This window comes from Leptodactylus fuscus, chromosome 2, assembly GCF_031893055.1.
Source record: "Leptodactylus fuscus isolate aLepFus1 chromosome 2, aLepFus1.hap2, whole genome shotgun sequence".
In the NCBI taxonomy this organism is placed as follows: Eukaryota; Metazoa; Chordata; class Amphibia; order Anura; family Leptodactylidae; genus Leptodactylus; species Leptodactylus fuscus.
Genome location: NC_134266.1, coordinates 114,086,355 through 114,230,533, shown reverse-complemented (window position 1 = coordinate 114,230,533; position 144,179 = coordinate 114,086,355). Strand labels below are relative to the sequence as shown.

The following is a 144,179-nucleotide window of genomic DNA, read 5'->3' as shown; positions in this document are numbered from 1 at the left end:
TTACAACAGGTCTGCCCGGGTGAGGACCTTTAATCCAGGGGACCGGGTCCTAGTTCTAGTTCCCACTGTTGAGAGTAAGTTTCTGGCAAGGTGGCAGGGTCCCTATGAGATTGTAGAAAAAGTGGGTGAGGTGAATTATAAGGTGCATCAGCCAGGCAGGAGAAAACCCTTCCAGATTTACCACATAAACCTCATCAAGCCGTGGAAGGATAGAGAGGCTTTGGTAGCCGCCCCGACTGTGGTTAAAGAAGGGTTACAGCCAATTCCCCCAGTAAGAATAGGAGAGGCCCTGTCAGGACACCAGAAACAGGAGGTAAAGGAGTTCCTGCAGCGTAACAGAGGCAAGTTTTCTGACCTACCCGGCCGAACGCACCTGATAAAACATCATATTAAAACTGAGCCCAACACTAAAGTGAGCCTGAAGCCGTACAGGATGCCAGAAGCCCGCAGAGTGGCCGTATCCTCTGAGGTCAAGCGCATGCTTGAACTGGGAGTCATTGAGGAGTCAAGCAGTGAATGGTCAAGCCCCATTGTACTAATCCCAAAGCCCAATGGGACATGGAGGTTCTGTAATGACTTCAGGAAATTAAATGAGGTTTCAAAATTTGATGCGTACCCCATGCCCCGAGTGGATGAACTAATTGAGAGGCTGGGGAGTGCCTGGTACATCACAACACTTGACCTTACAAAGGGTTATTGGCAGATACCATTATCTGATGCGGCAAAAGAAAAGACTGCATTCTCCACTCCTGAAGGCCTGTTCCAATATGTAGTGATGCCATTTGGGTTACATGGGGCCCCTGCGACATTTCAGAGGCTGATGGATCTGATCTTGAGACCACATCGTGATTATGCTGCTGCTTACCTGGACGATGTGGTCATTTTTTCGCCTGATTGGAAAAGTCACCTCTGTAAAGTACAGGCCGTCCTAGACTCCATCAGTGATGCAGGCCTGACCATAAACCCTGAGAAGTGTGCAGTGGGTCTGGAGGAAGCAAAATACCTGGGCTACATTATTGGTAAGGGATTGGTTAAGCCCCAGATAAATAAAATTGAGGCGATACAGAATTGGCCTAGACCGCTAACGAAAAAACAGGTCAAGGCCTTCCTGGGCATTACCGGATACTACCGCCGGTTTGTGCCTAATTTTGCCTCCATTGCATCACCATTGACGGACTTAACAAAGGGCAGTAAGTCAGTCATGGTAAAATGGACCCCAGAGGCTGAGAAGGCTTTCCAGAGTCTAAAGTCCGCTCTGTGTGAACAGCCAGTGCTAATCTCCCCAGATTTCAGAAAACAGTTTCTGGTTCAGACTGATGCATCGGATACAGGGTTGGGAGCCGTCCTGTCACAGGTGGTAAATGGGGAAGAACACCCAGTGATGTACCTGAGTAGGAAACTGACCCCAGCGGAGAAAAATTATGCCATAGTGGAGAGAGAGTGTCTGGCCATCAAGTGGGCCCTAGAGTCCCTGAAATATTATCTGCTGGGTAGAAAGTTTGTGTTGGTGACAGATCACGCTCCACTGGCCTGGATGAAGCAAAATAAGGAGAGAAATGCCAGGGTGACCAGATGGTTTCTCTCCTTACAAAACTTCTGTTTCAAACTGGAACATAGACCAGGGAAATTGCAAGGAAATGCGGATGCATTGTCCAGGGTCTGCTGTCTGTTCAGCAGAAATGCCCAGACCTCTGGTCTGGAGAAGAGGGGGGGGGGGGGGGGGATATGTGGTAAAGTGTACGGTAAGGTGGTGGATGGAGTGTATATCTCTCCTGGTTTCCTCAGCCAGGCGAGATAAAGGAAAGCCAGGGTAAGCATGTTCTAGCAGAGCATAGTCTGCTGGAACTCTTGTTCCACATTATGGGCTGGCTTTTCTGGACTGGAGGGCAGGTTGGTAGTGGGAGCCTTCCAATCCACACTTACTCCACCACGGGTTTTGCCCTGAGTCCGGGGCAGTCACAGGTGAGGCTTCCTTAGGGCTATTTTACTGGGGAAGGAAGCTCAGTTAGGAGCCCTGGTACACACAAGGAGTGTGTGAGGAAAACAGGTACCTTGTGGACTTTGACTGGCTCATATGGTGACTCAACCTGCTGTAGGTCAGAGAGGTAACCTGCTGTATAGGTAGAGCCGGACAAGGCTTAGGTTTTTGTTTGTTGTTTTGGTTTCTTTGCTGGCACAGTGTTTTATGCCGAATGCTCAAATAAAACACTGGACTTATTTATTCTACTACCTGTCTGCATGGTGTCATTGCCGTTCCAACCGTGTGAGCTGACCCCCTTACAACATTATATATATATATATATATATATATATATATATATATATATATATATATATATATGTGGCGGTTATATTCAAAAGGCAATGGTTATGTAGAAAAGTTGTCCCGTATTGATGGCTTGTAAGGCTTATTGGTATTAGGCTCTTAGCCACCTTGAAAAGTGAAGATTTTTATTTTTTTTCCAAAAAGCCACCAAAAATAAACTCTTGGTAGAAGCGGATGTGAAAGCAAAATAGTTTTGTTTTTTATACCAACACTATGATACCAAAAGTGCGTTATACTTGAATGTGATGATGGATTATGCCGCAAGACATGTCTGCTTGAGTGGTGGTAGCTGTGGCAAAATGTGTGGCAGGGTTTAATATGGACCAGGTCACAGTACATGTCTGGCTGAGAGGTGGCAGCTATTTCGGAGTAGCAGCCAGCATCAGTAAATGGAAGATGATGATAAAGGGAGACAGTGACACCACTATTTGGAGGCATCAGCCTGAGGTGTTTGAAAATACGCACAGATGCAGAAGGAGAAGAACAAGCTTTTTGCTGTATAAGTAGTGTATACAGCCTGCCATGCTTACCAGTGTTTGTGTGGACCCTGGGGCCTACCATGGTTGGTGTTCTTGACAAGCATGGTCATTGTCATCATCATCTTGAAATAAATAAGGGTCAGCCTCCTCCCCTGGCTGTGCCTCTGACAAGGGCCCCTTCTGCATCCAAGGGAGCATGGGAGAGTATTCCTCCTCCTCTAAGTATAGGAGCCTCCAATGACGTATCTCAAAGTAACACATTGTCTCTGTGGTCTGCTTTGTGCAATAATCATTCCCTGCCTTCTGCTGCTCATACAGACACTCCAGCATGTTTAAAGTGGAATTCTACCAAATTGTAATGTTGCATATAATGTTGTGCAAAGGCCGGCCATTTTGTTACCACAAATTGAGCACTGTGTTTTTTGCAATTTAAAAATAGCTGAAGTGCACAGAGATTTTTCTGGCAATAAGGAGCACCTCTTTTAAGCCACTATACAAATTAATAAAACAATGCAAAGCAGGGACTGCATTCCTAGAGAAATAAAGACAACTAGGCATCCATCATTGAGGTTGAGCAGATGCCATCAGCCATGCACCACCACCAGCTATGCCAGGTTCGAGTTAATTTGCACAACTGCTGGATGACTAGGTGCATACTGCTTCCTGGCCACACATATGGATGACTGATGGTGGTGTGGGAGAGGAGGGGGAGTAGGAAAAACAGTTTCTGATGATGATAACAGTGACCTTGTGCTAGGTGTAAATGTGGCCTGCCTGCAAGAAAGATCAAGAGAGGAGTTGAAGAACAGCCTTGCTCACTTTCCACTGCCAATGTCAAGTCTATTTCTCCAAATAAGAGAGTGATGCCTTTATATGTGAGTATGTAGAGATGTCATTCCCACATTTGTTCCTGCATGGGCATCCTTGTTCCATCTGTCGCTCCAGCTTCAGCATCCACTTCAGTCTTCGTCTGTCTGAGACTGAGGTCAAGCCACCCAGATGTCACTGCTGGGGCCTGTGATTGGGCCTCAGCGGTCATGTGGGGCACGCTGGTACCATGATGCCATGACCATTACGACCTCAGGCACAGGCTGAAAGAGCCCCGAAGAAGATGCTGGGAGCCGTCAGAGTCCCAGGAGAAGTGAGTATAAGAATTTGTCACTTTTAATTATCTCGTGACCGTAATCATTACGCTCAAACAGGAATGGTGAGAGAAGGGGAATCTGTTTATTATGCTGGTACCTTTTCTTATACTTCTAGCTCATGGATGATGATCCCTCAACGTTTCAGGTTTGTGTTGAACCCGAAACTTTTAGAAAATTTGAATAAAACTACCGTAGTTTGTTTATCTCTAAGCATGAGCATAGTGCCTGATTCAGCAGCAAAATCTGAATAAAAATCTGAAGACAAATTTGGCCAGAAAATTTGAGTACTAGTTTTGAGTCACCTCATCCACCTTATTATCAGCTCCCACTTCCTTCATGTGAACGACCCCTAAATGGGGGGTCTTTAAAATGTTTGCTTCATTAAAAAAATAGCGTTTTATTAATAAAGTGCAAAATTATGTTTTTTCTTGTTTTTTTGTGTCATCAAACATTAAACAATTACTTTACATATTATTTGAAGCAAGTAGCCTAGCCAAAACCTATATATAAAAATATACAAAAATATACCTTTAGATGTCTTCTCCGGTCTACCGTTCCGTAGAAATACCGGTTTTCGCTGGTATGCAAATGAGTTCTCTCACAGAACTGGGGGTGGGCCCCAGCGCTCAAACAGCACTGGGAGCGTCCCCAATGCTGCCAAATGACATCTGATGACACAAGCCAGCGTTCTCTGGACTCCCCCAATACAGGGAAGCTGGAGAGGAGAAGCAGGAAATGCCATGCATCCCAAAAAACAAGCAATGCAAGGCTACCAGAGCTACAAGGGCTCAGTGTCCAAAGGTAGGAGAAGAATAGCCTTTCTTAAGACTATTCCTACATGTTAGGGAGAAAAAATGGGATTCCAATGATTGGATCCCTCTAAAAACATGGGGGAGATATAGCGAGATTCCAGCACCCTGCCTGTCACCTTCTCACACAACATATAAACTACAATTACTGTACATAATATTTAACATTTACATACCTTCCATCAGGACAGTCTGGCATTGTTGGTATTATCCCCATCTACCTCAGAAGGGAATAGGTCCCAACGTCAACTGCGAACTGCAGCTTGTCAGGAATCTTAGTTTTGCCACTGTTGCTTTAAGGTTATTGTTCCAACCTGAGAAGGTTCTGTAATGTCAGAGTTCTCTGGGACAATCCAATTAGCAGTTGAGGAGACATATTTTTATTCTCTTCCTCCACAGTCAGGTGCCTGCAATTATTTTACCTTGTTTGGCTTTCATACCTTACTATTTGTATTTATACAGCTTTATACTGATCTCTAGGAATCAACTCTTGGTTTGAAACCAGAAAACAACTTGTCTCCTCATTCTGACGTGAGAATCAGGAGACTTAAGAAGCTGATTCTTGGCTTGAAACCGGAGAACCGTTTGTCTCCTGATGTGATCTCTAGGAAACTGACCTTTGTGTTGTTACTAGAAAATCACTAGTTTTACACGTTTCCTCTAGAACTGACTACTGGTATCCTAATTTGTCCTCCAGATCCTGATCGGCCTTGTTAGTCAATTGTGGCTTCTGGTGTCAGGAGCTGGGCCAAAACCTCAGTGGCAATGCATGGAGGTTGCTGGCTCTCTCCTCTCGTGATGCCCGGCCTGCTACTTTTGGGTTCGTTGGGTGGAGGACCACAAGGTCCACAGTATTCTGCTGAGTTTGCTAGACTCCTCCACTCCACTGGACTGCATACTTCGGTGTCAGGGGGTCATGAGGCGGACCGGAGTCTATTTAAATTAGGCTCGCCGCTGGCTATTCAGTTAATTCTGTCTGTCAGCTGCTCCCTGCATTCTTCTGGTGTCCTGCTGTCTGAACTGCCGTTTAACTCTCCTGACTATGATTCCTGCATCCTGTTTTTGTACCTCCGTATTTGCCTCCTGTTGTGGCCCTGCTTGCTTTCTAGACAACCTCTCCTTGACCTGCATTTCTGCACTGTGTGACCTCCAGTGTTTGACCGAACTTGCCTGACTACTCTTACGTCTCATCCTTCTGTAATACATGACCTCCAGTGTATGACGCGGCTTATCTGACTATGCTTCACCTCATCCTTTGGTACTGCGTGACCTCCTGGTGCCGACCCGGATAGTACGATACTTCTAAAGTGCTTCTGCCATCTTTTGGAGTACTCCTGCAACTGCATTCATCTCTGCTGCCAATTCCATCTGCTTCCACATCTGTTGAGATGAGTGGTTTTTCGGGTTTCTGGGTCCTGTTGTTACTTGTGGTGTGCTGTGAGTTTGGCCCTCTTTGGGTGGTTGTAGTTCTGGGCCTAAAAGTCATCCAAATCCATATCCACCATCAGGAGCTCTGGTGAAGACCTCTAGGGCCTAGTTCCGCTTCGGTTCGGAGGGCATTGGGTGTTCATAGCTGCTTTACCTCAGTATGCAGGGGAGTCCAGGTTCCCGGGACTAACTATCATAAATATCTATCTGTACTGCATTTGGTTCATTACAACTGGTTTTGATTTCTGATGGTGGAACATTTATTTCTCATATGGTTTCTGTGGTGATAACTTTGTCCTCAAGTCAGCAAAGTCCATCTGGTCTTTTAGCTGGAACTGGTGAAGATGTTTGGGTGTCTAGGACCTACCTCTCAATTCCACTTATTGGATTTAAAAAGCTAGTTCGGGTGTTCTTGACTATCACCCAGATCCTGCTATTTTCTGATATTTGCTCAAGTGACCATAACACAGATGAGTTGAATACAATGGCGAAGGAGGGAGCCATCCACCCCGTTTTACCATTAAGCCCCTGTCTTTTCCCATGGTGTATTGAGAGCAGTAGTCATGATGTAGGGACATAACTTACATTCTGTCTGCTGCTTCCTGAAGCTTCTGGGAACAGAGACAGGAGAAAAACAGCAGGGGAAGGTGATGAGGTTAGTATTAATTTCTGTTTGATCCATTATACTGTGGAGACACCAGGAATGGGACTCTATATTGTGGGAGCATCTGGAGAGGAATTATGAACTGTGGGGTCAAGTGGAGGGAGACATTATAATGTGGGGGTATACTGTGTCACAGCCTATAGGGGTATAATACTGCATGGGGGCACAAAAAGATATGAATGGGAATGGGCAGAGTCAAAATGGAAATGGGAGGGGCTGGAGGCAGCCACACTTTCTGTCCTCTCAAAGTTGGGATGTATGCATTTGCTGTCAATTTTCTATACAGTTTCCAAACAGACATCAGAAAAAAGCTATAAATATTCAACATAAATGTCTGCTAAAATTGTGACTTCTATCCAGCAGATGTCAGTACATTGCCTTCTACTCAAACCACTCTTTACAATGAAGAGAATTGGCTTGAGAGGAGGTGGGATTAAAAGAGCCAACAAAGGGTCTTCTCATTGCTGTATAAAGACAATTTCATAGACAATTGCATAGTCATTATACATATGTTTTTCCACTGGAAGAAACCAAGACAAAAACAAGTGCATATTAATGTTTCCTTTTTATAGAACACAATTTAAAATAGAGCAAATAAGAATTAGTGTCCCTTTAAATTGGTAAAGCCTCATTTACACAATGCCAAAACACCAAATAATCAGCCCATGCTGGAGAATGAACCTCATTTATAACAAGAGGCATTCACATTCATATGAACATCAATCTTGATACCTGTGGTGCCAGAGGACAATGCACCTTGTTCAGAGGCGTAGCTAGGGGTTCAGCACAAGAGGGGCAAACATGTCTAAGTAGGCCCCCAACTTATGTATGTTATCACTATACGATGACTATATAGTGGTAGATAGTGGCTCTACATAGGGCATGCAGACAATTTAGGTGAATACAGTGCAGGAATATTTAGTGACTTACAATTGACGTCTCTGACTAATCATTCACATTCCCTGTCTTTCATCTGGACCGCCATGACCAGTTCTTTGAATCTATGTAAAGTTTGCAGTAAAGACATCATTGTCCTTACCTGCATACCCATCCTGCTGATACCCCCAATTATAGAATATATAATATAACCCCCATAATGCCCTTAATGAGTAAAACCCTCAAGTGCGTCTTTAAATTAATAACTTCTCTGTGTACCCCCTTTAAATAGTGCCCCTTATTAATAATGCCCCAGGTGTTTCCTAATTAAAAAAACGAATGGGGTTCCAATACCTGGAAAACCCCAGGATCAGCTGTTTGAACGAACCATGGTACCTGTGTAAGCACTGTGACCCCTTCTCTGTTTACATAGTGTCATTCATTTCATAGCGGTTATGTAATCTAAGGATTAATTTAAAGGGATTGTATCACTAAAACACATTTTTTTCTAGTTAACACGTCGGAATAGCCTTTAGAAAGGCTATTCGTCTCCTACCTTTGGATGGGCTCTCCGCCGCGCCGTTCGTTCAAAATACCGGATTGTACCGGAATGCTAATGAGTTCTCTCGTAGCGATGGGGGCGTCCCCATTGCAGCTCGAAAACCGACCGCAGCGCCGCCTCTATGGTCTTCTGTATCCTCCCCTTGCTTCTTCAGCGTCCTGTCGGAGGCCTGCGCAGTACGCTCTGTTCGGCGAAGATTGCCGAACGTACTGCGCATGCGCGAAATTGCAGTGCCCGCACTATGGATTTCGCGCATGCGTGTTAACTAGAAAAAAATGTGTTTTAGTGGTAGAATCCCTTTAAGGATTATTTTGAAAAATGTGAAAAATAAATAAACCTTCATTTCAGTTACAGAATAAGCAAAATAAAATATAGCTTTAACTTCAGACACAATCATAAAACAAAACCTTCCTTATCTGAGCACTAACTGAACATATGAAGTTAACTATATGTGTGGCTTACTACCAACTACACGAACAAACAAAATAGCACAGTATGGTCTCACCAGACTCTCAGTATTTCAGGACAGACCCAGGTGCCTCCTCTCACTCCCAGGATCTGCCTGAAGTGCAGGCTCTGCAGCCTTTTATGGCTCAGTATTGAGCCGAGGACGAGGACCCACACATGGGCTGAGGCCTACACGAGACCCACACTGGACCACACATAGGTGAGAAACCTGGTGGAGATATACCGTGACTCCAGCACTCTGCCTGTTACCTTCTCACAAAGTCTATGTAACAAGGCTGCAATTTCAACACATGGTCACTATAAACAGACAGCGTGTGATATAAACAAGCACCATGACCCCTTCATATTGCTGATCAGTGGGATTTTACTTATCTGTTATTAATGATCTATTCTGAAGATAGATCATCAAAAAAATGAGCCAGGCCACGGTTTGTCCGCAGTGGAACGCTGTGGAAATAAATGCGACGTTCAGAATTCCTAGCGAATCCCATCCACACATTGCAGAAAAATCCGCGCAGTGGAAACACTACAATTTCCAAAACTGTCGCAGTTTTGAAAATTGCAGCATGTCAATTATACCTACGGAAACACTGGCGTTTCCCCTATATATATTGTACAATGGAAGCAGAAAGTCTGCAGAATAAACATTGCAAACTTTCTGTTAAAAGCAATGTAGGAAAAAGCACATTGTAATGCCACCACAGGTTTTCCTGTAGCACTGTTTTACTGCAGCCTGGTTACGTGGGGCCTTAGCCTTAATAAAGCCCAAATGCCATCTTAATTAACCTACTTGCTCCCTTAGATTATGCCCCCATTTCCCCCTGACATAAATACTATGCTTCTAATGACCTTTTATATAAATGACCACCCCCTTATGTTCATAATACATCCAAATGGCCCTTTATGTAAAAGATGCCCCTAATGACCCTTTATATAAATGATGCCCCCTAATGGCCCCTTATATAAATAACCTCTCCTTCCTTGCATTCATAATGCCCCCTAATAGCCCTTATATGAAAGACTTATATAATGCCCCCTTATAATAATAATAATTATAAAAAAATTTTATTTAAATAGCGCCAACATATTCCACAGCACTATACAATTTGTAAGTTTCAAATAAAGACAAAAAGATACCTTACAAAGAAATAGTCATTTCACACAATGGGACTGAGGGCCCTGCTTGCAAAAGCTTACAATCTATGAGGTAGAGGGGGTGACACAAGAGGTGGCAGGGGCTGCATTGGAATTGTGATAGGCCTGTCTGAAAAGATGTGTCTTTAGTTTGCGCTTAAAGCTGTAGAAATTGGGAGTTAATCTGATTGTCTGGGGTAGAGCATTCCAGAGAAGTGGTGCAACTCGAGAAAAAGTCTTGAATACGAGCGTGGGAGGTTATGATAATAGAGGATGTAAGTTTTAGGTCATTGAGTGAATGGAGAGCACAAGGGCATATTCTGGAGATGTTTTTGAGGTGGAGATGACATGAGTGTGCGAGTGATTGAATATGAAGGGGGGGGGGGTGAAGGAAAGGTCTGAGTCAAACACAACCCCGAGGCAATGGGCTTGCTGCTTAGGAGTTATAGTAAGGCCGGAGACTGCAATGGATATATCAGGGACAGATCTATTAGATGGTGGAAACAGTAGTAGTTCAGTCTTAGAGAGATTTAGTTGTCATAATGCCCCCTAATGAATCCTCCCTTATAGTTATAATCCCCCCTCCTAACAACCCCCTTATACTATTAAAATACCCACAACTTTACTTACCTGGCAGGGGAGATACCATGATCACTAAGGTGGTTCTCCCAGGGTGAGGCTCATCCATTGCACTCCAGGTGTGCTGACCCCTGCGATTTCCCCAAATGCGGGAAACTCTACTGCATAATTTGTGGTAGTGGGGGACTGCGTTCGCGCTTTCCCCTGATATAAAATAAAATAAAATACCCACAACTGCCCTAAAAAAAAAAAAAGTTCTATTCACCTACCTGCGATCATTTTATGAATGAAGTCGCCGCCTCATCCCGGGCCACGCACAGGACGTTTGTGACTTAGCGCAAGAGGGGCGAAGCTATGACGACATTGTGCCCACCTGTGCTGAGGAGAAAGGCCGGCACAGCAACTTTTGGAGCCATGCACAACATATTGCGAACTGAAATTACGTATTCCTGGAAAAATTCCCATTTTCTCCTTTCACCATCAGTTGCACATTCTTGTCTGTAAAATAAATTAATGCAACACTTGGGGATTAAAAATGCTCAATGTACTCCTGGATAAATTTGTTCAGGGGTGTAGTTTTCAAAATCGGGTCACGTGTTAGGGGATTCTACTTTACTAACATTTCAGAAGCTCTGCAAAATTGGCATGGCATCCTGAAACCAAACTTCCTTAACATATGCTCCAAGAAACAAATAGCGCTCTTTGCTTTCTGTGTAGTTTGGGCACACAGTAGGGTACAGAAGTGAGCGAAATGTGGCTTTTGGAGCGCAGTTATAGATGTTTGGTATCTGGACACAATGCCATGTTTGCAGAGCCTCTAAGGTACCAGTAAAGTTGAATGCCTTAGAGGGTGACCCCATTTTGAAAACTGCACCCCTTAAAGACTTTATGAAGTGGTGTAGTGAGTGAATAAGTGAGCTGTGTGGCGTACATTTTGAGATTTTGTTTTTACATTGTTCTTGCTATATTTTTTTTATTTTTTTGGTGATGTATCCATATAAGGGCTTATTTTTTGAAGGTTGAGATGCATTTTGTAATCACTCCACTTTGGGGTGCCTAAAATTTTTGGACTAAATTTTATTAATTCTTTTTTGGTAGATTAAAAAAAGAAACAAAAAAAACTGGCAAAATGCTAGTATTGCTTTTTACCTTTTAAAAAATGTTTCTGTGTGGGTACAGCAAAAGTAACATGTTACCTTTAACCCCTTCCTGCTGATGGCACTTTTTCACTTCCTGACCAAGCTCGATTTTTGAAAACTGACATGTGTCACTTTATGTGGCAATAACTTTGGAATGCTTTAACTTACCAAAGTGATTTTGAGATTGTTTTTTCGTAAAACATTGTACTTCATGTTAGTGGTAAATTTTGGTTGATATGTTTTGTGTTTAATTATGAAAAAATAGGAAATTTGGTGGAAATTTTGAAAAATATGCATTTTATAAAGTTTCAAATGATGTGCATTGCATACAGATAGTCAGACCGCCAAAATGATATCATAAATCTCATGTCCCAGATCTCTGCTTTATGTCGGCATCAAACTTTAGTCACCCTTTTATTTTTTACGGACATTATAAGGTTTACAAGTGAAACAAAAATATTCAAAATTTTCAAGAAATTTCCAAAACCCATTTTTTAAGGGACTAATCCAGTTATGAAGGGGTTTTGAAAGACCCTTGTATTAAATCCCCCCATAAATCACCCCATTTTCAAAACTGCACCCCTTAAATAAGCCAAAACAACATATACCTAGTATTTCAACCCTATAAGTGCTTAGCAGGAATTAAGACAAAATGGAGGTGAAATTTACACATTTGATTTTATTTTACTAATATTTTCGTTTAGCCTTAGAATTTGCACATTCACAAGGGGTTAAAGGAGAAAACGCATCCCACAATTTGTTATGCAAGTTCTCGGGACTACCATAGTATCTCACTTGTGGGTGTAAACTAATATATGGACGCACAGCAAGACGCAGAAGGGAAGGCGCGCCAAGGAGCTTTTAGAGAGCAGATCTGGCTGTGATCAGTTTCAGGAACCATGTCGCATTTACAAAGCCCTTTAAGTGTCAAAACAGTGGAAACCTCTAGAAATTGACTCCGTTTTGAAAACCGTACCCCTCAAAGAATTTATCAAGTGGTCATGTTTGACCGCTGGCATCTCAGGGGTTAACACCTGCGATCGGACCCGGTTCCATGTCCATGCTGTGTAGAGAGAAAAGAGCAGGGTGCCTAGGACTGAGCCCTGAGGAACCCCAACAGCAAGGGAAAGAGGGGAAGAAACAGAACCCACAAATGATACACTGAAAGTGTGGTCTGAGAGATAAGAAGAGAACCAGGAGAGCGCAGTGTCGTTGAGGCCGACTGAGCAGAGCATAGTGAGGAGGAGTTGATGGTCAACAGTGTCAAAAGCTGCAGAGAGGTCCAGAAGAATAAGAAGAGAGAAGTCACCATTGGATTTAGCCATTAGGAGATCATTGGAGACTTTTGTAAGAGCCGTTTCAGTAGAGTGCAGAGCGCGAAAACCAGATTGTAAGGGGTCAAGCAGAGAGTTAGCAGAGAGATAGCGGATTAAACGAGAAGAGACCAGGCGTTCCAAGAGTTTAGAGATAAAGGGGAGGTTAGAGAAGGGTCGATAGTTAGCAGCACAGGATGGGTCCAGGGAGCGTTTTTTCAATAGCGAGGTTATAACAGCATGCTTGAAGGAGGATGGGAACATTCCAGAAGAGAGAGAGAGGTTAAATATTTTAGTAAGGTAAGTCGTGACAGCAGGCGACAAAGATTGGAGAAGGTGTGAGGGGAAGGGGTCACTACTGCAGGTTGTAGGGCGAGATGAAGAAAGTAGCTGGGAGACTTCCTCTTCTGTAACAGGTTCAAAAGATGAGAATGGACAGTCTGAAATGCGGTTGGTGAGGGGATCAGTACTATGGTAGGTGATGGGATCAATGCCACCTGGGGCTTGGGCAGTAATTTCCTGACGGATCTTATCAATTTTATCATGGAAATAAGTGGCAAGGTCATCGGCACTAAGGTCTGTGAATGGTGTCTGCACCTTGGGTGTGAGTAAGGAGTGAAAAGTTTCAAAAAGTCTTTTAGGGTTGCTGGAGAGAGAAGAGATGAGGGCGGTGAAATAGTCTTGTTTGGCGTGGTAAAGGGCAGAACTATATATACATATATTGCAGTGTATAGAGGAAGTCAGTCTATGCAAATGCATAGTCTGACTTCCATTGAACTCGGCAGGATCAATCATGCATGTGGGTTCCTGACAATTCAGGGTCAATGGCCAAATCCCGGGTTTCCAAAATTGGGTATGGGCACCCCCGATCTTGCCGCAGTTTGTGCATATTAGTTTATCAGTAACCCCTTAGTTAAAACCCCTGATTGGAGGTCAGTTCCAACACAGGGGTAATGGAGTGGATGCACAAGAAAAAATACAGTCCACAGCTCACCATTAATCATAGAGAGAATCAGCTAGACCAAGAGTGCACGAAAAAATACACCCCCAGCTGGGGTGGAACAATGCAAGAACCCAGTAGAAAAATATTTCTTCAGCATAGGAAGTCTATAATAAAACTTGACTTTTATTGAAAAGATATAAAAAATAGGTACCAGACATAGGAAAAAAAAGATGTAGAAAAACTTACATGGTCAATTCCAAGTATGCATGTATGGTTGAGGACAGACTTGTCTGTCCTCAACCATACATGCATACTTGGAATTGACCATGTAAGTTTTTCTACATCTTTTTTTTCCTATGTCTGGTACCTATTTTTTATATCTTTTCAATAAAAGTCAAGTTTTATTATAGACCTCCTGTGCTGAAGAAATATTTTTCTAATGGAGTGGATGGTTAGCTGTCAGTTATAGCTAACTCCGACTTCAGAAGGCAACTGCTTTCACAGTGAGTTTGTAGCCTGCATAGGACATAATAGTTTATCCATATTTGGTATCCCCATGTACATAGAAGTCCACACTATCCAAAAATAGCATTATTTGTCCCGTATGGTGAACACCGTAAAAAAATCAGCAAATTTATGTATTTTGATTACTTCAAAAAAATAACAACAAAATGTGATAAAAAAAACCTCATGCATACCAAAAAATTGGTATCAATAAAAATTACAATTTGGCCCTCAAATAAAGAGCTCATACATATCTATGTTAACAAAAAAGTTATAGGCGCCAGAATACAGTAACCCCAGGAAAATAATTTATTTTCGAAAAAATTATGTTTTATGAGCAAACGCAATAAAACATAATAAAACCAATATAAATATGGTATTGCCGGACAAAGTAGACATGTCATTTTTAATGGAAAGTGAACACCTTAAGAACAAAATAATTTTTTTTTTTCAGAAGTGTGGGTTTTTTCACATGGAGCACACTCATACATTAATAAAAACTAAATATATCATTACATGTACCCCAAAATGGTGCCAAGTAAAAGTACTACTTGTCACACAAGGAATAAGCCCTCACATAGCAATGTGGACAAAAAAAAAAAAAAAAAGTTATGAATTTTGAAAGATGGGGAAAGAAAATATAAGTCTCTGCTGGCATAAGGTGCAAGTCAACACACAGAGCAAGTTTCATGGCTGAAACTGTGAATATGCCCTTATTAACACATCTACATTTGTGGGCGTACGATCTCTGTGATAATAATAAACAGAACTAATTTTGAGTTGTGTGCTATCCATGTTTTATTTTTTATTTTGTATGTCTGTGGGCCCATGAATAACTGTGCACAGATGGCATCCATGTGCTCTCCATGATGTTTACTGACCCATAAACTTAGAGCTCCATGATCCTCAAAATGAACCAAATTATAGCATTTCTCTGCTCAAACCAAGTGGAGACCTGAATGTATCCATTAAAAGAAACAGTCCGTATGCAGCCTGTGTCACAGAAAACACACGTCCACAAAATGTGACCTTCTTCATACCTCTGTTTTTTATTGCATGTCTGTATGCTGGCCTCATTTATAATGGATGGCATAGAGGCCATTCATTTTCAATGTATTCATTTTTTTTTTTTTTAATAGACCATGGTTTTGGGAAAAAAAGAAAATGCCAACATCTACATTTTTTGACCCTGAGGTGGATGTATCACACCAATACAGATCTGTGATAAAAAACAAATGGATGGCAATATTTCTTTTTCATGGATCTAGAGACAATGAGAAACTTGAAAAAATGAAATGATCCATTGGGGTAAATTTGTTAAAATTGGCATACAAGGCATAAAAAGTAAAAAAAAAAAAAATTGCATTAATTGTTTTTTTTTTTTTTGTACAAACTTTTTTAATTTCTGTGTTGTCCTTCTCACTTTCCTGAAAAGAGGCCATGGCCATCATCCTCACCAATGACTTATTATTATTTACACCAGAAATCTGCCATACATTTCCCCCCGATGTACCCACCGCCAACTCCATCCCGGGTTGTGAAGACTGACCATAATGTTTGGAACAGGAGTGCTCACACTTTTTCAGCATGTGAGCTACATTATAAACTTACCAAGGGATAAGATCTACTACCCACTTCTTGTGGGCGGGGCCGGGTCAGGGCAAGGGGCGGGGTCTGTGGGAGGGGCGGAGTGTGAGAGCAGGAGACAGCTCTCCGGTGTCTGCTTGTTCACAGCGCAGGCTGAGAATCATCTCTGGACACTGGCAGGCCGGGGCTTTGCACTCGTTCGCAGTCAGGGTTGCGGCGGCCCTGCCTGCAAGTGTCTGGAGATGACTCTCAGCCTGCGCTGTGAACAAGCAGCACCCCGGCTCCCTTCATCCCTAAGAGCAGGGAGCGCGTCATCCCCCGGAGCTGCTGCTGCCCGGCCTGCAAGTGTCCGGAGTGCTTGTTCACAGCGCAGGCTGTCATCTCCGGACACTGGCCTGCCAGTGTCCAGAGATGATTCTCAGCCTGCGCTGTGAACAAGCAGACACTGGGGATCCCTGGCTGCATCCTGCGATCGACCCATACGTCCTTCGCGATCGACCGGTCCGGTAGATCGCGATCGACGTATTGGGCACCCCTGGTTTAGAAGATCCCTGATGTCAAAAAGTATTGTGAACAAAAGCATTATTGTCATGAGATGATCAATTTTATTTATTTCGCTTTTACTGTTATGCCTTGCTACTATTTCAACCATACGGCGGATTCATAATGATGTATAGGAGATTCAATCATCAATACCAAATCATTCACCTATTAGCTACTTATTTTTTTCTATATTTTTGTGTAAAGGGAGTCTACAACCTTCTTAAGTATATTCCTCTGCCACCAGTGTACATTACAGTCATAAACAGCACACTACTTTTGTAGATTTGTACATTTGTAGAAAAACAAGTTTGAAGTCAAATTAGGCAGTAGAGCTGGGCGAACCTCTCAAGATTAGGCAGCTGTAGAAACATGTTTGGCAGTATAGCAGGGTATAATATAAAAGACCTGGCCGCAGGACATGTCTGACTTAGTGGTGGTAGGCACAAGTGTGGCAGTCCGGCAGGGCATAATATGATGGATCAGGCCGAAGAACATTTAAATAGATGACAGGTGTCACGGACACAGCTAGTGTCCGCTCCTAATGTCCGTGCCAGATTTTGAGCGGACACTAGGAGCGGACACTACCTGTTGGACACCGATGGTAGTGTGAACGCCCCCTATGCAATGTAAATAGTGAAGGGATGAGTGCACTTGCAAAAGCACCATGGTTCCTTCAAGCAGATGATCAGCAGGGGCCCTGGATGTTAGATCCCACTGACCTCTTAGATCTCATAGACGGTTGGGACCCTAAGGATCAGATGTTTACTAGAACACGCAGTGCCCAGTTTAGTTTCCATGCTGAGTGCTGCGCTGCTCACTCACCATATTCTTGATAACCACAGTTGTGGGTACTACAGTTGTATGGGACATGTTAAAGGGATTTTCCAGGTAGAATTTTTTTTTTTTATAAAGGTCTGAGTGCTAATAATGGGTTAAGAGGTACACCCATATACCTCTATCAGAGTTTGGAGTGATTTCTGGGTGTCTCTGGTTGCTGCTCATCCTCCGTGTTTGTTTACATGCTATACCTTTGTGCTGTGCAGACTTCCTGTGTAGCTGCTGCACTAACTCCCTCTCACTCAGCCCCCCTCCTCTCTCACCCCTACACTCCGTCTCTCATTAGAATAGTGATCCCACCCACTACTAGCCCCTCCCACCCTCCCTCCTGGGCTAAGCTATTCTGCCACTGAAGAAGACAGGAAGAGGGGAAGGACCCGTTCCCTGGACACAGGAAGGCTTTGTAAGTATTGCAGGGGATAAGGAAGGGTGAAGAGTAATGGTGACGTTCAGTTTTGGAAGAGGTGAAATGGATCGTCACCAGATTATCAGAAAGTGTCCCTGGAGCAGTCACATGACCGCTCCAGGGATTTGGGTAATTATAGATTTTTTTAAATTGAAGTAAATTAGAAGTTAGGTGGGGGGAGGGAGTTTAGTTTAAGCGTTAATTTTTAGTTTATCCCGGACAACCACTTTAATGTTAACAATTCCAGGAGCCATGCTGCTTGCTTGCCATACATAATATAGAGGTGGATTTAGGTAGGGATGCACATTGTATGGCGGGTGAGCAGCATGGCATTGTTGTTACCTGTAGCTGTGAGGTAACCAGGGGTAACACCGTTTAGGCTGGCTGGGTATGTAGGGGATACAACCTCTTTCTAAAACACCTCAGCTGGGGCTACTGGAGAAGACTTCAGCTGAGCAATGCAGTAGAAGTCTGGGGGCCTCATCCACTGAGGGGAGAGATGATGAGGCGATGTTGTCCCATACTAGGACAGGCCCCAACTCACTACTTAAGGGACCACACACTCTCCCTAGGAGGGAGGAATGCAAATCTAGCAGATTCTAGAACCTTCAGAGGCATCAGCAGATGCCATTGGCTGACAGGATCATGTGACAGACTTATGGCATGCACCATTACAAGCAAGGAATAGACATATATTTATGCAGACAGATCAATAAGTCATTTTGGTCATTAGGTGGCAGCAACACAATAAACCTAATGTGAGCTAATGTAATGCCAATAGGAAGCCATTGCACATTATTATTTCAGATGGCAGGTCTAATTAATATCCCTATGCAGAGCATTGGCAAGTGCCACACGAAGGCCCAATGTATACAGAAATAATGGCCATTCTGGGACATTACAGCTGCGCTGTATTGGTACAACTGATCTGCAGGGGACGTGCCAGTGGGCCCGTAGAAACAATTCCACTGGTGGGCCTTAGACATCCCAGTCCGACACCGATTGAAAGAGAACACAGATGTTTGTGCATTTCCACCATTACAGCAAATAAAGGCTGGGAGAGGAGTGCACAATCTTATATATTCTATATGATATCAGCACTTTAAGGTCCACCTACCACTGTCTATTGGCTGAGACTTTCAGAAGTTGCTATCATGTGATGTGTGAGCCACTGCGCACATAAAATTGTCTGTGTTGTATTTCCTGGCCTAACACATTGGTGGCCATTTATTTGTAGCATTAAAAACCGGACAATTTGTAATATTTTAGACGAACCTGGCTTGTTACAAATCAATTTGCCCCTCTCTATAAGGCAGTTGGTTGGGGTGTGACTTCAGACTTTTTTTTATGTTGTGTATGACTGTAATGTTCTCTGTAATGTGGTGATAGCAGTTAGGTAAGCTAAGTGAAGGTAGTAGATTACCTGTAATAAATATTGGAGGCAACAATATTGTAAAATTCTGTTATCACATGTAAAGCCGACTGCGCATGCCCGTTGCCACAAGAAAAATGGCCACTTACACAGTATTGTAAGTGGCCATTTTCTCATGGCCAGCGGGTATGCGTAATCGGCTTGCTCTAGGCCCGATGCTGGAAGTTACAAGCCACCGCCGGAAGAAGACGCGGTGAAGACCTTGTTCCAGAAGAAGATGGAGGCGGCACTGGAGAGTTCTCTGGCAGCATTGGGGATGCCCCCAGTGCTGTTTAAATGCTGGGTCCCACCCCCAGTGCTACGAGAGAACTCATTTACATACTGACAAAAAAAACGGTTTTTCAAGCGAACGGCGACGCGGAGAAGACAACGAAAGGTAGGAGAAGAATAGCCTTTCTTAAGGCTATTCTGACGTGTTAATGAGAAAAAATTGTGATTGAATGATAGGATCCCTTTAAAAGGAGCCTCTCTGAGGTGTCTGAGGTCTTCATTCATCTGGATCGCCATGGAGCAGCACCTGCCCTCCCTCCTTATTTTAAATACTATTTTATTTTGTCACGATGCTTTGTTAGTGGGGATTTTAGTCCCTCAGCTAATGCTGGGGGGACTTGTTCTAACAATTATATAATTTACTTTGCTGGTTATTAATTAGTTATTTCATTTTAATGATATTTCATGATTATTAATTTAATTTATTTCATTTATTAATATTTATCAATTTAACTATTTATAGTAACCCCTTAATAAAGGCATCGCGGACAATTTATTCCAAAGAAACTGGTGTTTATGTTGATTTCAGGATTCTACCTTTAATTGTGCACATGGGGCTTGTAACACCATGTCAAACACACACAGCCAAGCTCCATGCAGTCAGCACTAAGAGAAAGCTGTTGATTGCATAGATGGTTGGAAGGGTGACCTGGTTACCAGGGCCAATTTTTTTGGTCACCATAATAACCTGTCTACCAGCTTTGCCCGGGCCCTCAGAATAAGGACTGATGTGTATAAAATATTATAACATTATGGAATAAATGCAAGCTAATAACAGACAATAAAAAGTTATTACATGGGTATCTACTCTTGGGTAGCAACGCCATCAGAAACCTTGGGCAACAAGATCACAATCACTTGATGTTCTACTTGTCTACGTTGTCTAATGCTTTTCATCAGTATAACGGCAAGTTCACAGAGTTTTTTTGGTCAGGATTATGAGGCCGTATCCACCTCAAAATCATGAACAAAACGACAGCTCCCATTGAAATCAATGGGAGCTGGTCAGTTCTTTTTTCCGGGAGCTGTTTCTTCCGGCTCCCGGAAAAAAGAAGCAGCATGCTCATTCTTCAGGCTGATTCACCTAGCGATTTGGCCTGAAGATACTCCCGACTAGGCCCATGCATTGGGCCTAATCCGGAGCAGAGTGTGCGGCTGAATGATGGTGCATTCAGTCGCAGCTACCCGTATTTTCGTCTGGAACCTGAAGCGGAAGTCGCCTCAGGTTTCGGACCCCAGCCTTATAGTGCACATGTACTACTATGCTTTTGCAATATGTATTGGGGGAATTTACCAAAATTGACATGAGGCAAGCTTGAATAACTAAAGCTAGGTTCACATCTGTGTTCAGGTTTCTGTTCGAGGGATTGAATTGGGGTGACATTTTCCCAGATATACCAATTTAGTCCCCGTTAGGTCATTGCTCATATCACAATGCAGAGGATCTGAGGAAAAATAAAAAGTGGACTTGCTATTATTAGAAACTGCTCCCCTCAAGGATTGTATCAAGGGGCATAGTGAGCATTTTTAACACTTGAGTATTGCATTATTTTAATTTCCAGAAATTAATGTGCAGTAAAAAGTTAAAATTGCAATTTTTCCAGAAAGATACCATTTCAGGGCTCAATATGTTGTGTATAGCTTTTGACAGCAGAGACACACACTCCTAAAACTGTTAGGTTAAGGCCCCACATGGCATCCTGCAGTAAAAATAAGTGAATGAAAGAGACATATATGGCAGTTACAAAATTTGAAGCAAAATTTGTGGAACACAATCAGTGGCCCTGTCAGTTGAAAAGTAATAAAGAATTGAGTCTAGGAAAAAGCCCCCCCAAATTACCCCTCTAGTAGTGACAATTTACAGAATTTCAAGAAAAATTTGTGACCAACCATCAGGATGCGTTGCCTGCCAGCTGAAAAAGTTGGTCTACTGTATCTTCCAAAGTGATTAGGAGGTAGGTTGTTCTTCCTCTCACAGTTATCTACTCCATTGTTTCAGTTTCTGGGTTGCTGTATGTAGTAATCATTCATCATATACTGCTGCTCAAAACTGCTGTTCCAGCATGTGGAAAAGTGACACTCAATATGTGCTTTGCCTTACATACATGAAATGATGGTGGGGGATTGTAAGCAATGACTTCCGTGGTGAAGTTGGGGTGGGAAAAGTCCACTGTAGAGGAATTGAAGGAGTTGGACTAGAAAGCAAATGGTCTTGGTGCATTTCTAGATTGTGGCCACTGATATTCAAAACATAACCCCAGTGGGCAATGAAAACTATGTATTGTTACAGCCCATAATCACTTCTCCACCTGTTGACAATGGCGTACATTTTTCCCCACATTGACATTTACAGGAGGACCACTTGGCGATATCAAGCAAGGATAGCTTTCCTTTAATAATAGCAGCTTGGTAATCTTCATTGAGACTGTGCGCTACCATCATTTGGCAAAAAACCCAGTGGATTCTACTATATGACACGTCAGCAACTGAACTGCCAGTAACGTGGCCAAGTGTGAGTTAAAGTTGCAGACCAGCCAGATGACTGGGCGCAGATTGCTGTTTATTGGACACACATTCCTTTATGGATGATGACTGATGTTGGTGTGGAGGAGAATGAGAAGCAGATGGAGATGATACTGATAATGACGATGACTATGTGCTAGGTGTGGATGTGGCCTGCCTACAAAGAAGATCATGGAGAGAAGGAATAGAATGGTCTTTCTCACTTGGTGCCACTGCCAATTCTATTTTGCCAAATGAGCCGGTGACATCATTTCGTATGACTACAGAGAGACCTGCTTGCAGATCTTGCACCTTGCCATGGATTTGTCATTTGCTAATGTACAAAAATATTCCCATATAGGAGATGACTGCAAAATTTCTGCCAGTGACACCACCCAAGCTTGTCTTAGACCTACCCCAGGCAGTTTTTTGTATGTTGGGGCTGCAGAACGAATTCTTACTAATTGAGCTGCCTCCACCCTTTTCTTTGATATCATGCTTATCCAGCTGCTAAATTTTATCTGCAATAAAATCATCATCAGATTCAGTAATTTAATCATCTTCCCCATTTTTTGTGACTCATCATAGCAATAGGATTCCTCTATGCCCTCACAATTCCTAACATATTTTACCCAAGTGCCTCTACCAGCACTATTATCAGTAGCACATCCAATGCCTCTACCAAAACTCATGTCTTCCTCCTCTACGCCCCAAAAATACTAATACTAATAATTGTTCTCATCCAACTTTTGAAGAAGAGGAAGTCTTGGACTATGACAAATATATCTTTCAGCAGATGCCACATGACTACTAGAGAATAGGATCTATGTCAGTGAAGATAAATAAGAATACCTGGTTGATAGCAAAAAAGAGGAGGAGGAACACACAGAACCCCAACTCAAGATTTGTATTTCATCACTGTGTTAAAAAAACATCTTTTTTCTCAGGAAGTGTAACAACACTGCGGCTACTAGCGGGACTGTCAAGACCAGAAGTAGTGTTGCTGTTTCCACCCACATTGTTATTGTTAGTACTTACACAAGTGTTTGTCTATCCCATCCTGCTTCTTTTCAGTTATTATACAGCACACTGCATAATTATAATAGTCCTTATCTATGTTTTTTTTTGTTTTTTTAAACAACTATTTCAAGAAAAATAGCAAAAATTAGCATGATTGGAATGTGTTTTGCCATTAGAACAGCAGTTTGTATGTATTTAACAAAAAAAATTAACTCTAAGCCAAAAAAAACACAAAAGTTATCTTTCACTAAGAGCTCTGACTTTGTCAATAAAAACAATGTGGGCACTCTCTGGAAAGTCACAAATCAATCTGCTCTATTGTAAAACAGAGATAAAATTAAATTATTGGCAATGAAAGGGTTAACCAGTCACCAGTGTCAGTAGTGCCGTTATTCTCCTCCACTATCTATGATTTTTATCACTATCTGGCTGTAATTGATTAAAATTGAATACACATCATTCCACTTCTCCTATTCCCTATTTTTATTTGCAGGTTTGGTGGCTGTATAAGGCAGGAGAAAATGGAGTAATTCCTTTGGATCATGCAGCAATGAATACCACATCCATCCTAGTTACACTGTCATTAACATGCCTCATGTTTCTGGCCACAGCGTCTTTTATACTATATGTGACACCAGTACTGAAAGGTGTCCACAGGGGTGAACCTGTCTGAGGCACACTTTAGAAATGTGCCCCCCCCCCCCAAAAAAAAAAAAAAAGTATTGAGTTTACATGCTACTAGCTTAACACGCTGCTATCAACACACAATAAACATATACACAAAGTTATAAAACAGTTTTTAAAAATTCTTCTAACTGTATTAATTCAATATCAGAGATCAATAACACAGTATTAACAATGAAAATAACTTAACACATCTTTTGCTTGGTGGATGGACGAGCCCACGTAGCCCCCATTCTCTTTCATAGGAGAGCTGCAGATAGCGGAGTACTGTACTTTGGCTATCTTTGGCACTCCTAAGTGAATGGGTGTGTGGGTTTGTCCATCCACCAAGCGACACACCTATATTGAGCCTGGCTGTGGTCAGGCTGAATTCTTGGTGGGAAAAATAAACAGTTTTCAGGCCAAGTGGAGGTCAACAGACATAATAATAATAATAATAATAATAATAATAATAATAATAATAATACATTTTATTTATATAGCGCCAACATATTCCGCAGCGCTGTACAATTTATAGGGTTCAGATACAGACATACATAACAAAGAACGTCATTTCACACAATGGGACTGAAGGCCCTGCTCAAAAGAGCTTACAATCTATGAGGTAGAGGGGGTGACACAAGAGGTAGCAGGGGCGGCATTGCTTATACAGTGTTCAGACAATTTTGTGCATTAGGAATTGTGATAGGCTTGTCTGAAAAGATGCGTCTTTAGTTTGCGTTTGAAACTGTAGAAGTTGGGAGTTAATCTTATTGTCCGGGGTAGAGCATTCCAGAGAAGTGGTGCAGCTCGGGAGAAGTCTTGTATACGAGCATGGGAGGTTCTGATAATAGAGGATGTAAGTGTTAGGTCATTGTGTGAGCGGAGAGCACGGGTTGGGCGGTAGACAGAGATGAGGGAAGAAATGTAGGGAGGTGCGGCATTATGGAGAGCCTTGTGGATGAGAGTAATAACTTTATATTTTATTCTATAATGAATAGGCAGCCAATGTAGTGACTGGCACAGACCGGAGGCATCGCTGTAGCGTCTAGCCTGATAGATAAGCCTGGCTGCTGCATTCAGAATAAATTGTAGAGGAGAGAGTTTAGTGAGGGGAAGACCGATTAGTAAGAAATTACAGTAGTCAAGGCGAGAATGAATCAGAGAGACAATAAGTGTCTTTAGTGTATCTCTGGTAAGGAAAGGGCGTATTCTGGAGATGTTTTTGAGGTGGAGGTGACATGAACGTGCGAGTGATTCAATATGAGGGGTGAAGGAAAGGTCTGCGTCAAATATGACCCCAAGGCAGCGGGCATGCTGCCTAGGAGTTATAGTAAGGCCTGAGACTGCAATGGATATATCAGGGACAGATCTGTTAGATGGTGGAAACAGTAGTAGTTCAGTCTTAGAGAGATTTAGTTTCAGATAGAGCAAGGACATGATATTAGAGACAGCAGAGAGACAATCACTGGTGTTCTGTATGAGTGCAGGGGTGATGTCACGGGAAGATGTGTATAATTGGGTGTCATCAGCATAAAGATGGTACCTGAAGCCAAATCTGGCGATGGTTTGTCCAATGGGGGCTGTGTAGAGAGAAAAGAGCAGGGGGCCGAGGACCGAACCCTGAGGAACCCCAACAGCAAGGGAAAGAGGGGAGGAAACAGAGCCCGCAAATGATACACTGAAAGTGCGGTCTGAGAGATAAGAGGAGAACCAGGAGAGCGCAGTGTCATTGAGGCCGACTGAGCGGAGCATAGTGAGGAGAAGTTGATGGTCAACAGTGTCAAAAGCTGCAGAGAGGTCCAGAAGAATAAGAAGAGAGAAGTCGCCATTGGATTTAGCCTTTAGTAGATCATTAGAGACTTTTGTGAGAGCTGTTTCAGTAGAGTGCAGAGCGCGGAAACCAGATTGTAAGGGGTCAAGCAGAGAGTTAGCAGAGAGATAACGGATTAACCGAGAATAAACCAGGCGTTCCAAAAGTTTAGAGATGAAGGGGAGGTTAGAGACGGGTTGATAGTTAGCAGCACAGGATGGGTCCAGGGAGGGTTTTTTCAGTAGCGGGATTATAACAGCATGCTTGAAGGAGGATGGGAAGATTCCAGAAGAGAGAGAGAGGTTAAATATTTTAGTAAGGTAAGTAGTGACAGCAGGGGACAGAGATTGGAGAAGGTGTGAGGGGAAGGGGTCACTACTGCAGGTTGTGGGGCGAGATGAAGAAAGTAGCTGGGAAACTTCCTCTTCTGTGACAGGTTCAAAAGATGAGAATGGACAGTCTAAAGTGCGGCTGGTGAGGGGATCAGTACTATCGTAGGTGTGGGAGTCAATGCCACCTGGGGCTTGGGCAGTAATTTCCTGACGGATCTTATCAATTTTATCATGGAAATACATGGCCAGGTCATCAGCACTAAGGTCTGTGAATGGCGTCTGCACCTTGGATAAGGGATAAATAGGGATAAATAGTTTTCAGAGCATTATCTCTTTATTACGTTAATATGAAATGCTTACTTCAGCTAATGATGAGTGATATATTCTATGCGTCACAGTAGTCCCTACAAAGTATTATATCCTCCACAGTGGCCCCCACACAGAATTATATAAACCGAAGGACCCCACACAGTATTATATGCTCTTCAGTGGCAATCACACAATATTATATGCTTCACAGAGTCCCCCATATAGTATTTTATGCTCCACAGTGGTTCCACACAGTATCATATGCTTCACAGAGGCCCCCACACAGTATTATATGCTCCATAGTTGTCCCCACACAGTATTATATGCTCCACAGTGACCCCCACAGTTTTAAATGCTCCACAGTAGTCCCCACACAGTATTGTATGCTCCATAGTTGTCCCCACAGAGTATTATATGCTCCATAGTGGTCCCCGCACAGTATTATATCCTCCACAATGGCCCTCACAGTACTATATGCTCCACAGTGGCCCCCACACAGTATTATAGGCTCGCAATACCCCCTCCTAGAGCCGTTGTCCAGGGGAAGTGATTAAAAATACATATTCCAACATCTTTCATGGCGCAATAACGTCATCATGCCCCATGTGGCTGCTGGGGCCCAATCACAGGCTCCAGCAGTGACATCGGGGACGAGTGACCTCATTCACCAGCAGGAAGAGCCCTGGAAAGGATGCTAAGACCAAGAGAGGTTGGTATAAGTATTTTTTTTATTTTTAGTCACTTCCCCTGCCTATACTTCTAAGCCAGCCCTGGACAGGTCCTGATCAGCTTTGTTTTTGTAAAGAGGTCCGTCTTGGGCTGCTTTAGTCATAATGCTGCCCCTCCTAGCTGTCATGATTAGTCTCATCTGAGGAGGCCACCTCACTTCACTTCATTAGAGGTGCGCCCCTTGGTGTTCACCTATCACTGTTTTTTGGCTGATAGGGTATCAGGTGATGCCAGGATGTCAGACACGTGTGGCTCTTATGTATTTTCACTGTGCAACGCATGTTGTGGTGACCATTTTATTTTGTTCAAGATGGATCATAATTTATTCAGTTTAATTAAAAACTAAATTTGAAATATTTGGGTCGGACCTGGCTCGGAATGAATCAGTTTGCCCGCTCTAGTGTAGAGAAGTTATTAAATTCCCACCAATGAGTTTTAAAAAGCTATACTTGAGAGTGGAGACAATGGGGTACATTTATGTGCATGTGGCCAGCACAGAATAGAAATAAGACGCAATTTATGAAACTGTTGTACAAAGTATAATAAATCTTTCCCATTCTGTTTGTATTGTGGTACATAACTAAGTACACTTTCATTTCTGTGTTGTGTTATTGGTTTTTCTGTTCCACCAAAAGAGAAAAATTGATAAAAACTGATCCATTTAAACATTCATTGTTTAAACTGGTTGGTTGCCATCTGTTTGGTTCGTTTTATCATGGTCCTATTTTTTTTTTAATAAAAAAAAAACAAAAAAAAACACATGCCTGCAAAATTTTTCTCCTCGTTTCAAAAAAGATGTAACCATGATGGAAAGCGCCAGTTCTCTTATTTTATTTTTAACATAGATTGTGAGCCCCATATAGGGATCACAATGTACATTTTTTTTATCTCTCTCCTATCAGTATGTCTTTGTAGAATGGGAGGAAATCCACGCAAACACAGGGAGAACATACAAACTCCTTGCAGATGTTGTTCCTGGTGGGATTTGAACCCAGGACTCCATTGCTGCAAAACTGAAGAGCTAACCACTGAACCACCGGTTTCCCCCTTCCGGTTCTTTTATTTTCAAAGTCAACAGGAAATGAATTAAATGTAAGGTAATCCGGTTGTATCTTTCTGTCCATCCTGTTTCCGTAGTATTTGTTTTTGCCAAAAACAGATACTCAACGCAGATGTGAAGGTAACCTTACTCACCTATACTCCCCCCACCCCACACACTTTACTAGCTTTGGCAATGTCAAATATCCATTCGGACGTGCCAATAAAGCCGATTTGATTTGATTTAAACACCCCACAAGTACAAATCTCCGAGATTGGTTCTACATAACCAATTTTTACACCAGTCCTGTTGGCATGGAAGCAGTTTTTATTTACTCTCTTAGAGCCCCTTCACACGGAGTTTACGCTCCGCTCATTCAGACAGGTATACACAAGCGCTTCAAAACACATCCCATTCACTTCAATGGGAGCACGCGTAAAGCCGGCTTTACGCGCACTCCCATTGAAGTGAATGGGATGTGTTTTGAGGTGCTCGTGTATACGTGTCTGAATGAGCGGAGCGTAAACTCCGTGTGAAGGGGCCCTTAGGCACAAGAAATGTAGGCTGATATCACTGGCCCACCAGAGAAGGCAATACATTTACTGTGATTGCCATAATGTACTTTAAACCACAGTGTTCAAGCATCCAAACCAGACAGTCAGTGAACACAATGTAATACGCAGCCTAAATTATATGTCACAAATAGTCCCTTCTAGGTTAAAGGCTGAAGATAATGTCCAATGTAGGCAGCACTATGCAGAGTTTTCTGGGACAGCCCTTTTTAAATTTGGGCAATGAGCCAATGTACCATAGTTCCCTGAAACCTTCTGTTCTGAGAGTAGCACCAGATGGGGAAGGTCATTGCTCACATACTTCAAATCCATATTAATAATGCACAATCTGTAGAATTAGGAGTCGTACATTGCAGTATTACATTGATCCATTAACCCATAAATATCTTGGGTCTCCTGATAAAGATGGAGACCATTTCTACTCTTGGTAGTGTAGGCAGTTGTCTGTTTGGCTACAGTTACAACCAAACTGAATACTTTTTTTCGCTTATACTGCAGTCAGGATTTCCTTTTCAGCACCATGAACTCATGCCTCAGTGGTACGCAACTCTGAATGTACAGTTGTACCTGCTGTTGAATCTCTTCAGACATATTCAGTGAATATATACAGAGACTCACATGCATATTCTTATATACTGTATATACACATACAGTAGTTTTGCATATATATATATATATATATGTAAATATACAAGTGTGTATATATATATATATATATATATATATATAAAAATCACCGTACATATCTGTGTCATATATAGTGTGAGGAGAAGACAGGCAATGTGCTGGAGTCCCGCCATATCAGCCCCAGGTTCCTGACCTATGTGTGGTCCAGGAAGGGTCTGGAGAGGGCTTCAGCCCAGGTGTGGGTCATAGGCTCATTACTGGCCCTTTAAAGGCTGAAGAGTCTGCACTTCATGTCAGATTCAGGGAGTAAGAGGAGGCATCTGGGTCTGTCCTGTTAATCTGAGTCCGGTGAGACTAAGTTGGGCTTGTTGGTTTATTTGTGTGGCTGTTAGTAAGCTAAACATATACCGTATAAACTCGAGTATAAGCCGACCTGAATATAAGCCGGGACCCCTAATTTTACCACATAAAACTGGGAAAACTTATTGATTCGAGTATAAGCCGAGGAGGGGGGGAAGGGGGGGGGGATGCAACAGCTACTGGCAAATTTCAAAAATTAAAATGGTTGGAGTTTTTGGGTGCAGTAGTTTCTGGGAAAGGGGAAGGGGAGGGGATGTTTTAGTTGTCTGTCTGCCCCTTCCCTGAGCTTGAGGACTGCTTTTTTTTTTTTTACCCCATTTGGAATTCAGCCCGGCTGAATATAGGGTATCTGCTGTGCTCCTATTAACCCCTTCCCGATGAAACAGCAGCACTGCAGATCCCCTATATTCAGTAGACTGGGCACTTTCAGACACAGGGACACCTAATGTGTATGTGTTTCACAGTCATTTTCTACTTTTATATGTATTCTAGGGAAAGGAGTGATTTACAACTTTTTTTTTTTTTTTAAAGCTTTTTTTTTTTCACTATCTTATGGGAGATTCTATATATTACTATTGCGGCTGGTCGTAGACCCCCCAACCCCCCAAAGAAAAAATTCGGCTTATACTCGAGTATATATAGTAGTTAGTTTATTATTACTGTATAGTGTATTAATACTGTAGATTTTGTTTCTTATTGTTTTGCCTGAAATTAAGGCTGTATTTTTTTTTTTTTTTTTGCTCATTTTGTGCCTAAAGTTAAGGTTTATTTATGTTCCTGTTTCTTTCTAAATAAACCCTTTTCCTGCATATTTTGTGTTGCTGTCTTTGACTGGTTGTGTCCGCACCATTGCTGCTACCAAGCTACCTTCCCCACAATAGTTATATGCATACATTCATGGCCGTAAGTGTTGGCACCCCTGAAATTTTTCCAGAAAATTAAGTATTTCTCCCAGAAAATTATTACATTCACACACTTTGTTATACACATTTATTTGCTTTGTGTGTTTTGGAACAACACAAAAAAACCTGAGAAAAAAAGTGAAAAATGGTGTGGACAAAATTACTGATGTCTCAGGTGTTCAATGGGATTTTCAGTAAATAATAGAATGATGTGCTTTACCAAACAGCTATACCTTAGTCTTATCTGTCCACAAGACTTTTGCCAAAAAGATTTTGGCTTACTCAAATACATTTTGGCAAACTGCAGTTTAGCTTTTCTATGACTGTGTCAGCAGTGGGGTCCACCTGGGTCTCCTGCCATAGCATTTTATTTTATTTAAATGTCAACGGATAGTTCATACTGACACTGATGCACTCTGAGCCTGCAGGACAGCTTGAATTTCTTTGGAACTTGACTGGTGCTGCTTATCCATGTTAGGAGACTCCCCGGCCTGCTCTGTGTCTGGCGCCGAAATGGCGTGGCTGGTCCCGCCGGGGGGTAGGCCAGGACCTCCGCTTGAGTCTATGGAGGTTCTGGTTTCCCTCTAGTGCTGGGACCAGCCGCTGGTGATTCGTTTTTCTCTGCGGTATCAGCTCCCCTAGCGACGAGCCTCTTCTGTTCTCTGTCTCCTATTCTTCTACCTCCTGCCTCTTTTCCTGCACCTGGATTTCCTTGGCTGTGTATGACCCGGCTTGCTCTACAGACCTCTCCTCTGTGATCCTGATTTTGACACCTTCCTGACCTCCTGTGTATGACCTTTGGCTTCCACCTGACCTCCCTTTTGGATCCTGATTTGGCTACTCCACTGACCTACTATGTATGACCCGCCTTCCCTGGCAATGCTTCTGCCTTCTGCTACCACGTGACCTCCAGTTATCGACTTGGCTTATTTGACCACGTATTTGCTCCTTGGGTACTTGCGTGACTCCCCTGGTTTACCCTTCTGCTCATCTGCACTCCAGTCCATCCTGCTCTCTTCTACTTCACTCTCAGGTTAGTGTCTGGGTCCTCCTACTTGGGGTTCGCTGGGCAGTTGCGGATCTGGGCCTCGGACTTTTACCAAGTCCAACTCCACCACCAGGAGCTCTGGTGAAGAACTCCGGGGCCTGGTTCCGCTCCAGTTGGGAGAGCGCAGCACACCCAGAACTGAGTTTGCCTCAGCACTTGGAGATTCTATTTGCCCAGGACTTAGAGTTATTTGTTGCATCAGGTCCCTAACAATCCACCATCCAGACTATCCTGCGTTGCAACCTTTCATCAATTTTTCTCCTCTGTCTACGTCCATGGAGATTAGCTACAGTTCCATGGGTTGTAAACTTCTTGATTATGTTGTGCACTATGGACAAAGGAATATAAAGATGTCTGGAGATGGATTTGTAACCTTGAGATCATTCATATGTTTCCACATTTTTGCTTCTGAGTTCTCTCCCCTTTTTGTTCTTCATGCTTAGTGTGGGACACTAACTGACTTTATATTACCCACACCTGTTACTTGCCACAGGTGAGATTGAACATTGTTTCACATGCTTGAAACAACTTTATTTGCCAACAATTTTGTGTGAAATTATGTCCAATTTGCCTTTTTTTTCCTCTATTTTTTTGTGTTGTTCAATTCTACACAAAGGAAATAAAAATGTGTATAACAAAACATTTGTAAGTTGCAATAATTTTCTGGGAGAAATACTTAATTTTCTGAAAAAAATTCAAAGGTGCCAACACTTACTGCTATGACTGTATGTAAGCGTACATGTAACTATATAATGTGTGTGTGCATATATATATATATATATATATATATATATATATGTATATGCTGTAAGCTGATGGCTGGTGAGATAATGGAGGGGGTATACATCTCACCCAGACTACTCAGGTGGGTGAGATGAAAAACTCCAGAAAGACTGGTTCTCAGCAGATAACTTTTGTCTGCTGGGCGTTATTTTAAGTTCCCTCCATTGGGCTAGATTTTTAGGAATGGCAGGTAGGTTGGTAGTGGGACCTGTCATTCCAACCCCCTCCAGTCCACACATTGTGGATGTTTCTCCAGCGACTCAGCTGCTGTGAATTGTCCTCATCAGTGAGGTTTAAAAAGTCAGCTCCGGCAGCAAGACTTTGGGCAGAGCTTGGCTGGAGAGCCAACAGAGAGGTCATATTTTTGGAACTGGACTTGTGTGTCTATGCCACCCCACCTAGCAACCACAGACCCTGACAATGTATACTGGACATGAATGAAAAACTGCTAGGAGGTACAGTGGGCGGTTGCTGGAAGGGGTTGCCTAGAAAATCACTTCCAATCCCACTACCAGGAAGTATTGTATTATTCTGAAAAAATTTATTTATTTATTCATATTATAAGCACTTCTTGCCTTTAGTCTCATTTTCATAGTCCCAGAAAACTCATTTAATGAAACTATCTAATAGGTTATGTTCCTAACAACTGTCTTAATAAGCTGTTACCAGGGAAATCTGTATACAATTGTGGTATGTAGAGCTGAAGCATTTGTCTAACAGTGGGATGATCATTTCAAATGGCTGTATCTCTGGTTTTATAGTACATGAAAGCTGAGGTTGAGCTTTATATGCAGCAGTTTATCCTGCCTAGAAAAAAAAAATCACATTAGCAACTATGTTTTCAACCAGTGATATCTCCAGTTATTTTAGACCTAGTACTAAAGTCTTGGCAGCATATGAAAACTGAGATTACATAGGTTAATTAAGTATATTACAAAAATGTTCAATAAATATGATACCATAACTATTTCTCTAGGTACAAAACCAGAGATAAAGCCATTTGTAGTAGCATTCCCACATTTGGTTAATGCTACAGTTGTAAGCCCTTGCAGACAGGGCCCTCCATACCACTGTACCAGTTAGTATTATATTTGTTTGTATATTTTGTGTACCGTATGTAAACCGTCAAATGTACAGCACCATGGAATTAATGGTGCTATATAAATAATAATATACTGCATTGAGTATAGGTGTACAGAGCAGACTCTTTCTGGAAATGCTTGGTTAGAACATTGCTGGTGGAAAGCCTTTACAACTTGTTTTCTATTAAAATTAAGTTGCATAGGTTAATTAAGTATATTACAAAAATGTTCAATAAAAACACTGACACAATCGCAAAAAAACTCAAACAAAACAAAACTGGAATTACACTTGAAGTATTGTATAATGGTCAAAAAGTATGCCATTTGTTGGTACAGTCACAAATTTTTGGATGCAGCATGAAAAGGGTGTATGGCTTAGGGAGCCTTCACACGGAGTAAACGCGCATGTATTTTTGCAAAATACACGTGTAAAAATAAGACTCCTATTGACTTCAATGACATTTTACAGGCTTATTTTTACAGGTGTATTTTTACAGGCGTATTTTTACACGTGTAAAAAATATCATTGAAGTCACCCCCCATCCCGGAGCGATGAGTGAGTCCGGGGGTGGGTTTGGGTGCTGACAGCAGCCAGGCATCAGCATACCTCCCAACTTTTGAAGAACCGAAAGAGGGACAAAGTGTGCTCCACCCGCTTTTATGTTGACTCCGCCCATTCTCATTCATTTTTCATGTGCCCCCACATAGTATAATCCTCCTACAGTCACCCGTAAATTATATGTCCCCCTCCATCTCTCCCCCAGTTTCATGTCCCCCCCCATCTATGTCCCCAGAATCATGTCCCCCCCATCTATGCCCCCAGAATCATGTCCCCCCCATCTCTGCCCCAGAATCATGTCCCCCTCATCTCTGCCCCCAGAATCTTGTCCCCCCATTTCTGCCCCAAGAATCATGTCCCCCCATCTCTGCCCCCCAGTTTCATGTCCCCCCATCTTTACCCCCAGTTTCATGGCCCCAATCTCTGCCCCCAGATTTGTCCCCCCATCTCATCCCCCAGAATCATGTCCCCATCTCTGCCCCCAGAATCATGTGTCCCCATCTCTGCCCCCAGAATCATGTCCCCCATCTCTTCCCCCAGAATAATGTCCCCCATTTCTGCCCCCAGAATCATGTCCCCCCATCTCTGCCCCCAGAATCATGTCCCCCCCATCTCTGCCCCCAGATTTGTCCCCCCATCTCTTCCCCCAGAATCATGTCCCCCATCTCTTCCCCCAGAATCATGTCCCCCCCTCTCTGCCCCCAAAATCATGTCTCCCATCTCTTCCGCCAGTTTCATACCGTTCCCCCCCCCCTTCATCTGCCCCCAGTTTCATGGGCCCCCTTCATTATGTTCCCCTCAATGTTTAACACAAAAAAAACATGTATACTCACCTTCCAATGCTCCCCAGCTGCTCTCTCCGCAGTGTTACTAAAAGAGTTGTAGGCGCGATATGATGTCATCACATCGCGCTTACACAGCCACCAGTCGGAGTGCCGCGGCAAAGCAAGGAGCTGAGCTGTGACAGCTTCATGCTTTAGTCGCGTATGTATTCAATACAGATCTGCGTCCGGAGGAAGCAGATCCGAGTTGAAATCGGGACATACCTCCCACCGACCGGGACTGCGGGACAGGACATCAAAATCCTGCGTCCCGCGGAAATCGGCACGGTTGGGAGGTATGCATCAGCACAGAACACTGCACCTGCGTTCTGTGCTGGGGCAGGCAAATGCCGGGGGTCACCCAGAGGCCCTGTGGGCCCTGGCACTTGCCCGACTATGTCGTGCGCTGACGCCGGCCCTGTAGCAACCCCTGCTGGAAACATTATAGGTCTTCTGCAGCTTTCAGCCTTTGCATTGCATAGGTTGAAATCCATGGGGTGAAACCTGCAGCTATAATTGTCATGTTGTGGGTTCAAAGCTGGTGCAGTTTCAGCGGCAGCATGTATATGTGATTTATAGAAATCTTATCCACAGTGCTGTTTTTGTAGATGACAGCAGGTTAGTTGATGATAGGTCTGCATTACTCTATAATGTCCCTCTTAATACAAAGCACAGAGAATAATGGTCCCTTATGCTTCCAAACACTATAATGGTCCTCTCTGTCCCCATACATAGTAAAATGGCCCTTTTTTTTACCCCCATATACAGAAAAATGACCCTCTTTTGCCATCTGATAGAATAACATGCCTTTTTCATTTCACAAACCGTTTAACAACCCTCCTTTGGCACACCATACAGGTTATAGGCCACCCTCTACCTCTACACAGTATATGGCTGCTGACCCAACATTGGCCCCATATGCTGGACATCTCCATTGGCTGATCCCAGGGGAGCGAGACCTACTACAGATGTACTCATTACTTCCTGCAGTCAGCACCCTGGACTTCCTGCATCGTCTATGAGTTCCAGCACAAATCACTGGGGCAAAGACTGAAGGAAGTCTGGGGGATTGTGAACAGTAAGTAATGAAAATATCTGTGGCAGTGCTCACTCCCCAAGACTGTTATCAGGCAATGACTGCTTCCATCAGTTCTGATGGAAACGCTCATTGCCGACATGCAGTGAGCATTCCTACCCAGGTTGGCTGGATGCTGTTGCTGGCCGTGATTGGTCCCACGGTGTACCTGTGAGACAGTTCAAGGGCCGGTTTGAGAACAGAACCTAAATGTCTCTGTATTCGCATTACCGATTCAACCCTAATTTTAATGCGATGCAATCCTTCTGATTTCCCTACACACTTGAGAAGATTAGATTGTAGCCAGATCGCAATCAACATTAGGCTAAGCAGAGATCATTCTGCACAGAGAACTAAATGATCCTGAAGCTTTTCTTTTTCTTTCTTCTGCTTCGTTCACATTTGTGCCCCGTGTCCAGTGTTTGCGATTCCGCCAGATTTCTGTCCTCAGCCCCGGCAAAACTGGACAGGGGATGGAAACCCGGCAGTGAGCTTTAAAACCCATTCACTTGAATGTGTTTGTAAAGGTGACTGCCGGTGTCTGTCTGCGGCCTGTCCGTGGGGAAACAGTTTTTTTTTAGCTGGACAAAAAGTCGGACATACAGGACTTTGCGTCCGGCTAAAAAAAAATCGGTTTCCCTGTGGACAGGCCACAGGCGGACACCGGCGGTCACCTTTAAGAAACTCATTCAAGTGAATGGGTTTTAAAGCTCACTGCCGGGTTTCCATCCCCTGTCCAGTTTTGCCGGGGCTGAGGACGGAAACCCAGCGGAATGCACATACTAGACACCGAGCGCAAGTGTGAACACCCCCATATTTGTAATGACTCTTAGTATCTTTTTTATTTTCTATTCTTAGCTTTGTATGTGTTTTTTTTCCTTGTACTATTACTGTGTTATCTATGCTGCTGTAACACACTGAATTTCCCCATGATGGAACTATTAAAGGATTATCTTATCTTATCTTATTAGTACAACTTACTTTCCCAGCCTTTTGTTAACACTATCTTAACTTTTTGAGATGTGATGCTGTCATCAATTTCTAAATCAGTTAGTTTTTAAAATGAAAGGATAAAGGTCTAACTTTCAACTTCTGATATTGGTTTTAGGTTTCACTGCAAATAAATTATGACTAAGATTTTGAAATCATTGCATTCTTATATCTTTACATCTTAAATGATGTCCCACCTATTTGGGCTGTATGATTTTTTTTTAGTACTAGACAGCTTCAGCAGTAGCAGGTTTTAAATCTATTTGAAGGACTACCTTGCCTTGGTTGAAAAAAAACAAAAAAACAACAACACTGGAATATCATTTTAGCACCAGGAAGACACAAAAACCTCACACATTGAAAGGGTTGTCTGGGATAGAATGATACTTTAACACTAAACTAAACACCGTTCCCTCACCTAACTTCTACCTTACATTATTAAAAATGTATATTTACCCATATCGCTTAGGTGGTCATGTAACTGACCCAGGTACAATTTCTAATGACGTTCTGTTTCCTCGTTTCCGGAAACAGAACATCACCAATATTAACCTCCCCCCCCAACATACTTACTTGTCTTCATATCTGGAACTTCTGAGCACAAAACGACACTTCCTTCAGGAGGGCTGGCTCCTCTTTTTCTTGACATCTGCGGGCCTTCCACGCCTGTGCAATAGAGCCGGAGAGCAAGCATGCCAGCACTCCGGCTCTATTGCGCAGGCACTGGCAGGTGTGAAGAAGACATGGACAGCAGGAAGTGATCTCACGGGCACAGAAGATCCGTACAGGAAGACAGGTAAGTATGATAGGGTGGGGAGGTGGGCTGAGTTAGTTAGGTAGGACTGATAGTCTGCGGGCTAGCTAAGGAAACAGATAGGGGGTGTGAGAGGAAGGGGTAGGGAGTGAGAGGCAGGTCTGAGTGAAGAGCAATGCATCATGGTAGTTGTAGGATAAAAGAACAGAACAGCTACCCATGTAAACAAATGCAGAGGATTCCAGGAGCTCCCAGAGAAACAAAGACATTACTTAAAACACTGCTAAAGGTATTTGGGTGCACCTATTAACCCATTAATAGCACTAAAGTACCTTTTTTGAAAAAAAAAAAAGCAAAAAGTTTATGAATAACATTCACAGGCAATATTATTTCTTATGTAAATGTATACAAATGAAGCCGATGAAATGTATTAGCAACCAATGAGACTATTTCATGCTTCACACTGGAAAATGAAAGATTGTTACGGACAGAAAAGACAGCTTTTGTTGTTCTTTTTTATCATTTTCACTCCTATAACATATTTCCATGCATTTAACATCCTCAAGACAACCAGGTGCCAAATACAGCTCCAATTGCTTCACTAAATGATGGAAACATGTAGTACAAGCCACAAACTAGACAGAATTGTCGGTGGGAGCCTCTATTGGGAGAGTACTACAACTTCCAATATGCATTGCTGGTCAAGCTCCTAGACTACATCTACCATCAGCCATTACAAATCTAAAGGACTACAAATCCCATGATGCACAGGTAAAATTAAAAGAATAATAGAGGATTACGCCATGGGGATTTTACCTTGGCTCCTCATGCATTATTTTACTAGTTAATGAAAATATATCGTGTTTCAACAATTAGAATTTGGTAGCCGACATGGAGATACAAACTACATTTCCCGGCATCCTTTGCTGTTTCCAAGGCGATCGCATTCTACTTCCCGACAAACGAAGCTAGCGCATGCGCGCATGGATCGGTCGACACGCTTGGACTACAGTTCCCGGCATAGCTTACTTCTCCTGTGAGAGGCCCAGCAGGGAGGACTCAATGTCCCAACATGCTCCGCGGCACTAAGGGAGAGGGGGCGGTGCCAGTGGCGGGCGGAGGCGGCTCAGAGGCACTCAGCGCAGAGACACGGAGGAGGAGAGGGGAGAGCGGCGCTGAGACCGGGGATATACCGGGAGAGAGCTACAGCGCCAGAAAGATATACGCGAGGGATAGACGGTGCATTCGCGACCGGAGCGGCGCGCCAGAATACTGCGGGGCTGGCTGAGTTCACCAGGGGAATACCTGGAGACGGAAGCGAAGACGCAGCCAGAGAGAACCGGCGCACACCGGGGCACGCAGGGGCTTCCGCGCTGAGCCAGCGGCCAGTGGAGAGTTCAGAGAGCGCCAGCAGCTGAGGCCGTCACTCACTTCACCCCCCGGGGAATATTCGCTTACTGAGGCCCCGGGGACTGCACGGCCCCGTGATGATGTGACCATGCTGAGCGTGCCCGGACCTGGATCAGCCATGAGCGGCCGAGAACAGCCGGAGCCGGCAGGGAGCGGTCAGTGTGGGCACCGGGCACAGGGACACGTCCAGAGGGAGGGGGAGCGGCTGGTGCCAGGGGGTTATTCCGGGGCATGTCTATAGTGAGGGGCTCCTGGGGATGGTGCTCGGGTGTGTGTGCCCGGCAGCGGAGGGTGAATTCTCAGGGGGTCCTGCTGGAGACAGTCTCTGCACTATATATATGTGTGTGTATATACCCCGGGGGCTGTCTAATCCAGCACACACCACAGCCGTCTCTTATTTCCTCCCCATTCCCCTTTCTGTGCCCGTCTTAGGCGTTTCATGTGGATTGTTCTGCCTGTGTCCTCCTGCCTGTTTCATGTCTCCCCGCTAATAGCCAGTGACTGTGCCAGGCTGTGGTCTCTGCAGGGTGGGCATCCATGTATGTGTGTAGGCCTCTGCATGGCTGGCATCCTATACATAGCCACTATACACCTGCATTCCTAGGTCAGTAAACTTACTGTCATCACCTCCGCTATATTGCAGCTCTGGGAAATCTGCCTACATTGCTGTCACTTGTCATGCTCCCACTTGAAGCTTTCCCTCAGTTAACCATTATCACCTTTACACTTGCTTCTCACCTTCACATCACTGTTTATTACTATAGTTTTAATTTACTCAGTACCTAAAATAAGGGATGACACCATATCCAGCCTGTTATCTCCCCTCCCTTCCCCCTCTTCTAATTAAAAGGTGCCATTATACCCTCGGAGAGTTGGAGGAGGGGCGGAGGGTCAGGGGACATATGTCCCAGCTCAGGTGACAGTCATTGTCTGAGTGCCTCTCTTCTCCCTTAACCCTTTGCCTTCTTAAGTCGTGGTCAGAACAATGGTCAGTCTGTGTTTCGCCGCCGCCGTCCAGTAGCTTAGCACTTAGTCTGAATATTGTGTGCATCCTTTATTGTTTGTCCTCTATGTATAATGTGCATGCTAGGGGCCAGGGCATTACTCCTGTAGTGAGGAGAGGGCTTTCCAGGTGACATCACAGGACCACTACCTCTCCTGTGAGATTTACTGTTTATTATTTTTGGTGTGTATTATATAAAATGTGTGTGTCCTAGGCAAAAACAATGACACTGGGAGTGCAGCAGCCAATCAGGGTGAAGGGGCGGTGCCTGGGAAAATATCACACTCATATATACATATTTACATTTACACAGTAGTCTGGAGGAGCTTGAGGTGGCAGAGAGAAGGGAGCAGGGCAAGTTAGACGTAAGTGCATGCTCACTGTCCGTCTTCATTGTGTACCCCCCCATTGCCACTCTTGGCTTTAGCAGTCCTGTTTCTGTACATTGGGCTATAGAGGAGATGACTGCCTTCTGGCTCTATATGTTGCTATACCAATAAGGATGCTGCACATTGATCTCATTGATTTCCTGGCACCATTTCTCCACTGGCCCCACTGTTGAGACATTTTGGCTGTCTAGTTCATCCTTTTTGTGTACATAGTCCCCTGCCTTGATCATGTATTATATTCTTTTTCTTAACTATGTGTCTTGTATATAGTTGTGTACGGTATTATGAGATTAGAAACTGGTGATGTTTTACGGTTTACTCTTATTTTACTAAACCCCCTCTAAAGATAGAGCTCATTGTTTCTTGGTGGGGGCTGTGTGACTACCTGCTCTTTATATCTCGGAGGGAATTTTTAGCTCTTGCAGTTGGAGATTCAGTGTTTTATTTAAAGGCATACTAGGTCTTTCAATGGTTCTTTGTTCTGTGTATGCATCTATCTTTCTCTCTCCTTAGTGTATGGCTTATAGTTACACTATTGGATCGTGGCGTCTTTTGTGTGTGTTATATTGTACAGGGATTGTTGTATTCCAGTGTCCATACCAATAACTAGTACAGCTGGCACTCTTTGCCAGTGGTGATGATGGTTGATCGGTCCTCTTTTCAGCTAGGCCATTTTTGGTCGGCTGAAGACACGTATTTCAGACATGCTAGGATATAGATTTTGATATTTTTCTAGTGATTCCTGCTCTGGTGGTTGAGGAATTCAGTCGTGTGTTCTGCTTCATGGTAGTGTAAGGGCAATATATGAGATTGTATTGATATTAGGCCATCACCAATCAATGTCAAATGATAGTTTCAGAAGTCATGCCAAGATCTGTTGCTGGATATTGGTGACATTGGCTGCTGGTGCTGTATGTGTTCACGTAATATGTTAATTTCTTGGTGCAACAGGTGGAACTGGTTTGGTATTTAAATATAGCACAACTGCTACAATTACTGTACGTTCCGACTCCTTTGTGTTTGACTGGCGATGGCACCTACCACCCTGTGTAAGCATACCTACCTATACCATCCTCCACTGTTCATCTCCAGTTAGCCTGCTCTATGGATCTGGTTCAGTCTCTTAGACCTGGTTAGTTTTCACTTCAGATAATTTGACACTTTAGCAAGATGGAAGTGGGAGCATCTTTATATATTCCAGTCATCTGTCTGTACGGGACTTTCCAGCATGTAGGTTTTCTTCTCAGTTACTTTCTGGCATATGTGTGAGGGATGGTGTCATATTTAAAGGCTCCATTCCAGTCTGGAACAAAGTGCTGTGCTAGCAGAGACACTACCAACTCCTGTAAGGTCTTGTTTGGTATATGTTGGAAGTAGAATGATAGATATATCTCACAACTATCTTTTCAGATCCATAGCTGTAAATTCATTGTTTTCTGTGCCCTCCAGCTCTATATATTACTTCTTTTTTTTTACGCTTAGAAGTTTTAAGCAGTTTGTCTCTAAGCTCAGATCTTCACCATGAGAACGATGTACCATGTGATGTGGTAGTCATTCCCATATAATGTGTTCATCTGGGTCCTCTGAAGATGCTGACCAGGATACTTGGGAAATGTAGAATCCATGTTGGTACTCTAAAAGTCTTGTATTAATTTTTGAATTAAAAAAAAAAAAAAAAAAAAAAAAAAGTCTTGTATTAATGGCATTTTTTTTTTTTCGCCATCAACATTTGCGGGTCTGACAACTGGGTTGCAACAGCCTTAAAGGATCACTGTTTTTACTGGTCCTTCTTCTTTTTCAAAGCATACCCATTATTCAGCCTATTCATTGCCTGTGACTTTATCTATCTATGCCAAGGAATCATTGACTATACATGCAGTAATGTAATGAGTAAATATTTTCAGTTTTGTTTTTTTTTATACTTTTGTTTGCCCTATCTTTATATATCGCCACACTGGCTTCAGTCACTGTCACTCTCCCTGATGAAGTAGTTGGGGTGTGTGCATCCTATCTCTATCTATCTATCTATCTATCTATCTATCTATCTATCTATCTATCTATCTATCTATCTATCTATCATACAGCTAATACTCCCTTGATCACAGGTCCATTATAGAGGACAGTGGTTGCAGATTAATTTAGAGATGTAAAAGAATAACCCAGTGACTGCCAGACCTTTATATAGTTATATTTTTTGTTTCTTAACTGTAGGGATACTCATTCCAATATTTTCAAAAATTAAAAAAAATCTTAGTTTAAATGCTAGTTTGTTCTTGAAACGCTCAACGCAGTCTTATGCACCATTATAGACAGTTAATAAGAGACCGCATGTACCGTTATAGATGTTTATAGTCCATTGTTTGATGTCTTAGGTGAGAGTTCACAGCCAGATTGACAAGTTATATCACCCCCCCCCCTTTCCAAATAACCTTGTGAGCAGTTACACTGCAGCCTTTAGCTGCTTATTCTGCATGTGTCTGTACCACCCTGTAGATCTTGATAATGTCATTATGAGGTTCACTTGAGGCCATACAGAACTCTCAGGTGCTGTGTGTTCTCACAATGTATTGTCCCATGTGTCTACCTTCCACTTTTATTCAGTATGTCTCGCAGCTCACTTATGTGTGGGGTTACAATATGGGACAAACAGAATGTAAAATCAAAGTCTTTGTGTTACGCAAGTAAGAAAAACCAAAACCAAATTTTGCTTCCAAAGTTCCACTGGATCCCGCAAGTTCTTTTTAAAAGATCCCGGGCATCTCTTGTTGTTCCTCCTCCTCTTGGAAACAACAGGTTGTTAATAAGAGTCACATGTAGTCATCTCCAACCATCACAGGACACAGCCATAATGTCTTCCACATTACTCACTATTATCTTTTGTGGCATTTTTTTTTTGTTGTTTTTGGATTTTGACTTTTTCCTTCAACATTAAAGAATTTGATCCCTGTAGTGGATTTTTTTTTTTTTTTTTTTTTTTTTACCGCTACAAAATTGTCATCCAAGTGGAATGGTTAAATTTCTTTGTAAGAGACAATAGTGAAGTTAGGTGTTTCATTGGGTATTTACAGAAGGATTGTGCATTGTGTTTCTGCAGCGTTTAAGGGCTGTGTGGTAGACATGGAGGAATGATGTAAGCTGTGCCTTTCTATCTATGATGTTCAGCAGCATCCATATATGTAGTAGTCGCCAAGTAGAAATGTATTCTTAATTATGAAGTCCACATCCCAGTCATGCAGAATCTCCTCCTATGGATACTTATTACCACTTTTTGTGTGTTATCAGCACAGGAAGGGAGAGGTGCCAGCTTAAGCTCAGTTATCAGATCGATGGTAGAGCCCTGTCGGATTTCTCCCCCCACTCCTCCCCCCCTTGTGCCCTGGAGCCTGTGCTGGCGCTCTCTCTCCCCCCTCCCTCCCAAACTGCTGCAGCAAGGAGCGGTTGGGGGTCAGCGGAAAATATGTGGCAAGGACCTGACAGACAGCAGGCATCAGAGAGTAGGCCGCATCCCAAAGGAGAGGGGGAGGAGAGAGACAGGGCTGATATTCCTGAATAAGGCAGAAGGCTTGGAAAGGGAGGAGGTATGGGGGATGAATTGGAACATGGAAGATAGCAGAAAGACATGAGGAAAGGGGGAGTTGACAGGTAGATTAAAAGTGGTTATATAGCAAGGGGTGGAGGGGGTTTTGCCTAATGGAACGAGGAAGTAATTGAAAGCAAATAATTTTCGGGGTGGCTGGAATGGGAAGCTGGAATCCAATTAACAACTATAAATGTCTAAGGTGTAGGATTTTAAGATTTGCTTTCATTGCATCTGCACTGAATGTCACCAGTGCCTGTTTGTAGTGTATAACCTGTTGCATGAATTTATAGAGCACAATAAAACTGGACCTAATTGTTTTGTTGCCTCTCAGCTTTCCATATACATTGTCAGTATATTCCTATAAAATGATTTTATTCTAATCAGACATTACACATGGCCATGTATGTAAATAATACAGGGGGCATGCTTTTTACAGCTTGGTTCTCATTCATATAGATGGAGAAGCCCTTTTCTTCAGAGGTATTGCACAGATAAAAGATTCCCATAGTTTGTTAGCACCATTATGTGCTATGACGTGGGTAAACATCTTTGCTACTTTTTGATTAAGTCTCACCTTATTTTCGTGATGTCAGTACTGAATCCATCCCATTAGTTGTTAATCTGAAAAAGCCTTTCACAGCAGTTGCCTTGCAATACACACTACTGCATACCTGTTTTGTGGGGTACAAATGGGATACAGACATCTAGTGTCGTCATTGTCCTAGATTTGAATGGGTAGCTTTGTGTTTAACCCATATTCATGTGTACATTTGAACATGTGTGTAGAGTGATACACTATTTACACTGTTTAGAAATAAGATTCTAGATGCTCCTGTGGTGAGAGAGTCTGATAAGTTAGAGGACCTTTCACCTCCCTGGGCACATGCGTTTTAATACACCGCTAGAAAGCAGACAGTGCACTAAATTCATTGCACTAACGGCTTTCCCGTTCTGTGCCCCCGGTGAAGAGCTATCGGTGCTAGGACTGTAGCTCTTCACTGTCAGAAGGCATTACTGTCAGTCAGGAACGCCCTTCCTCACAGCAGTGTCTATTGTGCTGTACTGTGAGAGTGGTGAGGAACGCCTCCCCTCCTGATTCTTGTCCATAGACCAGTACTGGAGAGGCGTTCTTCACTGCTCAGCGTCATCGCTGCCCGGTAAGGAACGACCCCTCTCACAGTAGAGCGCAATAGATGCTACTGTGAGGATGGGCGTTCCTGACTGACTGTCAGAAACGCCCTTCTTGACTGTGCAGAGCTACGGTACCGGCACCGATTGCTCTTCATCAGGGGCACAGAATGTGAAAGCTTTCTAGCGGTATATTACACCACATGTGCGCCAGGAGGTGAAAAGGTCCTCTTTAACACTCGGTTCACTCTAGAGTTCGGGTATCCATACTTTGGGTCCATATGGAGACCTGAAAGATGAAAAACCCTGTCCGCATAAAAAGTGGTTGCACGTGGAAACCCATTGACTCCAAAGACTATAATGGGGTCCGCTAGGTTATTGCTGATTTTATGCTCAAATCATCAGACAGAAAAGTCTTAATTGCAGGACTTTTCTCTCTGATTTTAGGCGGTATCTGGAATAGAGTGATTCGAATGTTAGTGTTCGCCATTGTTATTTGCAGGTGACTGGAAGCTCTCTTCAGTTTTAACTGTGAAGAGTTTTTAGTATAGCAATATCATGATGCTGTCCCATTACTCATCTTTTCCCTTAGTCTTAGTGCTTATTCACACGTCCGCTTTTACTGGACATGTGATGTCTATTCTTCACGGACTGCATGCAAACACATTGATCTTAGTGGGCGCATTCAGACATCCATAGTTTTTCCATGGAAAATGAAGATGTGCTTTATTTTGGTTTGTTTTGCAAACCACGAGTGCCAATTACAGTCTGGGTCTGTGAAATTCACGAATAGCACACAGATGCCATCCATGTGCTGTCTGTTTTTCACTGACTGAGAGATGTTTAAAGTATAGGAAATGTCAGGGAAAAAAAGGTTGTGAAAACAGAACTGTGGACCGCATGATTGTGTTAATGTATATGTGTCAATAAGCCCTTGGCTACTTTTTGATGAAGGTGCAACATGCTTTTTAAGAACTGGATAAACTTAATGTACATTGCTTTGCAATACATCTTTGCTGAATTTATTTGAACAATCCTACATTTTTCTATTCATGTATGTGGAGGATAAAATAGAATAAAGAAGAGTAAAAGTTTTCCTTTCTGACATACAAAGTTTAAAAGAAATATAGGATCACAGCTTCTCGGCAACAGCAAGCGGCAGGGGTTAGCATTGTTGCCTTGCAGCGCTGGAGTCCTGGCTTCGAATCCAACCAAAAGACAACATCTTCAAGGAGTTTGTATGTTCTCTCTGCGTTTGTGTGGGTTTCCTCCAGGTACTCTGGCTTCCTCCCACACTTTAAAGACCATACTGATAGGGCTCACAATTTACATTGCCTATATGGGACAGTAATTGACGGACTGTTAAAGCCTTGCGGAATATGATGATGCTAAATAAAAATCAGCACCAGTTAGCTGGTTCACCATACATGATGAATAGATATGATTAAACATGTATCTGCCCACTAGTCATGTGTAGTAGATATCAAAACAGATTGTAATACTTACCACAAGTTCAGAACAACCACAAAGTTCCTTTGCCCAACGTCACGTGTCTACTTGGTCTAATGGCTTCTTACCTGTGTGACTTGGTATTGATATGTATTGAGTCACATCATGGGGGGCTTTGATGCTTGGGAAGGCTGCAGCAGAGTTATAAAGTAAAAATGTTTGCAATAGTTGTTCATTTCTTTGGACACAATTTCTAGTGATCCATAAGTTATTTCTAGCTCTGGTCAGTGTTTCTGCACCAAACCAGATATGCATTTTATATTCAGAGTAGCAAGAACTATATAGTGAATACCAAAAACCAAGTGGGTACTCATGAAGCACATTGCAAGCTAGTAACAAATAATTTCCCTAACTTTTTTGTTCTAAAAGCATACATAAAAAAAAAAAAAAAAAAAATCTTTTAAAAGAGAATGATCATGAACATCTCTTTTAAGCTAACGGAAAAACTGTGGCAGAAATGTTTCGTAGTTTTTCCCGCAGCGCTTTTCACAGAAAGTCTGTAGAGTTTTCCTCTGTGGACTTTCTGCTTCAATTAGATCTATAGGGACACCGCCAGCAGAATCCGCAACAAAAAACGTTGCATTTCTGCAAGGTGTGGCCTCTATTTTTCTGCGTTCCATCTATCCTTTATATTTCACTTAAAGGAAGTTGTTACTATTTCTTAGTATATTGCAGATTCAGTGGCAATGCATCCCCTTCAGTGGTCACCATTTTTACTAATTTTACGCTAAGTTCTTCCACTTTTCTGTCTGTCCTCTTTTCTCTCTCTTTCCAGACATTGGCAGGGTGAAAGTAAAGGGCTGCAAAACCTCTTCATACTCTATATCAGATTGAAGTATAAAGGAATAAAACTAGCAAACTGCATAGAGCAGAAACCTAGTTACTCACCGTGGTGAATATTCTTTTGAATGAATTACTGATGGTTGCTTTTGCTACTTTTGGAAGTATTTCTGTAGTTCCTCAACTGGCAATATAGCTGCATGAAAATTGAAATTCTGGACCCATATCCTTATATTGAATTATGTGTCAGTGGCTGATGTTGCCAGTGCATTATTCTTCAGTGCCAATTAACCATGCCATTAGAATCCTAACTTCACTGAAACCTACTGTATATTTCTAGGTTTAGTATGATAAACCTTCATTACCAATTTGGCAAATTAGGTAAGCAGGTATTCTGAAATGATAATGTAGGGAAGTTGCTACATGTTTTAAGAAGGTTAAAAGTCTCAAGCTGCTTTATGACTACCTATACTTGCTAATTTATAAGCTGAATATAGGCTTCCAAGAACAATAGTTTTGGGGAAAAGACATAGCAACTGTAGGAAATATTATTTGGGGCATCAAAATCTTTGAGGCTGAGTATACGACTGTGTTGGTGTCTGTCCAGTTCAGAAATCCTTAACGAAAAAGTCCTTCATATCTGACTTTTTTGGTGTGGCAATTTCAGGCAGAAAAGACACTCAATAGTCCCCCATTATAACCAATGGGCTCACTTTGAGATCTGTTCCAGTCCGTCATTAAACCATTTTTCAGTTCTTCTGGTCCTATGACAGACTGGAAGAATGGATTATCCCAATGCAGATGTGCAAGCAGTGTAACTGTTATTGTTAAAGAAACACTAAACCTAGAAATAAATTATAGAGGTAAAATGGAGATGATCCTCCCTAAGTGTTGTCAGTCTGCAGGATTTTCTCAGTCACCCAGAAGCAAACAGTCTTATATGCTTCAGAGAACATGGGGGCTAAAGGGGCTTCAAGGCTTTCATTTAATGACTTGTCCTTGTCTTTGTCCTATTGCTGACAAGACAGGTGTAGGGGCTTAACAATATATTTGTCGTATTGTAGACAAGTTAGTGGGAGGGGGAGGCTCCTGCTGCAGTGAGTTGTCTTGCAGCCTGTTACTGGGCAATGGCGAGGAGGAGTGAAGACTTAAATAAGCTCTTGAGAGACTTAGAGAAGACTTCTTTATGTTCTCAAATTTAATTGTAATGTCAGATAAAAATAGATTGAAGCAAAGAGGGGGAGTTTAAAGGAACAAATGCTGTGATTTTTATTTTTTTTTTTAAATGTAGATTGTGAGCCCCACATAGAGCTCACAATGTACATTTTTCCCTATCAGTATGTCTTTTTTTGGAATATGGGATGGAAATCCATGCAAACACGGGGAGAACATACAAACTCCTTTCAGATGGTTTTTTGCCCTTGGCGGGATTTGAACACCAGGACTCCAGTGCTGCAAGGCTGCAGTGCTAACCACTGAGCCACCGTGTGGCCCCTTTTTTATTTTTATTTTTTGTGAGGTAAATATAACTTCTGTCCTAAGTCACAACTTTTCCAAATTGTGTATGTTTGAATTTTTTTTTCAATATATAGAATAGGAATAATGCACCCCCTACTGTAGATATGAGGAAAATCACCAAGGTACTTGCTTTTCTATTCAATGCTGCACATAGTTTTAGTCCAGTAGATGAACAGTATAGTCATTGCGTTTGTCACTAAAGAAAAATGTCAAGCGGTCCGATAATTGTTGTAACTATTCTGAAAAAAACGCCTTAGTTAGAATCGGTTGTATTGGCATCCTAGATATAGCATTTATAGTTTTTAATGCTCATCATTAGGTTTATGGACAGCTGTCAGATTTCTGGGTGCATAGTAAAAGTGGAAAAGGTTTTAAAGCAAAGACATCATGTCCCTTTATATATTGCAGATACCATTCACGTCTAAGTTATAATGACTAGTTTATTAAGATTTGTTTCCTAGAAAAAAAGACTGATAGGATTTGTGCTTTGTATGCTTTGCTTCGCTTCATTGGGGGGTTTCGGTATTTTTCATACACAGTGAATCTTCTTTAACCCATCATATGTTAGTCCGCAATTTTATTTGCAATTGAGAGTCCGCAATTGCAGATAAAAGTATGGGCCCATACATTTCAAGGGGCCCATACATACATCCATAGTTTTTGCATCTCTCGCTGCATTTAAGAGCCGCATATGCTGGTGCTGCTTCTATATCTGTCTGGATTTGCAACTCGGCCCTTTCAATAGAATGGATTGGTCAATGAGGACCCTTGATGCCAATCTGGGTGTCATCCGTGCTGTTTCACTGATCCGCAGATTGAGTGATCGTGTGCATGAAGCCTTAAACTAGCACGGCAATCTTCAAGATCTCACCACAATGGAGGCAGAGGATTTGTGATGTTGATGGGCTGATAAGTTGCTGCTGCTCCTTCCTTCTTCAAGAAGTCCAAGCAGTAACTAAATGTTGGACTAGGTTCACATCTGCACTAGAGTTTCCATTGACTCCATTGCAGAAACCATCAATGATCAGTAGAGGACTTTTTTCTCTCCGGTTTCAGCATAAAAACAGCGGACACCCAGCAGACCCCATTATAGTCTAGGGGTCTGCTGGTAACCACTGTTTTAGCGGTCCATCCTAGATGTGAACTTAGCTTTTCTTTTCATCGTCTCACTTTCAGGATCATGTGACTTCACTCCAATCAGCTTCATACACACGGAGCTTAATCATTTAATGGGGTATATGGACATTGTGGTATTAGAGTCCCCCTTTTTAGCACTCCCTTTTATGGGCTGTAACCAGCATCTGCAAAGAATAAGGGATTTTCCCTAGAGACCATGAGATGTTTGTGGCTTCATATTTGGCTATTGTCAGATGTATTGTCGCCTTGTTTGGCTGACAGCACCCTTCAAAATTAGTAATTTAATGAATGTGTAAGAAATCAGACACTAATAAATTCTTCCAGGGTATTTCCCCTATTGTATATACTAGGTCTACCGTTACTCTTTTGTGTGTGTGCAGATAGGATGAGGTAGGTGCCTGCTTTACTCTATGCTTGAGCACTGCCAAATGAGATGTTGGACTAAATGCTTAAAGGGATTCTACCACTAAAGCAACATTTTTTCTAATTACCACGTCGGAATAGCCTTTAGACGTCTTACCTTTAGACGTGGTCTCCACGGCGCCGTTCCTTAGAAATACCGGTTTTAACCGGTATGCAAATGAGTTCTCCGCAGAAATGAGGGCAGGCCCCAGCACTCAAACTGAGATGGGGGCGTCCCCACTGCTGCCCGAGAGCTCTTTCCAGCGCCGCCTCCATCTTCAGCTGCAACCCCTCCTCTTCTGTCTCGGTCCAACTTCCGACACCTGCGCAGTACTTTCTGTATTGAACTGCAAGAACAAGAGCGGCCTCCCAAAAATGGCTGGTGTCGGAATTTGGACCAAGACGGTTGCATACCGGTTTAAACCAGTATTTCTAAGGAATGGCGCTGCGGAGACCACGTCTAAAGGTAAGAGACGAATAGCCTTTCTTAAAGGGGTATTCCCACCTCACATACTCAGCAGTCTTCACTCTTGTAAAATCTTCTTTCTTCCTGGTTGCTTGCATCATTTGGTGGGCGGGGTTTCACAGGCAACCTGCCGTTTAGCTCTGCCCCCAAATTCACGTGTAGCTCCGCCCACCCACATTGGACTATGAAGTACAGGCAGCAGCAACTCCATTCTGTGTTACATACAGACACTGCCTGTCTCTGCCATAATGAACACAATTGAATTAGCCTGATAACTGGGAGAACAGTAGAAATGAAAGCAGCTCCTCTCCCCTATCTGAGTGCAGGACCTAGGTCACATGGTGTAGACACAGGAATAGCTAGATACACAGGCTCGCTCCCTGCACTTAGCCCCTCCTCCCTCCCCCCTGAGAGCAGGCAGATACATCATTTGACTCAGGAGCAGCTAGGTCAGGGCTGTGGCCACAAAGAATTGAATAAAGTAAGATAGTGGACAAACAAAGCAGTTTTGCTGAAGCAGTGTATTTAGGAAAAGTCTTACATCCACATTAACAAGCAGTATAGATAGGATCCTTGTGATGGGACAACCCCTTTAAGGCTATTCCGACGCGGTAATTAGAAAAAATGTTGCTTTAGTGGTAGAATTCCTTTAATGGTTCTGTGTTGGGTCCAGGTGAATGTGGCATGTATATGGAGGACACATACACACTAAGTACTTTTATAATGTATTTTATAGATTATTCTGTATTATTGTATGGACACCTGCTGAGGCACAACACATGTGCGGCCTTACAGGTCTAAGGTTTGAGGCTGCTTTTATTGAATACATTTGCTTTGTCCTAGGAGTAAATATTGTCACAAGAATGTGTTATATTACGGAAGGCAATACAAGGGACTGTGAAGTCTTACAAACACATTTTTCTACTTAGACATTAGGAAGGGCTGTATAGGGCTTCTGTACAGCATTATGTTACTATGGAAACAGCAGAACTTACAGAAATCCTGCAAATCAAACAGAATTTAAATACTTTTTGAAGGCGCCAGTCACTGAACCTTTTTTGTACATAAAGAATTAGGTGCACTTGATATTTTTTTCTTCGCTTTGTGTTGTACAAGGTTGCATGTTCATGACACTTGTGTTCTAGCACAACATACTTTATAGTCTGTGTAAATAAAGTTGTAATAGCAGTTTCTCATATTCAGACCTTTATTTGATGAGGATTGCTTACCCTAAAGGGGTTACCCAGGGTGCAAAATGTATTTTCATATACCCTATTAAGGTGTTATGAAGTCAGCATGTTTCTCTTGAGGGTCTCACCTGCTGTGCATTACATATAGCCCACTGCTTGCAATGACAACTGTAATGCTTTGTTTCACCTGTGATGGTACTGCAGGGGAAATGAACACTTACTGGCAGAGATACACTCACCGGCCACTTTATTAGGTACACCATGCTAGTAACGGGTTGGACCCCCTTTTGCCTTCAGAACTGCCTCAATTCTTCGTGGCATAGATTCAACAAGGTGCTGGAAGCATTCCTCAGAGATTTTGGTCCATATTGACATGATGGCATCACACAGTTGCCGCAGATTTGTCGGCTGCACATCCATGATGCGAATCTCCCGTTCCACCACATCCCAAAGATGCTCTATTGGATTGAGATCTGGTGACTGTGGAGGCCATTGGAGTACAGTGAACTCATTGTCATGTTCAAGAAACCAGTCTGAGATGATTCCAGCTTTATGACATGGCATTGCATTATCCTGCTGAAAGTAGCCATCAGATGTTGGGTACATTGTGGTCATAAAGGGATGGACATGGTCAGCAACAATACTCAGGTAGGCTTTGGCGTTGCAACGATGCTCAATTGGTACCAAGGGGCCCAAAGAGTGCCAAGAAAATATTCCCCACACCATGACACCACCACCACCAGCCTGAACCGTTGATACAAGGCAGGATGGATCCATGCTTTCATGTTGTTGACACCAAATTCTGACCCTACCATCCGAATGTCGCAGCAGAAATTGAGACTCATCAGACCAGGCAACGTTTTTCCAATCTTCAATTGTCCAATTTCGATGAGCTTGTGCAAATTGTAGCCTCCGTTTCCTGTTCTTAGCTGAAAGGAGTGGCACCCGGTGTGGTCTTCTGCTGCTGTAGCCCATCTGCCTCAAAGTTCGACGTACTGTGCGTTCAGAGATGCTCTTCTGGCTACCTTGGTTGTAACGGGTGGCTATTTGAGTCACTGTTGCCTTTCTATCAGCTCGAACCAGTCTGGCCATTCTCCTCTGACCTCTGGCATCAACAACACATTTCCGCCCACAGAACTGCCGCTCACTGGATATTTTTTCTTTTTCGGACCATTCTCTGTAAACCCTAGAGCTGGTTGTGCGTGAAAATCCCAGTAGATCAGCAGTTTCTGAAATACTCAGACCAGCCCTTCTGGCACCAACAACCATGCCACGTTCAAAGGCACTCAAATCGCCTTTCTTCCCCATACTGATGCTCGGTTTGAACTGCAGGAGATTGTCTTGACCATGTCTACATGCCTAAATGCACTGAGTTGCCGCCATGTGATTGGCTGATTAGAAATTAAGTGTTAACCAGCAGTTGGACAGGTGTACCTAATAAAGTGGCCGGTGAGTGTAGATAGAAATGATCAGTTTACCTCCATGGGACCCTGCTAACATGGTTTGTATTCCTCTAATACTGACCAGGTCAGAGTGGCCTTAGGCTCATTCCCTTCAGTATTTTGATGGCAATTATCTGATATTAATATTTTTCAGACTGGTGGTTTAGTAGCCTTGTCCTGTATAATAATTGTGTGCTTGCTATAAAGGGAAGCTCTCTCCATGCACAGACTTTGCTGAGTCCATGATAGATATGTTTATGCACAGCAGCTAATCTGAGTGGGCATAGCTGTAGTAGGAGGGAGAGATTAGCAGGCTGAACCAATGGTGAAGCAGCATGTATATCTTAGACTATACTATATATGTATTTATACTATAGGGTACATTCACGTGATGGTTTATACCCATCCCATTGATGGATCTGCTAAAGGTAGGGCAAAAGTTAGCATAAAATTAATGTGAAAAATGAACCTGTTGCTACCCCTTTTGTAATGGACACCAATGCAGGCTTGACTACAATTTAGTGTTGATTTAACAAATAAAATAGCTCAGAAGCAAGCACGGAGATAACTTATAGCAGGTAATAATCCCCTCTAGGTGCTTTCATATACCAGGTATTGTCTCTAATAAACTAAAGCCACCCATTGGACCACTCAATTGTTTACCAACATGCATCTAACCTGCTTATATATACTTTTCTATTATCTTTAGTTGGTGGTGTTACCATACACAGTAAATTCTTGTTGTTGAATCCACTAGTTAGCAGTTAAATAAATAGTTGGAAAAAAAAGTTAAATAAACGGGTATAAAAAGGTCAAGTCTTTACATCTTTTTTTTTTTCCTGGTTGAGGACACTTTCACATAGTGAAATCTTCCTCTGCAGTGCTACTATACAAGTAGTAAGATGAATGTATCTGCTCCTTCCACTGCATAGTGGTGCTTCAAGGGAATAGGGAATGTGGATAGGACGTCAGTATGAAAAAATGATTTGGGGTTGGAAAAACCCTTTAGGATGTGGGGTAAGGTGGGAAATTGTAATTCATTTGATGCCAATAGTCTTTTTCATTAGAAATATTCCACTGGTTAAGGCCAGCTTACATGGATCAGTTTGTTGAGTCATAAACAATCAGTTTTGATAAACTGAAATAAAATAGCTTTAAAGAGGTTCTGGTGAAAAAATATAAATCTGCATCTGCCCGTGACTTTGCAGGTCGGTGTTGGCGCTGAGCCGCTTATATTTAGCCAACTGCTGTTGTGGATAATCCACCTGCTCCCGCATGTCGGCTCTGCTACATTGCTGCATATGCGCAGCATACTCAGTTGTATGTACATCTCTGCATATGGAGAGCGTACTCAGCTGTGCTACAGCGCTGCCTAAGCTCTGCTACATCTGGCCATTTGGATTAGAGGGGTGTTCTTATGTCAGTGTCTGAGCAGCTTCTGTGTTGGAAACGGCTGAACGGATGTTGCAGAAACTTGCCACAGTTTGATCAGCCTGCTCCCGCGTCTCGGTTCTGCTACATCGTTGCATATGCATAGGTTACCCAGCTGTTAGTACATGTTTGCATATGGAGAGCCTATAGAGGTGTGCTACAGCACTGCCTAAACTCTGCTACATCGGGTAATTGTGATTACAGGGGTTTTGTTATGTGACTGTCTGAGAAGCTTCTGTGTTACAAAGGGCTGAACGGATGTTGCTGAAATGTGTTCTCCCCCATCAGAGGCAGAACAACACATTCCCTGTAGTACTCACTGAAACTCTACACCCGATATAGTCCTCTTGCCCACACACAGCCTGATCTTCTATGAGACTCCATTTTCTTCAGCTTTCACACTGTCCAGGTTCATCCTATATAGCTCCACCCATAAAATAGCGTGTAGCTCTGCCCACTGCCTAGCATGATCCGATCTGAGAATGGCTCAAGGACCTGTGATGACATCATCACAGGTCCTTTAGTGTTGTGTGAACCTAAATTCCTTCACTGCGGTCGTGTAGTGACGTCATTTACTGGGATAAAAAGTAGCCTATGTTTTAATCGGGGTTCCTATCTATGTATGTGGCAAATTTCATGCAAATCTGTTCAGCTGGTTTTGCGTGACCGAGGAACAAACATCCAAACTCACAAACATCCAAACTCACAAACTTTCACATTTATAATATTTAGTAGGATTTATTACTCACTTGACTGATCTAGTCTCACTCAAAACACAGGAGATAGGGGTCACCATTATGACCAGCAGTTGGCTGAACGGTTGCTCCCTTGTCGAGGGTAACCAGGAAGTAGAAGCCATTTGGCTTTCAGTTTTAAATCCATTGTCAGTTAAAAAAAAAAAAAATAATCAGTCCGCCTAACATTCTCTATAATGTAAGAAATATAATTTTTGTGCACCAATCCTTACAATAAATTGTAAATGGGTGACCCTATTAGTGAAAATAGGGCGCATTTGTGCTACCGTCTGCATTTAGTTTCATTAATTGTTGTTTTTTTTGTTTTGTTTTTTTGTTGTTTTTTTTTTAAGCTTTACCATATAGAAGAGTTTAGTGTCATGACTTGCTGATCAGCACTAGTTAAACCAGAAAATAACTGTATCCTCCCATAGAAATGAAGATGAGGAGATATAGATGTAGTAGGTCATCCGCTGTGGTTGGGAAGTTCGATTGCATACTCCACCCGGCTGAGAGCAGATGTGTGTAAGTAAACATGCTATGTTCTGAACTGAACAATTTGGTGCTAGATAAACAGAGGTTAACCCACTATTAGTAACACATTAACGTTTTCCTTTGCATTCATACACCTGCCTATTGTTCCATCTTACACCTGAAAATTATAGAGCACTAGCACACATTTCTGACCTGCTGCAATTCACAGCCATCTTATAAGTAAAGGTCCCAGCTGTTGAACCCCTGTTGATCAGCCAGTGACTGCTTGTCCTTTGCATCAGAGATTGTTTTGTTACTGGAATACCCCTTTCATAGAAAATGACAGCAAATTAGCTGTCTGACCAGTATGCTTGGTAAAATCGTCCAAACATTAGGATACTGCAAATTTATTGTTCACATGTAATAGATTAGATATAAAAAGTGTACGCCAATTAAAAATTCAGTTTATACATAATAGGTTTATTTCTACACCATTTGTAGTAATTTCAGCAAGTCTCATTCAGATTAATTGGATAAGCTCAGAAATTCCTGCACCAAATCTGCTGCATGTGAATAATTCCCAAACTCGACAATGCTTTGTCTGTGCCTGAATTATAGATACAACATACACAAGCTTATGTTAGGTTCAAACCTGAGCTGGGGTTTCCGCTCATCGGGTCTGCTTAACCTGTGAAACCACTCTGACACCATTGACTGTAATAGGGTCTGCTCTGATTTCCTCCCCAAAAATGCATCTACAAAAGTCCTGCCTGCAGGACTTTTCTCTCCACATTTTTCAAGCGGAATTGGGGACAGAATCCCTGAACGGTCACACAGTGCAAGTGTGAACACAGCCTAGAAAACATGTTGAGCGTGCACTATAATATTAAGAATCCAGTGTAAGGTATTGTGGAAGCAATGGAAAACAAATGCGCTATTATTATTTTCCTCCTGCATGGATACATTTTCTGTAAATTTTAGAGCAATGGGCCTCCTTTTAAGTGTTGTCTTTAGGAACCGATTGGATCACTTCTATAATCTTTAGCACTGCTGTGGTTGAAAAGACGCTACACTCTGGTTAGCTGCAATGAACAAAACCAATACTTTTTCTTGTAATGGATGCCGTATACATGTTAACCATTCAACTCTATGTAATGCATCCAGATATCTGTATATACCTTAGCAGCCTGTAGTAGGGCTTATCCACATGGCTATTTTTTTGGCTCTGTTTTGTCCAGTGCCGAAATAGGGCGTCCACTAGGTTAAATGGGGTGTTAGGGTGAGGTTCTGGACTTCCATATACATTCAGTTTCAGGCTAAGGCTCCACGTTGCAGAGAATCTTTTTTTTTTTTTTTTTTTGTCAAAGCCGGGGTGGATTAAGCAGAAGAGAGAAGTATAAGAGCATACTTTTATATTTCCCATTCCTTTTGTAGCCACCCCTTGATTTTGGCTCAAATAATCACCGCAAAAAAAAAATAAAAAAATCTGCAACCCAATAAGCAGTTTTTCTGATTTACAATTAGAAAGAGGGCCGTATGTGTAGAGATGCTGCACGGAGCGTGTGCAGACAGTAAGCCTTATCTTGTGACACTTGTTGCAGCGTCTCTCTCTTTTTACACATAATTTTGTGCTTTTATTTTGTGTAATCGCCAGAGATTGCTCCTTGTGCATACAAAGAATGTAACCACAGGTACCCATTAACCTCTGTGTCTTGAGAATGTCCTTTTCATGTCTAATTGGGGAAAAGCAAAGGAGGAGGAGTGATAGAGGAATAGTATGACGTAATATTCCATAGAAAGGTGCCCCGGAATCATTACATGAACAATACAGAGATTTACTGATATAGCTGTCAGGAGAGCTGCAGGTTCTGTTTAAGTTCACTGACTTTGCAGATACTTTGCTATACAGTTTCATTTCATGTATTCTCCATTTGCATCCATACTTCCTTTAAAATTCTGTTTGTCGCCTTTGGAAACTGACACTTTGTCTTTCCTCTGCTGTCAAACATGTGACCCAACAGCTTAGTGCTGTGGTACTTATATAGAAGTTCTCACAGTGCACCATCTTATAGTAGTAGGAACACAGAATTCTCATAAGTAAAGCGAGGTAGATTGAAGTAGGTTTCACCAGTGTGTGTGTGTCTGTACCCAACCTGCGCAATGTGTGAACAATATATGCACACAAGTAGAGGGGCATCCTTGTGACATAGTCCATGGGATCTTGTTAAAACTTCAAATTATAAAAGTTACATAAATTAATATAGTCAAATTTGAGAAACTTTGCAATATTTCAGTAATAAATCAACTGCTTTCTCCCCCCTCCTCCCTCCATAGATCTCCTTGTGTGTGAGTGTACGCGGACTGGATACAGCTTTGTTTTTACGTAAACGGGCTGAAAAACAGGCTAATAAGTAAAAAAGGAAGCAGATTTCCCTAAGATATATTGTAAAGTTTCTTCTATTCACATGCATTTATGACAAGTTGCTTAATAAATGGAGGTGCACTTTAAGTGCGTACATTTGGTCCTACTGATGGCAAATGGAATGTTCGCTTAGGTATGATGTCATCAGGGTGACCTAAACCATGTGGATGCATATATGGTTATTTGGCCCAGTGCCACCTAGATGTATATTTGGTGCCCATGGTGAGTTTATTCTGTTAAGGGGTGTTTACAATGGCGCCCGTGTCTGCCCACCGAGTCTCCGTCCTGTTCCCTAGAGAAACTGCATAGGGGGCGGCTTCCCGGCGGTCAGTTTTAAAACCCAATCATCGTTTTTAAAAGCAAACCGCTGGTGTCCATATGCAGCCTCTCCGCGGGGAATCCATTTCTTTTTTTGAGCAGGACACAGTTGGATATGCAGGACTATGTGTCCATGCAAAAAAAAAAAAATTCTCTGCGGAGAGGCTGCATATGGACAGTGGCGGTTTGCTTTTAAAAACCATTTAAATGAATGGGTTTTAAAACTGACTGCCGGGAAGCCGTCCCCTATACATTATCTCTGGGGAATAGGATGGAGACCCAGCAGGCAGACATGGGCGCAAGTGTGAATGCCCCCTTATTCAGATAAGTTTATCGTTATATACATAATACTGTGGTCTATTTCTGATGTTTATTATGCTTACTTGTATAGCACCATCATATTCCACAGCACTTTACAGAGAGATTGTCTGCACTGTCCCATATAAAGCTCATAATCTAAATACCCTACCAGTATGTCTTTGGCGTGTGGGAGGAAACCGGAGTACCCGGAGGGAACCCATGCAAAAACACCGGGAGAACATAGAAAATCCTTGCTTGTGCTGCCCATGTATGTATGTCAGTATACACATGATGTGAGTCCAGCATTTCTATACTATCAATAGGGCCCAATTCGGCGATTTCTGTTATTGTAACGCGCTCTGTATAATATTGTAAAATGTCATTGCTGTGTAAGTTAACTATGTTGCTCAGGTCCCAAGCCATTTGTGCCTGCATGCGATGAGGCTATTTCTGGGGGGTTGGTTGAGGAGAGCACATGTGTTGCACAGTCAGAGCCTCCCTTCTAGGGGGCTGGCCAGCTGTGTCCTACCACCTCCTCTCCTCCACCCCCCTACAGCCGCTGGTGTCCTGGCCTCCTCTCCCCTGGTTGTGCATGGAGGGAGAAGTAGCCAGCCGCATTCCTGGAGGCTGAGGGATGTGCAAAAAACCAGTGGAAAATTCCAGCCCTGCAGCCGGGGAGAGAGGGAGCGAGAGAGTGAGGAGAGGAGGAGGAGGGGGGGAGTAGGATTTGGACGCTGAAAGGAGATTGAACAACATGCTATTCCTCTCTCCTCTCCTCTCTCTCTCCCCCCATCTGTGCTCTGTGTTACATGCTGAGGGCTGGCACTGCCAGGTCCCCTGCCTGCTGCTAACTGCTGCCTCTCTAACTCCTCTTTCTGTGTCTCCCTCCCTCCCTTGCTTCTGCCTTTTTAATGCATCCCTTACAGCTTGATTCTTTTTTCCTATATCTCTGCCTCTTACTAATCGGTACCCCACCAGTATGCAGTCTGGCTCCCACTTTCCTGACTTGTGTGCTTCCTGATCTCCCCTACTTTTCCACCCCCTCCTCCTCCTCTTCTCTCTTTCTGGCCATGTCTCCCACACCTTTGCTGAGCTATTTTTTTCTTGCATCCTTTTCACGCTCATTCTCTCTGCTTGCATCGCCAGCTCTCTCCCCTCTGTCTCATTTCTGCTGTTCACACTCCTTGGCTTCTTTCTCTGAAGCTTTTTTCCTTCCTCCCTTTCCTTTCGTTTCCACTCTGTGGCGTCTGCACTTTTTCCCCTCACTCCCACCCCTTTCCTTCATTTTGCTCTGTCCTCTCCCCTCTGCTGTCTCCCTCGCTTCATTTTGCTTTTCTTGCTCTTTTCCTTTTTGTGCTCTCTCTGCACTTTTCTCATTTTGATTTCATTGCACTCAGCTTTTCTCTCCAGTGCCTGCTCTGATACATTTTTTTTCTTCCAGTCTCTAGCTCTCTTGTCTTGTGTGTGTTTTTGATTATATATTTAATGTTTTGTTTTTTCTAATATACATTTCCTGGTCGTTGACTCCTTTTGCTTGCGCCAAATCATATGGACATTATTGCTTTCTAAACCACCTCCGACCATCCTGGTTGTGCGTACTCTGCCACCCCTTTCCTTTTTCAGCTGTCTTCCTCCTCCTCTGCATCCTCCCCTTTTTCCTTTTAAACTTCATTGCCTGTGTTGTGCCTTGAACCACCTTATCCGGCACTGTCACCTCTGTGTCATGTCTACTCCTCAAGTTCCTTGAATTAATTTTTACTTATATTGCTCTATGTAAATGCATAAAAAGTATAGCAGTGTCAGTATGAGATGCTAAATCGCGTCCCTGGCTTGTGAGTATAGTTGCTGAGTACAAGTAAGTATGCAGTTAAGCAGATGGTTACCATGTGGCTTTTTGTCCCCCCTTGGGGCAGAGTCTACAGGGAGGAAGTGTTTATTTGGAATTCCCACCCTGTAAATAGTGCCAGGAAGGGAAGGAATAAGAAAGCTTTGTAAGTGCACTCTCTGTGCTGCAGTCATTTCTGGAAGAATACCTTGTCCTTATACAGAGACCTCCTCGCCACTTCCTGAGCGCTGCTCACTTGGTCAACATGAGATGTATATATGTAGATATGTGTTTTTTTCATATAATGTATAGTTGATCTAAGGGCGAATGTCTGTTCTGGGTTTTTCCAAGTATGTTTCCTGTGAGCTTGGACAGATATTTTCCACCAAACTATACATACAGGTGAGCAGTGGCAGCGCTGTCTAGAGGAGCTAACAAATCTGATGTTTCTTCACACAGGCAGATCCTCTATTTCTCTTTGTAGGCTGTATTGGTTGTCAGTGGATCTGACACAGGTCCCTCTGTGTCTTCTTTCTCCCCCTCCTCCTTCCCATGTCAGGTCCCACACAATGCTGCTCCTGTGAGCTGAGAGCTGCATTGTGAAGCCTAGCTGTGTCCTGCCAGGTGTGTGCTGATAGGAGGGGGAGGCTCAGGCAGGCCTGCAGCTGGGAAGGAATTCAGAGTAACCCCCCACCACCAACTTAACCCCTAGCTGCATAATGATCAGCGGACTGGCCAATAAGACATATAGAAATGTATATGTAATATATTCATATTGTCAGCACTGACCACTGCTCTAGATGTGATCTGGTCTGCCAATCTACCGTACTTTTGTTTATTATATTTCATTTTGTTTACCAGGAATATACATTTATTACAGAACCTAACTGTAAAGTCATGAGTAAAACTCCATTCTAAACATTTTCTATAGTGGTGTCGTTTAGTACTTTATAATGTGTTTCTAGGATATTTTGTATGTATACTACTGATTATATTACAGGAATTGGGTGGGACTTTAAAGCATACATTTCATGTCATTTGCCTTATCACTTAACATGTACTGATATTTGTCCTTGGAAAACTATTAACTGTTATTACTTACCGGAGAGGAAAAAAATCAATACTTCAGTCTACACTTTGTAGCTATTTGACCTGTGATGGACAAAAAGTTGGTAAGCTAGCCATCAAATTCATTAGTGTTGTTTTTAGTGGGATATTTTGCATTGTTTTACTACCTGTAGCACCTGGCGGCGTCCACAGCAAACTTGTTATTTTTGTAGATTGCTAGTCTTCAGTGTATTCTTTATATGAACATGTCAACTTTGAAGTTATCATGGGGGACTGATAGAGAAATTAATTGAAAACGTGAAAATGTATATTTTTTCTGGACTTAATTGACTTTTCCCTATCAATATTAGATCAACCCTATTATGGAGCTGCCGCTGCAGGAGAAGTTGAGTATAAGGGTAGGTTCACGCCACCGTTAAGTATGAGAACAGTGGACATTAACTGTAGCAGAATAACATAGAGCTCCCTTTGTCTGTTCCCATTGACTCTACATGAATTCTGTTTTCTGCTATGTTTGTTTATTTTTGTAATGGTAGCAAAAGTCTTCAATGATCCGCTGCTGCTTCTGTCAGAAAAGTAAAAGTGATGGAAGAACTGTCCTGTATTTTTACATTGGGGTGAATACCGATGGACACCCAATGGAGGAGGCTCCATCTGCATCTGTCAGTCGGTCAGTTGCTCCCATCCTGTAAGGGATGAAAGCAACGGACATTAAATAACAGGATGGGAGCAACTGACATTGATTGACAGATGCAGATGGAGCCTCCTCCATTGGGTGTCCATCGGCATTCACCCCAATGTAAAAAAAACAACAAAAACATGACACCGCTTTCTTCCATCGATTTTATTTTTCTGACATAAGCAGCGGGTTCATACAGGACTTTTGGTACCATTACAAAAGAAAACAAACTTTACGGAATGGGAACAGACAAAGGGAGCTCCATGTTACTCAGCTACAGTGAATGTTCATTGCCTTCATGCATAACGGTAGTGAGACTGCAACAAGACAATAAAAATGGTAGTGTGAACATATCTTTAATAAAAATAGTTGTAATGCCCTTTTAATGCATGTGAAACAGAAGCTCCCATCTCAGCCTCACCTAAGGATAGTCTTAAGTGGTGGTAGCAATTCACATGTTCATTTTGTTTTCTTTTATAAAGGATGAAGCTTCTGAGATCTTCTTATGTAAACTAGTTCATAGAAGTGAGAATGGAGTTGTAGCTAGATTAGAAGGAAAATAAGGAATGGAGAAGGGTATTCTTGTTTGGTGAGAAGCTACCTTAGTAATGGGTGCTGTAGAGTAGATAGGGAACACCACCAACTCCATCTGCTTCAGCGCCTTCATAAATGGCCAGACAGAAGCAGTAAAGCTTCTTGAATTCACTAAAAATATGTAATTGAATTGCTGTAAGTGTGCATGTGATCTGCATTGATTCAGTATGCATACATTTGCGTCTGGCCCGATGGTATTTGTTAAAGGGCTTTGTTGGAGCCCGAAACGGGTCGTGCCATTCCGCTTTGTTGTTCTCTCAATAAAGAGTCTTTTTAGTTAGAAACTCTCTGGACAATGTTGTACTTCCATCACCAGAGAGCGTGGATTCCCTGTTTGTGGACCCTTGGTCCCTGTATTGTCCACTATAGTCTTATGTGAGGGCAGGTACTGTAATACTTTACAGTTCTTTAGGAAATGTTATGGCGTGATATGCAATGTGTGACATGACATCTCGGAGCGCAAGGTGACTCTTCCACAACTATGGATGTATGGATAGTTACTTCTAAGCCAATGTATGTCCAGAATGCATTAGTGACTATCGTATGTTAACATGCCAAGCATGCTTGGTTGTTTCCATAACTGGCATAGCATTAAACAAAGGGAGCACAAGAGCATGGCTACTGTTATTTTCTGACTGGATGTGGATGCTTTAATAAGGGTATGGTAATAGTCCTCATGGTGGGCACCTCAGTTGTTATTTATGGCATACTTAGGAATACTTTACTGCCGTATCCAAGTATACTGTCCTGCCATAGTGACAACTATTGGGTTGCTGGGGCTGTATTTATTTATTTTTCTGTCAACATGGTTTGCCACCCTGGGCTTTGTAATGTGGTGTACAATTTCAGTTGTACATGTCATTCTTCCTGTCACATGACCCATTCATACACAGGTTTGCCTCTTGCCCGGACTCCTAACATTAAACAGTGTGGACATCTCTGCCTGAGCACATAGTAATCTGCTGGAGTGATAAAACAAGGTCTCCAGGTTCAAGGATGCTGTCCCAACTGGCACTTTGATAAACAGGAGGGCATTGCACAGTCATCCCGCCATAGGTGGCTAAAAACCTTTCAGTCTGGCTGTTATGCCCCTCCCACATGCCACAGATTGGAGTTAGGTGATCTTGGTGATACCTGCTGTTTCCTTGATTTGCCTAATCTTATGGTTTACCCTTGGTGTTGCAGTATTCAGTGTTAGTGTAGAAAATGAAACTAAAATTTGGTTGCAAATAGAGACAAGGCCTCTGCTCTCACCAGACAGGTTTAATGCTTGAAGCCTGCTGCGTCCATTAGTATTTAATACATATTACTCTTTATAACACAACTCTGTCCACGGATTTGGCTTCATATGTGTTTGTATACTGTGACTGAGTCGAGTTTACCTGATCACAATACCAGACCAGCTATGTCAAGAGATTATCCTCACCAGGCATAAAGCAGTGTACTTGATACCCAGTGGGGTGGTGTCATGACATTACATACATTTTACTAGGGCTGGGTGACATACTGACTTTTTGATATTTTTCGTTTAATGGCCCAACCTTACTTTTTACATTGAAGCATCTCTAGCAGCGCGGAAATAGTTGCAAATGTGTGTTATCATTCCAAGAGCCAGTTTTACTTTGTGTTTGGGTGGAGGTTCTTGTGACATGACCGTGCCATGACATGTGCCACATCTGTTTGAAAATAACCTTGGACTGGGCAATATGATTTATATCAAAATAGCAATTACTCGGAACACATTTCCTTGATTTACAATTAATGGCCATTTATTTTAGGATACTCTCCTTCCTCCATGCCTCACCCATTTTTTGCATGGCATATCATGTTATCCCATTGAATTTGATCTTTAGTTGTCCATTTGTTGCCTCCATGCAGATTTGTAGACAGTACTTATTGCCAAGGAATGGATTGAGATTGTTACTCTTTCCCAAAACTAACTTCCCTATTCTCATGGGTGAATATGTTGATGACTGGAATATTACTTTTTTCCTGGTGAGATTTGCACCCGTTTTTAGAGAGATACAAATTTGAAAATGTTAGGATAGATCACGTGATCTGTGATTTCTGGCTTGTTGTGATATCAAATCTGACACTACAGATTAAAACCCTGCATTTGGACTCCTAGTTTACTCCTTGTGAGATTCTGCTTCTGAAAATGAACCTTTTATTTTTCAGGGTTTATGGCAATGCTCATTACAAGAGGTTAGGATTAGAGATGAGCGAACACTAAAATGTTCGAGGTTCGAAATTCGATTCGAACAGCCGCTCACTGTTCGAGTGTTCGAATGGGTTTCGAACCCCATTATAGTCTATGGGGAACATAAACTCGTTAAGGGGGAAACCCAAATTCGTGTCTGGAGGGTCACCAAGTCCACTATGACACCCCAGGAAATGATACCAACACCCTGGAATGACACTGGGACAGCAGGGGAAGCATGTCTGGGGGCATAAAAGTCACTTTATTTCATGGAAATCCCTGTCAGTTTGCGATTTTCGCAAGCTAACTTTTCCCCATAGAAATGCATTGGCCAGTGCTGATTGGCCAGAGTACGGAACTCGACCAATCAGCGCTGGCTCTGCTGGAGGAGGCGGAGTCTAAGATAGCTCCACACCAGTCTCCATTCAGGTCCGACCTTAGACTCCGCCTCCTCCGGCAGAGCCAGCGCTGATTGGCCGAAGGCTGGCCAATGCATTCCTATGCGAATGCAGACTTAGCAGTGCTGAGTCAGTTTTGCTCAACTACACATCTGATGCACACTCGGCACTGCTACATCAGATGTAGCAATCTGATGTAGCAGAGCCGAGGGTGCACTAGAACCCCTGTGCAAACTCAGTTCACGCTAATAGAATGCATTGGCCAGCGCTGATTGGCCAATGCATTCTATTAGCCCGATGAAGTAGAGCTGAATGTGTGTGCTAAGCACACACATTCAGCACTGCTTCATCAAGCCAATACAATGCATTAGCCAGTGCTGATTGGCCAGAGTACGGAATTCGGCCAATCAGCGCTGGCCAATGCATTCTATTAGCCCGATGAAGTAGAGCTGAATGTGTGTGCTAAGCACACACATTCAGCACTGCTTCATCAAGCCAATACAATGCATTAGCCAGTGCTGATTGGCCAGAGTACGGAATTCGGCCAATCAGCGCTGGCTCTGCTGGAGGAGGCGGAGTCTAAGATCGCTCCACACCAGTCTCCATTCAGGTCCGACCTTAGACTCCGCCTCCTCCGGCAGAGCCAGCGCTGATTGGCCGAAGGCTGGCCAATGCATTCCTATGCGAATGCAGACTTAGCAGTGCTGAGTCAGTTTTGCTCAACTACACATCTGATGCACACTCGGCACTGCTACATCAGATGTAGCAATCTGATGTAGCAGAGCCGAGGGTGCACTAGAACCCCTGTGCAAACTCAGTTCACGCTAATAGAATGCATTGGCCAGCGCTGATTGGCCAATGCATTCTATTAGCCCGATGAAGTAGAGCTGAATGTGTGTGCTAAGTACACACATTCAGCACTGCTTCATCAAGCCAATACAATGCATTAGCCAGTGCTGATTGGCCAGAGTACGGAATTCGGCCAATCAGCGCTGGCCAATGCATTCTATTAGCCCGATGAAGTAGAGCTGAATGTGTGTGCTAAGCACACACATTCAACACTGCTTCATCAAGCCAATACAATGCATTAGCCAGTGCTGATTGGCCAGAGTACGGAATTCGGCCAATCAGCGCTGGCTCTGCTGGAGGAGGCGGAGTCTAAGATCGCTCCACACCAGTCTCCATTCAGGTCCGACCTTAGACTCCGCCTCCTCCGGCAGAGCCAGCGCTGATTGGCCGAAGGCTGGCCAATGCATTCCTATGCGAATGCAGACTTAGCAGTGCTGAGTCAGTTTTGCTCAACTACACATCTGATGCACACTCGGCACTGCTACATCAGATGTAGCAATCTGATGTAGCAGAGCCGAGGGTGCACTAGAACCCCTGTGCAAACTCAGTTCACGCTAATAGAATGCATTGGCCAGCGCTGATTGGCCAATGCATTCTATTAGCCCGATGAAGTAGAGCTGAATGTGTGTGCTAAGCACACACATTCAGCACTGCTTCATCAAGCCAATACAATGCATTAGCCAGTGCTGATTGGCCAGAGTACGGAATTCGGCCAATCAGCGCTGGCCAATGCATTCTATTAGCCCGATGAAGTAGAGCTGAATGTGTGTGCTAAGCACACACATTCAACACTGCTTCATCAAGCCAATACAATGCATTAGCCAGTGCTGATTGGCCAGAGTACGGAATTCGGCCAATCAGCGCTGGCTCTGCTGGAGGAGGCGGAGTCTAAGATCGCTCCACACCAGTCTCCATTCAGGTCCGACCTTAGACTCCGCCTCCTCCGGCAGAGCCAGCGCTGATTGGCTGAAGGCTGGCCAATGCATTCCTATGCGAATGCAGACTTAGCAGTGCTGAGTCAGTTTTGCTCAACTACACATCTGATGCACACTCGGCACTGCTACATCAGATGTAGCAATCTGATGTAGCAGAGCCGAGGGTGCACTAGAACCCCTGTGCAAACTCAGTTCACGCTAATAGAATGCATTGGCCAGCGCTGATTGGCCAATGCATTCTATTAGCCCGATGAAGTAGAGCTGAATGTGTGTGCTAAGCACACACATTCAGCACTGCTTCATCAAGCCAATACAATGCATTAGCCAGTGCTGATTGGCCAGAGTACGGAATTCGGCCAATCAGCGCTGGCCAATGCATTCTATTAGCCCGATGAAGTAGAGCTGAATGTGTGTGCTAAGCACACACATTCAGCACTGCTTCATCAAGCCAATACAATGCATTAGCCAGTGCTGATTGGCCAGAGTACGGAATTCGGCCAATCAGCGCTGGCTCTGCTGGAGGAGGCGGAGTCTAAGGTCGGACCTGAATGGAGACTGGTGTGGAGCGATCTTAGACTCCGCCTCCTCCAGCAGAGCCAGCGCTGATTGGCCGAATTCCGTACTCTGGCCAATCAGCACTGGCTAATGCATTGTATTGGCGTGATGAAGCAGTGCTGAATGTGTGTGCTTAGCACACACATTCAGCTCTACTTCATCGGGCTAATAGAATGCATTGGCCAATCAGCGCTGGCCAATGCATTCTATTAGCGTGAACTGAGTTTGCACAGGGGTTCTAGTGCACCCTCGGCTCTGCTACATCAGATTGCTACATCTGATGTAGCAGTGCCGAGTGTGCATCAGATGTGTAGTTGAGCAAAACTGACTCAGCACTGCTAAGTCTCTGCATTCGCATAGGAATGCATTGGCCAGCCTTCGGCCAATCAGCGCTGGCTCTGCCGGAGGAGGCGGAGTCTAAGGTCGGACCTGAATGGAGACTGGTGTGGAGCGATCTTAGACTCCGCCTCCTCCAGCAGAGCCAGCGCTGATTGGTCGAGTTCCGTACTCTGGCCAATCAGCGCTGGCCAATGCATTCTATTAGCCCGATGAAGTAGAGCTGAATGTGTGTGCTTAGCACACACATTCAGCTCTACTTCATCAGGCTAATAGAATACATTGGCCAATCAGCGCTGGCCAATGCATTCTATTAGCTTGATGAAGCAGAGTGTGCACAAGGGTTCAAGCGCACCCTCGGCTCTGATGTAGCAGAGCTGAGGGTGCACAAGGGTTCAAGTGCACCCTCGGCTCTCCTACATCAGAGCCGAGGGTGCGCTTGAACCCTTGTGCACACTCTGCTTCATCAAGCTAATAGAATGCATTGGCCAGCACTGATTGGCCAGAGTACGGAATTCGGCCAATCAGCGCTGGCCAATGCATCCCTATGGGAAAAAGTTTATCTCACAAAAATCACAATTACACACCCGATAGAGCCCCAAAAAGTTATTTTTAATAACATTCCCCCCTAAATAAAGGTTATCCCTAGCTATCCCTGCCTGTACAGCTATCCCTGTCTCATAGTCACAAAGTTCACATTCTCATATGACCCGGATTTGAAATCCACTATTCGTCTAAAATGGAGGTCACCTGATTTCGGCAGCCAATGACTTTTTCCAATTTTTTTCAATGCCCCCAGTGTCGTAGTTCCTGTCCCACCTCCCCTGCGCTGTTATTGGTGCAAAAAAGGCGCCAGGGAAGGTGGGAGGGGAATCGAATTTTGGCGCACTTTACCACGCGGTGTTCGATTCGATTCGAACATGGCGAACACCCTGATATCCGATCGAACATGTGTTCGATAGAACACTGTTCGCTCATCTCTAGTTAGGATAACATTTTGGGGTACATTTACCGTAGAAAATGCACCAGAGGTCTGGCACATTTATTAACTGTTTAAGGACACACTTTGACACTATCTGTAACTTGCTTGACAATGGTATGGAGCTCTATTAGAAAATGGCCGGGGAGTTTGGCAGGTTTAAGATGTGGCATTGTGGGTTAGATAACCGAATACTGTCTAAGGTTTCAACAGTGCAAACCTAGCCAAGACCATCTACAACCACATTTTCCAAAGTGGCTAATGCTGTCTGAAAATCTGAGGACTTTAAGACTGTCTAGACTAATTTTCTACCACTTATTAGTGGGCGAAGTGCACAGTGCATAAAAAATTTCAGCGCTTTTTTTTTTGTTTGGTTTAAGCCCCTCCTACTTTTTCGGAAATCCTTGCCCACTTGTTGGGGAAGGCACTAAAGCTGTTAAAGTGCTTGAAACCGTTTAGAAAATGAGGCATATAAAGCATGTGGCTCAATTAACCCCAAATTCATTAGTTTAGCTGCCCAAGTGTGCTAAAAATGTGCCAATTTCAGCCTTTGGGGGGGGGGAGGAGAAAGTAATGAAACTTTGCGCTTTAAGGCTATTTTTAGGTTGTACTAATAATTCTGCCCCAATGGGACACATTTATTCTTACAACATATAATTTCCTGTTTACTCATCTATATTTTGAGACATGTTTACTACTGAGATGCATGCTTCTTAGTTTTTATCTTGTTGTCTGTCTCCCCAAAAATCTGTACATATGGTCCCTGTATTATAAAGAAATACTTGTTTCTATTTCAGAACATGAAGTGGTTAAAATATTTCACCATATATTACACATACGCAATTCTGAATTAAACATGAAATATTTAATCACTGACTTCCATGATATTAATATAAAATGTAAAAAAAAATTACAATTGATAAATGTATCTACGTAATATAGAGGTAACTTTAAAGTCCATTCTTTTCAACACTTTTGTGCATTTTATTTTCATATTGGTGTTTACTTGAGAAAGGAGCCTAGAGTTCCGAAACGTTGTAATCTGTCATCATTATTAGGTACCCATTAAAAAGGTATCAACTACTGAAGACTATCAAGTTTTTTGTTTTTTTATGGTGTTAACTGTGGCAGAAAATGCGCCAGATTCATTGTCAAAGCTTTACAAATCTGTCGAATTCTTCAGTAAACGTTGGGCACACTCATTTTCCAGTTTCAAATTGGAAAGTGTCAAGCAAGTCTCACTTCAAGTTTCTTTCTGGCACATATGTACTTAAATTGGAGCACCCCAATGTGTTTTTGCTACAAATACATGTAAAAATGCATGTCTCCCTGAAAAATACATGGATTTCTAGATCCATTTTTGAACAACAATGCATCATGTAAACTCGCTTAGCTTTTCTTGTACATCTTTACAGTTCATTACACAAAAGACTTGAGTGTGAAACAAAATTTAAGTAACCTATATTTTTGCATACGATCTAACAAACTCTGGATTTGTTCATCTCCTAGTGCATAGTTCTTAATGGGGTATTCTTAGGACAGATCACAAATATATAGATTGGTAGGGGTGCACTTATCAGCTATGAAGAGTCCAACATTTGCACAAACACTGAGAGAACATACAAACTCTTTGCACATGTCCTTGCCTGGATTTGAATTTAGGGCTCCAATGCGCCAAGGTACTAACCACTGAGACTTCGTGCGGCCTACATGGTCTGTTCACTGCTCACCATTTTGCATTGTATAGCTGCTGTGCTTGGTATTGCACCTCAGCCCTATTCACTTTTGTGGACCTGAGCTGCAAATGGACTATGTGACCAATGAATATATTAGCTTATAATGTGCAAGTGGGGTTTACCAGAGTGCCACTTCAAGCACCTGATCTCTGGGGCTCCTGGATGTTTCTGATCAAATACTTATGACTTTGCCTAAGGATAGATCACCAAACCCCTTTTTTAACAAAATTTTAATTCCAAATTGTGAAACATCCTTACCCTGATCTGCCAAGAAATGCTCTCAAAACTGCCAGAAACTTCTATCCATGCCAAACTTTTATCAACTTACCCATTTTACGAGTCGCTTTATGGTAAAGTCTGTAAAAAAAAAAATAAATTAGGTTTTTATAATTTATTTTCACTGACTACATACAATGTGATAGAACTGCGACACAACAGTTAGGATAAATGGAAATCAGCTAGAATTTTGGTTGCAAATTGAAAGTATAGTGTTCAATGTAGGGCAAGGTGTGGCTGAGATTCAGACATGTTAGCATTATCTAAAGGGTGTTACAAATCTTAAATCATACATGACTTTCAGCCAAATCACACTAAAGTATTTGTGCAAGTTCAGTGAATAGCAGATTGCAGATAAATCGTACAATTCTGGTTGTAACTAGCTACACTGCTTCACGACTAGAACACAACTGAAGTCCAATCGGTGAAGCTCAGACCTTGTGAGCGCCAGATTTATTGAGAGAGAGACTCCTAGCTTTATGGCTGTCTGATACTAGGAGTCCTTGGCTCCCAGCAACATACTGTCCTGTATTGTAATCACTGCAGGACAGTATGCCACTGAGAGACAGGGACTCCTAGCATCATAGACCACCATGATTCTAGGTGTCACTCTTGCGGCATACGGTTCAGGCCGTCAAATCAGTCACACACACTGGCTGAGCTTCATGGGTGAAACTCTGTCGTGTGAATATGGGATTATGAAAATGAGGCAGTTGGTGCGCTGGGGGTGGCCCTTCAGCTCCCCCGAACAGAGCACTTACCACTCAGGCCAGGTTCCCGTCTGCGTTCGGGGAGTCTGCTTAGGGACCCTCCGAATGGAAACCTATATGCATAAAAAGTGGTTACCTGGGAAACCCATGGACCACATAGACTATAATGGGGTCCCTTTAGTTTCCACTCAGTTTCTGCAGTCCTGCAAGCAGCACTTTTCTCTCTGCATGTTTCAAGCAGAAACAACATGGACCCTATTATAGTCTATAGGGTCTGTGGGTTTCCTTAGGTAACCACTTTTTTATGCATATAAGTTCCCGTTTGGGGGGGCCCGAAGCGGATTCTCCGGACGCAGATGTGAACGGGGCCTCAGATGCTTTGCTGCTCCACTCCATGCTAAAGGGTCGCCCCAGTGCAGTGCTCCTACTGCCTCATATGCATAAGGCTTCAAAGTTGTCTTTCTTCAAATTTCCAAAGTGACATACGTAACAGAAGTACATTATGTATCGCTGTAATGTTGTGGTAGCAGTTGAATATGCTTGTGGGAGGTGAGAACAGTGAGTAAGAAGAGGCAGGGCACCGCTATAATTTTACCTCCTCACAGGTAGTTTGGGTACTATGTTATCAATGCAAACGCCACCCGCTACAGTAACTCTTAACAAATGAGTACAAGGAAATAAAGTGCTTCCATTCAGCTGTATTACTAGATCTGGATGTGTAGCGCAATCTCAGGACTGAGATGGTTCATATTTAGGTTTTTGTCAGGGACTGAGCAGTGTGGACCTTCTGCTAGCTTACCATCTTGACTCTTCTGTGGATGGAAGCCGCACTTAATTGTTCCTTAAATAGCCTGGCTTTCAGCTGGTCATTACTTACCAGGCAACTGGACTGTCCTTTTTCACTCAATTGGCCTTGGTAACAGTCTTATCGCCTCTGCATGTTTACTTGGCTTAACCCTCCCCATCCCCCAGTAAGATCACTAAGGGCATATGGTGTGGAATTTAAATCCCTATTGGGAGCCTTGCAGCATGACCCTTCCTGGCCATAGTGCTTTAGCAAGCACTGCAGTATAACCCATGCCGCGCCACATAGATCTGTGTAGTGTGTCAGCGCCTTTCTCCCCTCCTCCCTGTTTCCCTCCCGTGTGCCTGTGTGGTTATTCCTGGTCTGTCTCAGATGTTGGAAAGAGGTGATAATGTCTTGGCGGATCTGTCTCCCTCCCTCTGCTCTTCCTCTCCCACACTCCCCCCTTCCCCAAACCTCTCCGCTACCCCCCCTTTTCACTCTGTTTATTCTCTCCTGTCTGTGTCTTGAATTCCACCCCCAAGCTCCCCTGTTTTTCATCTTCTCACTTATTTCTTTCACCCTTCTTCAATCTCTCCCAAGTTTTTTTTTCATTCACTGTCTTTTTATCTATTTGCTAACCTCCTTTATACTATTTTTTTATTTTTTTTGTCCCCCTCACTTTTGCACTCTCCAACAGCCTATTCATGTTTTCCAATTTATTTTGTCCTATCATCAGTCCTTTAGCTCCCCTTTCTCTATGTACGCCTCTTCTGTCTTCCCTCCCTCCCTTCCTCTCTCTGGACATTGCTTCACATATGTTTGAGAAGTCAGTATCCTCTCTGCTCCCCCCTCTCCCCAGGGCTGGGGGCCTGGAATCCCAGTTCTGCCCTCTTCTGCTCCAGGCTGGATTAGAAGGGGGGTGGAGTGATGGCCATGTGGTGTTAGGGCAGAAGAACAAGCAGGGTGTGAGATTACAGAGGCTTGTTTATCCATTGCCAGTTTTTAGCTTTCCCAAGTCTCCTTCCACATATCTTGCACTAGGATACTTGCATTTACTAGCACTACCAGATAGTCATCCCTAATGTATTTCTAGCTGGTGTGCAGTGCTGCCAGGTGAGATACCGTGCAGGATTTATAATGTGCCATGGTTGGGAGAGCTGGGGGGGGGGGGGGGTGCGGGCGTATTGCAGGTGAGGTAGGAATTCTGCAGGGACAATGATGGTATTTTCCAGCTGTAATATGTGTGAGGTATGTGTTCTGTGGCTGTATGGCCGAGGGCATTCTCCTCTCTCCTCCCTCTCTCCTTGGCCTTATCTTTCTGCCTCCTAATCTCTTTCCCTCTGTCTCTCTCCCTCTTGGCTCTCCATAATTACAGGGTGGAACAGATGTCCCTGGATCTGTTTCAGATCCAGCATCCATTAGAATAACCTTCAGCACCATGCCTGGAGGGAGGCCCTTATTCTTGGTGCAGTATATACCGGTGCTGAGCACATTACTCAGCTTCATTATACGTTTTATGTTCCTTATCCCAGTGCAAAGATAATGCTCATGTTATGCTGCATAGTGTTACATTTATACTGGGATGGTAAGCGTACTATGCCTACATACAGTAAATGCTGACTGATTTCACGCCTACAATGGAAACGTCATCACACCCTTTCCCCAAGAATTCTTCCTTCTACCTTTTCTTAATAGAAAACCACAAGATTCACACACAGTGATTTTCATATCTCCAGCCATTGCAGTTTACTTGTTGGTGTTTTTTTGTTTTGTTTTTAAAGTTTGAAGGAGGCAAAGTTAGATATCTACAGTGCTTGGCACTTTCTATCGAAGCGTAGCTCCACATGAGACTTGTATTCTTTAAGGTGATGTAGTTGTGCCAAAAACTGTAGTGCTAGGTCAGGCTAGTCCTCCTTTGCCTGCCCACTATCTTACTGCACAAGTGTAAAGAGGTTATCTGGCCCCAAATCTAATTGGCCTACTTGATGGGGCTAGGTTCACACCCACACTAGGTTTTTGTTTTTCAGGTCCGCTTAAAAAGAAAAACCCGTGGACCTGAAGAAAAGAAAAACCCTCATTAACTATAATTGTCTGCTAGGTTCTGCCCAAAAAAATGTAGAGAGAAAAGTCATGCTTGCTGGTCTTCTCTCTGCATTTTTCAAACAGAATGGGTCGCGGAATCACCGAATGGGCTGCAGGCATAACGTGGCCACCCACCCGCATACAGATCTTTTCTAGCAGATCTGTTCTGGAACATGCTACTGGATAGGTGGCGCTGTTTTTCACAAGGACCACTGCTTACATAGTCGATTGGGCTGCTGCACAGTTCCTATTCATTTTATAAGCCCGATGCTGCACAAGCCACCCCTCCACTAGCAGCTTCTGAGGATAGGGCATTAGTATGAAATTTTGATTTGGGTCAAGACAATCCCTTTGAACCATACATCTGTTTCATATACAGATCACTAATATATATTTAAGGAGCTTTTCTCAACAAATTCTATTGATGACTTATTCTTAGGATAGGTCATCAATGTCGTGTCAGTGGGGGTCTTGCACCCAGGCCCCTATTGATCAACTGTTGTCAACAGTTGCTATACAGAGAACAGAGCTGGAAGCGGATATGTGCTCTTTATTAAGTGGTCATGCTGACTTAGTGCAAGCTAGCCCCAATAAACTTCTGTATGAGCTGAGCTGCAGTAACTCTTCACAACCACTACTCAAAACACAGCTGTTTTTCATGCTTTGTTCTCTGTATGGTGGCTGCCCACCTGATCAGTGGGTGTCCTGTCACTGTTAATAACCTATACTATGGATAAATCATTAGTGTGTTTGTCCCAATCTTCTCAGGTGGAGACATCCCCTCCATTAGTCGCATAGTAATTCTGCAGGTCAGTCCCATTCTCATGAATAGGTCTGATCTGCATTGCCAAGCATTTCCACTATATAATGTACAGCTAAGAGGCCACAGCAATCGGTCATAGTCCCAGACAGCCCCTTTAATATGATTTGCTTGGAAAACCCCGTTAACCGATCGTTCTTTCCCTCCATTACCATTTAATAAACTGCAGAAAGAATATCTCACACATCTACCTAAATAATGCTAGTCCTGTATTGAGAAGCATCTGGTTGATAAACTTTAAGGGAGTCTGTCACAGGGTGAAACATCCTCTAAAGAGGATGTTGCACCACTTCCAACAAGTCCAGCACATCAATTAATAGGTGCTGCTCCACTGTTTCACACAGAATTTTATCTCTAGCCAGGGGCATAACTTGAGGGGGTACAATTGCAACGGTGACTTAGGGGGCCCATAAGCATCAGTATTGAGATTGCAGCTTCCATCTGGTCCATAAACCAAGGAGCTCCTGGTATCTTCTGTTTTGTTTAGCTTACTATTATGTAGCTTCCTGTGTGCTTTCCACACTACTTCCCTGTCACTGCAATTCCCCCTCCTCTCTCACTCCATTACTCCCCCTCCCTGTCTCCCTAGCTAAGCTCTTGTCCACCGCCGCCCCATTGCATTGTACTTACCTAGTTTCCGAACTGGGAGACGGAACTTCCTTTCTTCTTCACTGTGCGCAGGCTGGAGATGCTGCACACAGACCGGAAGTACCGGTCAGGCCTGCGCAGTAGAGATGGAGTGCCATCTTTACTGCGTATGTCTTGCAGCCACCTCCAGACTGTGCGAGTGCTTCAAGAGAGAAGGGGCTGATCCAGGACACAGGAAGTATCGATGGAGTTGGGGGGGGTGTGTGTGTGAAAGTATTAGTGATGTTTCGTTTAGGAAGCGGTGAAACGGAACGTCACGGACCGCGCCAGGGATATGGGTACACTTTTTTTTTTTTTTTTTTTTACATTTTTTTTTTTTTTTTATAGACGTAAATTATAAGTTAGGTGGGGGATGGGGTTTGGTTTAGGGGTTAATTTGTAGTTTATCACGGATAAACCCTTTAAGTACAGCAAAGGGAGTGGGCAGTAATCAGGAACAGATGCCTCTTGGAAGGTCCATCCCCAATCGCATCTGCATATGTAAAAGGGCCAAAACTATGTTCATACAATATTTTCTGTGTTCAGTTTTTGATAGCGACTCCATATTTGTGAAATTATTTATTTTTCCGATGAAAGTGGCTGCAGAGCATCTATATGAAGAGTGTCAGGGAAGTTCTGGTGTATTAAGCATTACATTTTTCCTGAACATGTTTGAAAAGTTACAGGGTTGCAACTTTTAGCCATGTTAATAGTGTGATAGTACGGATTATCAGTAGTTAACTGGATCAGCGGTATATAGTTCTAAGCTGTCATTTATACATTTTCATAAAACACTTTAAAGGGTTTTCATGGAAAGTGGAAATGTGGGACTTTCTAGGCAATCTATTCTATGACTATATATCAGCATTCATATGTGGTGGTATGTCTGCTGCCAATATCCCCATTATAGCTGCAGCATATTTTACATTTGTCTCAGGCTGTGAGCGTGTACAGTAAGAAGTCTGCCCCCCCCAACACCTATCCACTATCACTATTACTGGTTTATTAATAAATAAATAAATAAATTAAAAAATAATAATAAAGGAGATCCAGGAACACTGAACTGCAAATATATGCAGGCATGATGCAGCTAAAAAAGATCCCCAATTCCCTATCACAGGAAAAATGTAATCTATTCGCACGGGCAGGCGCGGTTTACGCCAGCACTTATATTCCATTTGGAGTTTCCGTCCCCGAATCCACTAGAAAAATACAGGGAGAAAAGGCCTGCAAGCAGAACGTTTCTCTACGCGTTTTTCGGGCAGAAGCCTGGTGGACCACATTACAATCTATGGGGTTTTTGAGTTTCCACGAGTAACCACTTTGTACGCAGATTGGATTTCCGTTTTTCGAAAAAATCGTTTGCTGTCTGTGAATAATATCTCATCTCTAGATGTGCAAGAAGCCAGTAGTTACAAGTACATAACTAGACTTTTCTATAGGGAAGGCAGTTGCTAGAATTGAAAACCTCAAAAATATGTGGAAAATTTTTACTGGGACTGATATATACATTATCAGTATAATGTACCATTACCCTTAAGAGTGCAGTAGAGTAGAGCTATGGTGTACATGATGATGGTTACTATGAATTAGTGTATTAATCCATTTTTTCATACTTGGATTTAGTTGCTATTTACATTCCATGTTGCACAGTACATTTAGATTGACATCTGTCTGTACTCTAATTCTTGGAGCGCCCTTCACCAGTTTGGTTTAGATCCTAAGGAGCAGAGGATGCATGTATGACATATAGACCATGCGGATTATTTATTTTATTTTTTAAAATCTCAGCTGTGGATAATTTTCTGCAATGTGTGAATAGGATCAGCCGAATTCCCTAAAAAAAAAACCCCCAAAAAACCTGTTTTTATCATGGCATCATAGCAAAATTGTGGCATTTACGCTACTTTTTACGTTATTTATCTTTTTTTGGCAGTTTTTGAGCCAAAGCCAAGAATTGATCATGAGGGAGAAGTAGAAGAGCTTCCTTTATATTTCCCATTCCTGTTGAAGCCATTTTTGGCTTTGGCTCAAATAACTGCAGCAACATCTGCAACAAAAAAAAAGCAGCTTTTCCACAATGTGGGGCCTAAGTGTCAGATTGCTGAGGGTCTGACTGCCAAATCCACCAGCGATGAGGACTGAAAGTCCCCCATGCCATCTCCATGTGAATGAAGCACTAGTTCTCTTGTATGACCAGCATGCTATTCACTACTATGGGAACAGGGTATTAGTGTCGTCATTGGGAAAATCCCTTTAAGGCTCTTCATGTAAAATCACAGTGAAGTGTCGTTCATACTACTGAAAATGAAAAGTAATTTGAGGCAGAGCATCAGCATTTCCCTACAGCTTTTGACCCTTTTTGTTGAGGAATCAACAGCAAGATCTAGCAAGTCAGATTTTTTGTTTTGTTTTTTTGTGTCCTGCTACAATCTCTACATCCCATTGGAAAACATTGGGATGTAGAATTAAGTGGATTCTGTAGTATGTAAATGGACCCTGATAGTGCGCAGGAAAGTTGAAATTATGTTCCCCTTTTTTAGTTGTACTGTAGACAGGGTTGAACATATCCCTGGTGCTGGTTTCCTAAAACTGGTTGTACACATGAGCTATTTATCTGCAGACATTTGGCAAATTTGTTGAAATGTACAGAGAATTTGATGCCTGTGGGGGGGGGTCATACACACAAAATTAATAGCAGTTGAATCTACCAGTGATCTCCAGGTGTATGTGTATGCATCTCAATAGGTTATAGCTGGGACATAGATGATCTATTGATGTATATTCACACCTTTGCTACCCTTCAATTTCATAGTTTTTATTTACCAGGCCATGATCTAGTTGAGAACACTTTCAGCTATGACTGGTCTTTAGTATCTCCCGTAGAAGTGAATAGGGGTTTCTTTGGGGCTTCTGGAAACAGCGTAGCTCAGAGCTATGCTGGTTCCGTAGACCATGGCTCAAAGCTATCTTGGCTATGTTGCAGCCTGGGAAGTTCATGGTAGAGATGGTGGGACTTGCATCCATGAGATGTTCATTGCCTATCCTATGTCTTTGTGGGAAAACTCCTTTAAAATTCAACCAACAGGTAGTGAGATCCATGTGTGGATAACTCTTACAGGGTTATTTGTGCAAAGTAGGGTATTGGAAGGCTTGGTGAAAGACCATGGATGTAGGGCAGGAGTACAGTGTCTTTTTAAAAACCACTTGTCACCAGGTTTGAGGACCCCAATGACCTACATCATGTAATAGGTGCTCTTTGGTTTCCAAATTCGATTAGCCATTCCAAAGATTTAAGCCCCTTTCAGTGTTGTTGTATATTAGTGTATACTAGCCCAATTGGATGATAACATTTTGATTCTTCTGGTGAGCATCTGTGTGCTATGTCTGTTTGCTTCTCTTATGTCCTTTCATTGTAAATTCTGACTACTGATAACCTCCACGTGGACGTTGCATGAGCTTTCAGTAACGAAGTATCTTCAAGTGTGTTATGTGTTAGGTGTCACTTCTGATATAGGGAAACAAGTATTACCTCCACACTTCTGGATATTCAGGCGATTCTGATTTTCCACTGTTCACTTTCCTTGGTGTTGTAGGCCACTTATGTTCTGGTGCATGATAGTTAGAAAGATAGTATACAGCCATTGGTAGTATTTGATGTCACTTACTGTTTCTTTACCGTTTCCTTATGTAGTTGCCATAACCTGATTCGCAGTTATGTAATTTCAGTGGTGTTTGTGTATAGTGGGTGGTCGGGGATATGTTAGCCCATCTGCACCAGAAAGTGATAGATGGTTGTAAAACTATGGCCCTTTTTTTAATGTTTTTGTAGGTGACATACAGGAGTTTTGCTATGTAAGGTTTGCAAATGACACTAAAGTGTGTAATACAGGTAGTTTGATAGTTCTGGAGGGTTTTTTAACATGAGAAAAGCTCTAGCTTTATTGGAAGATGTATCTAAATCTGTATAGCCTTGAGAAAAGGGAATATTAATGGTATAAATAAGGTTTACAAAGGAAGTATGGAAGAGTAGTTGAAGTATGGAACAAACTTCAACCAAATGTGGCTGCGAAATCTACAGTAAGTGAATTTATACATGACTGGAATAAACCTACGGTAAGTCTATCCTAAGATAAAAAGTTGGTAATATAAGAGCAGAGGAGATGAACCATGGGTTCATTTTCTGCCACACAATCCTTTTTCAAGCCACGGATATCCCATGAACTCTAACAGCATAGATTGTGTAAAGCAACCCTTTTTGGTGTGTTACAACTTTTTTTTGTAGATTGCCAACACTTTTTTTTGTAGATGGCCGACACTTCCAATTTTAAGTGTTTTATAAATGTTTCCTGTATGACAAGTACATATGCAATATATGAAAGTACAGAGCCATACACTTGAGGTATGTCGGCCCAAAAGACCAATGAATAACTACTTACTGCAATTGACATTTTGCGATGGCCAACAGCAGACTTTGTGTGCCAAAAACCTCATCCATTGTACTGGTGTATTTGGCCGATCCTTTGCTTGTGCTTAGGGCATTTTTCCCCCTAAACTACCTCCCTTACTGGACAATTTAAGGGTGTATATTTGATGGTACAAACAATCTCACCATGAATCAGTTGGTACCATCTCAGCCAACTATGACCTCCAACTTTAGTTGGTTAATGTTGGTTGTTTTTACCTGGTAAAATGTTAGTCATTCTGTAAAACTGATGAAGCTATTTCCCCAGCTTAATGATCAATGCCCAACCCTAAAGAACAGGAGAGGAACTGTTTTCCTCTGTTATAGAATGTCTTTAAGAATATCCATCTATGTAAGGACTTTCTACATACAAGCTGTATTTTACTTTTGTCTAAACTATTTTTTTGGTACAGTAGCCACAAATACAATGCATGTGTCTGCTGCCTCTCGACCTGGCTGATGTTGGGTCAAGTTCTACTGGAATAGATGCCTCAATGTGTTTTTATTATGAAGCGATCAGGACCAGTAGTGATATTGTAACCATGCCATTGTTCATAAGGACCTAAACTCAATTAACAAGTGTTTGGAAGGAAAAATGCACCCTCATCCCACAGGGGGGGGGGGGGGGGGTTGCCAGTGTAGTCTAATATTCTTCATGAAGTTTGGATAGTTCTTTGTAAAATTGTGGTACAGTAAGAAGCCATCGTAACTTAACTGAAAGTATTATGGAAGTTATATGTTAATGGGTTATGCAATAGTAAAGTGCAACTTACTTGAAGAAATAGGCTGGACCCATTGCAGTGTCGTACAATAGCAGTGTTACTAGTCACTACTGATCCCATTACTACTTCTACAGACGAGGACTATAGGGGACTTAAACTTTTGCAGCCTAAAAATGGAGAGAGAAAAATGTATGCAGTATAGAATAGGAATAATATACAAACCCTTTTATAACATAAGTGTACACATAGCGTATATAAACTTTCCAGTCAAACTCTATGGCAGGGCATATGCTGTATGACCACTGCAGTGAGGAGCAACAGGGGGCTCGAGGCCTCAGCATATAAAAGTTTTGCCCTGTCCATGAAACATTTACTACCTGTTCTGTGGATGGCTGATCATTGAGATTAGTGGGAAAATTCTTTTTCATTTGCACTATTGGTGCCATTTGTAAATCTCTTTCTGGCTTCTATTGTGGCATTGATTTGTCACTACCGTGACTTAGAATAAAGTAGTAAATGAAATTTTATGTTGATGCGCAACCAAAGCCATTTATTTGTGAGCAGCCTTGGTCTCCAGCACACACTAGTAAGATGGCTTCCTGGATGAGACTTAATCGCACATCATTCTGGAGTAATTGATCCCTATGTGAAAATGTATGATTCATTTGTACAAGCTGAAGCTCATCCATGTAGCATTTCTAATGTACGCATACAACTGTCAGCAATGCCACTGAGAAATCTTGCGCTTAATACACTTGAGAATGAGCTGTATCTGCTATCGGGTTTTTTTTTTACAATTTGGTCACCAGGTTTGTTTAGACGTTTTTAAAGTAATGAAGGGTTAGAAAGTAGAGTGTTTGTTTTTGCAGCTTTTACCAATAAGCTGTTTTTTGGCCAGTTAAGGCTTGTATTACTGGAGATGTGGCAAGTATGTTTAGGCCTTCACTATGGCATCATGTACGTTTGTCCACGTTGGGTATAGCTTTCCTCACAACGTCCATGAAACTGTAGCTAAAATCACTCCTATGAAATTGACCCGAACATCTGCCATAATGTCCTCCATCGTTTAGTCTAGGTTCACATCTGCATCGGGGGTTTAGTAAGGAGACCATTGGTCAAAAATCACAAACCGAATGCTGTTTACTTCCGAAAAATGATGGAAACTGAACAGATAGTTAGGGGTGGTCTGTCAGGTTCCTATAAAATGAGACAAACAGAGATGTGAACATACCCTTAATAGGACAGTAAACTGATGTAAGGGTGTAAAAGTTAATAACTTGTAAATCGTTTGGGCTAAGGGTTGAGTTTAGTAACATACTGTTTCTTCTGTGTTTTCTTTACTTTTGTGCAGAAATAATCCACCACAGGGGTCCAGGCAACATCTGCATGCAGTTTTTCTTGGTGTACACGTTGGATTTGTCTGGGTACCGCGGTTTCCTCCCACACTCCAAAAACACACTGATAAGTCACTTGGCTCCACATAAAATTGGCCCTTGTGTATGTGTCTGAGTAGATGAAGCTCCTGCTAAGATGGGTACTGATGTCAGTGACTGCAATCTGCTTCCAGCGCTCATTGAATAATTGGCGTTATATTAATAACTTGAAATATATGCTGCACACGTGTAATAAACATGCATGTTTGGTTTTATTTCTTACACCTAATGCGAGGTTTACATGACTACAAAATCTGTATGTCTGTGGGCTTTAATAGGTTATGGAAATTCGCCGCTAGCTGGTGACTAAGATGACCACTTTAGCCGTTAAAATGCTTTAAAAGTCGGTTTTGAGAAACGCGCTTCCATGGCTTTGTTCTCTGTATCAGCTATCACTGGCCAAGTCAGCTATACTGGGGCCCATCTGCTCTCTATTTAGAAAGCTCCAGCAGCATAGCCATCTCTAGCCGACAGAGTCCGAATCACTGAACTGATTATACTGAGAGAGGTCAGACTGTGAGAGACCATTCACTGCAGTGTGGCAATGTGTAACCCTTTCCTGTCAGCGTGCTCATTGCAAGCGCTTTCCTGCCTCCCAGATCTGTAGAGCTTTGCATCAGAGCACCCTGCAGAGCACAGCAATGTAGTAACACTTTCCTTGCTGAGCTCTGTACCTATGGTAACCAGCACCTTGTAAGTAAAATAAAAACACCCCTCCCTTGTCATATGATGTCACTGTCAGCTCTGGGGATAAAGTGACCTTGTCACCTTCCAGCCAGAGACAGCTTGGAATAAAAGCTTCCTGCACACATAATGTGTCTATAGATGTACAATGTCTGGGAAAAAAATTCACTTAGCTTTGCTAGAATTGGGAAGGAAAATCAATCGTCTAACAGATGCTCTCCACACTTCATACTGTTTGTTACAAACCTCCTCCCCCATATGATATGGGGGCATCAATGGGAAGGGTATGTGACCGCATTACGGGTTGGGGTCATCCGTTTTGGACCAAGGCTGACAAACATGGAGGTTACTGCGGCACATCTTTTTTTTTTTTTTATTAACATTGCCACAACAGTTCCTAAATTTGTTGTAACTTGAATTGTAGTGAAGCCTGTATGACACGTCTAGCCTGTTGTGCCATGCTGTGCCTGGCATTAAAGGGGTGTTCTAATGCCGCTTCCTATACTTGGCTCATTATGTGATAATCTAACACTTCATAGGCTTTGATAATTATGTGATGTTGGCAATCCAAGCCTGCTGGGGAACTGATATAATGGTATATGACCGTCTTGCTTTGTGTGTGTGACCGGTTTGGCTTTCTTTTTGATGGTTCAAGTTGAATTTTTGTCGTCTTCCATATTTGGATGCGTGTGATTGGCTGGAGAATTAGGGAAGCGCTAGTGGCTTTAATCCCCTAAAAATCACCCTGAAAAGAAGCACCAAGCGCTGAACTCGGTGACTATGGTGCCCTGATATTGGTGTATTGGAGTTTTCACTAACTTTTGAGTTATTTAATTGTCAACTTTTTCCCCCATGTAGAAGTTCTTAAAATTCTGCTAAATATCTTCCGATTTCCGTTTCTTTCTACCTGGCCAGTACTCATGCGGAGTGTGTCCCTAATACCTCAAGTCCCTGGCACTGCATGGGTTAATGGTGAGCACTCCCCGTTCGGATGTCACTGTGTCCCCACTGCTGCATGACCCACTTCCACATTCGGTATCCAGGCAACATGCTCCTGCTCCCTCTGCCCTACCACATGTAACGCCCGGTACAGCGGCATCCTGTTAGAACAGAGAGTGGCACTGAGTATCTGTACAGAAAATGCACACGCTGAGCTGTATAATGATGCTGAGTATCTGCACACCCCCTCTCTGTTTGTAGCTGTGTATTTTATCTGCCTGTCTGACAGATCCTGGATCCAGCGGGGAGCAGCTAATCTGTGCACACAGGAGGAAGCAGATAAATAAAGGATGAGAGAGACAGAGGAGACAGGACAGACAGGAGAAAGGGAGGGAAGGAAGGAGTTAGTGTGCAGGTCTTTGTAGTGGGAAAAGAAGTAAAGAGAGACATCTGCTGGGAAGAACAGATTTTTCTGCATTGGTCAGAGATGTGATCACTTATCAATAACTAGTGCGGGCGCTCATAAAAATGTCAATACTCATGGCCACCGTGCATGTATAATGTATGAAGAGCAGGGGCCAATGACTCTGCCTTCTCCGGTCTGACTTGCAGATGAGTTGCGCTGTATTTTAGTGACTTGCCCAGAAAATGCAGCTTGAGAGCATGAAAGTCCTTTCTCAGGTGGGATCTGCTTGCGTTTGGTAAAAAATTAAAGCTGAAGACGATATAGGCCAACAATAGACTATTAATCTCTCAATATCAGGACATCCTGAGATGTATTTACGTTCCCCCGCATATAGCCTAGTCCTAACATTACCAAGTCTAACATCTGACACACACACCCGGATACTTTCTTCAGCCAGGAACATGGTAGATGTTTGTGAACCGCTTCTCTGGCCTTACTTGAGAAGACAGAAGATTTTGCATGACAAATACCATATCTGGTGGGGGATTTCATTTTGGGCAGAGAGGTTTTAGAACATTTCATTGGAGCGGAAAGGGTTATACTGTCACATGCTGCTCCCAGGCATGAAAGAGGTTGGTCAAAATGCCAAGGTCTGCAGGGCTTTCTGGCTGGAAAGGGAATGCTTTGCCAGGATGTGGTTCCCTGGCTGAGTGCTTTCTGCCTCAAAGCATTCTGGGAGGAGGGCAGCTATAATTAGTCCTGTGCCTGGAATCCAATGCCTGCTCCCTCCTCTTATCACTGCACCATCTGTCTGCCCTCTACCCTCCCCCCACACACACTCAGCTGTGACACAAGCTCACTTCCTGATGTCTGACTATATAGGTATATGAGGAGAGCCTAGCAATGTCAGCCTATGCTCAAAGTGTATTCACTGGCTCACAGCATGTTAAACAATGGAGGAATGTTTTTTTCAATGTTAGAGAATCTTGCTTAGTCCTCCCCTCTGTGTGATGTACACAGTCATTTAATGGTGGTTGACCTCCAAGCCAGTAATGGTGTTTGGCACTACCAGCGCAACTTAAAAGACCCTTCTTACGTGATAAGTTCACTGATCCCGCTTAGTTTGCCCAGGCTGACATCTCTCTGCTTATTGTCATAACTGCTGAAAGCAATACATATTGCTTATTACATATTACAATACGGCAGTGCTTTTGGTCACCTCTGCTTGTGGGACCAACTTACCATTTCATCTTTATGCGGTTTTGTCTGGGTTTAAAGAGACATTGTTGGCTCTGCTGACTTATGACTTTAAAATGAAAGACTAATGAAATAATTCTGTAGGGGTTTTTTTGTCTATTTTTTGTCTATTTCTCCAGTTCCTCTGTTGTTCCTCTGTGAATTGTACTGTTCCTGTTATTCCTGCTACAGATTTATGAATAAAATGACAACTGGGTGTCTTCAGTTAGGGCACGCCCCTTAACTGGTAACACCCAGACGTCAATTTATTCATAATTTTCTATCTGGAGATGTAATAAGTGATGCTCCAAAAGTGTTATATAATGGAGTGTAGAAGTATTTACCAAGACAGACTTGACTTAAGGGACTTTTCAGGAAACTCTAACTGAACTTGTATCTCTTAAAATGAAATGTAGTATTCAGGACCCTCACTTTTCTGATTCTGTTATTTTTGCACAACTTTTATTTCCTTACGTTTATAGCGCCAACATATTCTACAGTGCTTTTACAGACTTTGTTGGTCACTGTCCCATATAGGGTGCACAATATACATTTCCCAATTACGCTGGGTTCACACCAGCGCCTGAACTCCATTTTCAGGTTTTGCATGCAGAAGATGGAAACCTGTCATGCCGAGTCCGGCCGTGAGCTCTGGTGAGCGTTTTATGCACTCCGCGGCGCAACCGTTTTTTTTAAAAACCAGACACAGAGTACTGCATGTTCGACTCTGTGCCCGGTTTAAAAAAAAAAACTGTTTTGCCGCGGAGAGCATAAAACGCTCACTGGCGCACACGGACGGAGACTTTTCAAGCCCATTCAAATGAATGGGATTGAAACATGCCGGCAGGTTTCCGTCTCCTGCCCCTGTTTTGTGCAGGAAACGGAAACCTGCAGAACGGAGTACGAGCGCAGATGTAAATGAGCCCTTAGTATGACTTTGGAGGAAACCCACACAAACACAGGGAGAACATACAAACTCCTTGCAGATGATGATCTCGGTTGGATTCGAACCTATGAGTCTAGTTCCTCTTTTGCTCTTATTGCAACAACTCCCTAGCTGTTCCCTTGCTTTCTCATTCAATAGCATTTCTTAAGGTGTACATATAGCTGTTTCTTCTAGATTCATTTTGGTTCCTTTCATCCTTCTGTGTCTTTATGTTGAATTCTGCTTCATTATGCTTCTCAACCCCTTTACGCTGGGTTCACACCTGCGTTTGGGGTCTCCGTTCTATGGTTTCCGTCTTCTGCATGCCAGAAGACGGAAACCATAGACCGGGTCCGGCCGTGAGCGGCGGTGAGCGTTTTAGGCTCTCCGCCGCGAAACCGGATTTTTTTATCCGGACACAGAGTACTGCATGTCCGACTCTGTGTCTGGATTATAAAACCCGGTTTCGCGGCGGAGAGCGCAAAACGCTCACCGCCGCTCACAGCCGGACATCTCTCTCACCCATTCAAATGAATGGGTGAGAGAGACTCCTGCAGGTTTCCGTCTCCTGCCTGTGTTTTAGGCAGGGAACGGAAACCTAAGTACGGAGTGCCGGGCCGCAGATGTGAACGAGCCCTGCTATTTCCATAGAAGTTGGTGTAAACCCGTTCATAACAGCTGTATTTAGTACACATCTCCATAATGCACATTGTCTACAGTGGATGTTACTAAATGAAACCCGTAGTATAAACCAACTTGTGCTGCAGATTCTAAATCCGCAGCATGCCATTAGTTCTGCAGGTTATCCCTGCAGCTTTCTAAACTTGAAATGCAAAGGTTTAAAGCAGCAGAAAACCACATGTAGTTCCTAAAAGAATATTGGTGCAAAAACCAACCCATTTCAGTCATTTTGCACATCTTTCTTAAAGAAAATTCCATTCATATCCTTTAAAATAGGGCTAGGCATGGTGCCGATTAGCTGCTCTTACCAGCCTCTCTACCAAAAACAGAGCCTGAAGTGGGCACCTCTTTTCTCCATGTTGTGGCAGTGTTTAGTTACTGCAGCTTTGCTCCCATCTACTTGTATACAAGCTGCAGTACAGAATAGTTACCTACCTCCAGCTCTGTTCCCCATATAACAGCTGGTGAGAACAGCTGATCAGCAGGGGCACTCAGGCAGCATGCCTCTGCCTATCCAAAGGATAAGTCATCAGCATCATTTGTTGTGATAGCCCCTTTAAGGCGACGTGCACACAACTATAGTGTTGTTTTTTTACTGTCTGCAAAAACTAATCCATATTCCACATAAAACATGTCCACATTGCATGTGTGTCACTGAAGACTTGTATGATACCATTCACTTGCATAGACGAGTGTGTGCCACAAGAGCAGGATGTTCTCCACATTTTGCCAATGGTTTTTGCAGCCCCGATTCTAATCTGTAAAAACTATGGACATGTGTATTAGGCCTTAGAAATTAATGGATCTGTTGCAGACAATACATGGAAAACAATGGCCATGTGCCAAGGACGTAATAGTATTACTAGATTATTGTATGTTGCCATACTGTGTTCAGAGGCAGTTGTCCAAGATGATAATTTTTGGTGTGATAAAGGACCATTCTGTCTTCTGTACTTGATACATTGCTTTACATGTGCGGAGAATCCTTTAGGAATGTTTCTAAATTTGTGCATGTTGTTTGTGAAGGTGCTGGTTTTGCAGAGGAATAGGCAGGTGCTCCGGGGCCACAGGTGCACACATGCGCGCATAAACTTCCCTCGGCACAACCATGATAAAGGCACATAGGAATGGTTGGCATTGGAGTAATGCCTGCAGCCAGAGAGGATGTCATTCAGTAGAATGGCTTGTGGAATGCATTGTCAGTGTAGAGAAACAGAAGAATAAGAATGAATGGCTAGGCTTCTAGGTAGGCACATAGGTCTTGTACACTAAGGTGAGTTATAGATGGGAAGGCGCTGGATGCAAGGAGAAAGCATGAAGCCTTGAGGAGAGGCGTGAGGAGATCATGGGATTAAGTTGAAGAGAGGAGGGGGAGAGCATGCAGCCCTGAGGTGAGGACTTGTGTCTGTATGTGGAGAAGAGACACATTATATATACACCACTCTGCTGGATACTGAGATACAGATAACAGGAAAGAGAGAAAGGAGGAGAGAGGCAGGAGCAGAGCGACAGCAGGGGAGAAAAGAGAAGAGGAAATAGGGGGAGGAAAGGGAGGGGGAAACTGGGAAAAATGTGAAGAGGGACACAAAATAGCTAAACAAGTCCAAAGGTTGTCAAAGAAGGTTTTGGGCAAAAGAGGTGTTGAAAATTGAGGTAGGGACTCCAGGCACTGCTAAATGTTTCATGCTTGCTCCTTACGGTAGATTTATTTTCATGAATGTACTGTGCTTTATAACCAAGGGCTAGCAATAGTCCCAAAGTACAACAAGTACCATGAATGTAATGGATTTTTTCTTTCACAGATGTCAGTGCTGCTGGCCTTGTCCCTCTTAGCCTGGAAAATGGAGATACCTCTACCGAAAAGCATCCACCACATTCAAAGGAGGCCGAGAGGGGTCGCAGAGTGACTTTAGTCTGTAGACATCCACGTTCAAGGTGAGCGTATGGGAAATGTATTTGCATACCACCTGTATGGAAATATTATATAAGCTGTAAGTGTTTACATGAAGATCCATTTTCATCTCTTCAAAGATTACTTTTTTTTTTTTTTCTACCTATTGCTATGGCATTTTTCCTTTTTCAGTTACCCAAGCAGCTAGTCCCTTCATTTTGGTCTATTAGACTCCTTGTTGGAGGTTTTTCTTACTGATATTACTTTAAGCAGCTAGTCATATACTTTCAGCTTACATGTAAAACAAGGTTGGTTAGTGGCATGGTTGTGCATTGTGTTGCATCAAATAGAAGTACATGTTATTTGCGGTTATGTATTAGTGTTTTTATTAGTGTGTTGTGGTTTCTTTTTTGATCGTCCAAGATGATGGTGATAACCATAGACTAAGAGCAATTTAAGGGTCTTGGTTTTCTATTTCCTTGTTAGGTTGTGACATGGTGAAAGACTAGAAAACATTTTTAGGTTTTTCATACTGGCATGGACATAGACACTTCATAGTCACCCATTGAATTGTAACTGCTTTTTACTAGAGATCTCACAGTATAAGGAAGTAGTGGGGTAGCTGGCTAAAGGAAGGGGTTATACAAAGTGTGCATCTCTTAAAGTTTTTGCAGTTGTCTTGAGTCTCTTTATCCTTATTGTATACATCAACCACAACAAACATCTGTAATACGCTTTTCTCAGAATAGACTCAAAGTGCAGACATGTCTCTAGCTATATGATTAAGACCTAATTTTTGTTAATTGAAATAATTTTAATCTTCCAACAGAGACCACAAGTACAGCGGGAAAAGTTCAAAGCAAGATAGACAAGAAAGTAAGTACACTTGCATTCACTACATGTTTTATATATAAAATTGATGACCAACTGTTTGAATAATACATTTTATTTATATAGCGCCAACGTTTGAAGGGACTGCAGCCTCTTCAGTACTTACCAAGCACAGTGCTGTACAGTGCGTGTATCACAGTTCAGCCCATTCACTTACATGGGAATGAGCTGCAGTCCGCTTATGTGAACAATAAACTTGACGTCTGATGATCTGTGAGTTAAAAGTGGCATAGAACAGCTGATCTGCAAAGGTCTCCTGTGTCAGACCCCCAAGGAACTTCAATTGATGACCTATCCTAAGACTAGTAGTAATGAAATGAGGAAAAATCAAATGCTTTATGGCCTTAAAATAGAATTGAAAATTGGATAAAATAATATAATTTATTTGATCCTCCTTTGTCCTATATCAGTCTGTCACGATCATAGTTACTTTTATTTTTATTTTCCATAGGTCATTTCCTAGGTGTATTTCCCATCATTTTGTTAGGTTATAGAGAAAGCTATACTCATGATCCTTGCTAACATTCATAATCGTATTTCTTTTGCAGATTCCACATCTTTACAGCCTGAACATCAAGGAGAAGATAGCCGATCCCAGCATTCTTGCGGCCGTTCAAGCAAATCATTCTGCCGTTCATCTGCAGGAACCGCAAAACTAGGTGTTGATGGAATCATTGCTCTACTTAAAAGCAAATGTGGCAATGGTCGTGTCAATCTACAGCCAGTTGTACGTTTGATGGATATTATGAAGGACCTTAGCCAACTTTCTCATGACCTGCGATCCAGTGGTGTTCGTCTTGATTATACTCATGTTGTTAGCCCTCCATCAGAGAATGAAGATGTAGAACCAGGATTACAATACAGCTTCTTTTCTTCTCAGAGCCTTGCATGTGGACTGCGGAGCCCAGAGGAAAAGCCTTCAGAAACAGTTGACACAAAGGAGCCAAGCCCTGTATCTCCAAACCCAGACTCAAGTGAATCTGCAAGTTCAAATGTTCTTAGAGAGTTGGCAGCTCTTGCCTGGATGGAGCCTCAACCAACACAGTGCGTGCAGGAGAGGGAACAAGAAGAGTTAGGCAACCAAAATTGGGAGGACAGTGCAAATAAGAGGACTGGGCACAAAAATGAAAATAAAGATGATGAGTCAGGGGATGAGCAGGGCTATGATAGGGAAGAAATGGAGGAATCTGGGGAGGAGCAGGAAGAAAATAAACCGGAAGGAGAGTCTTCTGAAGAGCAAGAGCCAAGTAAGCCGGCAGAGGGTTTTAAGCAAGAGCAAAGGGAACGAAAACAGGCAGATGATTCATCAGGTGAAGAACAGGAAGAAAATAAACAGGAAGAGGAGTCAGGAGAGGATCAGGCTGATAGTAAACCTGAGGAGTCATCAGATGACCAGGAAGATGATTTAGGAATTAAAATGTTAAAGGAAGACCGGGATGTAAAACCTGAAGTGGAGCAGGGTAATGAACATGCGAAGCAGGAAAGAAATTTAAGTGTTAAAGATGAAGAAAGGACGGAAAATGAGGATGAAGGGGATTCATCAGATGATGAAAGAAGGGTAGAGCAGTGTAGAAAAAGGTTAGAGAAATACAAAGAAAGGGAGGTTATGGCAGAGCCAAGAATGGAAGAAATGCCCTGGATGCTACCTCTCTTTTCTCAAACATCAGAAACCCTCAGACGAACCCCTTTTTCCACACGTGGAGGCCACAGGTTTGGTCTTAGAGGCCGCAGGGGTGATAGACCAGGCAGGGGCCGGAGAAGACGACCTGGAAGACCTCGAGCATCCGAAAGCCTTTCTCGTGCATATGTGATGCCTCCTTACCATCGAACACCAGAGGAGCCTAGAGCATATCGAACTCATGAGCAGAACTCAGTATTTCCACTTCCTTCTCTTAATGAAAAATCTTCTGCAGTTGACATAAATGCACAACCAGGCCCACCACAAAAACCGAAACGCAGGGGTGTACGCAAAATGGTGGTGCGGATTGCTAAAATCCCAATGCCAATGGGAAGGAGAAATAAAACAAGCTATAAAGTATCTTCCTTCAGCAGCACTCTTAGTGTTGAAGGAGGTGAACTAATTGGTGGTTCAGGCCCTGGTCCCACTTCTCTACTAAAAATGAAAAACAATGGTCGAAATGTTGTAATGGTTTTTCCACCTGGTGAGCTTCCAATCATCCTTAAAAGGAGAAGAGGGCGACCACCCAAAAATCTGGTCCTGGCTAGAGATACCCCACCAATGCTGCCTCAACCTCCTACAATTGAACCATCTGCACCACCTCCATCAACTCCCCAGCCACCCCCTCCAGTATCAGATGGAGAATTTGTGAAGAAGAGGAGGAGAAGAAAGCAAAAATTAGCTTCTCCACAACCTTCCTATGTAGCTGATACCAATGACAGCAAGTCTGAATACAGTGATGTTTTAGCAAAGCTTGCTTTTTTGAACCGTCAGAGTCAAGGAGCTGGGCGCACTTCTCCACCTCGTTGTTGGACTCCTACACTGCCCGATTCAGTACACCAGGCTCCTGAAACTCATAATATCTCTCAGTTCCTCCACAGAGTCCAGGGTTATCGGAGGAGAGGAGGACGTGGTGGAGGCCCTGGCCGTCGTGGTGGATGCAATAGTCATAATGCAGAACTGTCTCGCTGTTCATTTAGCGAATTTTTTGAAGGAATTGGAAAGAAAAAATCAAAGCCAAGACCTGTTGATCCTTTAAAGCCAAGAAAACGAAGACAGCCTAAGGTTGAACCAGATCCTAACGCCAAGCCAAAACGCAAGAGAAGATCTAGAAAAAATGGTGCTTTGCTTGGTGAAATGGGGGGAGAGCCTGGCTTAGTATATCAAGGCATGTCTGAGTGGGGAAGCGAAGGCAAAGGTGGGCCATGGATGACACAGGTATCCCACGGTCAGTCAAGTGGTAGACACTGTAATTACCAAGGGCCTGAGCACAGAGGCTTTTCTGCTTTGCATAGTGGATCACCATCCCGTCCAAGTTACTATACTGGAACAGGCTCTTTGTCTCAGACTGAGAGTGGAGGACAAGATCATCATGGACTTTTTACTGGCTATTTTCGATCTCTGTTAGACTCGGACGATTCGTCAGACCTTGTGGATTTTGCTTCTGTTGCTCAGAGACAGGAGGCAAGAAAATCTGCATCAGCGTTTTCTGGGTCATCGGCCTCCCCAAACCCAAGGGCTATCCAGTCCTATTCTAATTCCCGGGGTGCAAAATCTGGTACCCAAGAATCACCATACCAAAGTTCAACAGCTGCCAGGCAACCATTCCCTCCAAACCGGGCAAATGCAAATTTTGGCTCACTTTCTCAACAGGAATGCCGTGGGTCAGATGCCTTTCAGAAGCTGCTGTCACGTTCTCCCAACTCCCAAAGTGCTGGAGGCTTTGGCCAATTTGGAGGCTTTTCTGGATCTAGTGGACAGAATTTACCTGGCCATGGTATATTTGCACCAAACAAACAGTATCCTGCTGCTTCTGACTGTTTAGGTAATAAGGACTGCAGCTTTTCCTTTAGTGGTGGAGGAAATAGTCTCCCTTCTTCACCCGGCAGTGCACATAGTAGCACAAGTTTCAGCCAGCAGCAACAATTATCATCAGCAGCAGGGACAGGTACAAACACAGCTAAAGCTCCCTTTTTCAACACATCAGAGATGCCACCATTCCCACCACTTAGGAGTGAAAGTCGTTCAAGCACCTCTTCACCAGCTGGGTATATGATGCCCAAGGTATCTGGTCCAATGTTTCCTGGGGAGAACAGTCGCAACTTTACAGGATCTGTAGGTGCAGGTCAGTGGGGATATCGACAAGGTTATGGCCAGTCGGATTGGGGTAATGAGAGTTTTGGTCAGCTTTATGGCCCGGGGTTTGATTGTCACATGACTGAATCCAATGTTATATTGGACATTAGTAATTATACGCCACAGAAGGCCAAACAAAATACTGACAACATGTCAGAGTCGTCATCTGACAGCACACAGTATACTCAACCTGGTGCTGGTTATCGAAGGGCCAATAGTGAAGCCTCCTCCAGTGAAGGTCAGTCAAGCCTCTCTAGCCTTGAAAAGCTAATGATGGACTGGAATGACACATCATCTGCACCAGGATATAGTTGGAACCAGACTGTCCTCTTTCACCAGTCTGCAAAACCTGGTAGAGGACGCAGGAAGAAAGCAGACATATTTGAACAATCACATCAACAACACCATCACCTAGGCTTCTCATCATCCTCCCCATCTTCTTCCTCATCATCAGCTGCTGCTCCACCAGCAGGCTTTCCAACCAAGAGAGGTAGTGGTCCTAGGGGTCCTAGAGGAGGGAGAGGCAGTAGCTGTGCAGCTAGCAAGAAAGAGAGAGGCTCAGGCAAAGCCAAATTTTCCCCCAAACCACCTGCTCCACCACCTGCTTCTTCAGTCAGTTCTCTCTTTCAGGACACCTCAGACTTAGGACTGGACTGCTATAGTGGGGACAGCAGCATGTCCCCTCTGCCCTCCCACTCGCGGGCGTATGGGGTGGGTGAGAGGGAGCCTACATGTGATTTCTCTGGACCTTATTCCATGAACCCATCCACCCCTTCTGATGGCACGTTTGGCTTCCAGAGTGACTCTCCTGGGCTGGGCCCTCCGTCTACAGAACTTGATCCTGGTAAACACTTTCCCCATCTCCCTACAGTTGGCAACACCAGTACTGGTGCACCGCATCCACCACCACCACCACCACCTGGTCTGGGATATGATCACCCACTACAAGACTCTCCTTTTTCTCCTAACTGCTCCCCGACTCTTGAGCTACGGCCGGGGGAGGGAAGAAAGCTTGTGCCGCCTCCCCATTCATCTTGCGATCCCTTGAAACATAGCCTCCCTACCCACTTGCCCTCTTGTAGGGAGCAGCTGACTCCCCAGCCATCAACACATCACCGCTATGACCCTCCCAGCTGCAAGAATGCTGGCTACTGGTACCCACCCCGCAGTCCCCCCTATGATGGAAAAGGTGGGTTACTTTCAGACTTCATGGGTAGGCGGGGAGAAGGAGTATCTTGCCTGAGCCCTCACATCCCAAGCCCCAAAAGAGACAAAGAGACGCTGGACATGGTAAGGGGCCATCATAGATCATCGTACCCTTGCCCTTTGCTCAATGATATTACCCATTCCCCTGTTCAAAGAGACTCCATGGTGCAGCTTCAAGATTCCTATCGTTACCCGGCCTTTCCCCCCCAGGGTCCCCCAGTCCTGTCACCCCCAAATCTGAAGGGTGGCTTCCTGGGACCCGAGAACATCCCAGAAGAAAACTTCACAGTCACGTCCCTCTAGGGGGAGTGGCACATCCAGAGTCATCAGGAGCAGCATAGTCAAAGGGTTGAGGTGAGAGGCTGCGGAGAAAATGTTTTGTTGTGTCTTTGGAACTAAATTTCATCTGCATTCTAGACCTGTTTGGTCACTCTTTACCACTGTCCACTTCTTAAGAGGATTTTTTTTGTTTTGTTTTATCTTAATAATATTTCTGCTGGCTTCAATTTTACCAAACTCTGCAACTAGATGTGACCTTAAGCGATCTTGTATAGCAAATAAATTTTAGAGGCGTGTGTATATGTATAGATATATAAAATCTTGTCTTGTGAAACTATATCCAACAAAAGTCACACTTTATTTCTTTATTTTGATATGCCTAATATCTTTTTAAATCTACATCTGATTATATAATACAGAAAAGGAATTTTTTAGGGACCTTTTCAGCAGGATACATACTGAGAAATAGAAAAAAATGTAGGAAGAACATAGCAGAAAGATTATGGAGCACAAAATGGACAGAGCTAGGACTTGCGCAGAATTTTTGTGCTCAAGCTCATAGTCGTGTGCATATGGCCATGGAAGTGAATGGGTCGAGAGGGTGTGGTGTTCACAAAATAAAAGTCTTCGCATGGAGCCTAATATTCTAAAAAATATTGTCAAAACCTAAAAACCACTTGAAGTTGTAGTTCCAAAGCATGAGGGTTTGGGAAGTTATTGTAACCTTTCCTATTGTAATATTTTTCATGCAACTGTGGAGACCCAAAGCACTATTCCCATATATATCTACACCATGCAGCATGTTTGTTTTACATCTTTCTTACTTATGGGTGTTTTTCACGCAAAGTAGTGGCCAGATGTTACAGGAAAGTCTATATAAATGTACTACAAACACTGTCTCTGTTGCCTATCGCAACCAATCATAACACAGCTTTCATTTTATATTCTGCTTTTAAAATTTGTGCTATGATTGATTGAATTGGGTAGCCAACACAGCTTTTCATGGATCTGCCCTAATGCCGTTTCTGGGGCTTTTTGATGGTGGTTTTATTTCTTTTTCAACCACAGCATGCTACAGGTATAGCATTTTCCACCCACTTTTCTATAGCAATTGAAAATGCTAAAAAAAAAAAAAAAAAAAAAAAAATACAAATTAGGATTTAGTTTTGTTTTTGCCTTTTTTTTTTTTTTTTTTTCTTCCATTATCCTGAGAAAATGTAACTAAAAAGTCGGGTTTTTCTAATGGAACAAAGTGCTGCTAAAAAAGTTTTAAAACTGATCCCACTCTCCATTAGAATTATTTTTTTTTACATATGAGAGATATATTGTAGGAGGGAGGAAGGAGTGGTTGCTAGAACCTGTTGCTGTGCTGGGTGTTTTTATTTTTTTATTTACATTATGCTTACCATATGGATCTTCTAGACCAGGGATAGGGAACCTTGACTCTCCAGCTGCTGTGAAACTACAACTCCCAACATGCTCCATTCACTTCCATAGGAGTTCCAAGAACAGCAGAGGAAGTATGCATGCTGGGAGTTGTAGTTTTGCAACAGCTGGAGGCCAAGCTTCCCTATCCGTTCTAGACCTTTGGGAGGTGTTATAGATATATTCTGAGGGCAAAAATTTTATATCAGATTGGTCCACTGTTTAGCGGCTGTTTGTGATCAGTGCAGCTCAGCGTCTATTGATTTGACGTGCTTGATGAATTGATCACATTTTTGATTTGCCAAAATGCAAAGACACAGATCTTTGTTACTGCACCACCAAAATCCTATCTAAATAGCTTATAAGCAGGGGCGAACACTGATAGCAAAGAACCATAATGCAGTATGTGTATTTAGGTCCCCCCTCTTTTGTGCCACACGCACATGCATATACAGTGGGTGAAATAAGTATTGAACACGTCTCCAATTTTCTAAGTAAATATATTTCTAAGGCTGCGGTCAATCTCCCTTGGTTGACCATTCGGGGACTCCATCCCCATTCTGTTTAAAATATGTAGACAGAAAAGTAATGCAAGCAGGACGCTTCTCTCTGCCGATTTCAGGCAGAAACACAGCGGAACCCATTTTAGCTTTTTAAGCGAATGTGGTTCTGTTTTTCGGGTCCCCATGCAGACACTAATGGAGACCCAGACGCTAGTGTGAACCTAGCATAAAGGTGCTTATTGACATGACATTCTCACCAGATGGTCTGCAACAACCCATCCAATCCACACAGACAGACTTAAAAAAATAGATGTCCATAAATTGTTGTGTAACAATGAGAAATGACACAGCGAAAAAAAATATTGAGCCACTCTCATGAAAATTTCTTTAATATTCCAAACAAAAGCCATTGTTGGTGATGACCGTTTGAATACGCCTCCTATATGGAGAAACCAGTTGCATGCGTTGCTCAGGTGTGATTTTGGCCTATTCTTCCACACAAATACTCTTCACTTGTCCATTCATCCTTCTTTCAATTATATAAAGTTTTCCAGTGCCGTTTCCTGGGAAAACGACCCCAAATCATGATGTCCCCACCTCCAAACTTCACTGTTGTTACGGTGGTGTTTGGATGATATTCAGTACTTTTTGGCCTCCATGATGTGTATTAAGGTGTACAAAGAGTTCCATCTGACTAGGCTATATTCTCGTAGTATTTCACAGGGTTGTCTACATGTTGTGCAAACACCTTGGTTTGGACATGGTAGAAACACTGTGGCAAAAACTACAATGTTTTACAGTCCCTGAAAAGTGCATGGAATTCTAGGGAATCCAGTCCACACTCTGCAATTTCCAAAACTAGTGTGGTTTTGGAAATTGCTGCATGTCAATTATACCTATGGAAAGGGCGGAAGTTTCCCTACAAGTAGAATGGAAGCAGAAAGTCTGCAGAGGAAACCTGGTTTTTCTTTGAAAAGCGCTGCGAGAAAAACCATGATGCTTAGCTGCCACAGGTTTTCCTGCAGCACTTTTTTTAGTGCGGCCTGCTATGTGGGGCTTTAGCCTAAATTAAGTTTGAACATGCTTTTTATTCAGAAATGTCTAGTGGTGGTCGTACATACAAGCCATGGAGGTTGAATCATTGCTGTTTTCTTGTAAACAATTGTACGTGTTGTTTCCAGGTCTTTCTGTAGCTCTCCACAGGTAGTAGTCCTTGGCTCTTGGACAACTCTTCTCATAATTCTTGTCACCCCTCTGTCAATTCACTTCTGGATTGCTGGCCCCAACATTGCTCACTGGAGCCTTCAGTGCTTTAGAAATTTTGTAACCAATATGTTTTGCAGCAGTAATGTTGAGAAGGTCTTGAGACAGCTCACTGGTTTTACCCATCATGAGATGTCTCTTGTGTGGCACCCTGGTAATGAGAAACTTTTTTTATGGGCCATCAGTTGAACAAGCTGATCTTGTTTCTTACTAAGGCTAGCAGCACACAACCATGGTTCACCCATGAAACTCGGTCCATGTGTTAGCCAGATTTGCCGACTTGAACTTCGACTATGATGCTTGGAGTCCCTGCCTCCCAGCGACTTATTGTCCCGTACTGTACGGTGCAATATGCCGCTGGAAGGCAGGGACTCCTAGTATCATAGATGACTGCTGGGAGCGGGACTCCTTGCAGTATAAAGTTCAAGCCGGTATACCTGGCTGACACACGGACCGTGTTTCATGGGTCAAACACGGTTGTATGCTGCTCCCATTAGTGTCATTATGGGTTTCTAATTCCTGATAGATTTCAGATGGTTTCTAGGCTTTCCATGGGTTTTTGCACCTTTTATCTTCGTGTTCAATACTTTTTCCCTGTGTCATTTCTCATTATTACACATAATTTATGGACATCTATAAATTGATTTCTTTGCCTGTGTGGATTGCATGGGTTGTTACCAACATCTGGTGAGAATTCCATGTCAATAGTATCTTTAGAGATATATTTACTTGGACAATTGGTCACATGTTCAATACTTATTTTCACCCACTATGTAAACAGACCCCCCATTAGAACCCAGTATAAGTGGGCACCTCTGGTGTCTATTTTAGCAGTTTTATTCTGCTTTTATGACAAAACAGAATAAATGGAAATGAAAGATGTGAATAGAGCCTTACACATGTATATGCACATTACAGGTGCATATATACAATTCACACATGAAAATAAAACCTATAAAATATGCACATATACAAATCTGTACATCTGTGTAGCTTCTAAATGGTAATCACATAACCATGCATATGTAAAATATGTACACACATTGCACAGACATAGATGCTTACACACAAAATACAAATACATATACACATTTATTTTTTATTTTGCTTATATTTACATCAACACCATATTTTGCAGCGCTTTCCAGATATTGTGAACACTATCCCAAGGAGGGTCCACAATCTAAATTCCCTGTCTTTGTGTCTTTGGAGTGTGGGAGGAAGCCCATGCATACACGGAGACAACATACAAACTCCTTGCAGGTGATGCACTTTGGGATACCACCGTGTTCCCCAAAACATACTATGCATATACAGTACGTGTACTGTATAAATAATGCATGTACACATTAATACTATGCACATACATATATAGTACTGTGCCAAAGCATGAGGCAGGGGTGACATTATTGCAATTGCTTTCAAAAACAGAAGCGTTAAACTGTGAATGGACAAAAGAGAAATCTAAATGGCCAACCTTTGCCTTCAAAACCGTATCAGTTTTCTAGGTACACATGCATACAGATTTGAAGGAAAAAATCCAGTGAGGAGGTTCCAAATTTCTGGAGAGCAAACCACTGATCATCTGTGGATATAGTCTTCCTGAAATCCTTCTAACTCCATGTATTCCCTAACAGACCGGAGGATGAGATCAGGGCATTGTGGGCATCGGTTCCAAGACTCGTCCTCCAAATTGTGGTAACAACAAATCCTGATTTTTAGATTTCTCTTTTGTTAATTCACTGGCAGTATTTTCCACTTTTTTTTTTTTTTTTGCAGAGTACTGATACTTTACACAAACACATGCCCACAGTACACACATATACCTAAAGTACTGTATGGCCTGTGAATGGTTCCCATTAAACAGCAAAGTCCAATACTTCAGCATTCCATGCTAGAAGATGGAGAACACACATGACTGAGCCTCCCTTTCATTGCTCTGTTCTCAACTCTTAATGTCTGCAGGTATCCTCCTCCCTCCTGGTTCAGACTAGTGAGTAAACTGCAAACAGCATCAGGGACCTCTGCTGTTGTAATGGTTAAGCTGGTTCTGTGTCTTGGTTACTCCAAATAACTCATTTCTTTTGAAGGTTTTTTTTTATCACTTCTACACTTTTTTTTTTTTTTTTTTTTTGTCGTCTTATTGTGAGCCCCATATAGTATGTCTTTGAATGGGAGGAATTCCATGCAAACACAGGGAGAACATACAAACTCCTTTCAGATGATGTTCCTGGCGGGATTCAAACCCAGGACTCCAGTGTTGCAAGGCTGCAGTGCTAACCACTGAGCCACCGTGTTGTCCCTACATTTCTATACTTCTGTATCTGGGAAAATTGTGTTTTGATTTGTTTTGTTTTTGTTTTTTGTTGTTTTTTTTTTTAAAAAAAAAAAAAGCACAAAGTACTACTAAATTTAAAAAAAAAAAAATTAAAGTTTCTCACTTTGTCACAGTAATTTTTATGTAGTGACACTTTATATTTTGGCTGGGGCACTAGAACTTGTGGTGTAGTTAATGTTAGTGGCTTGTTTTTTGTTTTTTAACTATATTTTAAATTTATATTATAAATTTATATTTTATTATACGTTTTATATGTTGCTGAAACAGTTTTTTTTTTTAAATTATTTTTTTTTGCAGATTTTGCTGTGGGTTTTTTTTTTTTTTTTTTTTTTTTTAGGCCAATCCAAGAGTAGATTGAGCAGAAAGTAGAAGTATAAGTAATTCCAATATATTTCCCATTCCTTTTGTAGCCGTTTTGTAACCGTTGCAAAATCTGCAACAAACCATGTTGCGTTTCTGCAACCTGGGGCCTCAGCTTTAAGGTGCATTTAACATTTTTTTTTATGTTCTGCAATGAGCTTATACATTAGCCCCAGTTTCAGGAGGAATGCAGCCTACTGAGCTATACTCATGTGAAAAGTCTGATGTACTGTATTTTCCGGTATATAAGATGACTTTTTAACCCCTGAAAATTTTTTCAGAAGTCGGCGGTTGTCTTATATGCCAGTATATGGTAAATTACCATATTTTTCGGTGTGAGCGGTGGAGGAGCGGGAATGCAACATAGCCACACTCATGCCTCAGCTGGCTTCCTGCAGCAGCAGAAGTGGGGTTATGCTGTGGACCCCAGCGGCGCTAACCGTCCCCGTGCTATTACAGCGGATGCCGAGTCTGTAAAGATGATGGTGGCTGTTCTGCTGCAGAGTGGTCGCCATAGCAACTGGGTCGCCGCTGTAATGTACAGCGAATACCTGCGATCAGAGTCCAGTCTGATCGTGGACATTAATACTTCACTCTCCCTCCCAAAGTGTAAAAATAGCCCCCTAGGCCGGTCCCCATACCTGTAGAGTTGCAAGCCAACTCCTGCATGGCTAGGTCGCAGCAGCCAACCTGTTCCTGTAACAACCGGGAGCCTACTGAAAGCTCCAAGGCCTTTCATAGTAATGTATGAGGGTAGTCTGAAAAGTTTCTGACCGCCACATGTAGATGGCAACACTTGTCAAACAAAGTTGGGGAATGTGTTCACGCATGCGTTGGAATATACTCACAAAAATTTCAGCCATTTTGCACCAGCGGTTTTTATTTGACAGTTGTAGGAAATATAAAAACAAAAAACGTGAGTCTTCAGTAGTTGATACTTTTTTTAATGGCTAATAATAATTACAGATTACGTTTCGAACCTCTCTGCTGCTTCTTCTATCAACTACTGAAGACTCTCAAGTTTTTTGTTTTTATATTTCCTACCCACTGGCTAACACGGTACAAAAACAAACATTTTCCTTATACGGTTGTTGTAGTGAGTCGATGCGAGTGATTTTGCGAAAATGGATAAAATAGAGTTTAAACATTGCTGTACCAGCTTGGTTGACGATGAACGATTGGGACGACCAAAAACTGCAACCACAAACGAAAACATTGCTCGAGTTCAGCAAATGGTGCTAGAGAACCGTCGAATGATGGTTAGAGAGATAGCACAGGCTCTCTAGCACCATTTGGTGAACTTGAGCAATGTTTTCATTCATGGTTACAGTTTTGACTGTGGTACATGATGCAGAGTCCCTGTATTGAGCATCCAACTCGTCTGTAATTTGCGAAGGCGTATTGCCTTTCAAAAACAAATATCTAATGACAGCTCGATATTTGATTTTATCCATTTTCACAAAATCAGTCACATCGACTCACTTCAACGAATGTCAAAGAAAAACAGCTGGTGCAAAATGGCAGAAATTTTTGTGAGTACATTCCAACACATGCGTGAACACATTCCCCAACTTTGGTTAATGAGTGTTGCCATCTACATGTGGAGGTCAGAAACTTTTCAGAATACCCCCGTACAGAATCTCCCATAGACTGCAATACATTTGTCCGGGATAACTATAAAACCCTACACTAATCTGTACACCCTTCCTACTTTCTAAATTACATTATTAATCAAAATGCCTATTTACCCATATCCCTGGGGACATGTTTTGACTAATCTGACTATCCATTTCCCCATTCCCGGAAACAGATCGTCACTACTACTCCCCCATCCACACCATCATACTTGCCCATCTTCTTCCTGTCTGGGCTTCCTTTCCCAGGGAACATCTCGTCCCCCTACGATGACGTCAGTACGCGCATGCACAATAGAGCCAGTGTCCTAGCTTAGCGCTGAAGCCGACAATACATCTAGAGAGATTATATAGAGAAGTATTGAAGGCTGCAGCACAGTGTCTTCTTCCAGTCTTACTCCTGTGGGAAAGGGGAAACAAAGTATAATAGGGTACAAGGGTGGGCTGAGTGATGTAGGAAAGGCTAGCAGTGGGAGGAAAGGCTAGCAGTGGGAGGAATAGCTAGGGAGACAGGGAGGGGGGAATTAGAGAGGGAGGGGAGAGAGTGTGAGCCTACAACTACCTTAATGCATTGCAGCAGAAAGCTACACACCATGTAAACAAATGCAGAAGTTGCTAGGCCTTCCCAGAGAAACCCAGAAATCACTCAAAACGCTGCAAAAGTTATATGGGTGCACTTAACCCATTAATAGCACTAACAGACCTTTTTTAAAATTATTTTTGCCTGGAAAACCCCTTTAATGTTTCGGGAGGTTCTCAGAACCTTTTTTCTATATAGGGGGCGTTATGGACACAATGGCTTGAAAAGCATTATAGACGTCATAGCCAGCATCGCTCAGTTGCTTGTTACTTTCTAGTGCACAGTTGTCACTGAGAAATAAAATTGCAACAGTTTACTATGTGTGTTCACCATGTACTATTTCTCTGTTGTCCATGGGTGGGAGCAATATTGTTTACATCTGGTGACTGAAAACCATTATAGACCTAACACGTCTAACAGATGAAAAAATTCCTACCATTGTATCCCCTTGGGTAATCCACTTTGAGCTAAACAGCCTATACTCTAGGCTTATACTTTTTACCTATACTGATAGTGTCACACTGATGAATTGACGTTTTCTAGTCTGTCTCACTGATTTAGGATTGAGCATCTTCAACGTCCAGATGTAAATAAGAATTTCATTCAGTGTGGAATTGGTGGAAATTTTGTATACGGTGTATTTAGAAAGTTGTCTAAAGGGCATATATGTATGAAGATGGCTTAAAGGGCTTGTCCAGTTTCAGACCAATGTTGTGGTTTGTTTATATAGTAAGTTCTACAAATTTTCAATATACTTTCTGTATCAATTTCTCACGGTTTCTAGATCTCTGCTGGCTGTCATTGATTCTCCTTATTTCCAGTAGATAAAATTAGACCATGGTCATGTGATATACACAGATATACAGCTCGTTATAGTCATAGAAGAGTAATCGGAGTTCTGGTAATGAGCTGTATACCTGTGTATCCATCACATGACCATAGACTGTATCTCACATGACCATGAGCTGATTTATATCCACTGATAGCAAGCAGAAATCTAAAAATTTGTGAGGAATTGATACTGAAAGTATACTGGAAAATTGTATAACTTTTATTACATATTCAATAACGTTTCTCTCATTATTGGTCTGAAAGTGGCCAATCCATTTAAAGAGAACCTATCACCCTATGATGCAACATTTCTGGCTAATCTTCGGCCACCTACACATCTGCTTCACATCATCCTGGGCTACATTAGTTTGTGGTTTGTTTAATAGAACAAAGACTCAACGGACCCCATTACAGTCAGTGAGGTCTGTTGGGCACTGGTGGTGTCCACAATTTTAGCAGTTCATGTGTCCCATGGGTCCTACAACAGACAGCATGGAGCAATGTGAACATAGCGTTAGAACTCTGTTGTGTTATACCTCTTTTACTCCTACTGAAACATTTATCAATAAATTGAGAGCTAAATGTTACCATTCCCCTTGCCAAATGGGTGTGCCCTTTTCTAGTCTGTATTGTCCTCTCTGATTAGTCAGTGTAGGGACATGTCCGCGACTGGTAACACCCTGTACTTAATGTATTGCTAAACTTCTCGGATCATTGACAGGAACTGTACAATGCTGAAAATATTCTTTAGAATTGCAGGTCATCATTTAATATTTTTTCTGTAGATCCCCTTAAAGAGGACCTTTCATCAGTTGGGGCACAGACGATTTTATATACTGCTGGAAAGCCAAGCCAGGCTTTCACGATCTGTGCCCCAGGTGAAGAGCTATCGGTGCCGGTACCATAGCTCTTCACTGTCAGAAGGGAGTTCCTGACAGTCAGTCAGGAACGCCCTTCCTCACAGCAGCGCCTATAGCACTGTACTGTGAGAACGGGGAGGAAAGCCTACCTCCTCTCCTGATAGTACTCGTCCATAGATGAGCAGTGGGGGACGTTCCTCCTAGCTCTCTCAGTACAGCACTATAGGCGCTGCTGTGAAGGACAACGTTCCTGACAGGTTGTCAGGAACGCCCTTCTGACAGTGAAGAGCTACAGTACCGGCACAGATAGCTCTTCACCTGGGGCACAGATCGTGAAAGCCAACAGTGCGCTGAATTCAGTGCACTGTCAGATTTCCAGCAGTATATAAAACCGCAGGTGTCCCAACCCATGAAAGGTCCTCTTTAAGAGCAGACATGTTACATTTTAGAGACGGTTTTATCATTTGTTGGCCTAACTGTATCAGATGGACCAATGTTTTCATTTTAGTGCCTCATGGCATACTACATGTTTGCTGCAACAAATGAAAAACATTTGGCAAATTGGTTGTAAGTGCCTTTTCCCCATACAATATGGGGGTCAGCTAGCTCATTTTACAAATTACATTATATGGGCAGTCATAACCTTGAATCCTTCCCTGCTGCCAGCGTAGTCCCTGGCAGTACCATATTGTGTATTGTAAATCATTGTAACAACCACTGACTGGCTAAAACAAATGACTATGCCAAATGGTGAAGGGTCTTTTGTCTAGAGCAGGGATCAGCAACCTTCAGCATTACAACTCCCAACAATGCTCTATTCTCTTCCATGGGAGTTCCAAGAGCAGCAGAGCAAGTATGCATGCTGGGAATTGTAGTTTTACAACTGCTAGAGTGTTGAAGGTTCCCTACCTCTGATCTAGAGGTTTCTTGAAACAGGGATTACGATTTTGTATGTAATCCATATAACCTGTGCTTTTGCTTGTTTAGATATGTTCAAGAAACGTATTCTAGACTAGGAAAACTGTCATCTTTTTCTTCCACAGAAATAGGATATGTTCACACATGTACTGTTAAAGCATAGATCTTATTAATTTCAGTTGGAACAAAACTGCAGTAATTCTGCACAGCCTCCTATGCCATGTATGCATACCTCCCAACTTTTGAAGAACCGAAAGAGGGACAAAATGTGTGGGCGCTCGCAGCGTGTCGTGGCGAATTTAGCTCCACCCACTTTTGTTGACTCCACCCATTTTCATTCATTTTTCATGTGCCACCACACAGTATAATCCTCCTACATTCACCCGTAAATTATGTCCCCCCCCCTCATCTCTCCCCCAGTTTCATATACCCCCTTCATCTTCTCCCAGTTTCATGTCCCCCCCCTCCATCTCTGCCCCCGGTTTCAACTCCCCCCCTCCATCTCTGCCCCCGGTTTCATGGGCCCCCTCATTATGTTTCACCTCAATATTTAACACAAAAAAAAAACCATATACTCACCCTTCCAACGCTCCCCCGCTGCTCTCTCCGCAGTTTCACTAACAGAGTTGTAGGCGTGATGTGACCTCACATCACGCCTACACATTCACTAGCCGGAGCGCAGCGGCTAGTGGATGTGTTCAACTCACTCACATCTGCGTCCTCTGGACACAGATATGAGTTGAAACTGCGACATATCTCCCGCCGACTGGGACTGCGAGACAGGACACTGAATCTGTGAATGTCCCGCGGAATCCGGAATGGTTGGGAGATATGAGTCAATAAACTATCAGATATTGAAAAAATAAGAGAAAAAGTTCAGCGGCACTACTGACAATATAGCACTGTATCCAATTCATGGTGTTTCACAGCATCTGTGGAGAGGCAGTAATACATGGACCTAGAGCCGTTCCTGGCTCAGCCTTGTATAAGGTGGTGCTCAACACCCAGAAAAAACATGCATTTAAATTTTCAAAACTATCAGATATTGATGGTCTATGCCTATAAATCATCACTAAAACATAATTCTGGAAATTCCTTTAATCCGATGTGTGAACATATCCTTAGAGTGGCATGTACAGAAGAGACTGAACACATTTCATATGTGATTGGTTTGACGACTTCTGCCTTCTTCTATTTTCTATTAAGACCTATAAATTCTGCAATTTTACCACTTTATTATCCAGAAACTCCTGAAATACTCTATATTGAAATATTATCATAGAAAATCTCAATTTTCTACCAGCAATTCCCATTAATGAAAGTATGTGCAGCATTAAATAGTAGTCATATTTTCATCCAGTATGATTAGGTGCAGTTTTATTTCTTGATCCTATGTCGTTTTTGGGGTTTTTTTGTTGCCAGTCTACCTAAAACGTGTACAATTTCTGCTGTAACATAAGAGGTTTCTGTGCTTTGACCACCTTTACCCTTTAGACTGCAGGATATAACTATAATAATGTTTCAAGTGTTTTTCAGCATGGATCAGCCACGGCCTGTGCTGTAACTAGCTAGACACTAGGAGACCAAGCGTTCTGCTGTGTCTTCTCCACAACAATCTGTCTATGTTGACGGACCACGACATTTTGTTGCATACTGGTATTTGACATCAGGGCATACAAGAAGTATTAGCACATTCATAAACCAGAGTGTTGTCCCAGTGCCTTTATCTGTGTCCCTAATATTGAGCAACTTTCCTTGGAAGTAAACCAAAAATGTGTGTGCGGCTATGTCCAACACTTGTTTCCAACATAGATCTGATGATATCACAGAAGACTAGGTGAAGATAACCCAACGAATATCTTTATATGGGTGATTTTTTTTTTGGTTGGTTTATGCTAACTTGGTTTTCTCGTAAATGATTTTATTATAGGGCATACGTCAGTAAAAATAACCAGGAAAGTCATGAATAACGTGTGGTTTTTAACACATTTGCCTAAGTTCAATAAGAGGTGTATTGTCTAGAGGCCTGATGGCTAACCTATGACACGCTGAGACGTTTTTGCTGACACGCAGCAAGCTGACAGCATCCGGAAGCGGGGCAACTCTTCTGCTTCCTGTGCACTACGTGATCTCGCATCAGTTGTCTAGTGTGAGGTATACAGGAAATCTATACCAGGTCCTGACTGGTGTAGATTTCTATTCTGACGCATGGGCATGCGCTCAATAGTATATATATGCTGGAGACTCTTGTTGGGCCCTTATTGTTAGGCCCCATCTTACAGTACAGTGAAGAATGTAAATATTATAAAAATATTCAATGCCTGACTGATTTGTGCTGCCGACTTCCAATGCACTCCCATGCGGTTTTGCCATTTCAGTGGTTGTACCTTCTATTGGGTAAAGTGAAACGTCTACAAAGACTTGCACATTTCTGATAACGGAACATCTGGCCATTGCCAGGTCTGCTTTGTTTCATGTGTCTTCAGAAAGGTAGTCAGTAAAAAATTGTATTGTTTTATCCTGCATTCTCATCTCACCCTGTGCTGCAATGGAGCTACTGCTAGTAGACAGACCTTAGGCTCCATTCACAACTGACTTCCCTGTTTACATCCAATCAGATTGTATTGTGTTTTTCTGCAAGAAATATACAGCCCTAATGGCATTCTCCTCAGGAATATGCAAGTTGAGCTGTTGCAGATATTTATACAAACAATAAAGTGATAGGGATTATTAGTATTAGGGTACTGGAATTTGGTTTGCAGTTCGGATTATTTCATCACATAGAAGTGTAGGGAAAATGTTAGGGTGGTTAATATAAGTAATATGGGTCACCTTGTTATGTGTGCTATTACATATGCTAGGTGGGCCTAATAAGTGCACTTACTGCAAACAAAAATGTCAAGTTAAAGAGGACCTTTCATCAGATCGGGCATAGGCAGTTTTATATACTGCTGGAAAGCTGACAGTGCGCTGAATTCAGCACACTATCGGCTTTCCCAATCTGTGCCCCGGGTAAAGTGCTATCGGTCCCGGTACCGTAGCGATTTACAGTCAGAAGGGAGTTCGGGACGTCCTTCTCCACAGCAGCGCCTATCGCGCCGTACAGTGTGAGTGCGGAGGAACGCCCCCCACCCTCTGCTCACAGTGGTCGTCCATAGACGAGTATTATCAGGACGGGAGGGGGCGTTCCTCCCTGCTCACACTGTACAGCGCGATAGGCGCTGCTGTGGAGAAGGACGTACCTGACTGTCAGAAACGCCCTTCTGACTGTGAAGAGGCACAGTACTGGCACCGATAGCGCTTTACCCAGGGCACAGATCAGGAAAGCTGCTTTCCAGCAGTATATGGAACTGCCTGTGCCCAATCTGATGAAAGGTCCTCTTTCAATGGATAAAGCTTTTTCTTTCTAACTTTGTACTGCCCCTGTAAGACTGGAAAATAAGTATTTCTACTAAACATGACATCCAGCATGTCCAGTGCTACCACTATTGGGATGTTTTGGAGCCAAAATCCCCAAGAAAGATGTAAACTAATATAAAACAAAATAATAATTTACCCATAAAACATGTCATGTTGTTTACATCTATAACCACACCGCCATTGTTTGGGAATACTATTATACTAACTTTAGATATAGTTCTGCAGTAGATCATAGCATATCAGGGTTATCTTGCCTTTGGTAGCTTTCCCACATGCTGTATGTTCCCTAGATCCCCTGAAGATTGGCCTAACCAGCCAGGAAATGAAGGGACAGGGACTGTAAGGGACAGGTTTGTGGTACTGCCCTTGTAAGGATGAGAGTCATTGTGGGGGGACAGGCATAAGAGAAGTGAGGGGAAGCAAGGGACAATATAACCTGTATCTGCTGAACTGATCCCTGCATTTGGTAAACTGTGGATGGGAGAGACTGAACCATTTCCTCCAATACATGATTTTTCATAAGCTCAATTATTGCTGCTTCTGTATAGGTGATCTTTGTTATATGTTTGTATCTAAACTGGTATAACTGTATTCCCAAATAATGGCAGTGTGGTTATAGATGTAATCAACATGACATGTTTTTATGGGTATATTACTAAGTTATGTTTTATTTTGATTTATATATTTGCTTTATATACAGTATTTTTAGTTTCATTTGATGTAGATGCAGACTTGAGTACTATCTCTGCTTATTGCTTTCATATTTTTGGGAGCCCCCTTTGCCCATCCTTGTCTAATGTGTATGGCCACCTTGAGGGACTTAGCTTTTTTTTTTTTTTTTTTTTGCTAGTATTGTATTTTCCATCATCTGAAATTCCACCCATCACTAAGTGAATATTTGTCAGCTATATGCTTGTTTGCCAGTGATGTCACAATTATTTTAGTTCTTTCAGAGTTGGAAGTCTAAGGGGGAGCTGATTTATGTTTGTAGAGCCCACCATTCAGCAAAAAGTCATAGATTGGCAGTGCTTTATGGGAAAAGGCTATACATATTTGTTTTCATCTAGGAAGCAAAAAATTCCTCCTTTGTCATCTTTTTGTGGTTGCCATCCCATAGGTCAGTGTCTAACTTGGCTTCCCTCCATAAGCGAAAAGACTGGAGACAGTTGTGTTGGGTTTTTCATTAGTGATTTGTAGGATGGCTGTCTCTAAATTGTCACGTTAAAGCTTTTGGATGAGCTTTGAAGTAGTTGGTATATCCCTTTCAGAAATTGACCAAAGATTATATTTGATCTTTTTATAGTACCGGTTTATATAAAGTATGCATGTGACCACTGAGGCCAGTGATTGGCTATGGCGGAATGTGATTTACATAAATCTGGACTCTCTTGCTTTGATGTAGTCAAGGTCTGCATGCTGTCTTCACAATCCAGAGGTATATCATAGGAACTAGTCCACTTGGATCTCTACCAAATGTCCTCTCCAGCTGTAGCCAAACTACAATTCCCAGCATGCATACTTGCTCTGCTGTTCTTGGAACTCCCATGGAAGTGAATGGAGCATGTTGGGAGTTGTAGTTTCACAGCAGCTGGAGAGCCGAAGGTTCCCTACCCCTGCCCTAGACTGCGGCCTAGCAGCAGATATAACTGGAGTTCATCCCTTTTAGAAGTATGGTTTAATTGTGCTCGCCTTTATTGTACACCCTTCTTGGGACAGAAGTCTCCATGCTTACATGTTGCCACTAACCAGCCCTCACTACTTGTTCTGATGGTTAAAGGGAACCTGTAATCTAGTTTCCAGCAAGCTGTTGAGCAGCGGGGTACTCTGGTGCATGCGTATAGTGTGCATGCCCAGTGATTGACATCTGCAATGCACATACACTGGGGTCACTCAGCAGACCTTCGGGCTTCTTCAAACTGATTTGTCTGGGTAGTGGAGATGGACAGCAGTATGTTAGAGGGTCTGGCCATTGCTGGTGTTTTAGTGAACCCAAACCTGCTGATGACTCCATGGTTTACTACATACTTTCCTTAAAAGAAACCTAAGTTGCTATTGGAAACAAGGCTACTTCCTACCATGGTTCCCTGCATCAGATTTTATAAATAATCTTTATAGGCTATCTCACTACTGAAAGAGTTTTTATTTTTAGTGTTTTGTTCTTAATTCGCAACTGATCAGGAAATTTGTATAATGGTATAGTATAGCCTGCAGATGTCACCACTGATCTTGTAGCATAGTCTGTGCACAAAAGTTTGTATACTGACACCTGCTGGATACCTGTAGATACTACACAGTTTGAGTGCTGGAAATGAAACTTCTTCTAGTAATGAATAAGTGACACACAAAAATCAAATATGTTTAATCCCGCAACATTTCTCATTGGCCTGGAACAATTGTACAGTGGTCCTGTGCCATGCTGTCAAAAGCTACTGCTGTGGGTTACATGATAATTCATAATCTTTGGGACTGCTGGGACCCCACTGACAAAAACAAGGGTTCCTCAAATCTGTGGGCCACCTCTGACCTCTTCTGTGGGACTGATGGAAAAAGCAGAAGTTTAGAGATATGTCTGTCACATAGAAGAAATCTGGAGTTATGGTCACACATGTATATTACTTGCAGTACTTGTGGTGGTCCCAGTGGACAAATCTAAAGTGAACATACATTATGAATATTTGTGGGAGAGCGTTTGTATATTATGCACACCTACATTCATTCATGCAGCTGTTTTCCATTGCTATGTATTCCTTGCCTGCCTTATTGAAAGCCACTTCTCTACTGATATATTTGGCGGCAGCCCTAACCAACCCACTTGGCTCTTCTGGACAAGGTGCGGATACTTCATAGATTCACAGGTCATATGTTTTTGCTTTCAAAATATCTAAGCTAACTGCAAAAGTACCAGACTCGAATCACGGCAAGATTTTCTGCCTTCTAGATTATAAGGATTAGCACAAATATGACTTCAGTATTGTTGTATATTGTACACTGCCGTGCACACACCCAGCTCCATGAGTCATGTCTGTCTGTGGGTTTTTTCTATAACCGTGTTCTGACTTCTCTCTGGTTACCATTGGATGATGTTATTGACATTATTTTTATATTTCTTCTTGAAATTCACAGCTGAGACCATTCCCCTGTAATGAAGCCAGAAGAAACGCCGTGGGATCCCCTTCAGAGCCTGCACCACCTACATCATGTGTGCGCTCCCTCTCTCCTCCTTGAGCTCTGGAACCTCCCCCTCCCTTCCCCAGTTCTCCTCTGAGAAGAAATTTGTGTTTTTTTGTTAAAAATTTTTCTTGTTTTACTTTCTTCACAAAACCAGCAAAAATTGTACATAAGAAATTTTTTAAATGTTTCAAACTGTAAAAAAAAAAAAGAAAAAAAAAAGGAAAAAAAAGAAATATGGGTAATGGGGAGTATGTGAGGGGGGGAGGTAGGGAATGTAGCAGGGTGGAAGTCTGATCTTATTCTCATATGACCTGAGTTGCCTGCAGTGCACTGGCATCTCTGTCATGGAGATGGTTAAAGAGCCCAGTCCCTTTCCCTCACATACCCCCAGTCCTGCACCTACACCCTGTGTCCCCCATCTACCGGCTGCACTGAAATTGCGTATGTTAAAAGCCCTACCACCACCCTCGGCGGTTAAAACTATTTATTGTAAATAAGGATTTCTCATAAATTGTGTATTGTCCAAAACCAGCCTTGTGTCTTTAATCTGAGAGAATGTGGGTGACGTTGTAGAGCAGACGGAGTGCGCCCATGTGTACTTTTCCTGGAGTTGTATACTGGAGTGGTGTTTGAGCGCTGTGATAATCCAAGGTGACAGTGATCAGGTCTCTGTTTCCATTAGGCTCCTTTGTGCTTCCCCTCTTTCATCAGCATTCGCTTCTGTATTACTTCTCACAAAGCCTTACCCAGCTTTCTTCCTTCCCTGATATCTCTTCCCTCTTTCCTCATGTTTTTTTTTTTTTTTTTTTTTTTTTTTTATCTTTTATCTCACATCATTGCATTTCTTATCTCTCCCTCACACATTCTGCTTTCCTTTATGTTATCATTTATCATCTTTGTCACCTTTTATATCATCATCATCATCATTGCCCCCTCTCCTTGATCATGGCACTCTCTGCCAGGACACAGCGAATAATCTGCATGCACTGCATTAACTTTTAGACCTTTGTGATGATCTTTCTCCCCTCAGCTGTTCCCTGCTATCATCCCCTCCTTTTCCTGACCTTGCCAGGGCACTATTTCCTGTCGGACACATTTTCATCCCTTCCAATATTTCAACATATGAACATATTCTCTGAGTCTACCTTATACATTCTCCTTTTGATATGTTATATAGTGTTGTTTTTTTGTACGTTTTCATTATCCCTCTGTCTCTCCTCATCGGTTGCTGTATCCTGCTCCCCCCTCATCAGTTCACACCAGGCTCTTGATGTCCCCATCGTCAGTTCCTCTCTCCTAGCTGTGCCAGCAGTGTGACAATCTCCTGCTGCTCTATGACCCTTCCTGCTCAGAACAGACTGTCCTCCCACAATCCCCCCAGGCCTATACCACTATCGCCCTCCAATACTAATTATCCCAGATACACCTCATTGCTTGTCGAGAGCTTTCCACATACTGCGGTAACACAAAACATCCACGTGTAGCACACATATTTCTACATACATGCAAATGGATCTCTGTATCAACTATTGCTGTTCGTGGATCTTGCGTTCTGGCTAGCAAAATGTTGCTTTGATTGCTTCTAGAAAGAGCTGTTCTTTGCTTTGACGGTTTTCTCGGGCTTGGTGGAGGTTACATTGATACGCTCTAGAGGGTTTATACATTGCTATGCTTTGTGTGTCTTTCCCTGGCTGGGGAAGGGTTACTTTTCAAAGCTCTGCAGGGTTCTCTCTGGCAGGGTGCTAGTTAATCCTCTGTTCTGGCCTTGCTGTAGATTAGTGGGGGGGTGGAGGTCACTGCTGCTCCTCCAGATTTGCCTGCAGGGGGGTGTCTCACTGCCAGGTAAGTGGCGAGTGGGGGGGCTGCGTTGCCCAGCAACAGCCCAGATGTCTGACCCTGTACAATGTGCACTGACACAGCTGTGTGTGAGAGGTGTGCATGCGAGAAAGGAAGAGGGTTGTTTGCAAGATATAATGGATGTGTTTGTGTGAAAATGAGAAATATTTGTGAGATCGCTGTGAGTGATTAAAATCTGTTGTGTGCATGAGAAATTGTGTGTGTAATGGATAAACGTGTGGTATAAGTGAAGGAGCAAGGATGTGTGCAACTAGAGGCTCCCGACTGATCAAGAAAGCAAGATTTTAGATAAACAAGTCTTTGTGCAAGGCCATGCTTCCCATATTTCACTTAGAAATATACAATAAATTACATGTAAACATTCAAATATGTAAAGGGAAGATATGTATGTGGAAGTCAGTCCCCAAAGCTTGTATTCATCACAAGGTCCTGCTGTAGATGCCATATAACACCTGTGCATAGCAAACACTAACCCTTATATAATGCTGGTAGTTATTTGTACAGTTATGGTTTTATTTTATAGGACCACATTGCGCAAACAGGGTTTTTTTTGGTGGCAGATCTTGCTGGGTTTTGTTTTTTTTAGCCAAATCCAAGAATGGCTACAGCAGGAATGGAAAAAATATAGGAAGCTCTTATACTTCTTCCGTCTGCTCAATCTGCTCCTGACTTTAGCTCCAAAAACTGCGGCAAAATCTGCAACAAAAAAAAAGCAAAGCGGCTTCCACAGTGTGGGGCCTCAGCCTTAATCTACTTTAATGTATAGGTCTAATGCATTTTTCTTGCAAGTTTACTAATTAGAGATAGATAGACAGATAGGCACACTTATGTATTCCCTTTAGGTTATATATTTATAGTGGAATTATGCTAACTTATCAAGTGGAATTACATATTTACTGAACGTGTAATAAGCATTTTAACCCAAAGTCAAGCAATGCGAGTCTGATGAGTTGTAGCCTTTGCGGCCACCTGCTTTACCTCTTAGCATGGTTATCAGACTGTGTACTGCATTCGATGTTATTCAAGCTGACACTTTCTCTTGATTTTCTGGAACTCTTTTTGGTTTTGAATTGTAATTTTCAGTGTCAGTCTTTATATCTACTGCATCCACTGCGTAGTGGTCATCCAACTTCTGGGCTCTGTGGGTTTGCTGATTCTACTTGAAACATGCAAGTAAATGTGGCCTAACCATGTATGCAGAATGAGGGAAAGGTGCACAGTAACTGGACACTGGTATTTTATTTTGGTACATTAATAAGGATAGTTGTATTTTTAGTATACTGAAGGGACCATGTGGTCCTCCCCCACCATTGCTTGCACACCATGGTATGTGTGTTCTCACTTCTGAATAGAAGCCATGTTTTCACATTTGAAAGCTATTTCCTGTGATAAAGCCTTATAGAAGAAACAAGCTGGAACAGTCAGGCATGAGGGTGCTGCAGTCGAGCTCTTACTGGAGGTCACAGCTGCTGTCACCATTTTCATCCAGCACAATATATGAGCCTCTTGGACAATGGCTCATTGTCTTTAGGGAAAGGGGAGGGGGGATGATCATCATGTTTTCTAGATCGACCAACACACACATATCTTCCTTAGTAGTAGTATACTTTTGTAAACAGAACCTGTGCTTTAAAATGGAGGATCGATCCCTGATCTCTTTCGACAGTGGGGGGAGGGGGGTAGATTTGTTGTAGAGCGTTTTCCACAAGGCAAGGGGGTTATCTACTTATAACAAAATTTACTGGGCTTGTGACTACTTAAAGAGGACCTTTCACCATTTTGCCCACAGGCAGTTCTATATACTGCCGGAAAGCTGACAGTGCGCTGAATTCAGCGCACTGTCGGCTTTCCCGATCTGGGCCCACTGTGAAGAGCTTACGGTCCCGGTACCGTAGCTCTTCTATGGTCAGAAGGGCGTTTCTGACACTCAGTCAGAGATGTCCTTCTTCACAGCACAGCCAATCGCGCTGTGCTGTGAGAGCCGGGAGGAACGCCCCCTCCCTCTGCTCGCAGTACTCGTCCATAGACGAGCATTATCAGGGAGGGAGGGGGGAGTTCCTCCCGGCTCTCACAACACAGCGCGATTGGCTGTGCTATGAAGAAGGACGTCTCTGGCTAACTGTCAGAAACTCCCTTCTGACCATAAAAGAGCTACAGTACCAGACCGTAAGCTCTTCACACCGGGCACAGATCGGGAAAGCCAACAGTGCGCTGAACTGTGGGCAAAATGGTGAAAGGTCCTCTTTAAGGCTGAAGCCCCACATTGAGGAAACACAGCTTTTTTTTTTTTGTTTTAGATTTTGCTGTGGTTTTTTTTTTCAGTCAAAGCCAGGAGTGGATTGAGCATGAAAGAGAGGTATAAGCACTTCCTTTATAATTCCCATTCCTTTGTAGCCATTTTAGCTTTGGCTTTAAAAACTAGAGCAAATTCTACTACAAAAAAAGAAGCATTTCTGCAACGTTGGGCCTTTGTTGCAGATTTTGCTGCAGTTTTTTGAGCCAAAGCCAGAAGTGTATTAAGGTAGAAGTATAAGAACTTCCTATATATTTCCCATTCCTTTTGTAACTATTCATGGTCTTGGCTCAGAAAACTGTAGCAACATCTGCAACAAAAAAAGCTGCGTTTCTGCACCATGGGACCTCAGCCTAAAGCGGTTTTCTGCAATGGTTCATTTATCTTACTTCAGTAATTTCATGAAGCTGGACTTGGAGATTTCAAGTTGATTCTAACCGTAGGTCACATTATTAGAACCAGTTCCTGTCTCCTGGAGTCACATGCCTGCTCCTTCCTTTCATATTTTGATAGATAACCTGTGTTATGGGCGATGGCTTTACCACCTGTGATTAGGATGAACTTGGCCATGAGAGTTTAAAGGTACTTGAGTGTTCATGAAATGTTGAAATATGTGCAGGGTCTTGCTGCCAATATAAGACAGATACATGCAGGTACCCATTCTATTCTAGCATCTGAAAAGAGGACTCTGCCACTGTCTAAAAAGAATATCCTCTCTCTAATCACACAAGCAGCCAGAAGTAGATATAAGTACATAGAAGATTTTTCCTACATTATAAGCTGTGAGATTTTCAGAATCTTCAGTCCTTTGCACAGAACCTGCGGTTTTCATATGTACTGTGTGCTGAATTCACTGTGTGAAGACATCTATCTCTCATAGGTATATCTATCTATAGATGTGCCTAAAAACTGGAAGTAAACTATAATTAGCTAGAATATGCAAATCTGTCTCCCAAGATGTAAACAGGGAGACAGTGCCTCTGTTATGCTGCCCTCTATAGCAAGCACCCTGAACAACATGCCCGACTTCCCAGAAGCCTTTGCTGCATAATGCCAGGTTATAACCAAATCAATTTCTCAGCTACGGACGGCAACGTTTCTGTCTCTTTGGACTTCATCAGCGCAGCCTAGAGAGAACTGATTTGGTAGAAGTGAGAGGCTGAGACCAGATTATGGGGATAACGTCTATCCTTAGGGAGAGACCACCTTCTCAGGTGTGTGGAGACTTATACATCCATAGTTGCTCCACTGCAAGGGAACATGGGAAGAATATCCCAATTGATTTGGTTATAACCTCACATTATGCAGCAAAGGCTTCTGGGAAGTCGGGCATGTTGTTTAGGGTGCTTGCTATAGTATTGCATTGTTGAGGGAGAATCCCCGCCAGAGTACTACCTTCACAGCATAACAGTGGCACTGTCTCCCTGTTTACATCTTGGGAGACAGATTTGCATATTCTTCCCATGTTCCCTTGCAGTGGAGCAACTATGGCTGTATAAGTCTCTACACACCTGAGAAGGTGGTCTCTCCCTAAGGATAGACGTTATCCCTATAAATTAGCTAGAAAGGAGACAGCTAGTACCAGAAACTTGAGAGCTTTTTCTGGCAAGAAAAACAGGCAACATCTTTAATTAAAGGGATTCTATCATTCAGAAACCCCCCCCCCCCCTTTCAGCTAAATATATGCCATAATAGACTTCAAAAAAAAGAAAAAGGCTATTCAGGTGCTTCCTCTAGTCCTGCAAATGACCCCCTGATTTTGTGGAAAAAGGAAGAAATGAAGCTCACCGAGCACCCCCCACGCACACATTTCATGCCTCAGAAATGCCTCTCCATTGCTTGTACTCTGTATGCCCTCCTCCTCCACACATCCTGTACCGCCCATATCTTCTCTATTCTCGCTCCGGCCGTTGAAATCTTGGGCATGCGCAGTACTGCTCCATTCTGAGCAGCACTGCGCATGTCCGAGTGACATTTTGTTGTAGAGAACTGCGTAGTACAGTCATGTAGTTCTCTATGGCGCTCGTGCGTGCCCGAGATTTCAACAGCCGGAGCGAGAATAGAGAAGATAAGGGTGGTACAGGATGTCTGGAGGAGAAGGGCATATGGAGTACAAGCAATGGAGGGGCATTTCTGAGATATGATGCGGGGGGTGCTCGGTGAGCCTCATTTACATACACTATTTCTTCGTTTTTCCAAGAAACCAGGGAGTCATTCACAGGACTAGAGGCAGCACCTAAATAGCCTTTTTTTTTAAAAAAAAAGGACTATTCAGGCATACGTTTAGCTGAAAAAGGGTTTTCTGAATGATAGAATCCCTTTAAAGAGGCTCTATCAGCAAAATCATGCTTATAGAGCCCCACATATGCGTGAATAGCCTTTAAAAAGGCTATTAAGGCACCGTAAAAGTTATATTAAACTACCACCCCCACCCCCGTTTTAAAATAAAACCCTAAAAAAAGATTATCTACTTACGCATCGTGCACCCTCTTCTTCATCCACGCCTATTCTTCCTCCGGTCCCGTCCTCCTCCGGCGCTCGTGAACTGACACTGATTTTAAAAAAAATGGCCTGGGCGCCTGCGCAGTAGCCGTAGTAGAAGCCGCATGCTACTGCGCAAGCGCCCAGGCCATTTTTTATATCCGTGTCTGCTTGCGAGCGCCGGAGGAGGACGGGACCAGAGGACATCGGAGGAAGAAGAGGCGTGGATGAAGAAGAAGACACACCCTGAATGCCCGCCCACCGTGCACGATGCGTAAGTAGATAACATTCTTTTTTAGGGTATTATTTTAAAACGGGGGGGGGGGGAGTTTAATATAACATTTACGGTACCTGAATAGCCTTTTTAAAGGCTATTCACGCATATGTGGGGCTCTATCAGCATGATTTTGCTGATAGAGCCCCTTTAATAAACGTTACATTTTAGTCCAGAATCACATACTCTATGCAATGAGGTTAAGTTGTTGAGAATGTTAGTCACAATTTAAACCAGTTAATGCCATAGTCAAAAGGGACCATGGCAACTAAGGTCTCTTGCAGATGACCTTGAGCAAGATTAGTGTACTATCAGTGTTTTTTCCGGATAGCACATGGACCCATTCATTTCTATGAGCCCATACACATGACCGTGAATTACATGGTCCCGTGCATGGGCCACAAAATATAGAACAGGTCCTATTCCTGTCCTATTTGGAATCTGTGGCCCTGTTTCTGTGGCCTTTATTCATTTACTGAAAGGAGCCGTGGAAGCATGGGTGAGATCCGCGTCCCTCCCCCCGCTTGTCACGGCCGTAAGTAAGCACACAGTCATATACAACTGGCGTAAAGGGATTCTAACAGTGAAATCTCCTGCAATGCACACCACCACCCCCCACGAGAAACCGCCAATGACCCGATGAAGACCCCTGGATTTGCAATTAGTAACCCTGCTTTATACTGATCTCATTGCTTTCGAGCAAGGGGGCTGGGGTTGGGACTGGACCCCTTTAAGCTGCCCATATACAAAAATCAACTGACCATGATAATTATGGCATTACAATGGTCAGATCAGTCATGTAAACGCTCTAATGTGCAGTTGATCTGCTCCATTATGGATAATATTTATTTGTATGGGCTACTTTATTGAGGTTGAGCACAATAAAATTATTTGACAAAATAAGGAGCGATGTCATAAAATAATTATTCAAAGTAGATTATTATGAAAGTAGGTACAAATTTGGTACACATTTTCACGCGGATGGAAAATCCATAGTAAATTAATTTAAAGAGGATCTTTTACCACATCCACCAAGTTCAGATCTTTGCACCCTTTAATAGGCACCAGTCCACTGATTCCAGCACAATTGAAATTTTTTTCTCTAGCTGTCGGCCTTAACATCAAATCATTGCCGTTCGTTTTGGTGCCTGATATAAGAAATAGGCTCTCTACTGTAAGGTTGGCAGTATCAGGCAGGAGAAGACAAAGGGGTATGATTCTGAGCTCTTTGCAGACCATGTCAGATCTTAGAATTGCTCACACCTCTTGTCTACTCTGGCCCAAAACCATATCAGGCACCAAGCATTAGAGCAGTTGTTGTTATTATTATTTATTTCTATAGCACCATTAATTCCATGGTGCTTTACATTTGGGGGGTTACATACAATACACAGAATATACAGGTAGATATAATACTAACAGTGACCGACTGGCACAGTGGGGTAGAGGGCCCTGCCCGCGAGGGCTTACAATCTATGAGGGAAGGGGGGTAGAGACAGAAGGAGAGGGGGAGACTGTACAGATGGTGGTGCGGTGATAGTGTTATTGAAGGTTGTAGGCCTTCTTGAATAGGTGAGTCTTCAGGGCCTTCTTGAAGCCTGTGATTGTGGGGGTCAGTCTTATGTGTCTTGGTAAGGAGTTCCAGAGTATGGGGGATGCACGGGAGAGAGACGGTTGTGTGAGGAGTGGATGAGAGCGGAGCAGGAGGTCATTGGAGGATCTGAGGTTACGTGTGGGCAGGTAGCGGGAGATTAGTTCAGAGATATATGGAGGGGACAGGTTGTGGATGACTTTGTATGTTAGCGTTAGTAGCTTGAACTCAATTCGCTGGGCTATAGGTAGCCAGTGGAGGGACTGGCAGAGGGGAGCAGCCGATGAAGATCGGGGGGTGAGGTGGATTAAGCGAGCAGCGCAGTTTAAGGTGGACTGGAGGGGGGCGAGGGTGTTTGCTGGGAGTCCATGGAGAAGGGTGTTGCAGTAGTCTAGGCGGGAGATTATGAGGGCCTGGACGAGCATCTTGGTAGTTTCCTTGGGTGAGGAAGGGGCGAATTCGGTGGATGTTCTTGAGCTGGAGGCAGCAGGAGGTGTTGAGGGCTTGAATATGTGGCTTGAAGGATAGGTCAGAGTCCAAGGTTACACCAAGGCATCGGGCCTGTGGGACAGGGGTAATTGTGGTTCCATTAACTTTGATAGATGGGTCAGGTGGAGGGGCCATACAGGATGGGCTGAAGATGATGGGCTGAAGATGATGAGCTCTGTTTTCTCCATGTTGAGTTTGAGAAAGCTGGAGGAGAGGAAGGAGGCTACGGTCGCTAAACAATCTGGAATTCTGGCCAGCAGGGAGGTAATGTCTGGTCCAGAGATATAGATTTGGGTGTCATCGGCATAGCAGTGGTACTGAAAGCCATGAGATTCTATGAGTTGGCCCAGGCCAAGGGTTTAGATGGAGAACAGGAGGGGTCCTAGGACGGAGCCCTGGGGGACACCTACAGAGAGAGGGCGTGGTGAGGAGGTGGTGTGCAAGTGGGAGACGCTGAATGTGCGGTCGGTGAGGTATGAGGAGATCCAGGAATGGGCCAGGTCTGAGATACCAAGGGATGAGAGAATTTTCTAACAGGAGGGAGTGGTCAACTGTGTCAAAGGCAGAGGAGACGTCGAGGAGGAGGAGGACCGAGTAATGGCTCTTGTTGTTGGAGAAAAGTCCTCTATTACATTCCTGCAGTAAACATATATACAACTAGCTTCTGCCCACAACTTCATCTGGGTGTTGATGATCCGCATGCTCCGGCGTTTCAGAAGCTCTCAAGCTGGCCTGTCGCTGAACGTGTTCCTCACGCCATGCCTGTGATTGTTCCAGTATCTCAGCAGCTCGCTGGGACGCCATATAATGAGCTGGTTGTTTGTATTGATGATCCGCCTGCTCGGCGTTTCGGTAACTCTCAAGCTGGCCTGACGCTGAATTTGTTACTCGAGCTGTGCCTGTGATTGTTCCGGCATCTCAGCAGCTCGCTGGAATGCCATATAATGAGCGTGTTGTTGGCATCGATAATCTGCCTGCTCCAGCATTTCGGCTGCGCTAAGAGCCATTTGAGGCCTCGCTTGCTCAATCCTCCTTAGCTCCACTTGAGGAGAAGTCTATTGACTTCTGGCTACCTTCATAGCTCTAGTTTTTTGATAATTTTGCCACAAATTGGATTTTCATTTTCCCAACATGTTTAACATTGTAAAACTGCCACTTTGGATTAAAGGGGTTTTCCCATCTCAGTGTCTCAACACTCTGCCTGCAGTGTCTGCTTCTCACTTCTCTCCCCCCTCCTCCCTCTGGCTGAACAGGACACAGAACACTTATACAAATCAGATAATATGCAGATGATTGTACAAAATGGACTTTGTGTTATCTGTGTGTATACCTAGAGAGATATCAGACCTGCCTTTATCAGCAAACTGCAATTAGCTGAATTGTCCTGCCAGCAAGAGCAGTTTAATATAGTATATGAACATAAATTCATAACAGTCGTGAAGCCATGTCATTTACCGGGATAAAAAGTATCCTATGTGTTAATCCAGGTTACAAACTATCTATGTGCCAAATTTCATCCAAATCCATTCAGCTGTTTCACATTTACAATATTAGTAGGATGTATCGTCTCCCAAAGATGCTTCCTTATTAAAATAAATAAATTAAATGTTTTTTGAATGACTTTTTTTTTCCCATAATGCTCTACCAAGACCACTTTTATTCTAGCAAATTTTTCATTGGGAATTCTTTGAAAAAAGACCTCACATTGGACTTACAAAGGAGAGCAAGGGACATCAGAGGAGAATAGTCACCACCATCACACTGGAGCAGTGAGACCATGACATGCTCAATGAAATCTGCTATTGTGGTGCATTCCAAAAGTCCTAATGTTGTCAGGATGGTCTCAGGAACCAAGTCACAAAAGGGACAGGCTTTATGTAACCCCTACACCAAAGTGGGCATTTTTCTGGTATTCCCATATGGGTTTTATAGATTTTGACCTATGAAATATCAGCATTGTGGGTTGGAGTGACTTGCGTACTGTACCATGGCTGTTTTATTAGTTCCATCCTTGGTCAGGTTCTGAGTAATATGATAAAGTTTAACATTTTTGGCTCTTTCATCATCATTTGAGGGGGGGGGGGTTTGAATGTTTTCTGACTCCATTAACCCCTTAGTGACATATGCCATACTATTACAGCAGATATTAAGTATAATGCCCACTCATCCTATACCATGGTCATGAGTTCTCAGAGATTATTCATATCACCGGCATTTAACCTTGCAGATGTCGTGGTCAAATGCAACCACAGCATCTGGGTGTTTACTTTCACTATGTACTTACACATTCACAGAAGAAATATAAGAAAGTTTATTTTATGATCCCAGACCATAGAGAGAAGAGAACCTTCGGCTCTTCTGTATCTTGTGGTAAGTACTTGTACTTGCCATAAAGTAGCAATTTTATAGGGTCTTTTATCAGAACGGTGCCATTCTTATTTCTCCTAAAAAATATATGAATAAATTGGGGTATTATTAAGGTTTATTCTTGTTATGGGGTAATGCCTCACTTATAAGCAGGTGCCTCTCCTCCGGCTTCGACCTATGAAGACTGGCATTAGTAACGCCTGTCTTCATAAATCTGCCCTAATAACCCAAAACACACAGCCTAACAACACAGGAGTGTCTTTGGGACAAGTCTGTTAATGTCATTGAGTGGCCCGGCCAAAACTCTATCAAACATTTCTGGGGACACATGAAAATGTCCGTCATTCAATGGACCCACCTAAACTGAGAGAGCTTGAGAGGATCTGCAGCAAAATCTGCAACAAAACAAGCAGCATGTCTGAATACTTTAATGCCGATGCAAGATTTTATTCTTTACTTTCCAATAAATTAACAAATATTTCGAACAGTCTATTTTCCCTGCCAATATGCGATATTGTATGCAGAGTGTTGGGGGAAACTTTTTTTTTTTCTGTTTTAGCTCAAGGCAACATAAAATGTGGAAGGGTCTGCAGACTTTCTGAAGGCATTGTATACTATACCAGTGCACCAAAGGTTTTCAGTTTAATGGTCATCGTACAGGTGAGATGTATAGTAACATGTACTACTCATTATTACAATAAAAATACTGATAACCTATCCCCATGGTCAAGATAGATTCTGCAGAAAGCCTGTTGAGGAGGTGTAGAACGAAGCATTCTTTGATATTAAGAAATATTGTAAAGCTTCTTATATTCATCTTACTATCATTTTCTGCAAAGTTTGTTGAAAAGTTTGTGACTATTTAAGACACATATGATATTCCTGCCATTTCAAAACAAGTTGAATGTTATTAGAAGTAAACTTCTAGGTTTGCTATCAATTACATTGTATCACAATTTGCATTGGGAACTTGTGTTATTCTCTCTTTGTAAGCGATATGCAAACATTGATACATATCAGTTACAGTGACTAGAGTTTAGCTATGTCCTATGTACAGGTGCATGTGGTAGAAGAGGTCGGGGTCATAACTCAATGGCACAGGAAGAACAGCACACTAATAAAACAGAAATCCAATAAAATGGCAAAATGCTTTTTTTCCACAATCATTAGACTGATGTTAAACAGTGCCAACCAGTGGTCAAAATGAATATAAACATTGGCAAAAGATTTTCACTTTGATTTGTTAAACTCTATAGAATGACAATGTTGTCCCTGTATCAGGGGTAGTGCAGATGGAAGTAGCTTTATCTGTGTGCCTGTTGTGTACAGCCGCATCGGGTTTATTACATCCATTATCAGATCTATTTAACGAATACAAAAAACAAATGTCCATCCATTTATATGGTCGATTTACAGAGTCAGTGTTAAAAGCAAAAAAGAAATATCATGTCCTCTTCTGTCGTCTTTTTACAAGCACAAAAATACTTCTAAATAAATACTACTTCATTGCAGTGTCTGCCTGAAATCAGCAGATGAGTGAGTACTGCACGGTTTACTGTTTACGCCACCACTTACAGTTTTAAAAACAACGGGCTCCATGTTAAACCGTTACTCCAGCAGTCTGCCTTTCCGTAGTTCTGGTCCTTCGACAGACCAGAAAAAAGGTTACACCAATGCTTTTACCAATGTAAAAAAAATAAAAATAAAAAAAAAACATGATGTGAATATACCCTTTTCAACAGTTATACAAAACAGAGAGTAACAAGCATATGTAGCACATTACATGGTTCCATCACATATTACATAACCATTAACAGTAATATGACGCTATGCAGTCGGTTCAGTCTCAGCTAGTGCTGGACATCCATACCTGTTTAATATCAATACTAAAAGATCAAATGTGGGATCTTGAACACAAGGCCCCTATAGATGGACCCTGTGCATTGGAAGATAGATAGATAGATAGATAGATAGATAGATAGATAGATAGATAGATAGATAGATAATCCTTTAATAGTCCCGCAGTGGAGAAATTTCAGTATGTTACAGCAGCATAGTAATACAGGTACAGGATAATACACAGTAATATAATACAGAAGCAGACACACATAAGCTGAGAAGAGAAGATATACTAGGAGTCCATAGTAGCTAGGGAACAGAAGAAGAAAGAAGGAAGACTTCATAATCATTAGTTCTCTGTGTGGAGTGATCTTCGCTTGGTCTGATGTAGATTATACTGCCTGGTCGCAGTTGGAAGGAAGGACTTGTGATAGTGCTTCTTCTAACACTCGGTGTGAAGCAGACGGTCACTTACAGTGCTGCTAAGTTCCATCAAGGGCTCCCTAGGACAGAGCTGGCCCTTCTGATCAGCCTGTCAAGTCTGTTTCTGTCCCTGGTTGATATACTGCTCCCCCAGCAGGCCACACCGATAAAGATGGCTGAAGCAACCACAGAGTTGAAGAAGGCCCTAAGAAGTGTCCCCTGGACTCCGAAGGCCCTCAGCCTCCTGAGCAGGTAGAGTCTGCTGTGGCCCTTTCTGTGCAGCAGATATGTCTAAACAAACGGAAATCTAAAATACTACTGTAATATATTTAAAGGGGCTCTATCAGCAAAATCATGCTGATAGAGCCCCACATATGCGTGAATAGCCTTTAAAAAGGCTATTCAGGCACCGGTAAAGTTATATTAAACTACCCCCCCCCCGTTTTAAAATAATAACCTAAAAAAGAATGTGCTCTACTTACGGATCGTGCACGCTGGGCGGGCATTCAGGGTGTGTCTTCATCTTCTTCCCCGCCTCTTCTTCCTCCGATGTCTTCGGGTCCCGTCCTCCTCCGGCGCTCGCTCGCGGACACTGATAAAAAAAAAAATAGCCTGGGCGCATGCGCAGTAGCACGCGGCTTCTACTACGGCTACTGCGCATGCGCCCAGGCTATTTTTTTTTATCAGTGTCCGTGAGCGAGCGCCGGAGGAGGACGGGACCCGAAGACATCGGAGGAAGAAGAGGCAGGGAAGAAGATGAAGACACACCCTGAATGCCCGCCCAGGGTGCACGATCCGTAAGTAAAGCACATTCTTTTTTAGGTTATTACTTTAAAACGGGGGGGGGGGGGGGGGGGAGTTTAATATAACTTTACCGGTGCCTGAATAGCCTTTATAAAGGCTATTCACGCATATGTGGGGCTCTATCAGCATGATTTTGCTGATAGAGCCCCTTTAAAAAACTGCAGTTATTCCCCTAGATGTCTTCATCTGGTATCACATAGAGTTAGCCTGCTTAAGCTTCGTTCACATATGCATACGGGTTTCTGTTTGCTGAGGATGGGGGGGGGGGCTTGGGGGCTCCCCGAATGGAAATCTAACCCACATAAAAAAAAAGCATTCACATTGGGAAACCACTGGACCCTAGAAACGATAATGGGGTCTGCGTGGTTTCCGTTCAGTTTCCGCATGAGAAGGCCAAAAAATGTGGAGAGGCTAACTGAATGCACCTACAGAGACCAGGCGTAGATGTGAACCGAACCTCATATTGTGGCATGTTGGTTTCCCTGAGCACCTTGCTCCTGACCAAGACAGTCTTGAAGTTCTGTGATCACTGGAGGACCACAAACCAGTAATAATTCTTGGTACCAAGAACACAGCAGATTTTTTTAGGACATAGGTTGTTCTCAAAAAATCCCCATCCTGCTGCAGAACCGCTGTTTGTCAGGGCATATCCTCTGTTTTGAGTTATATAAGAACAGTGGCAAAATTGGAGGTACATTTTGAGAACGTAAGCTGATGGCAAGCTGGAAGATGGATTTAGGTCAGGGTGATCTTACTACCATTTGGCAATCGGGTATGAAGACTTAGTGAGTCACTCTGTACAGGAGCTTGTAATTGGTTGAGATCTGGTCTTTACTCTAGTCTGGCTTCTTGAAGATGTGGGTTCCATTCCATAGGGGTGAGTGAAGATTGTCATGGGCCATGTTTCAGGGAGGTGAAACAAATCCCCCTCAGTGTGAAGACCTTTTTAAAATTTGATTTAAAATTTCAGTATTCAAAGTGGTTGTCTCAGAAAAAAAAAACCTTGCTTTTGCTGCCCCCAGAGATATCTGCTCACAATCTATGCCTGATATTGCCATTTAAAGAGGACCTTTCATCAGATCGGGCACATGCAGTTCTATATACTACTGGAAAGCCGACAGTGTGTTGAATTCAGCGCACTGTCCGCTTTTCCGATCTGTGCCCCGGGTAAAGCGCTATTGGTCCCGGTACCGTAGCGCTTTACAGTCAGAAGGGCGTTTCTGACAGTTAACCAGGGACGCCCTTCTGCCCAGCAGCGCCTATCGCACTGCACAGTGTGAGCGGGGAGGAACGCCCCCACCCCTCATGATAATACTCGTCTATGGACGAGCACTGTGAGCAGAGGGAGGGGGCGTTCCTCCCCTGGCTAACTGTCAGAAACGCCCTTCTGACTGTAAAGCGCTATGGTACCGGGACCGATAGCGCTTTACCCGGGGCACAGATCGGGAAAGCCGACAGTGCGCTGAATTCAGCACACTGTCAGCTTTCCAGCAGTATATAGAACTGCCTGTGCCCAATCTGATGAAAGGTCCTCTTTAACCCTGTTGAAGTAAAAGGGGCTGAGCTGCAATACCAGACATAGCCCAAAGAAAGACATGGCGCTGTTCTGAGGGAAAAAAATGCAGATTTTTTTTTTCTAACTCAGACAACCACTTGATATTTTTTATTACGCCTCTTACAGAAGGTTGGCCACAAAAAAGGCCTAGGCTACGTGAAATTTGCACAATAATATGAGTAGGGATGAGCCTGATTTTGATCAGGGAAGAATGTGCAGTGTGAATATAAAGATGCCTGAAAGTGTGTGGTGATGCATAACTGTGCGCAAGTAGCTGACTAGAGGAGGTGCGTGAGAGACATGGCTGTGAGTTTTGTCTGTACAAGGCACTTCCCTTTCCACTGTCACTCAATGTCAGGGGCTGGGGACAGAGCCAGGAGCTGTGTGACATGTCAGGGACAGAAGGTGTGAGGGTGACACGTTACCATGGATACCAGAGGAGAGGAGGAAAAGGCCTTTACTGTTTTTTTGTCTGTCTCATGCTGTCCATTTAAGGTTTTTCCCTGTCTTTAATCTCCTCAGCACCACTGTCTCCCTCCCTTTGCACACCTCCCCCTCTCCATTCTGTGCTACATCTTGTTTCCCATCTTTTAGGAAAGAGCAGCCAAAATACCTAAGAGAGAAAAAGAAAGGTTCAAAGGTAGATGGAGGTGGGGGTTGTAAGACGGGCACGCTATGCGCCGAAGATGGGAGAGACTGCAAAATAGTGTATGTTAGGCAATTTGAGAATTGGGGAGAAACAGATTCTGCTGGAGGAAAAGGGAGGGAGTAGAGGGGTGTAAGTAGGAGAGAACAGATGGAGAACAGGGAAAGGAGTGGGGGATGTCTGCTCTAGAAGCCTGAGGTGTCAGTAATGAGGTCAGCAGGAACTGGCACCAACAACACTGCTCCCACTTCAAAGGCCGCACAAGAAGAGGAGTCTGTCCCTTCTGAGTTGCTTTCTGGTGTTAATGAAATATTACATGCTAATAGGCATCTATCTCATCTATCTATCAGCTTCCCTTTATCTAATGGTGGAGTTTCAGCTGTGCCAGTAATGAAAATGATCGCAATGCTTGACACGGGCTGAGCCTCTGCTGCTCTCTCCAAGTATGCAATTGGCACATGATCTTGTGCGCTGGCTAACACTGGTCATCTGCTGACAAGATTTTTTCTGCATGTCAGAAAATAGTCCAGTCTGCTGTGCTTGGAGATGATGATTTGTCTCCTGGAGACATGCACGCACATATGAGGCCTGGACCGAGGCTGGGTCAAGCATGTCGTATTGTAGGAAGGCTGCAAATAATACGCTTCTGTAGTTTTCTCTATATACGGTATATGTTATCAAGTCAGCTTCTAATGATTTCTATGCAGTTACGCTGCACAGCCTTTCGCCATCCTAGGCAAAGTGGCGAAATGTATCCCCAGTGAGCTATTCAGAATGTTACCATTCACATTATACCTTAGGATTCCTCCAAAGGTCGATTTTTGCACTTAATTCATACATTACTAGGTCATTGATGCTGCATTAAAAGAATCTCCTGGTTACTGTACATCGCCTAAATAAACTACTGCCTAAACTAAGCAGAGTACGGGTTCATGTATTAGTAATGCTAGTGGTACAAAAAATATGGCAATGAATCATTAGATTTTGGATCTTATTAAGAAGTTTTCACTTTTATAGCCTTGTAAGAAAATAATGCAGAAGTAAGGTTTATTGGCATCTGCGGTGACATCCTCATAACACATTCCAATACAATGGTAGACAAAATGGCACTTTATATTGCTCTATTTTGTCCAATAAATGTTAGACCATAATAAAGTCAATGATGTTCATTTAGCGCTGTTTATGTCCATCATGCAATGTATCCAGTGTTCTATTATTGTCGTGGCTGTGCCCTTGGAATGGAGCATGGCAATAAAAATAATGCAGATATTAATGAAAACTTACATACAATTGTGTTAAAGAGACACTATTATTAATTTATTGGCTGTTGTGTCATCGGGGTGGGGCTAGAACTTGTGACTGTAGTGTGTGCTATTTAAGCTCTGTAATGCTATTAAACCCACCACCCAAAGACCTTTAAGGTCCCTCCATCACCCGCCTACCTCATGCCCACCCATACCCACACTTCCCAAACAAGAATGAGACCCCAAGGACACACGAACCCCCAACCCACACACCCTACACCCACCCCCTTCTCCCACCCCCCAATCATTCTTTGCTTTGGCAACACCAAATGTTTTCTTCGGTCATGCTAATAAAGCACCTTTGTATTGGTATGCCAGAAGGGTAGTGTCTGACAGGGGGGCGTGATTCAGAGAACCAATCAGAAGCAGTCAGTGCTCAGAATCACACACCTCCACCTGTTTCTGCCTGACATCGCCCACCTGACAGTACAGAACCTAATTTGCATATCAGACATTTAAAACTAACAGTACTGATAGCTTGGGAATGGTTTGGGCTAGAGTAAAAAAATTTCCAAATGTGCTAATAGAGGAGCAACTCCTATTAGTTGATGTAAAGAACTGGACTTGCATTGTTGCAGAGTGGGCATCATAGACCACTGTGTAGCATATTATACAATGTGGGGGCCACTGTGAAGCATATTATAATGTGTGCGGGCCACTGTGAAGCATATTATACTGTGTGTGGGATCACTGTAGACCATATTATACTGTGTGGGGCCCACTGTGGAGCATATTATACTGTGTGGGGAACCAATGTGGAGCATATAATACTGTGTGGGATGACTGGTGAGCATATAATACTGTGTGAGGACCACTGTGTAGCATATTATACAGTATGGGGGCCACTGTGTAGCATATTATACAATGTCGGGGCCACTGTGGAGAATATAATACTCTGTGAGGACCACTGTGTGGCATATTATACTGTGTGGGGGGCCACTGTGGAGCATATTATATGGTGTGGGGGCCATTGTGGAGCATAATATACTGTGTTAAGCCCCTTCAATAGTCACAATCCACACCATCTGTTTTATAGTAGCCATACACTATTATTACAGGCTATAATAACATTGCATAGTGATTATAAAACTGATGCTCTGCAATGTAAATAGTGAAGGGGTCACAGTGCTCGCAAAAGCACCACAGTATCTTCAAAGAATTGATCAGCATAGGGGCAACACGGTGGCTCAGTGGTTAGCATTGCAGCACTGGAGTCCTGGGTTCGAATCCCACCACGAACAACATCTGCAAGGAGTTTGTATGTTCTCCCCGTGTTTGTGTGGATTTTCTCCCATTCTACAAAGACATACTGATAGGAGAAAAAAAATGTACATTGTAATCCCTATATGGGGCTCACAATCTACATTTGAAAAAAAAAAGTTGATCAGCATGGGCCTCAGGCATTGGACCCCCACTGATCACTCAAATCAATCATTTCCCACAGCACATAGCTCCCAGTATTATCCCCGCATACTCACTGTATTCTTGATAACTGTAGTTGTGGGTACTAAAACTGTGTCCCTTTCAAGTAACTTTTGAGATATCGCTGTATTACCCATAACCGCCACAATCAAGGATAAGCTGTAGGAAGGGGGCTCCAGACAAAAGTTTGCATGGGGGCCCACAAGACTTTACTTACGCCACAGTTCCTATGCATCCAAGAGGAAGCTCCCTCCAAAATCCTATAGATGGCATGATCACATCTAAGAGCAGGGCACCTTCACCTGAGCATGCAGGAGACACTGTATAATTCTGCCACAAATGATCTAGAAAGTAAACTGTGACCAATGTAGAAAATTTATGTGCCTGTCACTAATTGGATAACAGGAATTTGTTTCCCTCCACAAGGGTAAAGTAAGACTGTGGTAGGTTCTGACCTATGTCTGTGTGCATGTCTGTAAAATACCTTTTGCAAAATTTACAATTTTATTAGGTGCAATGCTTGCAGCACACTACGACCGCCCAACTCTGGTAGTCTTCACCATGACATGAGTGCATAGGGAGAACACTGTCCCTATATTTCAGATAATAAAGTGTAACATTTCAAACACTACTTTACAGACATATACAACAAACAGCTTTGCAAGCCTCAGAAAGGGGCAGCATAAAGGTTGTGACAAATTCCTTTTAGTTATGGGAAGAGCCCAGGAAAAGCTTCTGATGTCATACAAGTTGCCTTAACTACTGAACTGCCCAGTCTCTTAGCAGCACACTCTAACTTCAGGTTAGTGAAGGCCAGCACAAAACAACAACCATTTGTGTTGCCCTTTCTCACATTAGACTTTAAAACACAGTCCAGCGTGAGACAACTTCAGGGTTATTTTAGCTCATGGGATTGCCACCTCTTTGTCAAGATGGATGGCATCTCAGAAATTTCTAATAAATTCTAACTCGAACACAGTGAATTCGGTTCAGCACTGACATCGGCCATCTTTATTCTACTGTTTACATTGCAAGTAGCATGTATGTCCCAGCACAAAACAAATCCTCAACCACCTTGCTACTGGCTAGTATCGCCGCAGAGTTTCGAACCCACTCACTTGATTCTGGCAACCAGAGTCCTTGGCACACAACATTATGGGAAGGGTTGACATCTTAGGCTAAGTTCACATATGCCTTGTAGTCTCTGAAGAAGTCTCCACCGCAGAATTTGCCATAAATCAGCAGGGAGAAAAGTCCTGCACAGAGGATTGTAAAAATGGCAGAAAGCTGATGGACCACATTATAGTCTATGGGGTCTGCAGGTGTCCACAGGTTACTGCTGTTTTTGCGGGCGGGCTCTCATTCAGGTCAGAGAGCCCAGTACAAGTGTGAACCTAGCCTTACTAGTAGACCCCTTCCCTCTGGCTGATAGTTAACCTCATTAACAGCTCCTTTGTGTGCAGATCCACATAAAACCCCCAAATCTTCCAGACTCTTCTCTTCCACCCTGCTTTCCCAAGGGGAAATATATACAGTTGTTGTAAGTCTAGTGGCAGTATTATACCACTCCAGCAGCCAAACAAGTTAATTATGCATAAACTAAATAAATGATGCTTACTATACAAATGTCCAAAAAAGAAAAAAGGCCTAAAACCCAACTTTTACTCAACGTTTGTTAAAATAGTGAGTAGAGTAAAACAAAACTAAAGAGTGTAGTATATATGCTTGGCGTTTCACGTATCTGTGTCGGTGGAGCCGAGCAATGAAACAGGGCTACTGTTAAATAATAAAAAAGCCGTGGACAAGTAGTTTGAGCATGTAGAGTGGAGAATTCTCTCTGCGAGGGGGTGTGCAGCACCCCACTAAATCATCTATATATAAATAGTTTAAATATTCCCCCTCACTAAGTACTCCCATGATCAAGAGTGGAGGATGGGGGTTATAGTAGTATCTCAGCGTTGTTTGGTTATTAACCTTGCTGTAGCATTTTTCACTAGCTTCTGTATTTGAGAGACCTACGCATAGAGCAGTAATCCAGACATGAAGTTATGTAGGCGTGGACCACAATGGAGGGATCTTCTGTTGGTATAATAGACTGAACATTGAATAGTTGTGTTTTCTACGGATAGAGATGGTGAATGTACACATTGCCATTTTACTAATAAGTGCCGACCTTCAACCATGAGAATGTCAGTTTTGTCTGTGCTCAGCTTCAGGTGAATATATGACTGGAGATGGAGATGGGTGATTGACTCCGGGCTTGGAGAATATGTGTACCTAACCTCTCTGCTGCCTGAGGCGGACGATCAAAAGACGACACCCCCCCGTATTGAGTCCGGGGCGGGGGGGGGGGGGGTGTTTGTTATCTTTTGATCGTCCGCCTCAGAAAGCGCGTGGGGGGGGGGATGGACTATTGGGGGTGTAGTAATACTCACAGGAGATGTCTTCCCACATTTCCCGTCTGTTCCCTTTGGACCGCCATGACCACTTCTTCCAGCTGTGACTTCACTCTGTAAAATTTGAAACACAGACATATTTGACTCCTCACTTCTCCACGCACCCAACCCCCTATATATCGCACAGCGGCCCCTGCAACCTATATTATGCCCCACAGTGGCACAATAGACTGTGGGGCATAATAGAGGTTGCAGTGGGGCCGCTGCGGGGCATAATAGAGGTTATAGGGGCCACAGTGGACCCTTCAAGCTCTATTATGCCCCACAGCTGCACACCCATGAACTATTATTATACTCGGGGATCTTTTCAGAATCCCGAGTATAATAATCGGAGCCCCAGGGGAGGGGAGGGAACATAATAAACACTGTTACTCACCTCTCTGGGATCCGATGTTAATCCTAGCAGGCTTCAGGTGTATATGGTAATGCCCAAACGTCAAGTGGTCTGGGATATTACCATATTGGCCCAAAGCCTGTGCTAGCAGTACCATAGAAGCCCAAAGCCTGCGCTAGCAGTAACAGGCTATTACTACAATCACAGGCTTTGGGGGTCCAATTATTATACTCGAGGGTCTGAAAAGACCCCAAGTATAACAATAGCAGTAGAGGGATCGCGGCCTGGCCCGGGCCTACTCACTTATCACCCTCCGTGGCCTACAGTACAAGGGGAAGCAGGGACGGGGAGGTTGGTAAATAGGCCGCTGCCTGCGCTGGTTCAGAGAAAAAAAACAAGTAAAAAAAAAAAAAACGCCCACGCTGCCACCCCCCTCCGGTCCGCCGCCCAAGGCGGCCGCCTCACATCGCCTCATTAGAGGTGTAGCGCTGGTTGGGCATCGTCTACATAGCAGTGATATACCAGGCCGTGGGTCTGGATTAATTTGCCTAATGGGACCATATAAACTGCCAATAGCATTAGGGATAGCACTAAACTCTGTCAAATACCATATTTTGAGGGGACTGGTGAGGGCAATGATGAGCCAAGAGATACTCATTTTGTGGTCTGTCAGCCAGGAAGGAACTAAACCACTGAAGAACTGCTCCATCAATGCCACAAAACTCCTTGAGTCTATGTATAAGGATGTCATGATCAACCGTGTCAAATGCTGCAGAGAGGTCTAAGAGAATTAGGATAGTGCATTTGCCTATGTCTGTGGCCATAAGCAGGTCATTTAGTACTTGTGTGAGTAATGAATCAGTGCCATGGGTTTTTTTTTTCCTGAAGCCTGACAGAAACGGCCATAGATGCCATCACCAGATAGGTTACAGATAGGTCTGTAGCTACTCAAGGCATCTAGGTCTATGGAAGGCTTCTTAAAAAGGAGTTTAATCATGTCTGCCTTCACTAGATCAGGAAAGATCCCTCTCTACAAAGGACAGTTATTCGGGATAACTAGAAATCCCTACACTACTCTAAACACCCTCCACCTCTTACTGTGGATAGGGGATAACTTGCTATGGTTGGACAACCCTTTAAAGTTTTGTGTGTTAAACTGGAGGGCCATATTAAAGTGACTCTCTTAGAGATATCTGCTGCTATAATTTTTGTCTAGCAATGGTGGTCGGTTTACCCATGTATGATGCAACTTATTTAGTTGGTGACAGTGTGCTCTTCATGTAAATAAGGTAATAACATTCAAGTTCACTTGTGGACTGTTAGAAAAAGATAACTTTAGCCTGTTTAACCACTAGATGTCAGCATATGTGAAAAATTACAATATTTCATATTCACAACATAAGCATGAAATGTATGATTACATTGTAATTGCCTTTAATCGTGAGTGTGAGGTTTCATTAGTTTAGGTCTGTTCTGTCATGATCATTTTTGTCGTCTTCGTCTATCTTTTTATTGAAGTCTGTAGGTTATGAATAAAAAATGAAGCAAGTTCATGCCAATCTGTCTAGAATACTTGAATAACAAAAAAGATGTACTGTAAAAATATTATGTTAAAACATCAGGAAAAAAAAACCTTAGCCAGTATAACACAGCTGATAGCTTTATGCATGTAGCCGGCTTTGTCTTTATCTGCATTGTATCCCCAAGTTTAAGTATATGTCCAATCTGAGTAATTTTCTGTGAAAAACATTCTGGTCTATTAGGAGAGTGATGCTGACAGGGAGGAACTCTTTGTAGCATTGTATAACTCCATAAAGGATTCTGTTGTAATATGTACGTTAATATTTGTCATGTACCCTTGGCAACTACTGCAGATTTCTTAGTGACAAAGCTGCTACTGCACTCCTAACATCTTTTAACATCTTAAGTCTTATGACTTGCTGCAGAGTGATTACATAGTTACATAGTAGATAAGGTTGGATGAAGACATTGGTCCATCAAATCCAACCTTTAACCCTACAGTGTTGATCTAGAGGAAGGCTTACGCCAATTGCCCCATGTCCAGATACAGCACGTCTACTGCAATACCCATGTCCAGATACACCACGTCCACTGCATTACCCATGTCCAGATACACCACGTCCACTGCATTACCCATGTCCAGATACACCACATCCACTGCATTACCCATGTCCAGATACACCACGTCCACTGCATTACCCATGTCCAGATACACCACGTCCACTGCATCACCCATGTCCAGATACACCACATCCACTGCATTACCCATGTCCAGATACACCACGTCTACTGCAATACCCATGTCCAGATACACCACGTCTACTGCAATACCCATGTCCAGATACACCACGTCTACTGCATTACCCATGTCCAGATACACCACGTCCACTGCATTACCCATGTCCAGATACACCACGTCTACTGCAATACCCATGTCCAGATACACCACGTCCACTGCATTACCCATGTCCAGATACACCACGTCCACTGCATTACCCATGTCCAGATACACCACGTCCACTGCATTACCCATGTCCAGATACACCACGTCCACTGCATTACCCATGTCCAGATACACCACGTCTACTGCAATACCCATGTCCAGATACACCACGTCTACTGCAATACCCATGTCCAGATACACCACGTCCACTGCATTACCCATGTCCAGATACACCACGTCCACTGCATTACCCATGTCCAGATACACCACGTCTACTGCAATACCCATGTCCAGATACACCACGTCCACTGCATTACCCATGTCCAGATACACCACGTCCACTGCATTACCCATGTCCAGTCTAGAACTGACCTCTTCATAGAAGCTGATCAGATTAGTCTGACAGGAATGATTCCAGATTATAGATTGTGATATTCCAGTATAGCATCTCTAAGGAAACCTTCAAATACCTACCACAGAGGTCAAAGTTACTGGCCTATAGTTTCCAGACTCCCTTTTAGACCCCTTTTTGAAAATTGGTATGTCATTTGTTATGTGCCAATCCTGTGGAACAGACCCTGTCATTACTGAATCCTTAATTCCCTCAGAACTTGGGGGTATATGCCATCTGGACCAAGCGACTTCTCTATTTTATTGCTTTGAAGGCAGCGCCGCACTTCCTCCTGGGTTAAACAGGTAACATTTAATGTAGAGTTAACATTACTAGAGATGAGCGAACAGTGTTCTATCAAACTCATGTTCGATCGGATATTAGGCTGTTCGGCATGTTCGAATCGAATCGAACACCGCGTGGTAAAGTGCGCCATTACTCGATTCCCCTCCCACCTTCCCTGGCGCCTTTTTTGCTCCAATAACAGCGCAGGGTAGGTGGGACAGGAACTACGACACCGGTGACGTTGAAAAAAGTAGGCAAAACCCATTGGCTGCCGAAAACATGTGACCTCTAATTTAAAAGAACAGCGCCGCCCAGGTTCGCGTCATTCTGAGCTTGCAATTCACCGAGGACGGAGGTTTCCGTCCAGCTAGCTAGGGCTTAGATTCTGGGTAGGCAGGGACAGGCTAGGATAGGAAGGAGAAGACAACCACAACAGCTCTTATAAGAGCTAAATTCCAGGGAGAAGCTTGTCAGTGTAACGTGGCACTGACGGGCTCAATCGCCGCAACCCAGCTTTCCCAGGATCCTGAATGGAATACACTGTCAGTGTATTCCCGTATACCCGATATATACCCCCGATACCCGTTCCAACGGTGTGCCCCCCCACCTTCACCCCAGAAATACCCTGCAAGTCCCCTAGCAATAGAATTGGGGCTATATACACCCACAATTTTTGCTACTGCCATATAGTGCCAGTTTCTGACTGGTAATTCAAAGAATATATTGGGGTTATAAATACCCTCATTTCTTGCTACTGGTATATAGTGCCATTGTCTGACTGGGAATTCAAAGAATATATGGGGGTTACGTGCACCCACAATTTTTACTACTGGTATACAGTGCCATTGTCTGACTGGGAATTCAAAGAATATATTGGGAATACAAATACCCTCATTTCTTGCTACTGCCATATAGTGCCAGTTTCTGACTGGTAATTCAAAGAATATATTGGGGTTACGTGCACCCACAATTTTTACTACTGGTATACAGTGCCATTGTCTGACTGGGAATTCAAAGAATATATTGGGAATACAAATACCCTCATTTCTTGCTACTGCCATATAGTGCCAGTTTCTGACTGGTAATTCAAAGAATATATTGGGGTTACGTGCACCCACAATTTTTACTACTGGTATACAGTGCCATTGTCTGACTGGGAATTCAAAGAATATATTGGGGTTATAAATACCCTCATTTCTTGCTACTGCCATATAGTGCCAGTTTCTGACTGGTAATTCAAAGAATATATTGGGGTTACGTGCACCCACAATTTTTACTACTGGTATACAGTGCCATTGTCTGACTGGGAATTCAAAGAATATATTGGGAATACAAATACCCTCATTTCTTGCTACTGCCATATAGTGCCAGTTTCTGACTGGTAATTCAAAGAATATATTGGGGTTACGTGCACCCACAATTTTTACTACTGGTATACAGTGCCATTGTCTGACTGGGAATTCAAAGAATATATTGGGGTTATAAATACCCTCATTTCTTGCTACTGCCATATAGTGCCAGTTTCTGACTGGTAATTCAAAGAATATATTGGGGTTACGTGCACCCACAATTTTTACTACTGGTATACAGTGCCATTGTCTGACTGGGAATTCAAAGAATATATTGGGGTTATAAATACCCTCATTTCTTGCTACTGCCATATAGTGCCAGTTTCTGACTGGTAATTCAAAGAATATATTGGGGTTACGTGCACCCACAATTTTTACTACTGGTATACAGTGCCATTGTCTGACTGGGAATTCAAAGAATATATTGGGAATACAAATACCCTCATTTCTTGCTACTGCCATATAGTGCCAGTTTCTGACTGGTAATTCAAAGAATATATTGGGGTTACGTGCACCCACAATTTTTACTACTGGTATACAGTGCCAATTTCTAACTAGGAATTCAAAATGCGCAAGGCTCCCGGAAAGGGACGTGGACGAGGCCGTGGGCGAGGTCGGGGGAATGGTTCTGGGGAGCAAGGTAGCAGTGAAGCCACAGGGCGTCCCGTGCCTACTCCTGTGGGGCAGCAAGCATTGCGCCTCTCCACAGTGCCAGGGTTGCTTGCCACATTAACTAAACTGCAGGGTACAAACCTTAGTAGGCCCGAGAACCAGGAACAGGTCTTGCAATGGCTGTCAGAGAACGCTTACAGCACATTGTCCAGCAGCCAGTCAGACTCTGCCTCCTCTCCTCCTATTACCCAACAGTCTTGTCTTCCTTCCTCCCAAAATTCCGAAGCTTTACAGAACAATAACCCAAACTGTCCCTGCTCCCCAGAGCTGTTCTCCGCTCCTTTCATTGTCCCTCAACCTGCCTCTCCACGTCACGATTCCACGAACCTAACAGAGGAGCATCTGTGTCCAGATGCTCAAACACTAGAGTCTCCTCCATCTCCGTTCGATTTGGTGGTGGATGACCAGCAACCCACCCTCATCGACGATGATGTGACGCAGTTGCCGTCAGGGCATCCAGTTGACCGGCGCATTGTGCGGGAGGAGGAGATGAGACAGGAGTTGGAAGAGGAAGTGGTGGATGATGAGGACACTGACCCGACCTGGACAGGGGGGATGTCAAGCGGGGAAAGTAGTGTGGATGTTGAGGCAGGTGCAGCACCAAAAAGGGTAGCTAGAGGCAGAGGCAGAGGTCAGCAGCTTAGGCGAAGCCAGGCCACACCCGGAATCTCCCAAGATGTTCCAGTTCGTACCCAGCCCCGAAAAACTCCCACCTCGAGGGCACGTTTCTCGAAGGTGTGGAGTTTTTTCAAGGAATGCGCCGAGGACAGATATAGTGTTGTCTGCACAATTTGCCTCTCGAAATTGATTAGGGGCTCTGAGAAGAGCAACCTGTCCACCACTTCAATGCGCCGTCATTTGGAATCCAAGCACTGGAATCAGTGGCAGGCAGCAACGGCAGGACAAAGGCCGCCTGCCGTTCACGCCACTGCCACTGCCTCTGCCACTGCCTCTGCCTCTGCCACTGCCACTGCTGACTGTGCTGGCGATGCACTCCAGAGGACGAGCCAGGACACCACTTCATCTGCCTCCGCCACTTTGTTGACTTCTCCCTCATCCTCCCCTGTTCCTGTCTTATCTCCTTCTCCTGCACCATCAAAGGCACCATCAGGCGCTTCTTTACAACAACCCACCATCTCTCAGACATTGGAGCGGCGGCAGAAATACACTGCTAACCACCCACACGCGCAAGCCTTGAACGCCAACATCGCTAAACTGCTGGCCCAGGAGATGTTGGCGTTCCGGCTTGTTGAAACTCCCGCCTTCCTGGACCTGATGGCAACTGCGGCACCTCGCTATGCCGTCCCTAGCCGTCACTACTTCTCCCGGTGTGCCGTCCCCGCCTTGCACCAGCACGTGTCACTCAACATCAGGCGGGCCCTTAGTTCCGCGCTTTGCACAAAGGTCCACTTGACCACCGACACGTGGACAAGTGCATGCGGACAGGGACGCTACATTTCACTGACGGCACACTGGGTGAATGTAGTTGAGGCTGGGACTGCTTCCCAAACTGGCCCGGTGTACCTCGTCTCCCTGCCTAACATTCCTGGCAGGGACACGAGAAGAACACCCCCCTCCTCCTCCTCCTCTACCGCCTCCTCCTCCGCCACCGCCTCCTCCTCCGCCACCGCCTCCTCCTCCGCTGTTAGATTGACCCCAGCTACGAGTTGGAAACGTTGCAGCACTGGCGTTGGTAGACGTCAGCAGGCTGTGCTGAAGCTGATCAGCTTGGGGGACAGACAGCACACTGCCTCCGAGGTGAGGGATGCCCTCCTCGATGAGACGGCAATATGGTTTGAGCCGCTGCACCTGGGCCCAGGCATGGTCGTTTGTGATAATGGCCGGAACCTGGTAGCAGCTCTGGAGCTTGCCGGACTCCAACATGTTCCATGCCTGGCCCACGTCTTCAACCTAGTGGTGCAACGTTTCCTAAAGAGCTACCCCAATGTTCCAGAGCTACTGGTGAAAGTGCGGCGCATGTGCGCCCACTTTCGCAAGTCGACAGTAGCCGCTGCTAGCTTAAAATCTCTCCAGCAACGCCTGCATGTGCCACAACACCGGCTTTTGTGCGACGTCCCCACACGCTGGAACTCAACGTTTCAGATGTTGAATAGAGTGGTTGAGCAGCAGAGACCTTTGATGGAATACCAGCTACAAAACCCTAGGGTGCCACAAAGTCAGCTGCCTCAGTTTCACATCCATGAGTGGCCATGGATGAGAGACCTTTGTGACATCCTACGGGTCTTTGAGGAGTCCACAAGGAGGGTGAGCTCTGAGGATGCGATGGTGAGCCTTACAATCCCGCTCTTGTGTGTTCTGAGAGAATCCCTGATTGACATCAGGGATAACTCAGATCACACAGAGGAGTTAGGGATAGCATCCGATCCGTCACAGCTGGAGAGTAGGTCCACACATCTGTCCGCTTCACTGCGTTTAATGGAGGAGGAGGAGGAGGAGGAAGAAGAGTTGTCCGATGATGTGATGGTGATACAGGAGGCTTCCGGGCAACTTCGAATCGTCCCATTGTTGCAGCACGGATGGGTAGACATGGAGGATGAGGAGGAAATGGAGATTGAACTTTCCGGTGGGGCCAGAGGAGTCATGCCAACTAACACTGTGGCAGACATGGCTGAGTTCATGTTGGGGTGCTTTACAACCGACAAGCGTATTGTCAAAATCATGGAGGACAACCAGTACTGGATCTTTGCTATCCTTGACCCCCGGTATAAAAACAACATCTCGTCTTTTATTCCGGTAGAGGGGAGGGCCAATCGCATCAATGCTTGCCACAGGCAATTGGTGCAGAATATGATGGAGATGTTTCCAGCATGTGACGTTGGCGGCAGGGAGGGCAGTTCCTCCAGTAGGCAACCAAGTTCTCACCGGTCCACACAAACGAGGGGCACACTGTCTAAGGTCTGGGACACCTTGATGGCACCCCCTCGCCAAAGTGCCGCCACGGAGGGTCCTAGTGTCACCAGGCGTGAGAAGTATAGGCGCATGTTGCGGGAATACCTTTCCGACCACAGCCCTGTCCTCTCCGACCCCTCTGCGCCCTACACGTATTGGGTGTCGAAGTTGGACCTGTGGCTTGAACTTGCCCTATATGCCTTGGAGGTGCTGTCCTGTCCTGCCGCCAGCGTCCTATCTGAGAGGGTGTTCAGTGCAGCCGGTGGCATCATCACTGACAAGCGCACCCGTCTGTCAGCTGAGAGTGCCGACCGGCTCACTTTGATAAAAATGAACCACCACTGGGTAGAGCCGTCATTTTTGTGCCCACCTGTGTAAAGCACCCCAACATGAAACTCCATGTCTGTACTCAACCTCTCCAATTCCTCCGCATCCTCATACTCATCCACCATAAGCGTTGCACAATTCTGCTAATACTAGGCTCCCTCCACCCTGATTTCCCCCAACTCTGCTGGTTAGAGGCTCCCTCCACCCTGATTTCCACCAACTCTGCTGGTTAGAGGCTCCCTCCACCATGAATTGGTC

General features: G+C 43.2%; 1 protein-coding gene and 1 non-coding gene across 2 annotated transcripts; both read left to right on the top strand.

Moving 5' to 3' along the window:
* The first annotated feature begins 10,513 nt into the window (after positions 1-10,513).
* LOC142196316 (U1 spliceosomal RNA) lies at positions 10,514-10,677 on the top strand. The gene has a single exon (XR_012715181.1). It is a non-coding gene; the product is annotated as a U1 spliceosomal RNA (small nuclear RNA).
* Positions 10,678-38,552: 27,875 nt separating this feature from the next.
* AHDC1 (AT-hook DNA binding motif containing 1) lies at positions 38,553-114,008 on the top strand. The gene is made up of 5 exons (XM_075264426.1): positions 38,553-38,989; positions 89,807-89,939; positions 90,725-90,771; positions 91,335-96,160; positions 113,341-114,008. The coding sequence occupies exons 1-4, from the start codon at positions 38,923-38,925 to the stop codon at positions 96,107-96,109; spliced, it is 5,022 nt and encodes a 1,673-aa protein (XP_075120527.1). The 5' UTR covers positions 38,553-38,922; the 3' UTR covers positions 96,110-96,160; positions 113,341-114,008.
* Positions 114,009-144,179: the final 30,171 nt, after the last annotated feature.

What these genes read in the sequence shown, in the direction of transcription:
- AHDC1 (XM_075264426.1), top strand. Translation starts at nt 38,923, where the DNA reads ATGCTGAGCGTGCCCGGACCTGGATCAGCCATGAGCGGCCGAGAACAG. An exon ending in GCCGGAGCCGGCAGGGAGCG is followed by an intron (nt 38,990 to 89,806) that starts GTCAGTGTGGGC and finishes TTTCTTTCACAG; the next exon opens with ATGTCAGTGCTGCTGGCCTT. An exon ending in AAAGCAAGATAGACAAGAAA is followed by an intron (nt 90,772 to 91,334) that starts GTAAGTACACTT and finishes TTTCTTTTGCAG; the next exon opens with ATTCCACATCTTTACAGCCT.